Here is a 139,042-nt window from a genome sequence, read left to right on the forward strand (position 1 = left end):
GGAAGAAGTGAATGGAAGAATAAAATTAAAAAGGAAAAATCTGTTTCAAAATTGATGTTATTTTTTTAAATCTACACAACAAACTCCTGGGCTTAAAGAAACATAAAATAGTTCAAATTAAGTTTAATGCGTGATATAAAAAAATACATAATATCAATATCTTGTAAAGAATAAAAATTTGATTTACAATTACAATACAATGAATATATTCTAACATTTGAAAGTGAGTATATAATCAACTTTAATCAACAATGTATAGGGGCTGCTAACAAAACCAACGTGAATGCGTCACGCTTATTAACTCCGTTGAATTGGTGGACGTAATCTGTAAAGTAACAACTAGACAAATCGTGCGCACCATCGCTCTTCAAAACACTGAAACTACGTTAGCCCTCTGTTAACATATGTCTTTTACAAGCAATAATATGTAATGTAGTATATTGAATATTCCGCCCACGGAATCTGTTCGTAGGTTCTAAACTAGTAACCTACAAAAATCGTCAAATAAACCATGTTTTTTTAAGATTGCTTAGTCTTTGTTTTAAGTTTGATTCGCTTAAGGCGCTTTAGCGCTGTCAGTTATTGTCTTGTGCAAACTTTCATCTTTTACTTTTGGAAATACATAGAAGAGCTATATGGGTAAAATATAACATGACAATCTAATAATACACATATACGAAGAAATTATATATTTATTTAATGAACTTGATACATTTTGTGGGAATTTCATTTTATTCAGAAGTAGATTTTTTTGATTTTTCACACAAGAACATAGCCGGATTTAAGCATGACGTAGTTTTGAGGAAACCTGTCCTCGAAAGTGCCCCGCATCTGTAGTTCCTTAGCTTTCTTATACTTTCCTGTAATGGACTCCATGAGGAATATCCTGCTTCTTCTAACGTTTCACCTTAGGGAGAATATAATTTTAAATGCCTTTAAAGTAAAGCAACTACTACTCACAGTTGTAATTTAAATTTAGCCATGAGCCATGATATTTTGATCAAAACATGCTTTTGACCAGGTGAAGAAATGACTGTCCATTTAATTTCTATTTGAATGAGGCTATTACTTAGGTTATTTAAATAGTAAGAGATAGTAAAATACATTACCTGTTATAGTTCTGTATTGAAAAGGAAACATTAAATCAGTAAAGCCGATATGCAAAATGTGAGAGTCAGGAGCATTGTTGTTGAGATGTTCACCGAGCATACTGACAACGAGACTGGCCTCCTCTGCTGAGTTGATGACGCAAAGGCTGCCTTCTTCTAACATACAGACGTGGTAAGCGTCATACCACGCTAACGGTTCTGAGTGAAACTTGTAACATTTTCCGTTTTCATGAAGTACATAACCTGAGCAATCAATGTGAATTGAATTAATACGTGCGTGGTTGGTATTGAATAATTGCGCGTGGTGTGTCTTTCAACAGTTTGTTTTCCTTATCTAACGTACTCTATTTTATACGATGTAAAGAAGGCGGCATATTTTATAAAACAACCTTTATCCTTAAAAAATAGGAAATAAAATTTTGGTCTTTATTTAATTACACAAACTTACCCATATCATATCCTTCGCACTTATCATTGAATCTGCTTTCGTTGCCTAGAATTTTGCAAACAAACGGATATATGTCATAGCAGGGTCTGTCATCGAAGAGCCCCTCTCTTGTCATGACAACACAATCTTCAGTGTCATTTCCGTTATCTGGTCGACCGTCTGCCCAAAGTAATTCTAATACTGTTCCTGTTATAGGTTCTCCTGTAATATTATAGAACAATTTTAACTCTTTGAATTGAGTTAAAGTCTCAATTATATTTTTCTTAAGCATTCATTTAGGAATAATGTATGAAATAGAGCTACGTTTTGAGTCGTGCAGACCTACATAAATAATTTCATTAACTAAACAGAAGAGAGACCTTTGATAGTAACGAAGTCACCTTCTGAAAATTGGTCATGTATTCCAATGAAAATAGCAGTGTAGTGGGCTTTCATATTACTGATGAGAAGTTTAAGGTTTTCCATTTCCTCTAGAGATCCGGGAACGAGGAGAGATGTGCCCTCTGCTTCGCAGATCTGCCGAGCTTGTTGCCAGTTTGTAGCCAAATCATGCAGTCGGTAAAACGTTTTAAATGCATGAGCCCACATATAGTCCATACGAAATTTCTGTGCTAAAATATAAAATTAATCCTAGAATAATAGTCATCCATTAATTTAATGATGTATCTCGGATCAGTGTGTTATTCTCGACTATTTGTTTATTAAATAAATTAAAATGAATATTTCTTACTGTTTACAGCTGTCCATAATGTTACAAACAATACCAACGTTATATTCATAACTTAATTAATAATAATAAACCTTATGTTAGCTATAAAACTGATAATTAATTAATTTTTGATTATTTCCATGCTATAAAATGTTTTAATCAAAACAGTAAAGGAATGTTCAATTTATCCATACTAGCGAAATCTATTGAAACGAATTCAATCTTGAACACTCAAATAATCAAGAAGTTGATTCGATTGTCTGGTTTGGGTTTTTACTTGATGGCTGGATACGATAGCGCGGTATCAGTTATATTCCCGTGATAAAGGCCGTGGCCCGCCTCACTTGGTCCTTCCGAACACGATTATTTGAATCTACTTCAGGCGGATTCCTTTTCTGTGAGTGTCAGGTAATTATCTGTGTGGCATTCCATTTTTCCGATCGAACGGTTAACTCAGTTTAAATATTTTCGTTTAATACGTAGTCAGGCTGCCTAATCCTAGCCTCTTGGAATCAATTCTCGAGTCGGACGATTATCTCGGTCTGCTAACTTAACGAATTTCTTGTTTAAAGATTTTTCTGATAGATATTGTTATACTAAAAATACTTTGATTTTAAATTTTATAAATGTTTAAATTATTTAATAAAATAAAAAATTTAATAATATTTAAATTATTTTATTGGAATAAAGTGTTTAATCAATGTCAATGTCATTTAAAAGTCGTATATTTTCAATATTGATTTATAAGTACACAGATCCAACTCTGCTGAAGTGGATGAACGTTTCGTTGAGTAAAGTTTAACCCAACTCATCAGCCGCAATAGGTGGGGATCTGATAAAAGTTTACGAGAACTTTCTCATGCGATATCGCCACCTTCGTCATGTAAATTGGATCGGACTAAAGTTAATGTTTGATTCACTTCTAAATATAAGTTATCTTGTGATTTACTCTTAAAGCTTACGATATTGTTTTGCTAATTTAAGAAAATTTTTCTAGCTTAGAAGTTTATTAACATTTAGAAATATTCTAATATGAAAACTTTCCTTTTATTGATTGTGCACTTTTTGCTATTTCCAGTAAATACTGCTTTCTTATTGTGTTAACTATTTTTCTTGTAACAATGTACAATGATAGCTCACGAAGTTTCTTTGATCCTATCGAAAAAATACTAAGTTTATATTGAAACAGTTCTAAAAGTTTATAACAGTTGGTACTTTGAACTTTTTCAGTCGGTTTAACCCGTAAACCATCTCAGTTTAAGGAGGCATTAAATCGCAACTCAAACAAGAACCGTTACATTGAAGTTAACTCACATATTGCTTTGTGTCACGAACGCTAAAGCGAAACGCGCAGATGTGACGAGAGTCGCGGCGAGAGAGGGACGACCGATGTTATGCTAGTTACACATGAGGGCAGGACAGTGAGGCAGAGCAGAAAAACAGTGCAGTACTGCTATTTTATATATGCACAACAACGAGATACTACGAGGCAAATAATGGCTAGTCACAAAAAAATAGAACACTACTCTTTCGAAAGGAAAGGTGGGTTGCGACTGTCGACACAGCTGTATCTTTAAAAAAAGTAGAGACCACGATATGGTTTAATAGAGCGTCACGGCTGTCGAATTAAACGGTAAGTGTGCGTTAAAACTATAGCAGTACTGCTCTGCCTCACTGATCTGCCCTCATGTGAAACTAGCATTAGATGGGAGAATGGGTGTGGAGGGTGTAAAACGAGAAAAACTACATCGCTAAAAGTGAATGCGGTCGAAAGCCACGCTTATTTCTCCGTTAAGTGCATGGATTTTTTTCCAAGTGAAATCACGAGTGCCGCCGTCTGTTTCGTTCGTCATACGAAAATGCGCTCGTGGTCGCCGGCAATTTAACTTGACTATCAAAAGGGGAAAATGAATGGTTTTTTATCGATTTAATCAATATACGAAAATATGTTTTTTGAAATAATTTATCAAAATATGTATATCAGTATATCTTGTATATCATAAACAGGAAATTTTTCTATTTTTAGCGCGATACTACATTATATGAAGGATATTACCAACAACTTTTGTAACATAAATCCTTAGATTACTTTCCTTATAAGTAGAAATACAGAGAATAATGTATTATGTATTCCTCAATACTTGTCACAATAACCTTTTTCAGCTCGCACTTTTCCTTGTAACGTTATTCTTAATCCGGTCGTTTAATAACAACAATGGATCGTTCAATAAAAAAATATGAGATAGATTCTTTTTGCTACTGTCACGTACATACGAACTATTTTGTATTGCAGCGCGCAGACAAAGTTTAAACAATTTCTCGTTAATTTCTGCTTAATTACGTAAAATGCACGCTGCGGTCTGTAGGCAGTAATGCCGATAATCATGCTTTTAAACTTGGATCAGATACCTAATTGATCAGTCATTAAAGTGCGCGGCTTCCCGGCCGCAGGGGACAGGGGGACCGATTGCATTCGCGAAAATCAATTCTAGGTATTGCTATTGGTCCCATAGCTCGTCTGTTGTTCGGCACTCATCAAATTAATTTTATGTATAAACTAATTGAGTTTTTTTATTGTGGCTTTTAAAAATAGTCGCAAAATTTCCAAACTCTTTTCTAAACTATCCAATAAGGTAAAGAAGTAAAATGTTTAGTCATTAACAAAATTATTAAAAGTACTTGTTTATATCTTACTAATATTATAAATGCGAATAATTAGATGGATGGATGGATGGATGGATGGATGTTTGTTTGAAGATATCTCTAGAACTTGGCATAGATGTAGAACATAGTCTGGAAGAACATACAAGCTACTAATTAAGTGTTTTTATTCCGCGCGAATAGAGTCGAGGTCGACAGCTGGTTATATTATAAAGTAGCAAACGAGCAAGCGGTCGACTAAATTCGCTGAAATGGCGAAGCGATCACTGCCCATAGACATCCGCAATTGCAGATCCATTGCCTACCTTTAATCATTTATTTAACCAGTTATTAAAGATATGGTAAAATCGAAAATGCCACTAAAATAAACGTGTCAATAAAATATAGATGCGTAAATAAATGTATTTTTGACATTCATAGGAGGGTTAGAGAGAGGAAGCGGTAAGGACGACCGCACCTGTGCTCAGACACAATGGACCCTCACAATACGTGCGGGAGGAAAGTGAACAGTTTTATTTACGAACACAATAAACTACTTTTTATCTTGAATATATTATTTCAATATTCACAGAATACTAGAAGAATAGAAATACATATTTTGGAACCACGTAGATATATTGCTAGTAAAGAATGATGAATACTACGTATTTTTTTTACTACTTATATCATTAACAAGTAATTACACAAAATATTACGTTGTGTCAGTAAACAGATTGATGTTTAAAGTTTCAATAATTTAATGAAAATAATAAACAATGAAATGTCGGAAACGATGTTCAAATATGTTATATATGTTCAATATATTCATCCACTTCATTAAGACATGAATTATGAATGGGCAGGGCATTAGCATCCATCTGGAGTGCGAGAAATCTACGGGACACAATTGTTATGCAGATTGTAACCGGACGTCCCGCGCCGAGAGTATTCCCACCGATATAACATGCTTGCAAACAAATATATCTCGAATATGTATCTACGATATGAAATGCTCACATAAAATTATTATCGTCTTATAATGTATTGAAAAAATATTCTAAAGATAACATTGATTGCAACTTCTGACTTTAAATAACACAGTTTGTAATAAACTAGGAATTAAGAAACTAAACTTATAGCTTTACGATAAAATCGTAATAAAATCGAGATTTCTATTGTAAGTCTAAAGAAATATTATTTGAAATATGTGAGCTTCGACATATGATAATGGTTATCACCATTATCTACATAAAGAAGTCCATTTATAGAATTGATCCATTTGAAGTGCATTAAATTTTCTTCTATTTTTCAAAAGCGGATAAAATCAGTATCTCTATCGCAATCAAGTAAATATATTCCTATGTTAAAAACATTGAACATTAATGTATTTGATTTGATCTAAAAAGGTTTTTGAATTGAATGTATGTAAAATAGACTCGGTACTTTACATGAGTGTGTGCAGTTAGTTCGATGTTCGTACCGTTACAAGATGCACTTGAGATGCGAAGTGTGACGTCAAAACTGCAACACGCCGTGCCGGGGACTCGCAAACGTACCAGCGCACATATTGAGTTATCGTTTCTCTCAAAGCGATGATGCTTGAATATCCTCATATGCCCCTTTGACACAACAACCAGCCTTGTTTCAAATGCAATCCGTTGAGACTTGGGATTATTTAAGTTTACATATGTGTGTTTATTCTTTTAGAACGGTTAATTCTTTAAATATTAAGTTTGACCAAATTAATTGATATAACTTAAAACAATAAGCTGACTAGTTTTTAAAAGTTAAATTTGGAATTCAGGCAATACATCGTTTAACAATGTATGTAGATGTATAACGTTACGAGAATTGGATGTTTTCCGTGGTCGAGGTAATTCCGTTTTATTGATAGTTGTTAATTCGGTGCGTTGCCGAGCGGGACGTTAAACAGTACATAAATAATGAGATTACAATGGGCTTGCCGCGCCGCCGGCTTTTTATGCAACCGTAACCCCACTGATAACACGAAACAACACTTAATTTCTCATTATTCGAGAAAACGTGAAAGCACAAATTATTGGTGTTTAAGGGTATAGACGTCCAGTAAACAATTTGACATATTATTAACAAATTGTAAATATAAATTTGGAAACTTATTGAAGCAAATTCAATTAATACTTTTGTAAAAACGAATTTCACAAAGAAAATTCGCAAGTTTAAATTTCAAATATGAATCTGTCATCAATCAAGATAAAATAACTTTATTTTAATATATACTATATCTTAATACGTTAGCAATTATTATAATTTGAACAATTTAAATTTATGTCAAAAACAAACCATCTTATAGGTTTTCCACGGTCTTAATTTACTCCTAAATTTCCCTTTACTTCGTACTGGGAACTCTTAGCCCGTTTTGTCACAATGAAAATAATAGAGCGTCAGGTAATTTTGCTAATGCACGCGGTTACATCCTATCTAGATCGCTCTTATACTCCGTCCCGTATCTGAAGGTAGCAATTAAGAGGGTCGACAGGTAAGATTGTTAGGGTTACCGCGAATTCATATTCAGTAAGAGCGTTTAATTATCCGTGCTATAATACTGTTACTTGTAATATTATTACTACAAAAATGGATCTCGTAAATGTTTACATGAGAGATTCGAATTATAGATGGTTCTGTCTCGTAATATTTTGAACGATGTTGCCTAGTTGACAAAGAAATGTTATCTAAGTAATGTGATATATATTAAATTTATTGATTTGCACATACTATAAAAGCATAGTAAAGAAAAGAGTAAAGTGGCAGGGCTATGATATACTTACAATTGCTTAGGCTTGAGGCTAAAAATATTTAAATTATTCTTGAATTATCAATCGAGCCTGAAAGTTCAGTAGCAGAGATACTAGATCTTGTTACCACACTCTCGCTGCTTCTGCTTTATTTCACCGTATATACGTATATTCACCGGTTACATATTCTAATGAATTGCCATTCTTAAGTTAATAAAACACAGTATAATGTATATGTCGTTTATTATAGTTTCGCAGGCAATAATATACACTTGTTGGTGGCCAATATGTTATATAATGGGGGAATACAAGTATGTTACGTATGTAATTATTATCAACTAAAATAATACCTTCAAATCAGACGATTTCGTACAATTCACTATAAATATTCCGATAAAATGTATTTCCTAAGTTAATACTTCGCATATAATTTACAAATAATTGTTTATAAATTCAACAATATTAACATTAACAGTTACAATAATATGCTATATTATATGATTACAGTAGCGCTATTTATAACATAAAACTTAATAGCAATTTAATTTTTTTGAAAATATTTGAAATCACTTTACGATTAATGGCATCAATACGCAAATCAAAATTGACAAATTATTTCTACATTATTTACATATTGCAGTACACCGCACATATAAATTAAAGCAGATACAGGTTGTTAAAAATTGTAATTATTTGTTTAGTTCAATTCTTAGACTGAGGTACCTGATTTTCAGATCTGAGTTTTAGAACTCTTCTGAGTAATGCTGTCTATTACAATTCTTTCGATGCATTAACAGACATTTAAAGCTGATTAAAATTAAATTTAAGACCATTCGTTAGTAATTACTTATTTAATTTTGTACATAATTTAGTACATAATATGTTATTTTTATAACATGAACTGTTTCACAAATAAGCACAATTATTATGACACTTTCACTTCTTTGGTTAAACCACGTACCCTGTTAAGACTTGCGGCGTCATATTTACTTACATACAATTTTGGTTAACTTTTTCTACTACTGCCCGTTAACAATTAAAACAAGACTTTTAAAAATAAACTATAACAATGATACGAATAACAGAATTTGTATAACAATTTTTTTTTTAAAAACACTACACAATGCAAAAAATTATTTTCATCCCCAGATTATTTTAAATAATTGTAACAAATTATAATTTGACATAGTAATAGTTAAAAAAGCAATCACTGATGTAATACTGAAGTCTTAACTTTGCACATGGCTTTAAAAGTTACTTTTAACACACTGTATACATGAGGGTAGTTATTAAACAAAATGCAGTAGGTAGGACGCGTCGCGCGGTGCTTGCCGGAGGGCCCCCGCCGCCGAGGAAACCGGCATCTTCCACGCGGTTCCCGCCTTCTCGCAGTGGTCCCTGCAGACTCGATCGTACATCGTTGCTTTCCTCTGACGCAGTATCATTCTCTTCCTCGATTCTCGATTTTCGATGCGGCAGCTCCATTTCTGTTCATGATTATTATATTGACTGGTACATAACTTTTATAAAATAAAAGTGCTTATTATATTATAAAGTTAGAGTGATCTTGGACTTCATAAAAATCATAGATTAAAATTGCATTCTATATTGATAGCAAAGTGAATTAAGACAATGCTTTATCCTGATAAATAGTAATTGTCCCTCTATTCTTAGTCTTAACCAACATCTAATTTTGGGCCACTTTGATGGTTAACTACAGTTAATCATCATAATTATTACCAATCAAATTCGCTTATGGTCTAAAATTATCCTTGTCCTAGTTGTTTTCTTTTCACCCTCAACCAATGAAGTTCTTAATTTGTCGGTCTATCTTTACTGTCTACACAAGATTATCCTGCTATTATACTCACCGTATAGTCTGATGTTCCCTTCAGCATCTCCAATAGAGTTCTTAGAGATGCACTTGTACCCGCCAAGGTCGCTGCGCTGTATGTTTCTGATGACAAGTCGCATCTGCACGCTGTACGAAGAGCTCGGGATCTCTGTCATTTGGTACTTATCGTTCGAAATTATCATTTCACCTGCAACAATTACGTTGTTATCGTATTGAACGTTCAATACCAATTAATTACTATTTACTACACCAATTTGCATTCATTAGCATATCGCTCAGTTAAAGTTATTCTTTATTGATGGTTACAATAATTTTGGAGTTTATATGCGATCAGCAGCAAGGATATATAAAATAAAAACGTAAAATTATAAAAATATATATTTTTTACTTCCTTGCTTCTGGTGCCTCAGATTTTGCTAGGACAAGTGCCAGTGCCAGGACAAGTGTTTTAAAATCATAGAAATACTAATTCTTTTGTAAATCTTACTGTAACATATCTGTTTATTTCATCGGAAAGATTACCGATCGAAACTAACGGAAATATTTTAATATCGGCAAGTTTCTATTTTTTTTAGCGTCGGTGGCTCAGGGGTTTCAGCACTTGACTTGCAATCTGCAGGTCCTGGGTTCGAATCCCGCCATGTACCAATGTGTTTTTCGATTTTCGATTAACATATGTATATTTATCCGACGTTCTTACGGTGAAGGAAAACATCGTGATGCAACCTGCACATATCTGAGAAGAAATTCAATGATATGTGTGAAGTCAACCAACCCGCACTTGGCCAGCGTGGTTGACTATGGCCTAGTCACCCCTTACTTGGGGTAGGCTCCGAGCCCCTCGGTGGGGACATATAGTGAGCTGATGATGATGATGATGATGATGATGAAGTTTCTATTTTGGGACCTTCTTTTTTTTACAAGCGTCGTATGAAGTGATATTCAAAGGAGTGGTGGTCCCAACTAGGCCCATAAACATCCGCAATACCAGAGTAAATACAGATGCGTTGCTGGTGTATAGGTTTGTACAACCCTCGAGAATATTGTTTAAAATACTTGTAGATTTAGATTTTATTTAAGTTCACGTAATGCAACTAGAGCTATCGTAAGTTATAGCCGGTAGTCAGTTTATAACAACATAGCCCTTTATTCGATAGCTTCTGCTCTTTCCGATCATTTATATTCGGCCACTTCCGACCATTGTCCGACCGGTATCGCGCTGAAATATGTTGTTTCGACATGTTAGCTGAACAATACATTTCTACATACTACAAGTATGGTTTAAATTTAAGTATTCCTAGAATTTTTTTTTCTTATAGTAAAATTGTGTTATGTATTCTAAATTACAATGTTATACTTGTATTCATAAAACAGCTAAAATCGTTTCCTAAATGGATTGGCCGACACATCTAAATTAATATGTTAGTTGCAAATATAAATAGGCCAGTAATTACAGTTTTAATCTCTCCGTCTCAGTTTTCATCTCGTTTCAAAATAGAAATAACTCAATATTCACTTATGTCGCTTGCAAGTCATGAGATCGTAGGAGTTACATTTTATTATAAATACGCCACAACTCTCAGGAAAGAATCGTGCTTCACGGATTCTGTTGAATTTTCTCCGCTGGCTACATTATTACCGCGGTCGAGGGTCACGTTGCTTTCCACTCACTCCACATTAAAAATTGCCTGCATTCCTTTAGTGCCGCTTATTTTGTGCCAGAGTTTTATTTTTCTTTTTTTTTCAACAATAGCTTATATTAAAGCGGCCTTTATTTGAACATTTTTCGTTTATTGAACGACCTCTTGGTTAAAAACTGTGGCCTAGATTATGTAATTTTAAAATATGGGTAGCTTTATGAGAAACTTTAATTAGTACGGTTAAATAAAATCAGGCTTATAAGATTTATCATAGAATGCAACTTTTAACATCAATTTATGAGCATGTTAACCCAAAATCTAACACGAGACTTAAAATGAATTAAGACTTAAAGTAATTCGTGGTAAAATATCTCCACTGCAAAATAAAAAGAAAAATCTCCTTTGTTAAGGAAAAATATATTAAAATAGTTTTTTCGGACAATTAAAATTTTCGAAGTTAATAGAATTCGAGTAAAAGCCGTAAATTCAATAACACAAATTGTAGCAATAGAAGTCACAATATTTGTCAAAGGAGTTGACGTTCACAGTTCAGTAATATCTGGAGGCAGAGATGACGGCCGAGTGGGCAAGTGGCCGAGTGGGCGAACGTCGTGTGAATTGACCACAAATCTGCGGCGACCACGCTGCAAGCGACATCTGACGCCGCCCGCCTGCCAACGACACCCCGCTTTTGTTTATTGCATAATAACTTCATTAATCCATTACTGTTTAATTTGTCTCCTTCGTAATATCAAATAAGGACTATTTCTGTAAGATATGTGAAGTCAACAGATCCTAAATTTAACAGTAATTTAAAATTATAAAGGATTTTTGAGCATATTGACTAAATAATTGGTTTTAAGGATAATAAATGATATAATAAGGATATAATAAGTTTTAAATCTTAATATTAATGTTTACTTACTATTTCATTCTAATCACGATGATGCTCCCGGTCGCAAGAGTGTATTCAAGAAATTATTATGCCGTAAGCGTAGAGTTAAAATAACGAGTGTCGGTCTCCGGCCCGTCACCTTATGTAAGAATTAAGATCCAAATTGTTACAAAGTTTACATTAAAGTAAACTTTTCTTTTCATTGTGATAACAATACTTTTAACCTACCTTTAAATAGATATGCATAGAAGTTTGGTTAACTTCCTTAATTGTCCTATGGTGTAAATTCGGGTAACTGTCACAGCATTGTAATTAATGTCTGGCCTCGCAAAAAATATAAATAAGTACTGGGGTAATTTAAATGACAACAAAAAGTTCGCGGATGTTTGCAGGTTGGTCCGAGCATATAGGACACTCCCATTCCATGTCGAGTGTTACCCCACCGCTTGTCCCGTCTCGTCACTCCGTGTATTACCTAATTTAATTTGTAGGGGCCGCAATTTATGGCCTACACAGTGCTACAGCGTTACAGTGCTACAGCGCTACGCCTGTTCGTCACTAATATCGCAAGTCGGCCAGTTACGTTTCATTTCAAGCGGAATAAACGTTACTGACCTTAAAAATATTTTATACACGTTGAAGTGGACTTGCAACTGGAAAACGTGATTTGATTGCATTCAACAGACAATTAGCGTAGTTTGTAGCGTGGTTTATTCAGATGAAAAATTTAGGTTAAAATATTGTTCGTGTTAAATGAGTTTTTATTTGCGTTTCCTGACAAGTATAAAATTTAAAATATAAACAAAATGACAGAACTCAATACACGCAACATAGATTACAAATATGAAAAATCAACGTTAATCGCGGGGCTATGATTATTTAGTTAAATATTTTGTCTATATTTTTCAATGAAATTTTATCTTTTGTCTATTGCATATAAACAATGACATTACCGACTTTTGAAACTTTCACCAACGCTGAAAAGTGAACATAAAATTGAATTCTATTTATTCGAATATTGTGGTATGCGGGAGTAAATATCGCGACTGTAACGTAAAGCAATTTGAAACGGGCGGGCCAGTGGTCTTTGTTGCATATCGGACGGTAATAGAATTTGGTCCGCTTTTTGCGCAGTCGGTCGCCTCCGCCGCGTAATGGCGGGTTCGGTTGCCTTTGTAACTGCAACTAAATCTGCCTGCATCCAGTATCCATCTGGTTATTGTGCTGTTATAAAGTTATGACGTTTACGTTTTACGTTACGTTTTTGTAAAATATTCTTTTGTAGCACTTTACATGAAAACCCATACATTTAATTAAAAAAAAAATCTTTAAATTGCACTGTCTACTGATATTATGTTAAATTTACATTTTATGTACCAAAGATCGTGACTAGTTTACAGTATATAATTAAAAGTCCATTTTAGTAAATTGAAAAAAAAAAATATCATCAACGCAAACACTTTAAAGAATAGGTCGGCCGATCGGTTTAAATTTTAGTTTAAAGAGTGTTGTGTGGAAACTGGTTTTGTTCGTTTTGCTAAGCTACGGTGGGCAGCTGTGGCGTGGGCAGCTGGGGCGGCGTGGGCGGTTGGGCGGCGTGCATGTCCCGCGTCAGACTACGTAAATCCACGACTAACTCGACTTTAGTGGCGGCCGTTGTTGCAGCCCCCTAGTTGTTGTTTCCACGCATTATCGGCTAGTATATTGGCAAATTTGTTTAAATGCCCCTGTTTAAACGCCTGAAAGTAATAGTAAATTTCGGTTTTATATGCCGCGATTTTGTTTTCGTGCTCTTTGAAATTAAATTTAATGGAAAACTTACGATGTTAATATTCGATAAATATTCAATTAAATTTGACTCCTTCCTATATTATGTGAATTGTTTTAGGTTCTGCTATCATATAGAAAGTTGACTTCCATTGTAATTTGTTCATCTATTTTATTTTATCTCTTAAAAAAAGGTTGCATAACATTCAAAGATTTCCCTGGGATTGCACTGCAGAATCACACTTATTAAGTATACGTTGAGTATAAGATTTTATTCGTCTCATTCTCTTTAGAAAATCCAGAGATTACTTTTGTTCTAAATTCGCGAACTTTGGAGGTCCCAAACGATGTGATTATTAACGGTGTAATATTTTAAACTCTTTGTTCATTAAGCATAAAGTTCATCTCCTCGTTCCGTCAGTAACCGATGGGCGGCTTTGTCCGTCTGTCGCCGCAGCGTAAGCAACTTTTATCCTTACGGTGCTGTTTTAATGAGAAGTAATGAAGTTCCCGACCCATCCGACGTTTTGTTAGGCTAAGAGCCTTATTTATATTAGTTGGGACGTGTTTTTACACTTCACTCAATATTTCTCTTTTACGAAATGATGTTTTTCTTTGTTACGTGAAGGAACGTAGTAATGAATATATATAGGTAAAAATATAATTAAAAATAAAGGATCTTTTTGCTTCTCGTAGACGTAATATATGAATTAATAATGCTCAACAGTCTGTAAAGAAAATAAGAATGTTAAGTGGCTAGCGTTTGTGATTTCTCTAGACTTTAAAATGAGCTGAGTCTTCAAACGAATGAAAAAAGCCAAAGAGCTAATTTTGACAAGATTTTATAAAAGTGTAGAGTAATTCAATATTATTCTTATTACAGTAGTTCAAACTTAAATATAACATGAATTTATAATATTATTCACTTTTAATAAATTGTAATATACAACCAAATATTGAACGTATCCTACCTATACCTAAATTTGAAACGTATTAAAGTTTTATTCTTAAATAGAATAAATATGACAACTTTTGATTGTTGAAGACATTACAATATATAGAAGCTCTTTCAATTTAAAAATATTCACTATTGGAGCCGAATTAAAAAAAATACACAATACTGTTAACAAAACTCGGAATGTAGTTAAAATATTTTAAAACTCATTTCTTCATGTCTCCATCAAAAACATTTTCCATGAAATACTGTTGTTTTTTGTCAAAAGTAATTAATAGTGTAATAAAGCAGCCATTTTGTTTCAATATTTGCAATACTACTTTGCTTTTATACCATTGTTGTATAGTTTTTAAAACAGAGACAAAAATGCTTTTATTTTATACTAAAACAGAATTTTGTAAAGATCTGGCCTTTAACGCCATTCTTTTTATTAGTTTTAACTTTGGAAATTATTGGCGGTGAAGTCAGCTTTCCTAGTTAGTATATTCCACACCACTCAATGCTCTACATCTTCGTTTGAGACTTGGCAATGACTTTGAGCACTTCGTCTTTCACTATAATAAAAAAGTACTTTTTTTTCATCTAAGTAAACAAAATCATACCATGACCTTATAAATGAATACAACTATTACAATTATTAGGTACGATAAAACAATGACATTTATAACTTATTAATTCGTTAAACGTTAACACCTTGTAATCAAAACGCTAATAAATAAAGTAACGAAAACGAGCGTGACTCGATTGCCTATCTGCGTTTAAAAAACACGTATAAAAGCGCCGTAACTTGTTAGCGGGCAGCGGCGGCCCGTCAAAGGATCGTAGAAAGTGAGTAACGGTCCGCATAATTACTACTTTAGCGCTTTCAATGTGCTTTATGAATAATGAAATTAGTTGCTTATTCCGTTCTTAAGTTTCGTGCTTCGGACTTAATAAGCTTTATGAGTTACGAGTCTCCCGTAAAATATTCGACTTTCTGCTCCGCTTTTCTGTTTAGGTCGTAATCAAAGATTGTAATTAGACTTTGTTTTATGTTATTCATATTTTAATGGAGCGAAACGTATTTGAGTTGCGTAAACGCGCCTGTAATAATACAAGGCTAATAAACTGCCTTATATTACAAACTTTTTTATTTAATTTTCATATTTCAATGTGAGTTAATTTATGTAGACGTTTTTTTTAACAAATTTTATGTACGATATCTTAATAACATTAGGAAGCCAAGACAAATAAAGTTATAATTTTTAACAAGATGATTCCGTAATTGTCCTATTTAAACATTGTCAAATTTCAATATTATCTAAAAATTGTTTTAAACTTGTAAATAGACTTGCTCACTTTCAATAATTATAGGCTCCAAGTCTGGTGGAGAAAAAAGGGATCCATAGGCGGCGAAGACAATAAACGATTTCAGGAGTCGATTGTCACTATACTGTCACCACCCACTCTGACTCGACCATATCGAAGTCGATAAAGTAATTTAAATATGCATCCAACGAAATAGCAACATTTTTGAAAAATGAAAAAAAGTAAGACTGCTACTAATATACCAAAAAGGATCAAGATTTCTCATTGTGAGTATAAAGTTCTAAAATTGTTCAATATGTAAGGAGGAAAATCTTGAAGTTTAATATAAACTGATAAAGTTATTTCAGATGGAAAACGTGGTTTAATATCGAAAAGTTATAAATACTCACCGTTCTCCCGGGTCCAATAGTTGATGGCCTTAGGCGAGGCTTCAACGTGGCACTGGAGAGTCACGTCGGTGGCCGTCGGCGCGCCCACCAGCTGATTCGGCACTTGCACTAACGGGTGGACTGCCAAACCATATTACATTATCAGATTTATTAATACCTTTAACGTTACTACGGTTTTCAAGTAAAGTTGAAAATACTGTGTTAAGCTCTTAAACTACAGGTGTACAAAACATTTTATTTTATGTAATAAATTAAAGTCAAATTGAACACTGTATCAGTTAGCACGAATATTTGTGAAAATCGCCTTCGTATCGTAGTATGAAAAAATTTTGTCGATGCTGATACGATGGTGATTGACACAAATATTCGTGCAAAGCTTATCCTAGCCTAGCCTAATTTTGTTTTATGAGATTTAAATAGGAAAGAAAATTTTAATAATTATGACAAAACATCTCATTGCTTCGTTGTGTTTAATTTTTTAAATTAGTAGGAAAACATGTACATTTTTGAAAGGAAAAAATACTTTTTTAGTAGTACCAAAAGTCGAAAAATGTTATTCTATTCTGCGTGACATGTAAAATAAAGGTATAATTAAAATGATATATTTCATAACTTTTTTCAATCACCAGTGTACAGTTACCTAATATTAGAGAGCGCAGTAGGTGGCGCTGCAGTTTCAACTGCATGTTTGTTTACACAATTTTCCATTTGCATTTATTTGCCAACGGCGTGGTTATGCGCCTTACCAGATCCGTGAAATGCCTTTAACATTTCGTCTAGTTGAAGCCACCTTTAGCAGGCGCATTTAAATGTTATTTGCTTTAGCAAATGGTACTTGACATTAGAACTTGTTTATCGAGCTGCAATTGAATGGAGTTTTGCACGTGAATACAATTTCAAAATGGTAAATTTATGTTTTTAGCTAGATATTTTAAAGGGGTTGTAACATATTATATATGTTTTTCGCAGATATACGAGTACACTTAGAGTTCCTATTACGCAGATATTTTCTATGACATGACACTTTTAGCAAATCAGATAACTTGATGGAATATGGGTTATTCTAAAATAAACCTAGTCTTCTTGATAGGTTTTCGGTTACTTAGTATATCTTAGTTTTGTTTATTAAATTCATTCTCTGATTAAATATGAAGATAAAGGATATTCAGGTTTATAAGATATTTATTACATTAGCTGGTAGTCTGTTTGTATACAGGGTGTGCCGGATGCGGAGCGCCGTTAAAACTCTCTGCCGCTGCCAGGTGTTTGCTTTGAACATTATCCGGAGACTGGCTGCGTTACTTGCGTTTGTATAACTTATTTTACTTCAACTAGTCTTCACTATTTGACTTTAGCAACTGTTAAATTATTTTCTTCTTTAATTCAAAGAAAATCTTTTAGCAATAAAAAAGGCGGAGTTCGTGTCAATCGTGTCGCATAGAGCCAATATGGTCTTTTGGTCCTGGAAAAAATTCAACTGTAGTAAAATTTTACCTTAAATTCTACACGTAGTGAAGGAGTTAGTGTTTTTTTAAACAAACTTAATAGTTATTTTAATCCAGGAGCTTTACGTTGGTATATTAATATAAATTTTCGACAAGTAAAAATGTACTAACAATAGATAAAGATTACATTAACACATTTATTATTCATCAACTGAAACACTTTTAGAAAATTACTTCTGCAAAACCTAGTTAATACTGGATATTCTCGTGTCATTGTTTCTTAAAATACCTTTGTTCGTTGCAAACCATACTTTAATTCGTAGAAATTTATTTTTAACTTTAAAGAAATTCTTTCTCCAAACGTTGTTTTAAAACGATTAAAGCATTATTAAAAACCTTGTAAAATTCTATTTGCAGTGAAAGCATTAAAGTTAACTTTTGTTTTAGTAATTAAAAATTTCTAAAATACAAATGCGCTTTGGTGTTATTTAGAACTTGAGGTCTGAAGAACATTGAGAGGGATAGGAATTTAAAAACAGATTACAGTATAAGTGTAGGCACTATTACCAACATTCTAAAACCAGTTTACACTGAATTAAGGGAACCGGGTTTTCCCGGTCGGTCTTAGATCGCCGCTTATTTGCGGTTATTCTCTTTGACCGTCGTTAAGTTCCTTTGGACGGCTTTTACGAGTTTGAGTGGCCAATTTAGCGAACAAAATCTGAACGATCGGAATTTTTGTTCTAATTAATAACTCGAGGGCTCAACGAGAGCTTTGGTTATTAAATAAAGCGGAATAACGAACCACCGAGATGTTCATCTAATTAAAATTAAGGATCAAATTGCTTTGTGTTGGATTAATAGTTTGCCAGCATAAAGTTTAGCGTATTTTAATATCGACTATATTGGTTTCAATAGTTGATTAAGAAAATTTCTAAATGTGTAAGTGGATAGGAATTCCTCGCAGCAATCAAAAGTTGGTGCGAGTTTTGCCGGAGAGGATTTCGCGCGGAATTCTTGAAGTGACAGTTTGATTAACCGAGTGGCGCACACGCCACTGACTTCGAATTTCTTAGCGCTTTGTCGACGTCACCTGCATCGGACCACATCGAATCTCCGCATTTATTTATTTCTATTGGATGACCAGTTTGTTTTCAAACTTTTATTATGGACAATACGACAAAGAAACAACTTTTATATCTCATGGAAGATCATATCCATTTACATAATATATTTTTTAAATTAAATTTCTAGTATCTTTATAAGAAAGATAGGTAAAATAAACCTATTAGACAAATTATACGATAGAAAGACTGCACCGCAAGGTAAGTAATTAAAAGAAAGAAGCGGATCCTTTTACAAATTTATTGCGATTCATTCACCTTGTTTCTTTTTTAAATTCACTTCGACATCTCTACGGAGTAAGTTGAATCGAGTAAAAGAAACTCACTGAGATATTACAGTTACAAGTGAAACACTTAACTCTCAGACGTCTAAAAAGTGTTACTATGTTAACTGAAAGAGTCGCCAAGGCCGGCTGATAGGCAGTTATCATTCGCTCTAGGGAGGGAAATTTAAATTAAATATTTGAGAGCGTTAATTTTGTCTCCTCATCGGGGAGCGACGCATTCTTTGTGAAGTAATTAAACGGAGTGGAAGGGTTCCAGGCGGTAGTTTGTTTGTTCGCCTGAAATTGCGTTTTCCTATGAAGTGAATTTATCCCACTTGTCACCGTTCTGTGTCATTCTCTCTTCTGTTTGTTTACGTTGGGGAGGAATTAAGGGGAGGATAAAGACCAAGACCGCTTCGTCTGCAGCCAAACAATTGAAGTTCTATGATCCATGATAAATTAAACAAATAAACATCACAAACATTTCGAATAAATTTTCAAGTGGTGTATCATTCAATTTTTTTTTATCCTTATTCCAAAATACCTTTCTTCTCGTCTTAATTGAGAAAGTTAGCATTTAATGATTCCTTTGAGAAAGCGAGATTTGAACTCAAATATACTAAAATTGCAACAACTACCAAATGAAAGTCAATTTTCACTTAATGCGTTGTATCAAAGAGCATTTTAAAAGTCCGAGCTTAAATACAGGAGTATGTATGCGGATATAGTGGTGTCCAATCAGACGAGTGTTTACATCGGAACTGCCAATAACAGAATGCAAATACGTAGCGGACAACACATCCACAGTCCGGACGGCGGCGGCGCTCGCAAAAACTTTTATACATATTGCGCTAAAACCAAAACAGACGGAGCCAATTCTCCGAACTAGAACAGTTAATTAAAAATTTAATGAAACGAGAACCGATATTGGAAAGATGACAGGGTGGTTTATCTACAAGGATTTTAAATATTCTCACTTTAAAATGTATTTATTAGATTTCGATAAACCAAATTACATTTAAAATACACGATGTAATTAAGATTTAAGACACTGATAAAATTCTAACTTTTTGTAGCATTAATGAATTTCTTCCTATAAAACTATATTAAAATATGTATTGAAGTCCACAGTCCAATAATTACTTGGTTACAATTGCATCGCTATCGACCGTGCGGTATCAGTAATATCAATGAAGTTAAGATGTGTAATTAATGCAAGTCCCATTAGCGAGTGTCTAATTAATATGATATCATATAAATTAAGAAAACTTAGTGTTGTGCACCCCAAGTATGTGGGTGATATCATAGTTACACTAACATTTGTAATTTCGACTTTTTCATTTGATATTCTCGGTGTTAATAACCTAAAATCTGAACCTAACCTAAATCGTTAATTTCTGTACTCTGCATAAAAACCTTGATTCAAGGTAAAATTAAGTTGTAAAGGGAAATAGAAAAAAAATACATAGAAAGAAAAAAAATACAGTAGATTTTGTCTGGCCCAGTAAGTTGTACAGTATATTTAGAGGGTGTAAGCGTAGCATTCCATCCATACTGATTGCTGATAGTCAACAGGGCAGTAAACACGGCGCGCCGACTACAAACGAGCTCCGGCCGCATTCTGATGCAAGGCACGCCGCGAAGATGATACGTGATAACACGAAAATCTCCCAATTGCTTACGTGCGCGATGCCGGCTTGGCTCCGGCTAACCGAGCATTGAATAACTCCCGGTTATAAATTAGACTCGAAGATCGTCTGATAAGTGAGTTCGCTACGTGGCTTTTTTTGCCTTACGCAGGTGAGTAGACTTTATCGATGGGTAAATTGATTCATGCCTCGAATTTGTAATCGCCGTGTTCATCTCGGAGCGTGTTTGCTTAAACCGTTACAACGCACATTTTGTTTGATATTGAAATGCGGCAAAATATATATGGATTCGAAAGGTTAAGATATGACTAAGATGATTCAGATGTTATAAGTTTTCCTGTATTTTGACAATGGTATGAATGATAACATTTTTTGACTTGTATGTCTTTACTCACAGTGTACGTGTAGCATGATCCGCTTGCTGACAGAGGGCGGCACTCCGTTGGCCGCTATGCACAGGTACGCGCCCATCTCTGACCGCGTCACCTTCGTCAGATTCACCACGTCGCCCTCTAGTGACGTAACTGAACAAACAACAAACGAACATATTACTTGAAGCAATAAAACAATGAAGGAGTCCATAGAAGAAAAGTTCATGGTGTAGACTGTAACTAGGTTTAAGATTGGAATCCATCATTATGTTACTGCTGTTATAGAGGTAATTATTAACCTAAATTCCTATTAATAGGAAGTCTAAACATAGATATCATAGAAGTTGTTTTATTCTATTATAACTAAGTCCAAATTGTTACTTCTCAAGGATTCGCATCGACGAAGCCAAAGCTCAAGATTGATGAGATGTTTTCATTATCAATACTAGTGCTTACTTTACATTTTGTCGAGAAGTGTTTGGAAACACTCCGTAACGCCAAAAGTAGACGAAGCTTCGATAAACAAGTAACATTAATGTCGAGTTGTTTTCGTGGCACCTTCCTGAAATGGTACCTAAGTACGTTTACAGCCATTATTCAAACAAGAGGATAAAAAGCTAGAGCAATATTTTCCAAGGAAACCGAAGGGAGTTTGATGGTTTAAAGTGTAGAGCTCTCGGTCGACCGCGGCACGACGCTTCGTTAGCAAACAAGGACAGCACAGCGATTCAGTGGAGCTGCTTTGCCGTTTTATTAGCCATCGTATTTAATTTTGTGGTGATTTTTTAAAATTTTTCAAATTTCGTTTGTAGTCATCATTTATCAGATGTTAAATTATTTAACTTTTATACCAATTCCAGCTTTTAGTATAAAGTATACAAACGTATTTAACAAAAATGTCTTTTATTAATTTGTTGCCGTGAGTTTTGTGCAAATGTGTGTGATATTTGAAATGCTCTAAAACAATGTTTATAATACTAAAATATATAAATAAAATAACTCGCGGTTCTCCATGGATTTTTGAACCATCTTCGTAAATGGCTGTTGAATAAACTTGGCTTGTCGATGTGTCACAAGTCAAGTGACACTCAAGCACCATGTATTCTAGAGGTTTGTTCAGGAAAAAAGGAAAATCAATAAGTGTTGACCAGGACGAACCAATTTCAGTTGATATTTATAAACTTTAAAAATGAAAATTAAATAAATTAAATTATAACCTTTTCTAAAATAGTTAGTCAGTGTTCATTCTACTTTTCTAAATTGAAATTAATAAAAGTATAAAATAGTATTTTCAGGTCATTATTTCAGCAAATGTTTAGATGGATGGATGGGTGGATGTTTGTTACAGGGTGTTTCAAGAACGGCTGCATAGATCTCGATGAAATTTGGAATAGATGTTGAACACAGTTGGGAAGAATACATAGGCTACTAATTAAGTTTTTTTTTAATTCCACGCGGACGGAGTTGCGGGCGACAGAAATTTTAATATAAAACCTTCCTTTATAAGATACCCTTCCGTGAACTAAATAGTCTTGAACATTCAAAGTAATTTATGTAAAGGAAACTCAATAAGATGGGTGTAACGAATTCGAGGGAGCTTTACGCTGTCATTGAAAAACTATATTCATCGCGTTGTCCAACCCTCGAACTTTCCTCATTGGAATATTCTGTGAAGAAACATTGCCTCAAGTAATGGATAGCCCGTATTGTTTCTCTTCAGATTTATGGAGGTAACTTGTAACGGCTTCTTTAATTAGACTTCTTCACTCAAATTGATGATTGTTACTGACGTTCGGTTATTCAAAATTGTTTAGCTTGATTTACATCGGGGAAGCAATATAAAATTTATTTATGAACTCGATCGAGTAACCTTAAAATGTAGTAAAGATTGACAGTGTTGTTGGTTGGTTCGCATTTTATTGAACTTGGTAAATATATGGTGACGAACTAAAATACAAAAGGTAACAAGTAATTGACGAGGACGTATGCCAAGATGTGTAGACGTAAAACAATTAAAAGACTTATACTAGAAATAGCTTACCTTGAAGTTTAAATTGAATAAAAGATTGTGATCTCTTATGAAAACTACATTCAAAAATATTCTTTTACACAAAAGAAAAACATTAGTTGATGTAGAAATGGATCTAACTGTAGATTTGGACTGAATGTCGTAGTTATTCAGGTGTATTGATACAATATTAATGTATCTAATTATGGTTGGAGTATATGCGCCAAGTCTAAGACAGGTAATGAATAACTAGTCTACAATCTTAACGGATTGTATAGAAGTGCTCTGAGCGTTGTGAAAGTCATTACCGGTAGTAGTTTGTTAGCTTAATGAATTGACTGATGACATGAGAAGGTCTGAACACTGGTGGGGTTAAGTAGGATCTGCCGATTAATCAACCTGTCAGTGCTGTTTCCAATAGCTATTTGACACGAATTCTCAACATAACCTCTTGTAATTATAATTGTGGAACAAATCGCTTCTATATTAAAAAACTAATCTTAGTGTCTAATGTAAAATTATTGAACGAACCGAAATAAAAAATTTTAATTGCATCAATTTGATACCGTGATATTTTCTTTAATTTATTCAATGATTCAAATTGCTAAATAGTTGGTACAAAATCTTTTAGTCACCGACTTAAAGTATGAGGATTAATGGAAATCAAGAATGCCATAGAGTTTTCATCGATTGATGGTTTCAGTGCTGGGGTTCCTTCCTTCTTTGTTCCCTTTTATTTGGCCAGCATAGATGAGTAGATAAGTAATTATTCCCGGACTGTCTACAGAGTGTAATCCCGAAGGATTAGAAAGGGCGGTCTGAATGGTAATAGGAGCTTCTCGAGGTGCTGTGCTCTGATTTACTGCTAAGATTCAATAGTGAAAATCGTAAGCTGTGATTTACTTGACGTTAAATTTCAAATTCTTTTTCATTCTTTGAAAGGTTTCTTCGGTCGCCCGCGACTTCGTCAGTGCAGATTTAAAAAAGTAGCCTATAATATGCCCGCGTGTTTCAGCTACCTTCCCGTTAAAATCCCATCACAATCGGTTCAACCGTTCAGGAGATTACCGGAACAAACGCAGCCTTGCGGACAGACATACATAGACAGACAAACAAAAATGGTTCCTCGTTTTCATCAAGGTAAATACATTACGTGGGCGAAATAAGATTTTTTTTCTCGATATCACATACAGACACTTCCTTTTATTAATATGTATCGATTAGTAATTTCTATGTACATGTAATTATGTTTGGTTGGATGGAAAAAAAATATAAGGTATATATAAGTATGTTATCAAGTATATCAATAGTTGTCAATTTTATGTAGTCTATTTTATTTATTTCACATAAGGTCGGCCGTGGCCCAAAAAGGGATTAAAGGTTTCTATTTCTGTTATCCTGTGGAATTAAATGGTATAACTTTCAATATAAACAGAAAATTTCGATGTATTTCCAAAATATATTTTATAAACTTTATTCGCTGAAACCATTACCGTTCATTTATTATTTACAGAAAAGTTAATTGAATATAAAGTATTTAAATTATTGAGCCGGACTTTAAAAGATTTCTGTCAGAATATTTTTATGGTTTAATTATTGAAGTTGGTGTTTTTTGGTGAATTTAAATGTGTATACAATCTCAGAGCTCATTGAAAGTAAATTTAGAATTGTTTGCCAACAACATAAAGAACTCTTAATTATTTATATATGTTTATAATCTATTAATAAATCAATGTCAAAACGTAATCCTTTTTAATGTTTGAGTTTGTAATTGTTTGGTTAAAGAAGATTAAAATTTTGGTCGTTTGTTAGGGTAAGGCAGAATCCAATTATAAATAATTTATTCCCACCTTTTGTTTTTCCTTGGGGACCGCTTCTCGAGATAATGTCACCTCCGTCTTCCCTACGCCACAGGATCTTCGGCGGAGGATAGCCGCGTGCCTTGCACACCAGCTTTGCTGAACCACCTTCTGGCACCATCATGTCTCCAGATGTCTCCTCATATATTATATCTGGTGGTATTACTACCTCCAAAAATGCCGTCTAAAGAGTAAACAAAATTATGTAAAGTGTATAATTAAACTGTGTACATAATACGAATATACCAATGATTGCATCAGCTCTATAATTTTCATAAGGTCAATAACACTGGTCTGCAAAAAAATTTTTTTTTTCTCTCCTTCAAATGTTATGCAGTTATCTTGTCTAATACAACAATACTGAACATAAATATATCATTCAAAGTTTTCTAGCACGTCTATATTCTTTGGGATGGAATTTTTAAGAAAAACAATTTTTTAATATGAAATTTTTATCATTCATTTAATTACTTAAATAATGTTGGATGTACACTATTACACAACCTTTAAAACGCATATGACAATATCATTACTAGTTGTCAATCCCATTTTACTTAGTTGTTTTTTTTCTTTTTCATATTTTATAATGGAGTTTCCTGATAAATCGACCAACAAAAATCTGCAAGTATTGCTTCGGACCATTTCCCGTTGTGTCCTCTCTATGTGCAAAATATCGTGATGAAACCTCACACAGTCTTCATCAGATACTGTTCTGAGATTTGGTGCGAAAAATTTTAAGTGAGAGTGCAAAAAATGAATTTTAAGAAACATGTTACTTTTTTGAGCCTTGTAGGAAATGAGAAGTTCTTGTTTGATTTCCTGATAGTTCTGATTTTTTTCCAAGAAAATTTTGGCACAAATTTTCTACAAAAGCAGTCTGCGCCCTTTTTTCGAATTGATTTAAATTTATTTTAAAACTTGAGTCCTTCATAAACTCGAGTATTTGAGGACCTACAAAAATTCCTTCTTCTAATTTCGCCTCATCCAGGGAAACTTTGTTTTCTAGTACTGAAAGTACTGGGCTTTCACAAAATTTTTCATAAGACCCAGCTTTATATGAAGTGGTGGATTTTTTTTTTCACTAGGAACGAAAGGATATTCCTTTACATTTTTAGATACAGGAGACAAACTCAGAGAGGTTTTGATTTAAAAAAAAAAAAGTTCTTTGTGGTCAGCTTTTTACTATGTTGTGTTTGTCTTTTGCGCGACTGTCCCACTCACATAAAAAACCACAAAATTTGGTATTTACCATTTGGTGATTTTAACTGGACTGCAATGAGGACATCCTCCTTGCAGGCCAGTTAAAATTGCTAAAACTTTTAGCTCAACACAAATGTTCTATGCGTATTGTGAATTTTTGATTTCTTGCAGTAATAACATCATATTCCCATATAATTTTCTTTCATATTCGCTTAAAAAAGCGTCAGATAATATTTTTTTCTCTCTTTCTATCAATGCACACCGTTTATTTGTGTGCAAATACAATCTCAACCAATTAAAGTTGCTTTAACGCGAGAATAACATAGTATAGTAATATTAGTTTAGCAAAAAATCCCATAATTTCTAAAAATCTAAAATCAACATTAAAAAAAAAAATTAGACGTGATAGCATAAAACGAAAAGCAGATATAGATTGAGGATGGTAAACTCTTTAAACGGATCATACTTTTATTCAAAGGAGGATTTCGTTGCAGACCAGTGTAATTATTGCCAATGCGTGTACAAATAAATTAAAATACTAATTAAATAACGAGTACGTTTGAGTATGACATTTCATTTATACCTGCATTTTCATCGGATCTGTGTTTACTTGGCACATGTATTGTCCCCTGTCCTCCCTCTTCACGCCTCTTATGTTGAGAGTCCACGTGTTGTAGTCGTTGTGAGTCACGCTCAGCCTAGCATTGTTTGTGATAACGTGCTCGTGTATCGCCAGGATCGCCTTTGTGTCCGCTTTGATCCACGCAACCTGTCTCGGACCACAACCGAACACATTTCATTTACATAGTGCAACCTAATGAAATGTACGAGTACGATTCTCGCAATGATCCCAAAAGGCGAGAACTAAGCAGTTATAAACAGTATAAGTAATGAAGACTTTTAGATGGAACAAGTCTAATTACAAGCGAATACTTCCCAAGAGGCGGTGAGATCGTCGAGCAACACTATCTTGTTGCGAGCGCCTCGCAAAATGCCCTCGGAATTTTTAATTACATTTTGGTCTGGTCGACGACGCGGCGCTGTGAGCCGGGCTGAGGGCGCACGCTCACAGCGCCCTCGTTCCGCCCGCTTACCAAAAGCGTTGACATTGCAATAGAAGCTAATTTCCTGCATAGCGCCTAACAAAAAAACGAACAAATGTCCACAAAATATGACGTTTTAGGAATTCCAACACGGTTCGTTGGGTATTCGGAGCAGTATGTATGAATAATTTACAATGTTATTGAAAATTTACACTTCAATTAGACTTATTAGTTTTAACTTAAACAGATATTTTTATAATTCCAAATTCTATGTGCATGGTAATTCCTAATGTGCAAGAATTAGTGCAAAGGACAAAGTCAGTGCTTATATATCAAGGTAGAGGTCTACACAACACGTTCTCTTAGTAACAGTGCTTGTGCATAAATACTGTATTCTGATACTTTAAGTGCCTATAGTGAAGTATCGCTACAATATAATATGTGAAGGTTGAAAATGAAAGTAGTACGAACAATGATAAACAAACAATAATACTTTCATTTTATAGCCTTTACAACCCTTTGTATTATAATTTTGCTTTGTGAGCTTTTGTTTATTGTTTACGTTCATTTATAAAATTATAATTTAAAGGGTTGCTATGGTAAATTGCGGTGCAATTTCAGTTGCTAAACATTTTGCTCTATCGCAATAAAGTAATAATATTTTTTCATTTTCATATTTTTAAGAATGTTTTATATAGTATAGATATAAAGTCACAACGCAATTTAAAGTGCAAAAACTTAAACATTAATATAATAAACACAATATGTAAGATATTTACCAATTTTCAACTCATCCATACCAGCGGTGCATATCGAAGTTTTGTTAGCTTCAGTTGATTTGTGTAATTTGATAAGTAACATAAATAAATACAATAAATATTGCACAAAATTGATATTGTATTTTATATTTAAATAATAAATTATTGTATATACTTATTATTAACAAGCTTTGGAACATTTTAGTAAAGTTCAAGTTAACCTAAAGGGAATTGAATATACAGTATATTGAAGTAGGTAATTGCTTACTATGAGCAATATTGAAGAGCAAACACATACCTATCGGCATATGCGATCGAGACAAGGCGTGATGGAATGGAGTGGCCAATATTGCTTAATTATAGAGGCTATTTAGTTAACATCAATAAGTATAATAATTTTTATTAAATTATACAATTTGATACTATTAATTACGTTATATTCCTATTTGTTCATATATAAATGAATTTCAAATACATGTTCGTTAAATTTTCTTATACGGCAAATTATCGAATGTTTCAATCATGGAAGGCGATAGGTATAGATTAACTGTTGGGACGGTTTGAGAGTAATGCCTCTCGAAATGATTGAACGGGGACCAAGAGGCTTTATTTTAATTTCGTAAAGTGACTGTTTTGCTACATATTCTTGCCTAAATTAAATTGGCTCGTCGAAGAGGATTTGCATGTTTATTTTTGCATCAGATTGACGTGTATTTAATAAGCTAAAGTTAAATTCGCAATTAAATTATGCTGGTACGATATAAATAGTGATATCGACATATTTTATATATGTAATATTTATTTTAATTTGTAACATGCTTTGAAGATATGTGTTAACAATTATGTCTTGTGCATATAAGCAAAAAAAAAATAGTTTGTAACGTTAGCAATTGTGTTTGCTAAAATGATATTGGTTTTAACTATTTTAATTATAACAAATTTAACATAAATTCTATGTGCAATTGTGGTTGTGTGCAAGTCTTGCAGTATTCTATAACTACTGTCTATTTAACAAACTTGCAAGTTATTGTGCAATTTTAATTATTGTGTTACACTCTATTCTAGATAGAGATAGTTTCTAGAAGGTGTGAGTAGAAGAGTGCTCAAGAAGTACACAGATTGTGTGCTAAAGAATGTGCAGGGAGTGTGGAAGTTTGTGCAAAGTTCTATTGGCTGAGATCTGACATGTTACGATTACATGGCATTTTTATCGCTAAAATTTTATTTTCAACTTAACTTCTTCTTTCATTATTTTAGAGATAACATCTAAATTTTCCTTCTATCGACACTTACTTCTGTTGATATTTTTTTAAATAAAATTTCAAAATTGAATCTCTTTAAAATTATATTTTGGCTATTATTATTTTTTTTGTGATTTTTTATGGTTTAAGAAATCTTTATATTCCTTAATAAGTTAAGTCCTTAATTTCTTTAAGATTATTTTAAAAACATTCTGTATATACCTACTATAAAAATAAATGGAATTTATTTATAAAACTAGAAATGTCAACTTTGTATTGTTTATATCAGCTGCGGTTTAACCAAAACTAATTTAGTTTAACTTTATAAGTATGTAACATAAATATGTTACTTTAAGACAGTGTTATAAAATAGGCCATGTAACGTGCACATTACCAGATCTCATTCCGGTGCTGACGGTGCGTCACTATTCAGTCGGCTAGCTGTATTGAGTCAGTTTGATACACACCCTGGCAGTGGCGGAGTCGCCACTCACCCTGTAACCGCCCAGGTTATTGACTACGCATGTAAACATTGCGTCTCTCCCCTGCGCGATTGTCACGTTCTCCAGGGGATACAAGAAGTCCGGCTCCAGACCTAGGGCTGAACAAAATATCAAATATTAGTAAGCGTAGAATTCTAAACAAGTGAACGCTATTTACCTTTGATATGCTGGAAGGATGGATGAATTCTCATATGCCACACTATTATTTTTAAATGAACTCTTAAAGTAACAAAACGATTTTAGTTATTGAGTTCTAAACCAAATGAATAGGGTCATCATATTTTCATGAACATATAAAATGGGTTTAAACAAATGAATCTCGAATTTTAATCCAAATGTAAAAGTACTAATGTCATTAATGAGAGTACAGACAAGCAGAGTAATAAACGTTCTCTTATTGTTTACATTTTAGCGCTGCATGAATACCGTAGTTAAAAAAAGCGCAAATACGAATTCAAATAAGCGTTGTGATCTCGGGCAATGCCAATTAACTGAAGAGGAATATAATCAGAATATAATAATACGAAAAACGGCTATATTAATCGATGTTATCAGTGCAATTACGTAAATTGAGTATTTAACATGAGTGCTTTATATTTAAATCGGAATGAGCTCGATCGGGTTGCCATCGTATCGCAGATTTCCAAATTTATTGTTATTTCATTACAGAGTAATGCAAGCGCTCTGGCATTACATCAGTTTAAAGGCAATCACCGCATTAATATTGTGTCACATTAAACGAATTTCTGTAGTCCTGCAAGCAATCTCACAACTGAATCATACATTAGGGATAGTGGTATGTTTATATAACATAAACATTTAAACTTTAGAATTATAAAACTTTGTGCGCCGACCCCAAATGAATTGGATAAGGTCAGGATGATAATAATGATTATAGATATTTAAAGATATTAAAGATCAACTCCTACGTTTTGCTGATTCGGAATTAGATTTTCTTTTTAAATATAATACCTTATCAAAATATTTAACAAAGAATTTAATAGTAAGTTAGTTAGGTACTAAACCGAACAGAATTCATTGCTATTTATTTAAGAGCACGTTACAAAAATATTGAATTCCGTTGTTAAAATACGTATTGTAGTGTTGGAGTGGATAGCTCGGGGCGTCAATATTCTACGTGACCAGTTCCTTGTGTCTGCGGAGGAGACATGTGTCGGAAGTGAGGGCTATCTATTTGCTCATAGAATGGCGATCGCATGTACTATTGAATTATTTAGGTACAAGCGAATCGGAGACATGCGAATGCATTTACAATGGGACGTACAGGACGCGGGTAACAAGATTGATGGCGTTTATAAACATAGTCCTTACAAGACCTTCTTATATGCCGATAAAGATAAGTAGGGCCTCATAATGTTTCGCGTTGTGTCACTTGTAAACTTCAGATTCTTTGTAATTTTATTTAGATAGTTTATAAACGGACGAAAAATAGCACAATATGTTGTAAAATTTAACAAGGAAAATAAGAATACTATTAAAAATAATAGCAAGCGGCTTAGACTTATCAGTGGGCTATTGTTTGGTAGCTTGTTTAAAATACAAAGAGCATTTTCCCCTCCTTCAGATATTCTTATCAAAATTTATTACAGTTTATAAGGTGGTTTATTGGTGGCCGCTTCAGATTGAAATTTAACAAACCAAAAATAAAATTAATATTAAAAACAAAAGGAACATCTAAACATTATATTTCGTTTGATGGTATGACTACTTACTATCAAGAAATCAATGAAATCGAATCCCGACAGATTAACAAAATTGTTGTTATAATATATCGTAATCTTTTGTATATTATTGCAAGTTCTTTAATACTATAGAATAGGCTATTAAAAATGTATCACTTCATTTTTCATACGTTGAAAAATAACATTTTAAGATAACTATTTTGCTGCAAATATTGATAATAAACGTATATTTTTAACACAATCATCTGAATGAACTATAAGTGTTTGCATAACTTAAGTTTGAATTAGTTAAACAAAACATTGAATACGAAGGCACTCGGAAGTTCCGCTGTAAGCGGGCGGCGAGCTTAAATAAATACAAGCTGTTTGGCGGCGCCGGTTCCAATAAGTGTAGAGACAACAGCCTTGGTAACAGATAAGAAAATAAACAATTTTCAATTTCCATCCTTAAAATTTCGATACAAATTCTAAATCTAAGTTACGGGCTACAGTGTACTTATTTATTGCACATTACATGATATTAGAACGGTGGTTACCGAGAGGTCCAGTGTTATAAGCCTATCTCAAGATGGACTGACAATATTTTAAGGTTTCAGGATCTCACTAGATGAGTGCGCAATTGATCTTTATTACGACTGATTTATTCGTCGTCGTCTCAAAGGACCACAGAGCTTTAACCTTGAAAATATTATTTCTATAGATTTATTCTGCTAAAACTTCCTCTGAAAAAAGGTTTCTTGTAGTAATGCCTAAATGGTGAGAAAGTCAACTAGTCAAACTATTTGTCAACTTACAAGATTGCTAAGTTTCCTGGCAGTCTACAGTTCGAGGTTCAAACGGCTAAGCCATTCGTCTTGGACCGCAGCGGTCTTACTTCGTAAGCGGTAACAATATCTTGTGGTAGGCTAATAGAGCATGGTTGTTAGTAGCTTAAATAGTATTAAAATTTCTTTCTTTCATAAAAAATGCTTGAAGAGTTCTTGCTATTTTCTATATTTTTATTTTAATATGACTAAGAAGTAAATGTCAGTTGTGATTTTGTTCGTAAGTAGTTTTACATTTTGTTGTCCCTACACAAAGTTTGAAGAAGACGGGACGGATTTCGAATGTAGTTGTGGCTACGAGAGTCACACTCGTAGATTTGTTTGCGTCTAGTTAAATGTTCGTCTGAACTTTACTCGGACAACTGACTTGGACGTTATTGTCCTCTATTATTGTTAAATTCCGTTCAGTACAGTTAAAGATATTTTTCTTTAACTGCTCCTTTGAGTCTTGTTACAAATTAAAACTTGAATGCATACTTTCTATATCTATAACCAGCTTCTGTTATTCCAAGCGGGTCTTCAATATTTACTCAAAGAATTTTTAATGAGAGCTTGAAATACATTTGTACATGCCTTTAATTGGTATACATGTTATCCATAATGTAACAGTGAAATTTTAATATGTTTCCATTCAATATGTATGCTGTTGGCGTGATTAAATAAATAAATAAATAATACCTAAGTTAAGAAATTAGTTTAATATATCATCTCGATAAATAAGTTAAGAATATATTACATACTTACAATTTTCTGATTACTTTTATGAACATTTTTAGAGAAGTTTGCTTTTAAATTTTCTTTACCAACATACTTTCATAAAGTGATTTCCTTTGAATCGTAACGGCAAGTCAAGTAATAACACAGAAACTATGTAGAATGAAACCAAGAAATTTGGCTCGGATTGCAGAGCTCACTCGAAGTAAGGAAATTCTTCAAACAACGTTGTTTCTAAATTAAAACAATCTCATAATTGCACATTCCCTGAGTTCTTTGATGCAGCGTTTCTCCTACGGTTGGAGGGACCGGGGAAGGGGAGCGGGGTCGCGGGGGCGGACGACGGCTTCAGGAAGTTTTGAGGCAAAGTTAAGCCGATTAAGTGTCATTTCCGCTGTGGAACTAGCACTGTTCATTAAATATTTAGAGCGACTTAATTGTCGAGGTCGTCTTATATTTTTACGGAGACAGGTTTGCTTAAATATTGTCAAATTAGTTACGTTGTAAAATTTGAAACAAAAGTTTATTTTTCTTGCTTTGCTGTGCTTAGCGACAGACTAACTTTCTGTTAAAATGTATTATGCGCGATGTTTATTTTTAATCCACCATCATTGTCTGTTAATTAATAGAAAGAGATATTAAAGAAAGTACGCAAATCGGAATAAGAACTTTTACATAATAAATGCAAAAAGCTTTGCAACTGCTACGGACGACGGAGCTTTCGTTACTGCTACTTTTGATTGAACTTGACACTTCCTTACTTATTGCAAAGTTAGCAGAGAATTACATTACTCGCGATCGAGTTATCTTGAATTGTCCGCTTTCTCGAAGTAGTCCTTAGAATTAAGTTAACAGAATTCTATTTTATGTAGGATCCCACTGATCTTATAAAAAATAGTGTTTGTATTCATTTATGTTTTGTTCAAAGTATCCGACAAATTACACGAGGTTAAATTAGCCGCAAGCCGAGAACAAAATAAACGTTAGCCTCGGTGGGCAAACACAAAAAACAGCGGACCCCATTCGTGCGGGTACAAAGTCCATTACAGTCAATTCGTCTAGACGCGGGCACGTGTTGAAACTATTCTCACGGGTAAATGAATTACCTTTCCTAGATAAACAAAAGAAGTCGGCAAGTTCACAGATAAAACGAATTGCAATTATTACTGGCTGAAAAAAAAACATTAGCACGAGGTTGAAAAGCTTTTTGTATTTCTGTTTATGAACATTTGATGAAACATTACAATGGTATAAATACAGCATACTACATAATATGACAAAATAACCTTATCTATATGTCTGAGCCGAAAATCAATTAAAAAGTCGACGAAGTCGGGGTTATTCCATAGTATAAAGTCTTTGGTTTACAATACAAGCATTAAAGAGATTAAAAATATTCCATCACAACTAAAGTATTTTCAATCAGGCTTTACCATTACTTGAAATTAAAATTCTAAGTATTCATGTCCAATAAGTTTTTAATATCACAGATTTGCCGCTAAAGCAAATGTGTCATGATGCCTTGATATAATTACTGGATATCTGCAACTGTCACTAATCAATATGACGTAATCTGCATCAATTATGGATATCAATTAGACTAATTTGTGGCGCTGAATGCTTACTTATATTATCTTTAAAAAAATATAAAAACTATTGGAGAAAATAATGAATTAGCCGTGTTAGCTTCGGCGAGGGCACTATCGCATCAGCATGCATCATAGTAATTTTTCTCTTCGCCACCGACAGTACCTGTTAATCAACATTTTATGTAGTTAGTTCATCACGTTCTGTTACGAATGTGACCTATAATAAGTTGTAACTACTTTAGTTTTATTATATAAATTTAATAATATAGTTTGTGTAAGTAGCACATGTGTGGGTGTTGCGGTCTGTCTTGCGGCCTCAGTTTTTCAATATCCTCGCGCCGACCTAATGGCCGCCAGATGGCGAGTTGGCCAAAGTGATGCTATCAAAAAGCGATAGGCGGCGGTTTGGCCGGTTATCGGAGCACTTTGCGCTTCCCTCCTGACATAGCTCAACTTATTCAACACGCTGTAAACTAGATTACATTGCTTGTAGTTCAGTAAAATATTCTGAGGATTCTTCATAAGGGAAATAGAAATTGGTGTAAAACATGTATCTAATACCGCGATACTGTGGACCAGGATTAAATTTTCGATTGTAATTTATTGTAATATGAATGAATTAAATGATTTGAACTTTCGTGATGTACTATTATAAACTAATTTGAAAACGGCTACAGTCACATACGTAGGTAAGTTTGGTATCTAGTCGGTGCCGACGATACGTGAATGTAACCGTTTTGTAAATAAGTTACGATAAATAAAGCTATTAAAAATATGGACTTATTTACATATTTTTATTTGGCTCTAGATTCTAGATGGATAAATTTTATTTCCAAGTATGTACAATTTGTAAAATTTATTTAAAAGTGTAATTTTATCATTAGAAAGAAAAGCGTAATCGAAATTCGAAGTCGAGTTGCTTCGTGCTATAAAATGTTGCCGTTCGGTTCCACATTATATGTTGGTTTATTTAAATAATTGTAAGAAAGGAAAAGCAGCATTTTAGGGTGCCGTATGTATTGTTATTCAGTCGACGAAGTCTGAGGCGCGCACGCCCCGCTGCTTATCGTCTGCCCTCAGCCGCGGCAAATTAAATAAATATACATTTAATGAGCGGAAATTCAATATATACTAAGCTAAATAATCACATTATTATTACTAAAAGTACTAGTAACTGGCACTACGTTATTTATATTCATAAAGAAATATAATCGTAAGGTAATAAAACAGTAACTGAACAATCTTGCAAAGAACTCTATTGTACTAATACTGTATTTTTTACAATAAACTTGTTTAAAAGAGTAGCCTATAATATTTCCGCGAGCAGCAGAAACCTTCTTGTCAAATTCCCATCAAAATCGGTCCAGCGGTTCCGGATATTACCCGGAATAAGCGGATAGACGGACAGACGCATAGAAATTTAAAAAATTGGTTTTTGGTTATCATCAGCGCAAATACATCACGTGTACGAAATATGTTTTTTTTTTGATATAGCATACGAATACTCTAATTTACTTTGTATAGATTGTACAAAGAAATATATTTAAATAATCTTTCCATTTGTTACTTGACATGATAAAATGCATAATAACTTGTGCTGTTAATCCTAGCTTTATTGTTTTAGATGAATATTATTGAAATGAGATAAAACAATTGTGAATCAAAAATACAAGGGGATTACGAATGTTAATGTGATGCTGTAAGACTGCGTTTGAAGGGGTGGGCGATATATTGTTATCGTTTTATGTAAAACATCGACTATGAAAATATTACTTAAACTTCGCACATTTATTCTGGCTGCTTTACTCAAAATAAATGTATTTAATTATTTTTTAAAACATAATTTTATGACCTATCATACTTTAATTCATTTATTCATATAAATCCATCATACAAAATTCTATTAAAAGCTTGTTATTGTTATAAATATAACAAATTTAAACAATTGAAATATCATTAAAATAAAATCCGTCAATTTGATTTCATTTCCTAGTAAAAGATATTACAAACACACTGGTACAAACAGATGATATCCATTATGAGTTCAGCTTGTACAGTGATCTGAGTGGCCCCATACGGCTTGTTTCGTATGAACACATCCTTTGAGGCGGTCGCCGGACGGCCTTTGAACTACATCACGACCGCGTTTTGATACTGCTATCGATTCCAACTTCAGTGAATAGATTTTACTTTATTTCAGGTTCAATTTATTATATTTTGTATATTTTTGAGTTTTCCACTTTAATGATATTTGTTATAGTAAATGGAACTCTTTTAAAAGGATACATTTTTGGAAATTTTGTAACAAATCTCTGTATGACGGTTTTATGTGAGTTTCGACTTCGATAGTTCAAAGAAGTATTTATTTAAAAAAAGCAATTAAATTTTTTTTGAGTCGTTTCTTAAAGCTGTTAGCATCATGAATCAATAAAAATCAATTTCTTAATATTAAAATGTTTTGAAGTTTACAGGGTTAAAAATTATAATAAAAGATGTTATTAATCGAACATTCTATTTGTCTTTTGAGTTGTGACCCCATCCCGCTGGCGGAGGCAGAGCGTTCGAGAATTTCAATTTAGGAGAAGAATGTGCCGACATAACGTGTGGCTCGAGATATTTTGATAGGACATGTGCCTCGTGAATAAATCTTTTTACACATATTAAAAAATCGTTAAACGGTTTACTTGATATAAGTCTGCTTTTAAAAATTGTTAGAAGGCCGTTTCTAAATGTCTTTATTTAAGTTTTTTTTTAATAAAATTTTTGCTAACAATAAAACGATTAAGAATAAGAAAAGAATAAGAAATAAAAGATTTTTAATTGTTTTCATTTTGAAGTCGTTTAAAATTAATTTACACCAAATACCACTATTAAATTCCGTTTGTGTTGATCTATTGCAATATATTTGATATTAGCAGTTGCAGGCGACTTCGTCCACGCGGAATTTGGCCTATGTCACCCGGGGATAGCGTAGCTTTCCAACAACGAAATTTTTTTCAAATCTGTCCAGTAGTTTGGGAGCCTATTCAATGCAAACAAACAAATATTTTCTCTTTATAACTTCACTATAGACAATAATAACCACAGATTTTATTATTAACTGTGGTACTGCATCTATTGTAGAACTTTAGTCATGCCACTAGTAGTTGTGCTGTAAACTATTGGCACAAAGGCGCACTTCAACAACATTTATTCCATATCGATTAGTACTTCTAGCGCATTGCCGTTTGAACTTCCTTACCTTCTAGATTTTCTTACAAAATTCGCTGCCTTTTTGTCATTGAAATGTAAATTTTTATTTACGATATTTTTCAAATATATATGTCTTTATCGTAGAAAAGATTCAAATTCTATATTTAGTTATAACTTGGAACTTATGAGTAATAATAAGATTTATAAGATCTAAGTTAATATTAACAGTTGCTAAAGATGTTCTAAAACGTGAATAAATTGTTCTTGTTTAAAACACTTGAAACACAAAGTGCATTTTTGATGAAATTTTATGATAATGAAATAAAAAAAAATTTAAAACCTTTTTTTATATTTAGCATATTAAAATAATCAGCAAGTTTAAGATCGTTTAATAACAAATTTATGAAATTTTTTGTACTAATAAATGTTTACCGCCCGTTTTATAAAAATGACTTTGGAATTTTCAATTGGGTGACAGCGTGCTCCATATAGGCGGAGATGAAAAGTATTTAATCTATATATCTGAAGATATCAGGTCAAATAGTTTAGTAAATAATTATGTAGTCATTTTATGTGCTGTCTACTATTAAATTTCATTTTTCAACATAACATTACATAATGTCACTTAAAGTACTGCCATATGAATTCTTTTGCGACTCAAAGTCATTCAGCCTCTACTAAGATACTACTTAATTATATGATCATTAAGTGACTCCGGCATTTCAGTTCAGTTCATTTTTTTTTAAATTAAAGATCTTAGAAGCGAAGCAAGGAATCGCTACAAGTATGTCGAGATAAGCCTATTTTCATAAGCCATATCAAATTCATTACGACAATAAACTCCCAAATGTATTTACAAGGGATCACGTCATGAATAAATTTCGTCAACGGAAAGTTTGATGCGTAAAATAGCGCCGGCAACTTAGACAAAGCTTAAATAAATATTCGCGAGAGCTTTCGCCACTGACGTAAGTCACATTTGTATTTTTGTACGGTTATATAAAGATACCTCATATAATTAAGGTTATGTACATAAAAAAAAGAATTAGTCACTAAAAATAAAATCTGTTTGATTGGTCAACGTTTTTAAATAGCTTGGATAAACATTAAATGTTATTCTTTCTAATTAATCTATCGTCATTTTATTTTTAAATCAAAATGTGGCAAACGAGCAAACGGCCACCTGAATTCGCCGAAAAAGCAAGGCGACCGTTGCCTATAGACGTTCGCAAATGCAGATGCGTTTCCTACCTTTAATCAACGGAGAAGGGGACGCACAGAAAGAGGATATTTCCCCTTCTTAAATTCCATTTTATTTTATTCTATTGGTAGAGTTGCCATACACGACTGTTACTTGCAGTCAGTCTGAATAACGTCATGGGTCTCTTCAAAGGGCGATTTAGCGGTGATATCATACTAAGAATAGTGTATGGCAAGAGTCAATTTTGTATGGAAATTGCAGATCGCCTAACGCCTACTGCTTAAATTATTCCGCGAATAGTCGCAATGAATTATTTTGACATTTATTTTTTATACCCCTATTAAAACCAAGTAGTTTCTCTGATTCCGTATTCAGATAGGCATCGCAACCGCCCGTAACACTTTATGCCACGTAAATAATCTTGTCACATTTCGCACTTTATTAACGTTGTAAACTTAATAGGGGCTAATAAAAATATTATGCGCCTGAAATGTCCGAAATTCGAGACCGAACATAAAAGTTTGTTTCTAATAAACAAAGATCATTGGAGTGAATGGTGCGGGGTAGATAAAACCCTTATGGACATTAGGGCGACAAGTGACGACGGTCACGTTTTTAATTACCTAAGTCTTGTTCGTCGCGAGCCGTAGGAGGATGTGTACGGACTGAACAGTATGATTTTTAAACTTTGCCGTCAATGAAATCCATGCAATGAAAAACCACCTTTATAAGGATATTTTATTATCTGTTTTCTCAAACAGAATAATAAACATGTTTTCTTGTTAATGTTTCTACAGTGAGAACTAGTATTTGTACACCCGCAACGATGTAACATGTAAGAACTTACTTTTGGACTATGAATATCTTAAAGGTTGTTATAAACTTTTTCTGTAATAAGATAAATTGTATACTGAGATGATATTATCTGTTGTAAGTTTGTAATATACTTCATGATTCACAAGAGGCTCGTTTCACTTCAAAGTTACATATTAGGATTAATATGTATTATCCAAGCTCGTTGGTTTGTCTTGAAGTTGTCTTTATTAATCACAAACAGTCATTATTAATAAAAACAAAAGCACGAATTAAGTAACGCTTTTTTGCCCGTAACTTTGGTTAACCGCTAACCTACAACCAAATATTTAATTACGTGTACTACACGGCAACTCAAAGGTTAATTATATTATTTTATCAAGTAATCTTAAGTTTTGTCTTGAATTATGATCTACATAGAATTCATTCAATTCATAATAAAATTCATCCAATTATTTAAACACGTGCTTCATCGATAACAAAAGAAATAAAATCCCTCTTTCACTGCTACAATAGTGTTAGTGTAATCAAGCTGTCTTGTCTGAGTCTTTGTTGGCTCAAGAAAGATCTTAAAGAGACTTCTTGGCAACTTGAAAGAGAAACACAGCGTTAAACGCAACAGACTGACGCAAAATATGTTGTTATGAGGCGTCGAGGCGCAAAACTATTTCTCAGATTATTTGTGTAACTTCTAGGCTTTGCCCGGGAAGTTCGCGAAGAAGTTATCGAGCTTGAAAATTTTAAAAGCTTTTTCATTTGTTACTACGTAAGGTGCTGTAAGTTTAGTAGTGATTCAAGTTTAAAGCAGTTATTATTACAATTTTTTTATAAGTTCACTTATTCTCATTGACATGTGTTTTTACCAAAAAAGTTATCTTGCTGAAGTTTTTGTTTCCATAACAAAATATAAAAGAGTGACAAAAATATAAAACAGTTACAATTTCAATAAAAAATCAAATCGTAAGTGGTTCTCCCTTACAATGGATCTGGCTTATATCCTTTGTTTTTGGAATAAATCACGAACAGGAAAATACAAAGAGCCTATTCTATTTGCTTCAATAATTGTAATAGTTTGGAGATTGGTTAGTACAGGAAAAAATAACAGGAAGGATTTGTATAACGTGACTGAGCAATGTTAGCGCAACCGCGCGAGTGTATCCCTTCATAAGGCTCGAAATACATAGTATCAAATCTGATAGTACCTTATACAAATTTATTGCAAATTATATTTATATTTAGTTACAAAAATATATTTATCTACTGTTACCTAAGTGCATCGTCGTAGTTTTATTACACGCGTAAATATATTTGATGTTTGCGGTATCAAAAATAATGTTCGTCGAAATGCAAAAAGTGAAAAATTATTTAATATCGTAGATGTGCCAAGAACTTTTTGTAGGCTCAAATAGCAAGTACCCAATGCCAGTGAATTCTTAATTAATCTTTGCTCACTAACTGTCATGTCTTCCCACGCTGTAATTGTCGAACACATTTTTGTATGTTGATTAATAAAAGTGTAAGTCTAAATGCGTTTTTGTTTTTCGATCCAACAAATGGTAGCAGAGCGTGGTTTGCTACAAAACGCAAAGAAAAATGACTTCGTCAACGTCATCATACCGTGTAGATGCCTTGAACAAAAATAACTATGATACGTGGTGTCTGCAAGCCCAAGCCGTATTAATAAAAAATGATTTGTGGGAATACGTAAATGGAGCCAAAATCCTCTCAAGCAGAGCGTCCCCTGAGGAGAAAGTGGAGTTCGCAAAACAGGACTTGATGGCCAGGTCAGAGCTGTTCCTGCTGATATCACCATCCGAACTAAAACAAATAAAAGGGTGTACTACATCAAAACAAGTATGGGACAAGCTAAAATCAATTTATCAAAGTACTGGACCAGCAAGAAAAGCGACATTACTCAAACAACTAGTGTTAAAGAAAATATTGCCAAATGAAGAAGTAAGAGACCACTTAAACAACTTCCTTGATATTGTTGATAAGCTGGCAGACATGGACGTTAAAATCCATCCAGAGCTTCTAAGTATTATGATGCTTTACAGCCTTCCATCTAGTTTTGAGAATTTCAGAATTGCAATTGAGTCGAGAGATTCATTGCCGAACCCAGAAGAATTAAAAATAAAAATATTGGAGGAAAATGAAGCAAGAAAAAATACAAAGACTGTTGAAGGTGCATTCTTTTCCAAAAAGAAAACCAAGTTTTGTGTATACTGCAAAAAGAAGGGGCATAGTGTAGATTATTGCTTCCATAAAAATAAAACTAATAAAGAACGGAAACAAGAGAAAAATTTTTACATCACACCTACCTGTTTTGCAGTAAAACCGAATACATGGTGCTTAGATAGTGGCTGTACTTCTCACATGAGTGCAAATGAAGATTTGTTTAAATCGATAAATCCTGAAAATGGGTCGCTAAAGTTGGCATCAAATAATACTCAAGCAAAGGTTGAAGGAAAGGGTGTTATACAACTAAAGATACATGGAGAAACATATAACCTGCATGACACCTTGTACGTGCCTTCTTTATCAACAAATCTGCTATCTGTGGCAAAAATCACAGAAAAAGGAAATGAAGTAATCTTTACAAAAGAAAAGGCTTATATCAAGGATGAAAATGGGCAAACTACATTAACAGCTACTAAGATAAATGGACTATATTACATAACTGGAGAGGAATACATAAGTTATGCTGCAAATAATAACACAAATATTGAAAATTGGCATAGAAAAATGGGTCATCTTAATGAAAATGATCTGAAGCTAGCAGCAAACAACAACATGATAAAAGGTCTTGAAATAAAAAATGAAACCTTACCGGTTTGTGAAACATGTATAAAAGGAAAAATGACCCGATTACCATTTAAATCAGTAGAAGGCCCACAGTCGCACCAACCATTGGAATTAATTCACAGCGATGTATGTGGACCAATACAGCCTGAAACATTGGCAGGAGCCAAATATTTTGTGACTTTTATTGATGATTATACAAAATATTGTTGCATTTACTTCATTACATACAAAAATGAAGTCTTTGAAAAATTTAAAGAATATAAGAACAAAGTTGAAAAATTTCACAATAAACACATAAAAAACTTACAAACAGACAATGGAACTGAATATTGTAACCATGAGTTTGATGAATATCTAAAGGAAAACGGAATCAACAGGAGACTAACATCACCTTACACACCTCAACAAAACGGACAAGCTGAACGCAAAAACCGATCATTGTTAGATAAAGCGAGATGTTTAATGATTGAGAGTGCAATACCTGAACAATTGTGGGCAGAAGCTTTGTACACAGCAAACTACCTATTGAACAGAAGCCCCACAAAAGCACTGAATACAACTCCTTATCAAAAATGGACCGGTCGTGCACCGTCAGGAAGGCATCTCAAAGTGTTTGGAAGTAAAGCTTTTGTCCTTGACAAAAACAGAAAAGGAAAATTTAAACCTAAAGCTATTGAGGGTGTATTTGTGGGCTACGCCCAAAATGCAAAAGGATACAGGATTTATATCCCAGAAAGAAGTGGTGTTATAATCAGCAGAGATGTGAAAGTAATTGACAAGAAGTATTACAACAAAAATCGAAATACAAACTATGATGGAATCTTCTATGACCTGAATGAGCTGCAAGCTGAAAAAGAAAAAACTGTTATTAAAACAAATAAAAAACATGAAAATGTGAGCAACAGAAATATAAAAATAGTACCTGTTGTAGATGTTACAATTGAAGCAGCCAACAAAGATATTTCTGAAAGAGTAAGAAATGAACCTGAAATAGAAGGAAATGAACCGGAAATAGAAAGAAATGAACCTGAAATAGAAGATGAAGTTGAACAAAACTCAAATCAAAACAGTAGTGAACATGTAGCTACAAGATCTCATAGAAGAAGGCAAGCCCCTGCATGGCATAAAGATTATGAACTTGATCTAGAATCATCAGATGAATATCATGAATTAGATACAGAAGAAGCAACATTCAAATGTGAAGATGAGATGATACATGAGGACTGGAAGGATGCAATCAAAACAGAAATAAGAGCACACATCAAAAATAATACTTGGAAGATTGTAGAGAAGAAAAATTATATGAAAGTTGTAGACTATAAAATGATACTAAAGAAGAAAGTAGGTCCAGAAAATGAAACAAAGAAAGCAAGATTAGTAGCCCGAGGTTACACTCAAACACCTGGTTTAGACTATAAAGAGACTTGGGCCCCCGTAGCAAAGTTAAGCTCCGTCAGATTGCTGTTAGCAACTGCAGTTAAAGAAGACTTGAAGTTACATCAACTTGATGTGACAACCGCATACCTAAATGGAGATTTGGAGGAAAAATTATTTTTAAAAAAACCAGATAGACTTGAAGATTATATAACAGAAATTTTACTCGAGGAAAGTTCAAATGAAGACTTGACAATCTATCTTAAAGCACGGGAAATGTTACAAGACATTACAACAATAAAAGGGGAACAAGTATGTGAACTACAAAAAGCTTTATATGGACTGAAACAGTCAGGTCGCCAATGGTACAAGAAATTGGATTTAGAACTTCAACATCTTGGTTTTGTTCCATCAGTTGCAGACCCTTGTATTTACATATTAGAAGAGGAAGGAGCAAAAATAATTCTTGGTCTATATGTTGATGACATCCTGATGGCCTATTCCTGCAAAAGAAAATTTGAATTAATAAAGGAAAAATTAAAAACAATATTTGATATGAAAGATATTGGAAATGCAAAAGAATTTATTGGAATAGAGATAGAAGAGAATGAAGGAAAAATAAAAATAAAACAGAAGAAATATATTGAAAAATTACTTACAAAGTTCAGAATGGAAGACTGCAAACCGGTGAACACCCCTATAGAAGCTTACTTAAAACTAGAGAAGAAAGATACATGTGATGAGAACTTACCTTATCAAATGCTAATAGGATCTTTAATGTTTCTGGCAGTAGCAACCAGACCAGATATTGCTTATGCAGTAAGCTATTTATCCCAATTCAACAATTGTTTTGGACCAGAACATTACAAAGCAACAAAGAGAGTATTGAGATATTTAAAAGGAACAAAGGAGATGGGTATAACATATGAAAAAGACAAAGAAAAGGAACTATATGGATATGCTGATGCTGACTGGGCTTCCTGTAACATAGACAGAAAATCCTACACAGGATATTGCTTCAAAATGGAAAAAGGTATAGTAAGCTGGGAGTCTAGGAAACAGAGATCCACTGCCATGTCTACAGCAGAGGCAGAATATATGGCGTTATCAGATGCAGTGAAAGAAGCCTTACATCTAAAATTGTTATTGAAAGACATTACTTCTCAGAAACAAAGAAAAATAAAGATTTACAATGACAACCAAGCTGCATTGAAACTTTGCCAGAATGCAATTATCAGCAGCAGAACCAAACATATAGACCTTAGAGTCCACTTCTTAAAAGAACATATTAGTAAAGGAGAAATAGAAGTCCAGTACATGGAAACACAAAAGATGCTGGCCGATATTCTTACTAAAGGTCTGACTGGTAACAGACATCAAGAACTTCGAAGAGCTATGGGAATATATTAACACTAGCATTGTGAGGGGGAGATTTGTAGGCTCAAATAGCAAGTACCCAATGCCAGTGAATTCTTAATTAATCTTTGCTCACTAACTGTCATGTCTTCCCACGCTGTAATTGTCGAACACATTTTTGTATGTTGATTAATAAAAGTGTAAGTCTAAATGCGTTTTTGTTTTTCGATCCAACACTTTTTCATTTGCTTCATACGTAAATTTGGACGGGTGCTTTCATAGGCTTGATGCCTGATTCAGATATGCACCGGGGGCAATCTCTCACTCCGGCACTACCGAGTGAAGAGGGCAATAAATAAAATAGCTCCCCTTTTTCCATTTTTACATAAAATCGCGTCCCGTCCGCAATCTGCATGTTTATGAGTAAATATTCTATAAACAAGTTGAAACGCAATGCGACTTATGGCGTAGAGTGAAGGCAACATTTCACTGAATTGCATGCAAATAAGATAACAGCAATAAATACTGTTCTTTCAGTTTTCCGCCCTCTTTGTTTCTTACAAAGGATCAGTTATAAGTTCGTTGAACCTTGTTTAACTGCTGTGGTATTTTTTTCTATGCAAAAATATATTTTCTTAACCATTCCCTAAAGAAGCTCATTTTCGTTTGTATTATGGGTTAGTTGGCGGTTGCTATTTAGCTAAGTCGCAAGGGATGCCTTCTTCATTAGATGTGTCCAAACAAAACGGCTCATTGACTTTCTGATTAATTGCTAAGTAACGCCCAATGACAACTTGACACAGAAAAATTAGGAAATAAGGACCAAATTACTTAGAAACAAAATGATAATATGGATTTATTTCTATGTAGGTTAAGAAGTTTTTTTTTTGTTATTTAAATTTCAAATTAATATTTCAGTCACGTAAGGATATACTTAGCTGTCATTTTAAATTGTGCGAGCGTGTCGTATTTCACATAAGTAGGGATTTGTAAAAAGGTGGTAATAAGGTATGCAAGCCCTTTTTCCTTTGTCGGCCACTCGTTCGCAACGTGATGAGAATCATTGCGTGCGGAGCTTGAGATTTGTTAAGTCGTATGCGAAGAATTCTACAAATGTAGCTCGCAAAGCGAAATAAAAAAGTGGATGAATTCCATCAGAAAATATAAAAATGTTTGCTATTGTATGTTTTTTAAATGTGTATTTCAATTGATAAGTAGATAAAAGGTTCGTTAAAATTTGTCGTTGTCATTTATAACGGGGACATAAATGTGAATCGTAGCGTAAAGGTAAAGGCGGGCGTGCTGGCAGGGTCGAGCGGGGTTGCGCGGGGCGGAGCGGGGTCGCGCGGTCGCATCATTGTGCGGGCCGGCCGCGGGCGCGTTCACAATGCCGGCGCTGTGACATTTTCGCTAATGGTTTCAGGGCAGGCACAATGAAACGACACGAGATATGGTGGCAACTGAAAATTTGAACGCGATGAGATTAATTTACATACGCCACAAATCATAGGCGATGATGAATATTTACTAAACATAGCCCGTATTTCAATTACATTCATCAGGGTCTTTGTAATTTCTTTGTCACATGTACACTGTTATCAAGCTTTTCTTTGATAGAACATAACAGCTACACAAGAAAGCCATTAACATTTGTCTAAGATTTTCTACCCTAAAGCAGCTATTAATTAATCTCACGATACGACATTATGACACGAGATTATATTTATGTGAAATACATTATTTGTTTTAGGAATAAACTAACCTTAATTAAAAAAAAACTGACCGAGGTTCTAATGGATAAAAAGCGCCATCTATTAGGTGCTTTTAAAAGTTTTAATTTAAACTGAGAAAACTGCATCAAAGAAATGATTTAGCAATGTAAAAAACTTATGGCGATGGAGAACTAAAATCGTTCTTTTTATTACTATTTTTTAAATTATATTAATTCTAATGTCCACCATATGTGGTTTACTCTATGTTACTTCCGGTAATAAGCCGAATCAAATGACAGCTCACTCGTCAAAATCGGTTCATTCGTTTAGGTTCTAGGCCGTTCCAATGGAATTTACATACCGGATATAAAAAAAAAACCGTGAATAAACACACAGTAATAAAGTTAGTAAGAATACATGTTGTATTACCGGTCTCATTGAATTTTAATGATAATACTATAAGGTTTAAAACATTTGCGAATTAATATAACATTTTATGTCAACCAGTATATGTCGTAGAAATTTCGAAATAGACAAACAGGCTGGGGAAATTACTATTGTATCTTCAACACCAAAATAATTAAAACTATCACATCTGTACTAATTTTAACATTATTCTGATCGGAAAGTTATAATTCTACGAGTATTAAATAGTATATATTTAAGCATTATCCACGTATATACTATTTCAATACTACGGATAGCATTCGTATTTCGTTCGTGAAACGTTCTGATTTTTAACCTAGGGAGTGTTTTTCAATGAGTTTTCTGTATAGGTAGCGGCGCTTTGATTTCTGAAAGGGTTTATCCACGGTACTTTATGAAGCTTTTACATTTTACCATCGTCGAATGTATTGCTTTTAAAGTGACTGAAAAAAATCCATTTACCAAATGTCCTTTCGCTTTTTCCATACTTGTACATCTTTGATATATTATTATAGTTTTGTTGCTAAATATGGTTAGTTCTTTCGCTAAATTAAAGAAAAATAAAGCAACTAGTGAATGAATTATTTAAGCTCAACAGTTTCCGGGATGTTTGAAGTAAAATTTTATAAATATGCTTTACAAAGTTACAAAAATAAATTTCAAGTACATATATTTAAAATCATAAAGCCATATTACATTAAAGTTACGACAATATTTTACTATTTAAGCTTTAATACAGCACATTATCATATTCAACCGTATAACATTTAACTAAAACAATTTGAACATTCAAAGCTTGAGTAATGATAATTTCTCTCAGTTTCAAAATGATATTTTGTAGAAATGCTTTTATAACGATATAAACGAGCCTGTGTATTGTCATAGCGTAGCAAATTTCACGCAAACGCTGCGAAAGCTTGCACTTTGTTAAATGAGAGCGGCTGCAAAACTCCCGGACACAAACCGCGCGAATGTCGTAAATGTACTCCACTATGTTATTTGGCAATCCTCGTTGCTGCGTTTTATACCCGGCCCACGCATTGTCCTGTCCAAACACAAGCTTCACTTCAATTATGTGACGTGCAGGATAAATTATTGCAATAAATTTTTGCATCAAATTAAAATGCCCTATTTTAATCATCATTGCAACGGTTAGGACTATTTTGAAGAAAGATCCGTAACAGTATTACCACTGTTATCGGAGGTACGATAGTTCTTGAGTTCGGTAGAGAAGGGTATGATCAAAGTGTAAAAGGAAATAATATAATTCATGTAAATCTTCTGTAAAGGCTTGAAACTGAGTCAGATTATTCTTGTCTACGTTTTCAACGCTATCATTAAGTATTCTATTTTTTTCATACATATTTTGGCTTGGTTAATAGAATGTCATTTTGTTTGTGCTGTAAAAGTAACTCACCAATAAAATTGACGTGAAGCACTGCTAACACTAGGAGGCGAGCGAGAGGCCCCCCGCCCCGTGACTGCGTGCTCGCCATCTCAACGTGCCAGCGCTCGCGGCTGCCGACTACCGCCACTCTTCCACGTACATCTCCACGATGACATATTCAATATTCTTTACACTTTTTATCGACTTTATAGCAAATAATCGCTTTGTGACACCTGAAAATAAATTGTGACATTTAATTCTAAATCTGAATTTAATTCACAATCGATTCAAATTATTTAAATCCAATGAAAGAAACAATAGACAACCAAAGATAATCAACGAAAGATAAGATTTTAATATATATGTTTTGGCTCAAGTTTATATATTATTCTATTAGAAGTTTTTAGTATAATTTCCTAAAAATGCATTGACCCACTTTTGCTGAGAGAGTTTGCATACAATGAAACTTATCTGTTTATTTATATTTATAGACGCGAAAATATATAAATATAATATACGAGAATAATAAAATGAAATCGTAGCTATCTTTGTAAATATTTACTGTGTCTTTGCTTTAGTTAACATACAAAAAGCGTCTCTCAAATGTAGATAAGTGCGTAGGTACTGCATTGTAAAGATAATATAAGAAATATAAACATTGCGGAATCATCGCACGACGTCGAGTAACGCTAAAATATTCCTATTTTTATTCACATTCCGGCTGCGGTGCGCGAGTGAAACAGTCGAACGTTATCTAAAATATGAGTGAATGTAGGGCGGAGCGGCGTAGCGGCGTAGCGGCGGCTACGTGCGGTCTACGCTAAAAGAATTTCATATCAAAGAGTCGCCCGCGGCGATGGGTGATGCTAATATGGACCTTGCGGTCGTCTCATTGATAAATTAAAATTCCGCAAATTCACTGTTTATTCTCTGTTATATAAATTATTTATCCTATGATGTCAACCTAATAAAACTCTCATTTGAACTTTGTAGAGTAGAATGTGCATTTAAACACCATTTATTCATTGTTTTTATATTTAAATTAATGCATTGAAGTTAAAACATCTTAAAAGACTGTACCTCGTAAGTCAAAACAATAATAAAATCTCCTCATTGTAGTTACGTTGATTATGATTTTGTACATTTTATTAATTTTCAGCGACATCATAACAAATCGCTCGCCTATTATTAGCTGATGAATAAATAACAATTTAAAGCCAATAACAGTACGGGATGTAAGTTGTAATTTTTATTATAAATATTATTGAAGATATCATCATATTATGATTAAAGTTACAATTCCACTGTCACAAAACCACACGCAAAACAACATTTGGATTATGCTCGTGTAAAATACGAACGGACACGCACAGAAGCTGACACTAACAAAATTTCATATCGTGTTGCCGGTTTCGCTATACAATGATAATAGAGTAACAACTAACAAGGTTTACGCCACGAGTGCCTCGAGAAAATATTTTTTCGTTACAGCCAGCGCAAGGGAAGCTAACCAACTTATAAAAATCCATTCCATTAGGCAAAAGTGAAACGTAATCCTTGTTTTATTCATAGACCAGAAAGATGTTAATATATTTTATCTTATTTTCGTCTTAAAATTAATTTTATTTAGAAATACCAAACCGTTTTTTATTTTAAAATTTATAATGAATAATACTGGAAACAATTTAAAACAATCATTATTAAGTTTGAAAATGAGATATATATATATATATATATATATATATACATATATATATATATATATATATATATATATATATATATATATATATATATATATATATATATATATATATATATATATATATATATGTAGAATAAAATATGATATCTGATGGTATAAAGGGAAATTTTATAGGATTCAAACGTGGAAGAATTTCAATTGAGTAAAATTTGCATGTTTAGGAGCTGCAGAGCTGCAATTGCAATTGTTTAGAGCGGCCGAATGTTTTCGCCTCGGCGCAGCAAATTATTCTAAACCATTAGCAAGTCGTTGCGCAACGTTGCTGCGCCGCGCGGCCGGTGGTCGTATGCGAAACCCTCGAATACATACAACGCTCATTGTCGGAGCTAAAACGTTATAGCGTTCTACAATTGTTATTATCGCTTTTATTTTTTGCCATTCACAGCACATACCTAGGTAGAATAAAATGTACCAGCTTTTTGATGCAAATTATTTTGTGACAACAATGCAGAAATGACAATGTGCTAACGATATAGCTCTGAACAAAATTAAAAAGTAACCGATGGATGTATACAACAAATGGTAAAATGTAATGCCGTTCTTTATACATTGTGTTGAATACCGTGAATGTTAAATCTTTATTTTACATTGTAGACTATATTCTCTTGTGGTTGTTGGTTATTAATTTTGTTTGATGAATAATATGAATTAAGAACACGATGAAAATTTCGATACTCTTTATAAACTCGAGTACGATAACCCATGCTATTATTATTATAATAATGGCGTTTGTTTCAAATCAAACTGTCTATTTCTTTTGTTTAAATATTTCATTGTCTATTCAATCTATGTATGAATTTATAATAACTTTATTTTTATAACAAAACCGAAATTTCATTCAAAATTAATGACAGCATTTGTTGTAAACGTAATTAAAATAACACAGCCAGAGAAACTATTTCATTTAACTTTTGTACAATTCAAGGAAATAAATATGAATTAACATTCGCGCACGGGAAAAGATTTACTGGAAGTCCGTTTTATCGCTACGTAGCAAATTGTTTAAAAAGTATACAACACAGAGCTGTGTTAACATCGTAACAATGTTAAATTATTGGAATATATGTAATGTTCATTGAATAAAGCGTATGAAAAGTCACAATAAACATGAAAATGATGACAAAGGGTCGCGCAGGGCGGGACTCGCGAGTACCCTGAAGTCGTGATAGTGGCGCGATCGCCACCGGATGTTGTAATTAATGCCAGCGCCACATCATGCATTTCCGGTACCGGCCGCGTGCAGGTCGCTTACATTATCGTATTGTATAAAGCCTCATTGTGCCCGTTCATAAGTTACTTTTAAGTTATGCGGCGGGACGCAGTGAATTATTTCAATTTTCAAGTAGTAAGAATTGTTCCAAAGTAATAAAGTTTTTAGGGTTGATTCGCATGACCGGCTTTTTATTGCCGTTTAGTGGAAATTAAGAAATTGTTTCGTACTCGATTCCTTGTCTAGCAGATAAAGTAAGCGTATTGATAATATATCATTTTATAAAATTCTTGTCGAAATGTACCTCAGATACCTTTTGTAACTCAAAATGTCCTAATGCAGCAAGATGCAAAAGCATCTAATAAAAATGTCATGAACTGATTTAATAATCTTTTATTATTTTTACGCAAGACGTTAAAAAGTTACGCTAATTTACATTTTATAATGGACTAGGAGGTGCCCGTGACTTCGTCCGTGCGGAAGTAAAAAAAATTAGTAATGAATATAGCCGATGTAACACAGGGGATAGTGTAGGTTCGCAACAGTGAAAGAATTTTTCAAATCGATTCAGTAGTTTTCAATGTACAGGAGCCTATTAGTATAGAACGGTGTAGCCGCTGAGAATCTTTTTTAAATACATCATTATTTCCCATCAGAAGTGACATACTTTCTAGTTAAATCCTCCGCGACTAGAAACGTTTCCACCTACGCTCGAGCGTTATTGTGTGGTAAAGAAAGATTCCGTCTTTCACTTCTCCGAGCGTTTTATATTTCAAACGTTTGCAATGTATTTTGTGTTGGGACATCTCAAAGTGGAGTTTGTAAAAGCTCTATAAAAACCAGTTGAGATTAAAATCAGCAAACATTTTCTTAATTACAGTATACATCTTTTTATAACTTACACTTACGTATTGTCGGTTCAATTGAAAGCGAATAACCGCGATGTTAGAGGTTTAACTTATATAGCAAACGTGGATCTAAAGACTAGGCAGTTTAAACTATCCTCCTGAAATTATAAAATTTCTTCTGTCTCAAATAAGGCGAGTTTGGTCATTATAATTGTAATATAAATAGCAAGTTATCTTTTAATGTTTTTAACTTCATTGAAAGTCTCAAGGGGCTTGATCCTTTTATAATAGCATCAGTCCAAACTTTTCAAAAACAATCCTCTAGCCGTTCCTGTTGCAATGTGTATTCGATGATTTTTTAAAGTGTGAATTTATTGAACAAGAATCCAAAAGGTATATTATGAAGATAATACAAAATTTCGATTGAAATTATTGAGGTAATAATTTTTAATTTATATATTAAATAGTGATAAGTTAACGTCATAAACAACATATTTCTTTTCTTTCAACTGAATAGATTAATATTCATAAAATATATAAATTGCCAAATAACTGATAAAATCGACGGCAAAATACGAGACCGCATCTCAATTAGACAAAATGTTGCATTAACACAATGTCCGCAAATTAATCAATGATCAGCTCAAAATATTTCGCTATCGAGTTGCTGCCGCTTCCCACTCATTTGTAAGAGCGGCAATTATAAACCAGAGTAATCAGGGCGCGGCTGACTGTGGCTGTTATCCCTGATTCCATGGTGCAATAAACTGATTAGTGTGTACGCCTGGAATATTGGCATTTATCCCTGTCTACATATTCACCAAAAAACAAAAAAAAAACATCTCTATGGAAAACGAGTACTATAAAAGCTAAAACGTTCAACTATCACCTTGGTTCTGTATGTTTAAGTCCCAGATGTTAATATCATAGTAGATAGATTAATCTTAATCTCATATCATAGCCTTGTTATGAGTTAGGAGACAAGAATCAAAAGTGGAACTGCAAGGACGCGTCACGTTACGGGCATATTGTGTTACATAAGAAAGACGAAGAGAGTAAAAGAGAACGAAGTATGCGATGTACAAACAGTTATAATCCAAAGGTCTAAAAAACCGTCCTTTTTATTTAAAATTTGAGTGAAACCGTGACCTGCAGTTATCTATATTGTATCCTTGCATACCTAACATTCGTCAGAGCAGGCTCTAATTAATGCCAACGTGGACAGCGGCGGGCCTAATGAATGGACGGTGTAGCGTGTCGCACAAAAACATCTGCCCTCAAACACGTTGCGAATTTCGGATATAACCTAACACCGCTCCCATAAGCCGCATACGAAATTCTAGATGTCAAAATGATAGGCACATATTGGCCAGTTATTGATTTTCGACGAACATTGACTGAGTTTGCAATTTTATTTTGGCTGCATGTAGTGTGTTGTCAGGTTTTTATTCAATTTATTTGTGTTTACAAATACGTTTTATTCTTTCTGTTTGTTTGGCACGTGTGGAACAATATTTAAAAAATCGTGACGAGGTAATTCCAACAATAGATATAGAATTAATTAAACGAAATATTACTTGAGCGTCGGTGGCTCATGGGTTAAGCACTTGACTTGCAATCTGCAGGTCCTGGATTCGAATCCCGCCATGTACCAATGTGTTTTTTGATTCTCGATTTACATCGTGATGCAACCTGTTCATATCTGAGAAGAAGTTCGCACAAAGACATATGTGAAGTCAACCAACCCGCACTGGGCCAGCGTGGTTGACTATGGCCTAGTCATCCCTAACTTGGGGTAGGCTCCGAGCCCCTCAGTGGGAACGTATAGTGAGCTGATGATTACTTGATTTGTGGAAGTATGTTTATAGTGTCTGAATACAAAAAATGTTCCGAAGTTCCCATAAGGATAAAAAAAGCACACAAAAAGCCAATGCGAAATTTTAAAATTTACTAATATTTTAAAAACTTCTGACGATTATTGAGAATGTAAAGTTGGAATTACCCAATTCTATCTCAGCACGATTTAAAGAGTTTCATTTTTAACAAATACGAAATTATAAAATACCTTTTAGATTCAAGGTCTATTTTAATTAGCAAATTGCATTAAATATTTAACGTATCTAAAATTTACAGGCAGATATAAATCAAATAATAAATATTCCCACTCATAATTTATACGCAGTAACCCCGTTGTTGGAGGTAATGGATGCCCTGCTAGATATCAGCGAGATCCGACTTTAAATAACTCAGCTTTCAGGAAACATCGCCTCACTCGTGCCTACAAATCCACTTAACTGTATTCCTCACACTATTAAGATAAGAGGGTGGCCGAATAAAAATTACCTTTATCGCCGCGTAAGGTGTAATTGATTCTTATTACATCCTGGTGTCACGGAGCGGGACGTAATGGCCGTTAGGGACGCGTGAAACGTTTTAACGAAGATAAGGAAATTAAGAAAATATCTTTTAATTTTTGGACAACTTTACACGTTAAGGTTGTTGTCTTCACGAGCAGACATAGAATTGAATATTGGAGCTTAGTCACTGAATTATTTTAACGACCTTATGCCGACCGCTTGTCAGTATCGACTGCTCGAAGCAGTCCGTATGTATGTAGGCGCTAAAAGATCGAGGTTATCGAGAGTATTGTATCTTATTTATTTATCAGTCGCAATAACAAATTTTATATTTGAAAATTTAATCTCTAAATAAGATGACTACAGCAAAATTTTACGACGAATTAAACTGAAAATTACTTAATATAGGTAATTTAATTTTTTACTTTTAAGCAAGTCTTAAAACTACTAATCCTAATATACCTTTATACTTGGTTCAACAGAAATTCATACAGAAAATGAATTGAATATTAAATTATGCTGGTCTTCATTTTATATAAAACTGACGAAGCGTCTTGTTAGGCTTTCAAGAAGCTTTTAAGTTAATGAACAGCTTAAAAAAAGTCTATTGACTCCTTTATGGAGAGTGTTTTATATAAATTAATATTTTGAAAACTTAAGTGACATCCGGACAAACACGTACAAGTACTCTTTTATAAAAATAGGTGGAATATTTTTGTTTTCGGCTTCGTTATAACGTTATTTGTTATAACAAAAATAACATTTTACACGATTAGTATCCTTTTTCACTGGAACTAAGTAATACATTTCAATGTTTTTAAAGTTAACTGAATATGAAAAGTTAAATTACTCGTATTGTTATTACAGAAAGTCTAGATTAATAGAAAGCATTTTATTATTCAAAAAAGGATTTTAATTATTTATTAACAACTAGTTTTTGCCAGCGACTTCGTCTGCGTGGAATTAAAAAAAAAAGAACTAGTCAGACATTGGTCTGCACCTATACTAAATTTTATCCATATCCATGAAGTCGTTTTTAAGATACCTTCTATCAAACATCCATTCGTAAGATAAGATGTAAGAATGAGATTAAAAAATGAATAACATTATATTTGTTCATCGATTTGTATAACGCAAAATAATATGTAAATTAAAAGAAACATAACTAGATTAAATTTAACACATACACGTATAACGTTTTTAATATGTTCAACAATTTCTAGTTTTAAATACGCTATTCAAACAATATCAATACTATAGACATTTTTACTGTGTACCATTCAGTACCAAGGTATTTAGAACGATGTTTCGTATGACAGACATTTTGAATAATTGCTTAAAATAGAAGTACTTTAGAAATGAAATGGCTCTACCATTTCATTTCTCAAGTACTTATTTTTGTACATACAAAAATACATAAAATTAAGGTACAAAAATGATTTATCTTTTGAACTAGCAGTTTAAAAGATAAATCAATTATAACGTTCAATAAGTAATATTATTTTCATCGCAAACCGATCACGGTAAAGGCGATCGCTGTAATATGAGATTAACTGATCCTTTAGATTGAAAGGTCTCGCGCGTAAACGGGATAAAATGTTTCTTAAAATTTATCTCTATTACCCTTGAATTATTAAACATTTAATTTAATTTATGGCTTCTACCTTCCATCGGCAATGTTCGGCTTCAACTTAGAATAAGTGATAGACTTTCGCTCTTTATGATATGCGTAAAATAATACTTCGTCGTACAATACTTGTATATTGTCTAATTAAATATTTGTACATTTATTTACGTACGATCGATTGTTATCACATTGCCTTAGGTTAGTTAATCTGGATTTCAATTTAATAGATAATTTTTACTATGCTAGTCAATAAAAAATAAAAAGATAATTGATTTTTTGTATCTATATAAATAAAAATTACTGTTAGCATATTAAGTATGCGTTTTAAAACCACTGGACAAATATAATGGTAAAGTGTTACTTTAATGTTAAAGGTTCAGTAAATCTAAACAAATCTAATTTTATTGTACATAAGATAAAAAAAATATTATTAATGTAGTAACGTAAATGGTAATAACGAATAAATGAAGATACGTTTTGCTCGTTGTAACAGTTTGACTCGTAGGAAAAATACTTTTGTATTTTTTTGTAACTTAAAGTTAAAAATAAGAAGCTTATTTTCTTATTAATTTAAAAGTATAATTGTATTATACATAAATATTATACTACTCGCCAGTATTATGTTGTTCGCATGTTCAATTAAAACAAGTACAACTTCAGTAAAATACCTGATTGCGACGTGAATCCATTATAAAGTTTTTGTGTATCATACGAGTGTTTGATCTTTTACATCTTCTTCACAGAGCACACAATAAGTTTTGCACTTAAAACATTGCCGGGTTTTGATTAGCGGCGTATTTGTTCTAAAGCAACATTTTCCCCATTTCACTTTCAGAGTTTATCAAGCAAAGTTATATTAAAGTTTCCAAAGTCAAACACTCAAAAGTTGCGGGTGTATTCGCGTTCGGAGATAAACGGCAACTAAGCTCGCGTTTGATAAAGTTGTCTAAAGCGATGTGTCGCACCGGGTCGGCGGCAGGTTGGCGGCGGTCGACGCGCGACTGTGAGCGGAGACTGCGAGCGGTGACGGCAGCGGAGACACGCGGCCGCGCGGCTTCGCGGCGACGCGCTGCACGCCGTAGGAGGAGTCTTCGACCAAACCACGCCTACCAAGAAGCTACACATTTCTTTTTCAATATGTGTAATTCAATTTCGCTTATGTCTTCGCTGGGAAAGTTGATGCCCCGTTGTCGTTCAACACAATGTTTTTTTATGTAAAGTGTATTGTAGCTCGCGAACCGAGTTGGCCTATGCCACGCCGCTCCCTGCGATTTTCCGTTTCCTTTTTTATCTCAATTTCACGTGCTGTTGAACGCTTATATCTATTGTGCTTGATGAAAAGATACTGAAATGTTTTCATTTTAAATACAACGACAAAAGCTGACTTATAACAATTTTGTTTAATAATAACAAGGATGTTTCTTACAATAGAATATTACAGTTTCTAAATAATGAGAAAAATATATATGGTCTCTTGTATGATAACTCGATACTTCAAGATAACCGATAATAATTATATTTATTGTTTAATTGTACACATTACTCCATAATATAATATAGCATATATACCTGATTTATATCCGGCTGATAGAGATGTATGAAGAAGTAGTACATACTGTGCCGAAATAGGGATAAGGGCAGGTTGATGATGATAATATGCCATATTATCATCATCAACGTGCCCTTATCCATATTATATTATGCATTAATGCAAAAACCTAAAACCTTCTAACTTCTAAGTAAGCTGCAAGATATAATAAACTGCTTCAGCAAAATTCATAGAAATAGACACTAGTCACAAAACATATCTTTTAATTATGAGTGATTTTATATCTGACTAAAATATGTGAAATGTCATATATATAACGATTATCGTCAAAAATTAAAAAGGAAAGGAAAGCAAGATAATAGGCATTTCCAAAGTTAGAACTGTGTATATATGAGTTTTTAGGTTTCTAAGATCACTGGATCAGCAGATTAAGTTTACAATTTGATAGGGTTAACGAAGGACATACATAGATCACAACATTTCCAGATACAAGATTTAAAGCGCAATGTGCGGGTGGCGTTACAGCGTCGTAAACAATTTCGAATGTTAAGGAATTTACTAAATTATACCAGTAAATTAAGCGCTAGTTTCATTTGCGTTACAAAGTGAATTATGTGTCGGTGTCTTAGTTCTGTCACCGCCAAAGTTACTACGGTTCAAAATTAATACAGTGCCATAAGCCAGCGTAATACCCTTACGCCCTCTAGACACCTATTTTACCGTATCAAATTTTGTTCATACATCCACACAAGTAACGACTCTATCTATCACGATGAAAGGCACAATTTCGGTTGTTGTTTGATTGACGTCTATTACATTAGGAAGTGTTGTAATAATTATTAAGTGTGCACCTATTTGTTTACTGTCGCGAGTAACAAGATCCTAATGATGACTGACATCAATAAATAACATTATGTTAGTTGTTGTTTTGACAGAATGCGATTCATTAAAACAATGGAAGCTTAATAAAGAAGACAATTGACGATATGACTAACCGTCACTTGTTTCTTTACAGACCTCTGTGTTAAGTATTAACTGATAAATCTTAGAACATAGCATAATCATCATCTAAATTAATCTAAACGTTATTAAATCTTCTCTGTATACTTCTAGACCACCACCAACCTTCGCTAGTCGGAGAGGCACCTCAAGAAGAAGAAAATACTTCTAGACGACAATGACAGAATATACTCAACTATATCTTGAAGGTTGTTCACATTTATATGAAAGAAATCCATAGCTAAAAATGAAACTCAAGGATGAATAAAAATAATATCTCTAACAAATTACAAACAAAAAAGAAACGGGAAGCGTTTATCAAGAAGTGAATTATTAAGATTGTTTTGCCGACTTAAGACCGACATTTAAAAAAAATCGAGAACGTTTTATCGTGAAAAAGTTTTTCATACAGCCTTAAGAGCGTAAGTCGGTTGTAATCCGTCGAGTTGGCAGTACTGGATTGGGCTCGGGCTAAAGAAAGCAAAAGGAGGCCGATAGCGCAACTCCCCGGGGGCTAGTTTCAGTCGGAGCGATTTTCGCGGCTCGTTCTTATGATTAAGTCAACTCTTGTGGGACTCGCGAGACGCGGCTGCGACGACAGCGATGCTCGTTTCAACGATTTTAGCAAGGTACGAGAAAATAGATTGCAACGTTGATAAATGTTTATTGATTGATCATCTATTGTTTATCAATCTTTGAGTGGAAGGAATAAGGATTAAGGTTAATTAAATAAAGTTTTTAGGGCAATTTTAACAGAGAGTCAGTGTACTCATCGACACAAATATTGTATTGGATAAAATTCTACGTTAACTGGTCACCCCTAAACTTTTATGAATTAGTTGTAGAAGGGGATGAATTTAAAAGCTCTATTTGGCTCCAAAATAGAATACGTTATAATTTTTAAAGTACTCAGTAACTATTACGACGAGTTAATAAAATTTTTCACACCATGTTATATCTGTGTCGATTTTTTCTAATACATTTATGAGAGGAAATTCCCTATTATCCACATCGCCTGGCAACGCTCTTAGCAATATCATTTTGTGTAGTAGAGCTTACGCCGTAGGAGTCTACTAAATGTTTAAAGAACATAGCTAGAAAGGCTTGTTATCCTTTAAGCTTTTTATCTAAGGTGTTTTCATAGAAAATGTTTTTACATAGAAGCTTTGTACGTAAAAATTATAAGAGGATAATACCTTTCTTCGTAGAGACGTTCAAAAACTTCTATGAAAAATATAATAATGACAAGGTCGTGATCTTAGACAGTGTCTGCTTTCAATGTTACCACCTTTATGTACAATGCTTAAATGTATACTTTGACAGTGGAAGACACAGAAAACCTTATAAAACTTTATTAATTATTAGGATTTTTGTTAAGAAAATGTCTCTACTGTTGTTATAACGACCATATTGGCTGCTGTTTGATAAACGTTTTAATATTGACATAGAAAATAAATTGCTGAAAGAAAATTAAACTTAAAATAATTGTTAAATATAAGTATTAAGAAATTAATTCTGTGTTTGTAAAGTTTTCTCTACAAATATTAAATAAAATATGCAACTAAAATAATTAATGTAAATTAAATTAACTGGAATATTAATATTGCGAGACAATAAATAATACTTGAATTACCTCGCCGCATGAAAACCGCCTAAATGAGTGCCAGTTAACATCTTTTCGCAGAAAATGGTAAAACTAGTTGCATTCGTAATACGATTGTTGTGCAATTTTTTTTGATTAAATGTATTTTTTTTCATGTTAACGTAGTTTAAATTTTCAATGATTAGGGATGCTTAGAAATAATATCCATAAATTAGTGTAAGTACTTGACATGCTTGTAAAATTTATTGAATAAATATTTTTGGAACGAAGTTCCTTATCGCGCGTTGTGAAAGGGGGCTAGACGGAAAAAATTCTTACGAAAAGTTGTCACGACACTTTTTGCTATAGACGAATGAGCGCTACTTCACCATGGCAACGACGTGACAATATATAACGAAAATTCATAGAAATAAAATGTACTTCTTGTGAAGACTTAAGTTTTTTATTCATAGAATAAACATTGGTTCCTTCACTAATTAATAGAAAGGAACTTCGTTCCATCCGGGTGTCCCTTGACACCTCTCAAGTTTTTTTTTTATATATTTATTTTGTACCTTATCATGAAAGTAACATCTCTGAATATATCAATACCAATTATAATAGGTGTTCTTACTCATACGTTACTAATTAAAAGGGATAATAATAAATCAACAATATGACTAACATAAAGAAAATCACGGACGAAGTTAGTTTTTGTTCTAGCTTTGCTAAACATTAATACTTCGCAAGTTCGAAAGTTTCCAATTTTCGAGTAAGTTTAGAATGTTCGAGTTTCGTGTGTGCTTTTTGTTATACTTTACTTAGACGGTAATTAAAAGTTTTTAATCATTATTCTCTGTGAAGATTTTGTCTAAAAATACACTGACTAATTTAAAAATTGTCCTTGATTTTTTTGTACTTACTTTTTACTTCTTGTATGTATGTTCGAGTATGTTGAAGTTAAAGATAATAATTTTAACAATAAATCTATTCTAAGTTTAAAGTATGGCTGCTGATAAATAAATATAACAGGGGTGCTAATCAGGTTTTTATTCACGTGACGATGTAAACCGCGTGGATTTTATAGGATTGATAAACAATTTTTGTAAATTTACTCATTTTTTATTTGAAAATGTGTTCAACAGTTTTACAACAAACTCACCGTATTGTCATTTTGTTAAAACCACGATTCTCATATTTAATAGTAAACTCGATCGCTAGATGCTTAAATTGGAAAGTACTGGGTGTTCAGCTGACAGTTTTGTGGCGGAAAGAAAAAGAAGTTTTCACGCGTTTTCACATGTTAGTTATTGTCGAATGCATTTTTTCGTTACAACGCCACCGGAATAGGCTTGGAATTTAGAATAATGCTTCGGTGGTTTCAAATGGTAATATTACGATCGCGCTGTTTATCCTTGGGATTAGAGTAATATCAGTAGACGTTTAGATACAGAGATAGATAGATAGAGATAGAGAAAAATGACGTATTATGTTATTGAGTCTGTGATAAGCCCTAATTTGCACGTGCGCTTTTTTAACGTCGCGATAAAACTTGGCTTTGGCGGCTGACGAGCGACAAATGCTTAAAAATCATTCTTTTTCCGTTCACCCAACGCGCAAAATGCAATACTGCGCATTACAAACGCTGCCTTATTATTACATGGAAGTGCATTTGTTCTATTTGTACGCTTTTTTAACGCGCGATAAAAAATCGTCAATACGAATGAGGACTTGAGAGTTATAGGCGTTCAAATTAATTTTGGTCGATTCTCTTATTTCTTTAGCCAAGTTGAGACATATTCTTCATGAGAGCCAATGTTTGCTTTCGTTTATATAGTAGTGAATCAGGTGGTATAAAACAATGTGCACGTTTCTAGCTATTAATCAATCAGCGCACGTAAATCGGTTAGCTTCAATCAGGCAATAAATTTAGCCGACAGCCTCTCTTTCCACAGCGTACCCGTTACTTTAGTGCATTTAATTATACTATGGAAAATGAAATTGAAGATAAACTGTACGTGATTAACATAAAATTAATGTACATTGGAATCGAATAGCAATTGGCAATAAAGATTTTTCGTTAATAATAATTTTTGAAATTTATGTATAATAAGCTATCGTTGCTGTGATCAGGAAACCAATGATGAGATGTTTGTTTATTAAATTGATTCAATTAAGCTTATTTTACGTAATCCCAATATTTGGTGATGTATAAGAGAAATTTTGAAATTACATATTTTTGTATTGGTGATCAAACAACATTTTTATTACCACATTTACTTGTTTGTTATAGATATCTTTAAAAGTAACTCTTAAGGAAAGTTCAGAAATGCGTAAATTAACAAAGTTTTTGGGAATCATTTTATTGCGGGTAACATTGAATCTTAGTCAAAACTTGCGAAAGGGCGCGTAAGCTTTCTGTACAAGTGCGTGCCTTTGAAATAGTTAAGAGTACTTTATTAATTTTAAAGTTTCAAATAACTTTTATAATAGAAAGAAGGAAAGTTTATAAAACAAACAAGTATTTAAATACCTTTAAATTTTTTATTACGAGAAAAATATAAATCGTTCCCTGTTGTCGATACTGACCTGGTTTATTAAATAGAAAAAAGCACTAAAAATGGAAAAACTCATCCTGCAAAAAAAACTAATTATTGGTCAATTAATCTCAGTGTACATTCGCGCACATACAAAGATAACGTTTGTTATAATATGTAACATATCTAGTACTCATAAAAATTATATTTAATTACTGCTCGCCCACTTCACTTCACCCCATCTTAGTATTTTGTTTGTAAACAGTATCGTGTCCATGATTTTATGTTTTTGTAAATATTAATGTATTATTAAATATATCGTTGCTGAGTAAAAATAATAATGACTACATATTTAAGATCTTATATGTATTAAAATTTACCTGGGTTTGGTAATTAAAAAAAAATACCGAATATATTAATAAAACTTACTATTACGATGTTATTTTAACCAGGAAAGGTATCTTAAAAGGCCGGTTACTATGTTGAAAGACAATTTTCCGCATACTAGGTAATATTTAATAGTCCTTGTAGGACCATAGGGTCCCTAAAGATGATTAAGGACAGACACTGGCTCACCACTACCACACTGGAGCGCAGGCGCACGTCCGCTTCGTACCGCGTTCGTCACTCAACTACCCAGAGACAGCTGTCCCTTCAGTGTGGTACATGAGACAGTGAATTGTATCTATTCCATAGACACAAACACTACAGTCCTAAAGTATTGTAAGACAAACAGTCTACAGTCTACAGTGGTAGACGCCAGCAACAACATCCGTTGCACAAATTGGCCGGATCGCCCGGTGAAATACCACCACCACACAGAAGACAGGCGTCGAGTGGAAGTAATTCAGCGTTTCGTCTGATGAGTGTGGTGCCGGAGGCCTAATTTTAGTCCTCTTTCCCTTCCCACCCCTTTTCTTATAAGGAAAGGATGGGAAGGGGATGTGGATTTGATGGAGGAGGAGATGCATAGGAAGGTTGAATATTCTCTTTTTGTGCGTCTCCTCCTTCGTCGATTGGGCAGCGGTCGCTTCGCCATTTCGGCGAATTTATGTGGCCGCTTGCTCGTTTACCACCTTGTTATATATAAAAAAAGATAACTTCTCCATCTCAACCATTTCATTTATTTAGTCGTCAGCTCACGATGGGGTCGGGGTTCTCAAACCTACTAGGAGTCAGCAGGTCTTAGTCAACCACGCTGGCAAGTGAGGATTGGTTGACTTCGAATCTTTAATATGTGCAGTTTGTATCACGATGGTTTTCTTCAGAGTTATTTAGTACTTTAAATAATACCATACCGATATTCGATGTAAAGTAATTGAAACGTTATTAACGATTGATCAATCCTCGTATGTACGTCTATTTGTATTAATCAAACAGTAAATTAATCCGGGCACCCTCTGTTTTAACAGCTTCACCACGCAGTTATGTAACCGTATTTAGTTAATCTATGACTCGTATTTATAATCATGGAAGAAATTTATTAAATCATTATAATAGAAATGCGTGTTATATCAATTATTAGTAATTGAACTATTTGTGCAAAATAACCCTCTTGCCATTCAAGCGAAAAAAATGGAAAAATAATGTTATGTAAAACAATAATCCTCAAAAACAAAGTTGTTTGTATTTTGTTGTTGTTTGTATAACTAGCTGTCGCCCGCGACTTCCTCCGCCCGGAATTAAAAATAAACTTTATAAGTAGCCTATATGTTCTTCAGCTTTCTAAGATCCATTCAGCCGTTCCGGAAATACCTTCAAACAAACATCCATCCATCCATCTAAACATTCGCATTTATAATATTAGTAAGAAAGATTAAAGTTATAAAAAATAAAGACTTGTACCACTGTTTTAGTTAATTCCTAATTAGCTTATTAATGTTACATGGATTTGTGTACAACATTATTGAACGATTAGTGTAGGTAACAAAGTAAAACTGTTAATTTATTTTATCGCGCGGAGAGGGCCGCGGGCTAAATTGAAAATCATTGTTGTTTGTTAGTCTGATGGTCAACGCAAATTTGTTTTAAATCTGGTTTAATAAAACTTAACTAATTAATTATGTTCCATGTTAACGTTTACCAACGAATCATTATTTTGTTACTGTTGAATTAGCTGTTTTCTATTGTTATAATATTTATTTACATTTAATTAACAACGTGTAATATTATTGTTCAGAGTCCCCGCCGCTCGTTTGTCCCCTTTTCTTCTATAAAAAAAGCAACAATCTATTCAAACATGTCATTTAAAAGAAGAAAGGATAAAAAAAGAAGAAAAAAAGAATACTAGGTTTTACCCGCGACTCCGTCCGCGCGGAATAAAAAATATAAAACGGGGTAAAAATTATCCTATGTCCGTTTCCTGGTTCTAAGCTACCTGCCCACCAATTTTCAGTCAAATCTATTCAGCAGTTCTAGAGTTATAAATAGTGTAACTAACACGACTTTCTTTTATATATATAGATTTTAACTAAAATTATAAGGATGTTCAAATTATGTAAAGAATTTTTAGGAACAGATAAGATTGTAACTCGCCTACTTCAGACGAGTTGAATAACCAATTTCTGAGCATTCCTGTGTTTTTTTAAACATTTATTCCCGAGTCAGTGTATCAAAGTGCATGATTAAAACATGAGAACACGTAGGTACATTTCTTGTTTACATCAACATCCATTTTGCTTTCATTCATCTTGTAATTCAATTTAGTTAAGCAAAGATTGCGCTTTGCTAGAATATATACATATTACGTAGATATAGTAACTTATAAGCAGTCATATTTTCTATCCAGTAATATCTAGGAAGAGCGGATCATCATCAGCTCACTACGTCCCCGCTAGGGGCTCGAAGCCTACCCTAAGTTAGGGGTGACTAGGCCATAGTCAACTACGCTGGCCCAGTGCGAGTTGGTTGACTTCACACATATTGAATTTCTTCTCAGATATAATATAAGTTATCTTGTATTCTATCTTTAGGTATATTAATCGGGTTTTAAATCGGCCAAAGTTAAAAAAAAATTTTCTTCTTTACAATCAAATCAAATGTCATTTAATGTCATAAAATTCAATCTAATTAAACAATATTAACCAAATATACTCACAATCAATAATATAAATAAATAATAATGCAATTATAATTAATATAAAACTTCATTTTCAAATGAAATTTTTTAAATTGAAAAGTATTCAATTAAATAAAATTGTAAGTTATACTACCACAAGATGTGCTTACCGCGGAACATTGTCGCGAAGTTTTAATTTACATAGCTATCGTTATCAAGTGGTAACAAAGTTTAGAAGTATCTACTACTATAATTGGCTAGTCCATAAACTTCTGTCTGGAACAGAAGCATATTGAAATGAGCAGAAGAAAAGCATATTTGATATCAGCCGATTCTATTCTAATGTTGAAATAGTAATGTAATGTAGCTTTGATTCAATTTTGGTTTGTTTCAGTTAATGTTGAAGTTGAGGATCGATTTAAAATAGTAGAAAAGGTATGCCTATATTAGAAATTTAGAAAAATTTAGTTATTTAGACGTTTTTTATAACATAAGGTCGCAAAAGAGAAAGTGGCTACCTGAATTCGCCGAAATGGCGAAGTAACCGCCGCCCGTAGACATCCACAATTGCAGATGCGTTGCCTACCATAAATCAAATTTAAATTAATTTAATTGTAGTTCAAAATACAGTTCTTCTTCTAATGATAATACATAACTGGAGGAAAAAGTTTTTCGACGCTTGGCAATAAAGGACTTTTTCTACCAACGTGCCTGTGTCTAAAATACAGATACTCTTTTACCACCTATTACTAAACCGCTATACATCCATGTACTAGCAGTCGCCTGCGACTACATCCGCGCGGAATTAAAAGAATGTTTAGCTTATGTGTTCTTCCAGACTATGCTTTACATCTAAACCAAATTTCATCGAGATCTGTCAAGTCTTTTAGATATTATCTAACAAACATCCAAACATCAATATATCCATCCATACGTCTAATTTTTCGTATTTATACTATTAGTAAGATTTACTTTTTTCTTACTCGGATAACTATTATAAAAGCATTGCGAAATAAACACTCACCTTTTCGTAACAGCACAGTAAAGGCTCTGCGGTTCATACATAAAGTTGCACAGATGCATTAACTTTGATTTATTTTCTGCGATTACTTATTTAGTTTCCTCAGTAACCCCGCTTCGGAACACGCAACTACTTTACGATTTAAAATCCAGTTCAGGCTTAAAGTTTATCGCAAAGCCATTACCAGCTCTATTACTATTGCTTCAAAGTAAACTTTCCTTGAACAATAAGAATACTCGAACAATCGTTTAAACAAATTTAAATTTATAATCACAGTGTTGTTTAACATTTGAATGGCTTCATTTTATGTTTATGGTTAAAAATATATTTAATGGTTGAATTTATAACGATAAAAACTAACATTTTCAAAATATGTAAATGAAACGCAATGGCTATAAAGATATTTGAGAGCAAAAGATAGGTTTAGTCTCTCAATTTTGACATGCTTTTCGCGTTGGAGACAAAACTAGTGTAACAATATCCAAACCTATTTTTTTCAAGATCCTAAGTAAAAAAATAATACAATTTAAAAATAAAACCTTACAACTTGAAAATATAAAATAGGTACACGAAAGAGAACCTAAGCGCTACTAAGGTAGTTCTTTGAGTCATTAAAAACGTGTGAGCCGGCGCTGAGCGCGCCTCCAGCGAATTTGTCAGTCTGCGTCGTGAAATTAACACTTGGCGAACATAAGTTAAAGACAGATAGTGATGTAGTCTTTTTTTAAGAATTTTTATCTATAAGATGAACGAAACCAAGAGAATATAGTTAATTACAAAAAGTACAAAAGAAATCATATATCGAGACATAACCGATATTTACCTATTTTAATCGAATTTTTACCAAGATCACATTATAAATTAAAAGGTAACAGCAATTTAAAGCTATTTCTAAAGTACTTATTAATAAAAGAATTTAGGAAGGTATAATTTGGATTTAGCACCTGATGTTTCTATATTCTATATTATTCAACGAAAACATGGTGAAATGATGGTGATTATTTAGATTTACCTATTAGAGATAAAAGTAAAAGTCATCCAAGATCCAAGGCTCTGTATCATAATGCGGGTTATCGAAATAAAGGTGTTATAAATACTAAAATTGAGTTCAACTTTAATTAAAATTTATGTCGATATAAAATTAAATAATAACGCGTACAACACTAAAGCGTTTCGGATGTAGCTATAATTGCAGCGACATCCCGTTGTAGCGACGATGTTATTAAGTTGAACAGGCGTTAAGCCTGCAGCTCACTCCGATACCTTACAATTTCAGACTTCATGAAATTCATGAATAAGGTAAGCTAATAATACAATTTTATTAAAATCCGTTTAAGCGTTACGGTTGAAAATAACGTTTCAATATTTAATGTTCTTTATATGCAGTGTACAGTGTTGGGATATTTATAAAAAAGAAGTTGAGAATGAAAAACAAACTTAATCAGAAGTAAGTTTTGTAGACGTTATTTCCCTCGAAAGCCCATTTTCTTTTCTGGATAACAATGATTCCGTGGAATATCTAATTAAGCTGAAACAAAATAAGATACGATTTAAATTAAAAAGTTTTCTGAAATTGAAGGAAACTATCAAAATTAAATTTCATTATTATTTTGTAATAATAATTTGAAACAAAAATGTAATTTAATGTATGTTTTGATATGCGAAACTACTACAAGAGTATAAGCATAATTAATTAATATTTAAAGTTAGTGACAACGTAAAGATAATTTTATATTTTGATTATTAATTAACATATATTTTTTTAAAAGGTAAGAAATATATGATTTATAAATGAAATAATTGCTACTAAATTTTAACATAATATTCTTGATAGTAGATACAGGGTCTAAAATATTTATTTAATTTATAAATATGGAAGCCGCTCCACGGTTTTCGAAATCGAAGGTCTGTAAAAACTTGGTTCATTTGGTCGAATGCATTTAGAATTTTAATACCTACTTTTCCCGGTGAACTTTATTTGTTAGGATCTCATCGAGTGTCCCGCCTCATCGGCACCGACCGACCGCTACATTTCTTTATTCTATTGTTAAATGACTCAACTTTTTTCCAAAAGGTTCAATTACTGCCTTTTCTGTTAATTTTTCTGTACTTATAAAGTGTTCTTTGTCAAAGGTTTGTAGAACATGAAGATATGAATTAATTTAAATATATTAAAATGCTTATATTATATTTTATATTACATTGCCTCTAATAAGAACAGCTAGTCCACGCTTTTCAAACCTTCAGATTTTTTTTATAATAGAGTGACATACGAGCAAGCGACCATCTGAATTCTACGAGTTTTCGTTTTTCTACGCGTTCCCCCCTCTCCAAGTTCACTTACCTTTTCCCTTCCAACCCTTCTAAGAATAGTGTGGGAAGGAAAGAAGACTAAAATAAGGCCTCCAGCACGTGCACGATCCAGATTACTTTCACTTCACGTCTGTCTTCTGCGTGGAGGGTATGGAGCCGGCCTATTGGTACATTAACATGTTATTTTTGCGGATTCTTCATCTGTTTAAATACTAAAAAGCACTGAAGCAGTACCAGCTTATTATCTTAGCAAGTTATAACGAATTTATCTGTATACTGATAGGCCTGCTATATTCTTAATTGTAAAGTGAACTCTGTTAGCATAAAATAAATCCCTTAATAGTATTTTCATGTTTCTTTGTATCTCATTTTAAAAACGTAACATTGTATCGCAATAAAATAAATCATTCATATTAAAAAATATCACGGAGTCCAAACCGGCGCATTTGTGTCGCGACAGCAAATCCGACTCATGATTGCATTATTAAATTTGCGAGCATTTTATTGCATTATAATACTGAATTTCTGCGCACTTTTTTCTTATTGCCACGCGTTCCGTTTTTCGCACTTCTTTTTATATATTTCGAATTAGAATTATTTTAACACAAATTAATAAGTTTTAAAATTTATAAAGATCGAAAAATTCAAATAAGAAAACTTATGAGACATCTGATCTTGATAGAAAGGCACTCATTTATTTGCCTTCTGTAACTGATTCAAAGGTATAACTACCTACCGATTAACTTTAGCCCTTTGGTGTTCAAGAGAAGGATACGAATCAAGTCTACAAAACAGGGAATCTGTTTTGGACTTCACATATAAAATCAGACATGGAAACCAATACTCTGCAGTCTGTCAATGTTTGTGTTTCGATTATTTAAATATAAGTATATCAATTATAGAGGCATTTTGGTAATCATTGTACATATTTTCAATAAGGTAATTTTATTTATTAGCAGAAGAAATACTGTTTCTGTACTTTATAATATTGAAAATGAATATTTCAGTAACGTGTGCGAGCTTCATTTTCCGAAAACGAAGTTATGAAATTCAAGCTTCAGGGAGGTACTTTTAACTTTTGATTACTGAATAATTCAGAAGTTATATTGTGTTAAGAAAATAATTATACTATCTAACATTGGACTGAACAATAAGCCTTCACGCCTTGTAACCTTATTGGAGTCAACAGAAAATGAGGCAGAGTATATTCACTGATGGTTTCGTGCATTGAGATTTTTTTTTAAATATTTTAAATCTTATAACGTAATAAATAATTATTATATTTTATTTATGTGATTGTGACAAGTATCCGGAACATTTTATAACCCGCAGTTTTGAAATGATATATATGAACGCGCCATCTAACGTCAGTACATAGTAATAGGCCAACAACCAATTTTGAAGATTTCAGTTTCACAGGCACAGTGTCACAAGTTTCGTAGCCAGTGTGTAGATGGCAGTCTAAATAAAGATAGTAAAATAATATTTCTCTTTATAGTAACGATTGCAATATATAGATGGCATAGCATTTAAATAAGAAATCTTAAACTTTTTAATCTGCCCAGTGACTATGTCTACAGTGGTGCGCTTTTCTATTCATATTGCGCTTTCCATTAACCGTGGCTCTAATAACAGACATAACGATATGTTTTTTGGAGAGTTCAAACGGGCAGTGAAAACTAACGTTTAGAGAAAAAGCAATGTGATCACGAACGTGATTAATATTGAACTGTCAATATTATCTAAAAAAAACCGGTAAAAGCAAATCATCTACGGATGTAACCTTAATAATGGCCAATGGTCTCAAATGCCGAGGCCGACCAAAAAGAGAGATTGAGAGAATTGAAATTGAACAATCTAAATCTACCAACTACATTCTTATGAAGTAAAATATGTTTTAATATAATATGTTTAAATATAATTTTGTCAGTAATTTTGTAATAGAAAAATAATTTATCTAGAAATATTTAAAGTAAAATTCAATTTCGAAATTATTCCAAAACTTGTAGACTATGTTGTAATCTGTGAATAGGTTGAAGTTACGGTAAACTTGAATGATAACTTAAGCCAAAATAAGTGAATTGGAGGAGACGATGTCTTTAACTGCATCGGTTGCCGTTGTTGCGCAAGTGATACTTGTCTGTATAGAATGGAAATAGTAAAACCGGAATACCGCGTCTCGTCTTTTACCAATTTCATTTTGAACGTTTACAGTACAAATTTAAGCCTTATCTCTTTGTAATAAAGTTCATAAGGTATGTTTTAAGATGTTTGTATTAAATAGTATACGAACTTCAGTTTGCTTATACATGACAAGTCCTGTAAAGTTCCCGTGTCTTGTTACCACTTCGTGTTTGGCAGATTGGATTTGTTTTCGTATATGTTAATAGCTTTTATTCATGTGTGTAGTGAGACAATGTTCCAACAGACAGACGAAACAAAAAATTACAATTGAAACATCCAATACATACCTAAGCGCCCCCGATTTAAGTATGTAAAGGATAGAGATTAGGGATGCATGCATGCGTTGGACGTCAGCGTAGACGTAGACGTGTAAACTTTTGACATCTTTGTAACTCGTAACGACTTCCTCGGCAGAATTACTAGAAAATTGGTATAAAAATTTTTAGATATAAATAATTAATTACCTAGATAATGTTATTTGAAAGTCCATCATTTTTTTATATTCAATAAGCTAGCGCTTGACCACGATCCCACCTGATGTTAAGTGATGATTTGGTCGAAAGATGGTACGCACTAGCTTAGTAAATGCCTCACTCTACTCTATGCAAACGAAGTTGTGGATCGTGGAAGAACGTGGATGCCACGGACTAGTAGTTTATCATCCTCTGTTATATTCTGAAAAGAAACTCAATGACAAATATGTTATACATTTAAATGTTTTATAATCTTTGGGCCCGGATCAAAAGTTAATAAATATAGATAAATTGTCGAACTTACAGCCAATTTCGTGGATAAATCGGTATAAAAGCTAGTTCATGCTCAATATTTTATTCTCTTCGATGCATATTGCATCCTGACTGATGTCGGAGTACTTATTGTTTGATTTGGGCTTTACGATACAAAAATTTATATCTTATTCGATATAATTTAGTTTCATAACCTTTTTTGCTGTTATCTGCATAAACATCCACAACACATCTACATGTTTAGATTGTCACATGTGTACAAAGTAATAAATATGTGCTGGGGATAAAATGTTTGATTAATTGGTGATAATGCTATCAATTTTTTTTTAATTTCAGTTCAACATAAATAGATTGCCTCTTAAAACGATAGAATTGAATTTGTGCTTTCATAATCACATTATTTGAGATCATATATAATCTGCAGTCTCTCCTTTCTGTGTGGTGAATTGGAATGGTTTTATATTTATGTATTTAATTCTTAGTTGGTGCATAGTAAATGTAGCGCGGTGGCATATGCAGGCGGCGACGGCGGGCGCGTGTAAATTGTGAAAGTTAGAAGTGCGGTTGCAATTTTCGAAGCTCTCAATATAATATATCGTCAGGCGCGAAAGTAGACATGCTTGTGGAACGATGGATGCACTCTCTTTGGCTTTCTGGCACGTTTCTCCGAACACGGCTCGATTGAGTTATAGTTCACTGTTAGTGGGAAATTGATTTGCGCGCACGACACCTATCTAAAGTATTTGTGATGTCAAATATTAATTTTCTATTTTATATCACGCTAAAGTGTCTTAGATTTTTATTTGAAATCGATTGTGTGCAAATTAATTCAATATAAAAACTAATAGGCTATAACAAACCATATGTTGAGAACTTCAGAAACTAATCGTATAAGTTTAGAATCGTTACGAATTAATGGATACAATATAACAAATGGTTGGACCCGAGCCGGTCGTTTTGAAGCACTAAATAAATCAATATATCGGGTAATGGTTTCTACGCCTAATTCCAGTATTGCGCCAGATTATTTGGTTCGAATTAGCTGCAGCTGTCAGATTTAGGCAAACATTCGTGAAGCTCGTTTAGCACGGAACTGGGTAGCTACCGCTCTGTTTCTCACATTAGTTCAATCCCGATGAATTGGTGCAGTTGCCTTGAGAACGCTTTAATTCCGCTAGAGACCACTGTTCTTACAGCAAATTGTATGCAATAAGCAAAACGAAGATATATAAATATATATATTTCAGATTTGAGAAAATTTTACCAATACGCAGAACTACAATAAATTCAATTGTCAATCATATTGGAAGTTTTGAAACAATGCTAAACTTTATCAATTTGTACAACGACCAAAGATCTTCTTGTGGTTTTGAAAGTGAAATTAATTTCTTCAGTATTTCAAATGTTAATTACTTGAATATAATTAAAGACTTTGACTTCGATAAACATATCGCATATTTTTTCTCGTTTAGTCAAACAATAACATAGAAATAGTTCTAATCAACTTTTTATTCGGTTAATAAATTATTCGTTCAGTTAATATTTTCATACAAAAGACTGCATAGAAAGGAGCTTGTAACAAATTGCCTAATTTCTCTCTGTGTGTAGCGAAATTAGTCTGAAGTTGTTCGAATTGGATATTTTACACTAAAACAATTTCGCGTGACGTAAAAAATCTTATTAAATGATTTAATCTATAATAGAACGCGAATAAAAGTTTGTAGAGTATCAGAAATATTTTCATATGTAAAAGTCTGCAAGTTTTAAAAATAAAAAGTTGTATATAATTGGAAAAAGTCGGACGAAACGAAGTAATGTATGAATTTACACACTTTGTATCGTTTTAGTAAATTGACACAAGTTAAATTATTTTCCTTCGAATTATTTAATTCCAATTTTAATTTACACATCAATTTATACTTGAGATGATTTGATGCACAATATTATTTCCAAGGCAACGTGATAACAATGCCCGCGAAGAGTGTAGGTTCATCTAATTTCGACATTGTCTTACGTGGGGACATGTTAAAGCAATTACCCGTTAAAAGCCCGTCTTTTGCCGCGGGCGTCACTCTCAAAGCGATATTTGCGGAACAACACAGGCACATATTGGGTCTTAGGAATTAATTTAATATTTCTTTTGAATATTTAAGAGGTTAAACTGTAAGTGAATAGGCATTTAATAAACTAGCGCGTATTGTCTTTCGAACACATCGCCATTTAACATCAGGTGTGTTCGTGGTCAAGCTCTAGTTTATTAATTAATTTTTTTCTTAAATCATATTTTTTTGTCAAAAATTTTGAATAAAATTTAATAAGAATACTTCTTTAAACAGCGTCGACAAATGTACCGAAACATGTAATTATTATCTGTAAGAAATGGGAGTAAGATTTCTTAAGGAACGCTCGAAAATTATAATCCAGGAGCGTCCTCATTGTAACTAAAATATTTTCTCTTTTCGGAAACTTTAGATGTCTCGAGGTCTCTTGTTAGGTTTACTAATTTGTAAATGTATTAATTTTATATTTACTGTTTCAACGGATTATTTATATTTATGACTTTAAAGGGGAATATTATTTTTGATACTGGTTTAAATATAGTTAAAAGGTTTTCGACACCACTCATTATTCCATTGTGCAGACATGTAAATTTTAATTTGACGTTAATTGTTGCAACAAAAGGACAATATCGATCTGGTCTGATATTGCGAACTTTGTAGCTGACGTGGACTGTCGTTCTCTTATGTGTCGAAGTCGTTACAAAATGTCTACTACTATTTTCATTTTCGATTACTGCGTCTAAGAGATAGCACATTGGCAAGTAATTGAACCGCGGACGTCTTTGATATATCGGCTCTTTTATCGGATTGGATGGACGCAATAACAGACCGTTGATTGCTTCCAAGTGGACTCGGGAGATTGATTATTTTCTCGTTACGGACCTCCTGTTTCACTACATTGTTTTCCTTTACACATTGTCACCTATTATTTATTTGATAGTTCAAATAATATATAGTTATTATAGTTCAAAAGATGAGAAAGGAAACTAAATAGAAAATGTTTTTGTGTTGAATAACGACGTATTACGATGTAGACTTAATGTTTATTCCATCTAATTTACTTCATCTAAATCTATACTGCAAAAACTGGCAAACATTAATTTGAAAATATTGTCGGTCGAGCGAACCGTCCGTTCGCAGCCAGTCAAAGCTCATAAATAAACAGAAAACTGGATGGTCTGTCGAAAAGTTTCATAAAAAAACCTCGCAAACATAAAATTTACAACCAGAGAATTCAGACGCGTTTTAATTAACCGAAATAGCGAACTCACACTGAAATAACAAAATATGTTGAAGCTTATTACGTTACTGTAATTTATGCTCAAAAATTCAAGTAAGTAGTAAATATATGGCAAGCAATATAATTCTGTTTAATTTAAAAAAATGTGTCTGTCTTGTATGTACGTATAGATAAAATGTTCTATATTTTGGACTGTTTCATTAGGATTTTTTATTTAATTTTCCAATGAATTCATGAGAAAGAAATATCAATGTTATTATTATTTTTTTAATTCAATAACATGAAAAAAATCATGAATGTTCGGCTGATTTATTTTCAGTAGAGTATATTAAAAAAATAAATGTGCCGAACATTGAGATCATCAAAATTTCCTCCGCCACAAGACATAACTTGGCACATTATAAAATATTAGGTAATTATGTGTAGCTAAAAGTTGTGTATTTGTTTGTGAAGTGAGCGCGGCACATTTGCATACATACGAACAAAACAAGGCGCGAGGCAGCGCCAACGGAACAAACTTCTCTCCGTATAATGAAGATGAGCGAAGATGTCGGGTAATCCCCCACATTGGAACGGAAACTTGAAACAAACCACAACCTTGCTTGATTCGCGAACTTGACTTGTTGCCACGACTTATTCTTACTTCGCACAGATTTTCAAATAATATTATTATCCTACTTATAACTTTGTATCGGCTTGTTTTTGTTAAGGAAATTATTAACATTTTTGAAATATGTGCGTAAGTCTGTGTAATACTCGTATTAACTAGATGGAGTTAAAAAAAACAAGAGATGATTCATTCCAAATAGCGTTTTTCGTCTAAATTTAATATAAAAATATTGAGTTGCTTCAACTAGACACATTCCTCCGTGTCGTCTATGAACTTGATAAATTATTCTTATATAAAATGACTATAGTTACGATTTTGTGAAATAATTGTATTATTAATAGCTATTTGTTAATTAAATATTACAAAGGATTCGCTCGAAACAGACGATTGCGTTTACAGTAAATGGCATGTAATTAGCAGAGTGGGCTTAAGTGTGTGCTACCACTAATGCTATTGCGGGCTTTGTAATATCAAACGGATTTAATGTTTTAATCCACGCAGGCTGTGTTCAACGATTTTGAAACGTGACAACAGGAGAGGATAATGATAATTTACTCTGTACGCATAGACTATTATATATTGGCTTTTATAGTTAAAGAGTTCATTCTAATTCTAAGCCTTTGAAATTCAATATGAAGTATAACTTTCCAATTGCTGTTTGCCTGGTAGGAAGCACGCAGTGTTAGTTCATAACTGTATCAAATGTACAGAGAAGGCTTTATAAATACGCGGATGTAACTAAGCAGTTAAATTTTATTGTCACTTCTGTCGCTTTTCTGTCATCTCTGGGACTGAGTTCGAGAAAAAAGACGTAGTAGTACCAATAAACATACGATCTCCGAGGTTTTGTGTTTTATTTCAATTATAATTTTTCTTAATTTATTCATTGAATAACAGATTAAATAAAACACATTCATTTTTATAACATCTTTTATTAATATGTACATTTATTTCCCTTAACTATGGATACATGTTAACATTGAAATATTATACATTAGCTTTTCCATTCATAATAACTGGTGTGGAAATATTGCGGAGCTATTGTTTATTAGTACTTCAACATTGTACTTTTATACAAAATGTTTACTTATTAAAATATAGCTAAATATAGCTAGCTATTTTATATCTGTGCACAACAATCAAAATTTATTAGAGAGTACAATTATATGTAATTAATTAAATTTATACATTTCAACTACCAGAAAAGAACACAAGATTTATTAAATAATTACTTGAACCAAATGCACGATAATCATTCGATAACATCACATAATATGTACCTTTTTTGACGTGTACAGTGTGCAAAGAAATTTCCATCTTGATGTTGTATAACCATAGCTGTCAACTACCCAAATACACATACTTATTTTTGTAAAATAAAAATATGGTAATAATGTTTTTGTACATTGTACATACATGTGTACAATTACTTTCATAATTGAAATAGCATAAACAAGTATTTATTAAAAGCCAGTATGTAATAATGCAAATTAACATATTAATATGTCGGTATGCATACATGTTAAAACATCAGTTGAATATTAATTTTGTGCTAGCGGAACTTTCGCATCAATACCAATTTCCCGCTCGCCTCGACACATTCAATTAGGTTTATGAACCGTAGGTTTTTCATTACTGTTATCAAACTATATGTACTAAATGTTTTTTATATTAACGTTGTAACTTAAAACAACATTTTACCATTTACCGTGGGTCAATTACCGTGGGTTTATAAGACCAAAATCTCTGTATAAAACATATTCTCATCCCTGTCACTATCTTTGACACGGTTAGTCAATTATTACTTATTAAAAATATTGATAAAAGAGTAATGAAGGCCACACACATTAGTTCCTAAGCTACATGAACAGCGTGTGTATGACAAAACTGTACAGTTATTGTGTACTATTAAACTCGGTTGTATCTGTTAGTTATGGTTGCAAGGTTAACACTGACGCGCAAAATCTATGATATGTGGCCTACATAAGGGACAAAAGCTAACATTATGTACAATTGTTATATTTTTAATTTACGAAGACAATTTATTATATATTTTTTTAATATTGTAAATATATAACATTCTTTAATATAAACGATAAAATGAATATTATTCGTACATTACAATTTCTACAAGCATTATTATTTTGATTTTCTATATCAAATTTATTTGTAATTTTTTTAACTTTATTACTTACGTTTAATTTACTTATTGCGTTTGAACGCGTCAATTGCAAAGTTTTATTTGCAGTGCCACTGGAATCAGTTATTAACGTTTTATTGACAAAATCGGTCAAAGTTTCCTTTTCGTCTTCATCATCAGATGTGTCTGCGGATCCGAATTGGTTGTCAGGACCTTCTAACGGTGTTGAATATTTATAATCTTCTTTACTCTGCTCTGTGCTTAAACTTTTCATACGACCTCGGCCTGGGATTTCTGAAAAGGTAGAATTAATTACAGTAACAACACACACACATCCTCAGGGTCACATCCTCAGCTCACTCGTAGCCTACCCTAAATTAGAAGTGACTAGGCCCTAGACAACCACGCTGAACCAGTGCAGGGTGGTTGACTTCACATATATCTTTGAATTTCTTAGCTGATATGTGCAGGTTGCATCTCGATGTTTTCCTTCATCGTAAGAACGTCGGATAAATGTACATATATAAATCGAAAAACACATTGGTACATGGCTAGATTCGAGCCCAGGATCTGCAGATTACAAGTCAATTTCTTAAACTCTGAGCCACCATCGCAAAACCTATATAAGCTTGGACATAAAACTTACGAGCATTTCGTTCAAACGATGAACTGTTCAGATTAGTTCAGCGAATTTTTCAGTTTAAGTTGCTAAGGAAGACCTTAAGTTTGACACTAACGAACTCTACGTGTAGCAATCAAACGCCAATAATAAAGAAATACTCGATGATTGCTTGCCAATACTAAAATGACAAAAGGCATCAAGTTTGGTGTACAAAACTGTATATTCACAATGTAAATTATTACTGTTTCCTTGAATTTATCTTACACAATACACATAGTTTAATAGAACACATATGTAAAATAGGTACATAGTAAACGTGTCTGCTTCGAGCGCACCGCACGTCTCGTACGCCAGTGATACACCTAATTTGAGAGCGTTGTGGAGCGACGAGAACAAATGCTCTGGATCTCGAAATTAATGTAAAGAATTTGAAGGATATAGGGAATTCCCGGATGTAGCGGGAACACTTTAAAGACATTTACGAATGATACTAAGATTTTGTTTTACTTCAGTCACATTTAGCTATTCATTTAAATCTGTCATTTTGAATTGGATGTTAATGCTTATACTAATATTTCTTTTTGTTACGAAATCCATCGATTAAATTTGGCGATAAGCAGTTTGGGACTAGACTTTGTTAGTATTATATATTTTGATAAAGTTTGGTAAAAATGATTCCTGGAGTTGTTACTGTCTAAGCAGTTTTATTTCCACGTATGAGTCTATTGTTAACCACATGTTGTCGTGAGGTAATTCAGTCTGGAACATCTTAAGACACGTTTTATAATGCATGGCTGACCATTCAGGTCATTTCGGGAATTATTCCATTAGTAGTAGGGCTTTTGCAAGCTAAGTGTACTGCACCGTTAGTAATGCCTAATTCAAGCCTCGTCCAATTTGATGCTATTATCCATCAAAATTATGGCATAGTAATTAATTCGAAGTATTCATGAGGAAATACGAGATGTGTGTATCAATATAGATTTACTTTTGTGATCATAAGATTAGTTAACACCGTGTAAGCCTTTTTACCCGACTGACAATTGGAGTTATATTTTTTCGAGTATGGAAGTTTGTTGTTATACTAGTATATGAGGGTTTCTATGTATGTAAGTTCCTTTGTGACGGCCTAAAGCCTTAACGACTGCACCAATTTGGATGAGGCACTTAATTCGTCTTCCACCCCGAATTATTATTAGGTATATTACATTGGCACTATCAAATGTAAATAGTGGACATAGGAAATAAAATTCTAAATGAGTGAAAAAAATTTCGAATCTCACTTATCGTGACTTATTTTACATAGAATTTGATAACATTGCGTTTCAAATAAAAGAGAAAATGTTTAATTTAAAAAGCAGATAGATGGTGTTATTTTATCCATTTGAGCCTCGGGTGCTCGGGCAGTCGGGCTTTTTTTTATCATTATGGTTAGCTAATCATCTTTTTGTTTATGCCACTAAAAGCATCTTACCTATAAGAAACCTCGAAATATTAAACATCACTTCGTGAATAAGTTTGTTTGGTACGCAATACCTATGCATAATAGTTGCAATTTACCTAGGCAAATTAAAAACGCAGCGTAAACAGCATTCACGACGGTTACTAGACTGGCAGCCAATTGATTACATTAATATACTAACCATACATCCTGATGTTACTATCCACTTCGCCGAGTGAATTTTTCGCAATGCATCTGTAGCCTCCAAAATCTATCTTCTCCAGTCGACGTATGGTCAGCGTCATTCGGCTCTCGAAGGGACTCAACATTGTGTTGAGGACTTCATACTTCTCTGACGATATTACCATTTCATCTGTTAACATAAAAATTATAAATTAATAGTAACATTTAGGTACCTCATTTACTAGTTAGTACCACTAATATTTATTAGTAGCAAATACTAGTTATTGAAGTGAAGAATTGAAAATACTAGTTAAGAAGAATTGCCATTAATTCGATAATATTTAGTAAATCCAACAATATCTATTGTAGAAAGTTAATCACTGTTTAACTCAATAACAAAAAGTCGTTGTTATAGCAGAGTATTGAAATAAAGAGAGTACTTCGTTAAGTATTAATTGCTGAAGAGTATAAAGTTTGCTGGACAGAGCTTTACTATTATGTCGAGGCTTTAAATTTCTTTGAAAGTAACGAACCGTGATAAATAACAGTGAAACATCAACTTCCATTGTTAATGTACAATTAAAACTCTTAATTTGTAAAAGAAAATTAACAATCTTATTGTATTGTTGATTTAATTAAACTTGCAGCTTTATCATAAAGAAACTTCTTGTAAGTTATTTCTTTGAAAGAAAAAGCATTTAATAAAATATAACATAATATTTTAGAAAATTCTCTGTTTTCCAGATGAATTTAATAAGTCAAAGCAAACAAAATGTGCAAAGCAATAGCTATATTATTTCAGAGATAAATGAAATAAATTCAATGTATAGTTTAAAAAGTAATAAAATGTTCATGCGTATTCCACCTAGAAATAACCGGGAATTAAATTAAAAACAATTATAAAGCTAATATAGTTTTAAAATTGCTAGAATTTCCGTGCTGTCCCACAATCTAAACAATCCTTCCATCCCGTTATGTCGTTCGGCCGCGGCGGGAGCACTAAGCCCCGGCGTCTGTTGTCCGCAAATGATAAAGTGACTAGCTTTCTTACGAAAATACTGTTGCGTTATACTACACCTCGCGCTCGTTTTAGAACGACCATTTTCTCTTTTATTTGCTTTATAAAATGCACTTTGAAATTGTTTTATTACGTACATTTGCAAGCGATTATAAAGGATACTACAAATTTACTTTTGGAGATTTAGATTGTACTTTAATGAGGTTGGCGTACATAATTAAACATTGGCGAAGTTTATTGGCTAGTGAGTAAGCAATAAACAAAGGATCAGTAAAGTACTCATTTTTTAATCTTAAGAAATAAAAATAAAAAACAAATGTCAATTCTTGTCCCATTTGAGTCAAGAAATCAGATTGTTGTCCCAGTTCTGTCAGCATAAAATCTGTTGATTTTCTGAATTAAAAAAAAAAATGAAAAAGTAGAAAAATAATAAATTAAGATTGTATACACTTATTTTGATTTTCCAACATAATCTTAATTACCTTGTTCTGTATAAAAAGTGGAAATTCGATTATGTTTACAAAATAAACAGAGTTACGACTAAAAGGAAAGCCTTTTTAAAAATGCAATCCAATTATCTTGTAAGAAACTTCAAAGTGAAAAGATAAGGCTAAACATTCTTAATCTTAATTTCGATCGAAACTTCTGTTTGCTTGTTCCGTTCTAGTTCTCCGATATCGTGCGACAAAGATGGCCTTCGAAGGAATTTACAAAATAAACCCCCGTTTCGCCTCGCCCTTGATTCACAACAAGAAATTTCAACTCAATTAATGTCTAAAATAACACTGTAATACTCTTAATAACGCTCGAGTGGTACTTGCTTAATTAACACTTACATGTCAGCCCTAACATAGATTGATGACAAACGAAAATGACGATCCGGCGTTGTTCCCCTTTCGCGTTGGTTTTCATTGCTTTCACAGCAAAAACGCAAGTCATTCACCAAGTTCTCGAACAAACAAAGGCTTGATCGACGGCCGCCATACATGAATCATAATACTCGAGAAAACAAATTGATCCCTTAATGCGTTTTATTAGTTAAGACCCGTTATATCGCATAACGTGTACGCGATAATATATTTGGGCCATGAAAGTGACTACTTCTGAAATTATGTTGCATGGAAGAAAAGTCTTTTGCTAAAATACCCTTTTAATTGACTCTAATGATAATCTACAGTTTAGTAGACCATGGACTCGTATGGAATCATAGAGCCTCGGTGGCTCAGAGGTTAAGCTCTTGACTTGCAATCTGCAAGTCTTGGGTTCGAATCCCGCCGTGTACCAACATGTTTTTCGACTTTCGATTTACATACGTACATTTATCTGGTGTTCTTACGGTGAAGAAAAACATCATGATGCAACCTGCATGTGCAGGTTGCTGTATGGCAGATATGTATCTGAGAAGAAATTCAAAGATATGTATGAAGTCAACCAACCCGCACTGAGCCCGCGTGGTTGACTACGGCCTAATCACCCCTAACTTGGGGTAGGCTCCGAGCCCCTTAATTCTTCTGTCTTCTTAATATTTATGAAAATTACTTAACTGAATTAAGAGTTAATTATCAACATTACGTTAATTCTTAATCGATTTGAATTGAAATATTGTTTTTACTCACTTAAAACCTCTTTTCTAATTCCATGAAAATTTTATTAGGTATATAGGTACTAACAATTAATAGTTGTCTAAGATACAAAGCGCTTTTGTTCGAATAAAGTTATAAATGTCAAGCATGAAAACGTTGGTGACAAAAAAATAACCACAATTTACCCGACCTTCTTACAAAATGTTCGCCTTTAAAATAATGCTTCACGCTTTACCGAACGGATTCCTCCGTGTACTGACTGAGCTCTTTTCACCTTTACATCAAAAGATACCCTTTCCAACACTTTTCCGTATTCATTTTTTCAAACTTGATAAACTTAATTCAGAGCTCACAGTCATTAAGCAGTCCCATAGTGTAGATTTATCCTACTAAATCTAGAGGTACCAATATTATTCAACATTGCGGACTACCAACACAACGCAAAATATTTCGCGTAACTTAAAAATACTAGAAGCTCTAAAACCGTTTCCCATTGAAAATTAACTCGTAAATTTCAGGCGACAACTGCTGAGAAGAGAAGTTTGCGAAACCGCCGACGGCTACAGAGGGGAAGAAATACGAAGTAAAAGCTCGAATCGCTCTATCCAGCTCATTACAGCTCGTTTTCTTACTGGCGCTGAATGTAACAGTTGCTTAATCAGAAACATCTGATTTATTACTACTGACAACTCATCTGTAACTAATAGGTTACGTCTTTAGCTTTTATATTCGTACTATACTTTTTTCTCATTTAAACTGAAATAATAGCGAATGACCAGTAACAGAGAATAGCGAATTTCGGAAACGGATATATTTTAAACTATTAAAACGATTTTAGTAATACTCATTTAACTGTTATTAGATTTCATAGTAATATTAGGAACAAAGGAGCTATTCCAGAATAAAATAGAGGGAAAATAAAACATATAACAACATTTGAATTATTCTAGCATTGTGCGCTCCGCAACAAATGCAATATAATCCGAGACGTTGTCATCCTCCGTGAATACGTAATATTTTGATTTGGTGCCGCAGTTCCACACTAACAGATTTCCGAAACGATATCAGACTAAAATACATGTTCTAACATCTATTAAATAGCTTGTCTCATACATAACAATCTTAACAACGGGTGCAATATACTGGTCGTTTTATTATGATTCCCTTGTGGTGAAATTTTCCACTTTCCGCTATTATTGGATATCGGATGGTTTTATGCACACGGGAATTATGAACCAAAGATTCCGTGACTTGTGCGCTTATTGCATTGCGAGAAAAGTATTAGGACAAAAATATGTCTCTAACTTTATCATTAAACATGGGGTCACATAAAAATGAAACTTTCTTACATTAGCCTTGGGATATATACCACATTTTGTGAATTTATTATGGAAATATAGAATTTTATTTGAAATATCTTGGGAACTCATTGAAAGACGCCTCCGCATCTTATATGTGACAATATGAATAAAATAAGTATTCATCAGCAAAATCAACGAACATCTTGCGCACTTTTATCATGTTATTCTTTTCGAAAATGAAATGTAATCAGAAATTTTTTATTTACACAACAAAATGAATTAACAAACTTATCTAATAACTTAATTATATTACATATACAGCCCTAGTAATACTCGTTTAGTTATTTTTTGTTTACTCAAATTATAATTAAAATAAAACTTACATTTACGATTTTATTCATGCCAGTTTAACAATTATCGTTCATTACGTTGTATCTGAGATTATAAAAATTACATAATTCCTTTTCGTAATTTAAACTACATTAGTAATTAAATCAATAAATTTAATAGCAATAAAATAATTTCACGTAAATCAGTAGTGATCGAGATTCTAGTAAATGGTCTATTCTGTAGTTTAAGCGGAAACTTATCGAATCAAAAGCTCTACTGGAGTTGCTGGAATCTAGCAGAGAAACTTGCTTCCCTACTTCTAGACTACGTCATTCAACATTCACAGTCAGTTGATGTGTTCAGAGATTAGATACACAAACTATGACTAAGTCGAGACTATTTTTGCTAAGAATCATTCAAGTATATTAATCATTGTATTATGTATGATAAAATAAAAAAAATATTGTGTACTTTAGTATCAGAATAGAAGTAGTTGTCTTAAAATAAAATTATAACTATAGGTACAGGAAAATATTGAAATAAAATCGAATGAAAACTGCAACATAGAAAAGAGAATCCTAAACTTCTTTTTCCATTTGAACTATTCTTTATAATAGAAACGGCAAAAGGCGTACATTCACAAGATATAAATAACAAAAGCATTGTCAACGGCCGCGGAGCAGTCGTAACGCGCCGTGACCATCCGAGCGGCACTAACGGCCATTGTCTTATTTCACCACAATAGCTCAATTTTCTTAAGACTTAAACCAGACGCACTCATAAATTAAAACTTAATATCTCATTACTCGCAAGCACTGAGTACCGGCACGCCCGATTCGACTCATGCCAAAAAAACTCAAACAATATTAAGCAGACTTTGCAATTTTTATAAACGAAAGCCGAAATACTATTCGAAAGTTATATAATATTTTTGTATTGTTTCCTAACACCAATAAAACATCAAAATTATTTAGACTATGTTATAAAAACGTTAATGATTATTAAGTTTAATTGAAATAATTTCGGAACATTAATTATTCGCAACTGTTATAACTTATTCATGTAAATGCTATCAGAACTAATTATTTTATGCGCTGCTATTTCCTATTATTTTTACTGATGCGATTAACTAATACGCTTGCAATGATCGTCGTGCGAATTAACCAGGCTGAGATCCCAGTGGAACGATTTCCTTGCTTAATGTTACTTATCACTGAAAGAGGACTTCTTAACTTCAGTTTAATGGAGAGGGGTCAAATGTATATTTAAGCTTGATGAAATTATACAAGCAAGAAATAAAATGGCAACAGACAAATAAAGTTACCAATATCCAGTAAAATGCATGTATAACGCATATTGATACTAATATAACCTCCTTGGTAGCACGGCAGAGGTTGTACGCTGCCAAGGAGGTCGTACTGGCCGGTAACGTGAAGCCTAATAGAAGAATAAATAAAAATAGTTGAAAAATTAAAGTTGTGGAAAATGTTGTAAAAAAGAGAGAAATAGTACTATTGTATACATTTTATTGTTTGTGATATTAACAATTTATTTAGTATAGATGAGTAAATTAAACCCATTTTAAAGTTGATGTAAAGAAGTTGAAATAAATGATCATAGTGGAAAGGTGTATGATTTTCAAAGTTATTATCCTCTGAGGAAAGTATTCCAGAGGTTGTTATACATAAATAATGCGTAGCAGATAATTTAGATACAACTCAGTTGACTTTCGATTCACGAACGCAGAATGTAATCGCAATCAGGATATTGACAGCGCTAGTGTTCGAATTATATTGTACTTTACTTTCGAAATGGACTTAACATCGAATATATAAACGTCCAATTTTGTGGTAACCACAGTAATACATAAACAGCAAAATAATATGTAGTTGATTACGGTATACTCTAAAATAAATTTAAAATTTCATAATTGTTCAGTAAATGAGTGAAATAAGTACTAAAAGATGAGTACGCAGATAGAATCATAGCCAGTTTTAAAAACTTATCTAAAAAAAGAGCATATGGGTAGATAATCAATTGCAAGATTTGTTCCGAATCGAGACAATAATAATAATATGTAATTAACTTACTTGAGTCTCTCACCCAGTAGACGATGGACTTTGGCGATGATTCCACGTAGCATTCTAATGTCACGTCGGTACCGAGTGGCGCCCCCACCAGCTGATTGGGGACTTGAATAACTGGATGAACTATAGAAAGAAATTAAGCATTCATAAATTATGCTTTTATGCATTTTAAGAACAAAAAGATTTGAAGATTGGAAAAGACCAGAACGACAAACAGTCTGAGTTATTATTTTATTAAAATTTGTAATATATATTTTTAGTCAATTAAATTATCACACAAACTAATACTGATATTAAAAGAAAGGGATTTTCCTTCGTCTTGGCAACGAAAACCTAAAAGCTAAAAGAGTAGTGAAGGCTGACATTGAATAATACCATTAATAACAAGAAACATCCGAACTTTCCGAGATAAAGAACAATTACAAAGAATTGGCGCTAAATAATTTTCTTTTAAATTACATTTTAGTTATTCTAAAACATCTGGCGAATAATAAAAATAGGATTGAAGTTTCGATAATTCGGTACTTTAATAGAATAAACAGTACCTTGTCATTTCAATGGAGAACTTAATCTGGGATTCCTCAAATTCGAAAATAGATATAAAAAGAATAATAAAATTGTCGTGTTTTGCTTACAATGTACTTTGATAACAATCCTTTTGCTGACAGAAGGTGGTATACCGTTACTTGCAATGCACAGGTATGCCCCCATTTCAGATCGAGAGATTTTGTTGAATGTTAGCACTGCATCCTCGTAAATTGACACTAGCACAAACAAAGAAATTATTTAATTTGTACAAAATTGTAATTTTTTTTTTAAATTAAATACTTTGATATTCAAGTGAATAACATTAAATAAAGATACAAATTATAGTCAACTGCAGTCTCTAGGAGTTTATTTATGCTTGTTCAATCGTGTGAAGGTTAGTATATACTTCATGATGCTTATATGTTTGTATATCAAAATTAAAATCCAAATTCTTTCAGTACATAAATATCTGGAAACCACAAAAACGCTCCTTGTTTTTACCAACCTTTAGTTTTAGTTCCATTTGTATATCTAATTATAATATCTGATCCGTCTTCCCGGCGCCACATGACGCGCGGCTCTGGCTGGCCGCGAGCTCGACACGACACCCGCACCGTCTCGCCCTCGTGTACCATCACATCGCCTGATGTTTCCTCCGAAATGAAATCAGGAGGTATAACAACATCCAGGTAACCCATCTGTAAACAAAAAGAGCTGTTGTATTTGTTTTATACATGACTGATGAAGGCGAAAGTTTTGGAAAATTGCAAAATGGATAACTACGGCGACGACGAATCTTTTGCCTTCTCAATTAAAGTTAAATTTTGCCTCATGACTAATTAATTCCTTGTTACCAGTCTAGCGTATAACATTTTTTTCTGTATGACATTATGTCAAGTGGCGTCATGCCGCGTCGACGGCGCCGTCGAAGCCTGCAGCTGCACTGTCGCCGCTGGGGATTTATGCCGTTATCACACCCGAGTATAAATTACAGCGCAGCGCAATAATTTAGGACTACCATATACGAATCATTACCCGCTGCGTCGCCCGCCTGCGTCCCCATTGCCTGTAGTTTAATTCCCTTTATCTTTTTATTGTTTATTATTATTGTTCTTTTATTTTATCTTTTATATTTGTTGTCAACACTGTAATGAAAATGTATGTGAAAAGGTAGTTTAATCTCGATGGTCGTGGTAATAAAGTATAATAACAATATCTTGACTACAAGTGCAATTCTAATTCACATTATTAAAGAAGCAAATAAGTCTTGAATGGATTCTGAGTATCGGTGGAAAACATATGGAAATTACCGGCTTATTCTATGGGTTTGGATGATGGGAGAAGTGACCGTGGTCTTTTCACCTATCGAAATGTCGCACAACGGTTTCTATTTCCACGGTGCTATTTATATACTCGCGGCAATATTTATTGGATTACCATTGGTTTATTCAGAGATTTGTATAGCACAGTACACTAATTGTGATGCCATTTCTATGTGGAATTTTTTTCCGATTCTACGAAGCGTCGGATATGGAACTGTGGTTTTAATTTTGTATAAATCTGTGTACTTGATCGTACTCAGTTCTTGGTATTTAAATTATACATTCCACGCAGCGCTCGATCCGCCGCCGTGGTTCACTTGCAACGAATTCAATAATTCAAGATGTATGGTAAAGCGCGTTAACACCTCAATTTTTCAACATTGTATTGAAACGCAAATATTATTCGATGACGACTGTGGCATGAAAACGGCAAGTTCTTGCTTCTTCGAACGAGAAATTGGTAAAAAAATTACTAAGAATGAGAACTGTACATTTCAATGGAAATCGCTTATTATTAGCAGCACAGTCAGTTTTATTTTGTTTTGCTTGTTTTTGAGAAAAGAAAAATCTATTAGAATTGCAATCAAAATATTAGTCGTGTATGTGAGTTTTTCTGTATTTGTGTTATTTTGTGTCGCTCTGTCTGCCAGCGGTGCGTGGTATTCATCAAAGATACATATTAATTGGAATGATTATGATTTTAAATCTTGCACATTAACTTTAACCCGCGGCGTCTTATCATTTGGAACTGGTTTTGGTATGTTCGCCTTTTTATCTCAAAATATCCCATTTCGCAGTCCCGCGACTATGACAGCTATTGCAGTAACTTTATTTGCAATATTTTATTCTGTTATGTTTGCGCTAATTATCTACAGCGGTATCAAAAGTATGTCTTATTTTCACGGTGAGGAAGAAAATGTTTTAGAATTGGGGAATAATCCATTTTTTTCAATATTTGCTTCAGTTACCGAAATTACTAGTTATTACGATGAAAGTTCAATTTGGAGTTTTCTTTGGTTTTCTGCCATATTTTTATGTATTTTTGTCAATTTATTTATTACGCTTTTTTATTTGCATGACTTGCTTTTAAGTAAATTTAAAACTGCAAAGACGTATAAAAATTTATGTTGTGCTGCTTTAATTTTGTTTTTATGTTTATTATCTTGTCCGATTTTTTGTGCTGATTTGGTAATATCATTCACGGATGCTATTGAGATTATACAACTTATAAATTGCCTTTTTTTCTCAATTTCTGTTTACTGGATTTACGGATACAATAATCACAATGTTGATATTATTTTTATGATTGGGGTTAAAGCTAGTTACTATTGGAAAATATCCTGGATTATAAATCCCATATTACTGTTACTATTGTTATATATCAGAGCTATGAAAGTTTTAGTCCACGAATATGAGAATTCGTTTGTAATCGAACGTTTAGGAATTCCATGTGATGTTCTATTACTGATTCTTCTCCTAAGTTTTTATGCCCTTACAGTTATTGTTGGCGTATTTTATGAATTAAGATATTATCATAACTTCAACTCTGTACGTAATATTTTTTATCCTACTTCAAAATGGGGTCCCGAAGATAAAGTATTGCTTAGAAGTAGAAAAATGTTTGTACCTGAAATTATGACACGAGAATTTCTCTATCGGCAAGTAAGAATACATGGTTATTTTAAAAACAAAGGCACTAAAACAAAAACAGTAACAAATGATCGAGATAGGATCGTGTCTACAGAAAAGGCAGAATGGAGCGCATTGACTTCTAACTAATAAAGTATGTTATTTTATTGTGTTATTTTTGAATACCAACCTGACTTTTCATCGGGTCTGTATTAATTTGACACATGTATCGACCTCGGTCTTCTTCCTGAACGTTCTTTATGTGTAAATTCCAAATCGTTTGACCGTTATGTGATACGCTGACTCTATGATTGTTTGTTATTACATGCACATGTATTGCTTGTATGGCTTTAGTATCCGCTTTTACCCAACCAACCTGTAAATTGTACATGTTTTATAAAATAAAATATGATACTTCGTACAGTGATTGTTTTAATTACTATCAAAATATCTTACTCTATAACCTCCAAGATTTTGAACTAGACATCTGAAGATTGCATCACGGCCAATCGGTACTGTTAGATTTGATATGGGCTCCGCGAATTCCGGCTGGAAGGCTTGACCTGTATGTATTGAAACGTTTAAATCAATGACGTTTCCATGTATGTATATTGGATTGCAAATATTTATGACTTGCCTACGAGCTTAGAATCAAGACGTATCCAGAATACAGCAAGCAAGTATAGCCACCAAGGCTGCTGCATATTTCCAGTCACGAAAGATTCTCTGCGTTGTCGTCAAATATTGTTACATGAGATATCCATCTGAGGCTGCAATAAAATTCAAAATAAAATATACATGCACCATTTAGTAATAAAGAAAGTTCAAATATTTTTTAATAATTATTTATGTTTATTATTACATTTACGGACTTAAGTACATTTTGAACTATATCTTAATACTCGAGGGCAGAGCTTTCTATTCGAACTAAAATGGTTAAAGTCATTAAGATGTTCAACAATTGCACATTGAATTTGCAAACACCATAATTGCACAACTAATGACTGAACAAACAAAAAGTCATTTGAATGAATGTGACATTACGATTCCATCAGTCAATAATGATTCAGTACTGCGGCGTATAAAGGTCTATCTAAAGGGTTATATTGGACTCGCGTCCGTTATTCAGGGTGCCGAAAAGTCGATCGAGAATGTTGCAAAAATGAGCACGGATGCGATCTCGTACCGGTAACTACTTTTCCGCGATAATACTTGAGAAAAATGCGAAGCGCACTTCAGCCACCTCAATAGGAGGACTATCAACATACTGGAAGTCAACCGTACGAAGACCGCAATCTTGTATGGAAAAAGGTTCATTGAATTTGTTATCTCACGAAGATGTTTTATGTAAAATTCACACAAAATTGTGAGATAGTGTAAGTATATTGCTTTTAGTATCATATAGTATAGTTTACTTTATATTACTTCTGATTACGAATAAATTAAAAATGAACAAAAAGTCATGTGATTGCTACATTGAAAGCTTACGTTATGAACTACAATACTTAAGCGTCAACTTTAAAAGTAAGAAATACTTTTAACAGCAAAATTCAGTTTTATTAATGTAAATGTTATTTCAGAAAATCAATTTTTTTTAATTATATGAAATTTTACAGCGCAATGACTAATTATGGTAAATATTTCGAAATGAGATTTAATAATTTCTATACGCTTTTTATTAATTTAACTTTAATTATACAATTTGATTTAAGGTTAAGTAGAATATGTCAAATTAAATAAAAAATAGAGTAAAAAAATTATCTTATGATTTGGGTATAATTTTCGAAGTATATTTGGATGGGATAGAATGTGGTTCTAAGGATGACTAAAGTATTAGTCGACCGATGTTTGGTCCTAAATAACCAGAATAGCAATTTGTATACGTGTTGTAATCAATCCGTGGTTTGTAGATTCGGACTGGCTATGTGGGTGCTAGACAGCGAAAAGACATTTTGCACAGTGACAATCTGACCATTTTGTTTAAAAATAATTATTTACATAAATACATTGAGTCCTAATGAATAATTCATTATATTAAAATAACTGGGACATTGTTTACCTTTTTTTATTTTTCACCGAGCAAAAACTTTTTTGTTTTTTAACTTTTTGGCTTTAAGCTTAAAATTTTTGGCTGATGCATGTGTTCAGTGGAATCTCAATATGTTACTAAACACCACTGTAACCGTGCTCCGTTATCAGCGGGCAATAACCGTAGCGTCCGTAGCTCTTCGTACAACAATTAACAGAGGAAGTGTTAAACTGATGCATACTTTCTCGGAAGCAAATATTTGAACGGATATTCTGTCTGAGAGCCAACATTGTTGTTGAACGTGTAAATATTGAATGAATTACTTCTTAGAGATTTAATAATACAACAAAAAATTTAATTTTATTTCCATCAAGTTAGTAATAACGAATTCATTGCACAGTTTTTGGCTAAAAGCTTAATGATGACTGTAAGAATCTTACTTTTAGCTATATTATTATATTATTCGACATTTTTATTTTTACCTTGGAAAAGTATGTATAACATCTGTAAAATATTTATTAACTTGCAGGGAAGCTTAGTAAACATTTTTCACTACGTTAAATTCTACGAAAAAAGCTTAATATGCTTTATCAAAACAGCTGACATAACATAATAAAAGATCAACATTTTATTAATTCTTTAAAAAAAAAAATTGTTAGTCTTTACTACAGGGAATATCTGCTACATTGAAACACGGAAACATAGTAATTATTATGCAAATCTTATTAGAATAGCTTAATTAAACTTGTGCTTTATTCAAAACAAAAGTACAAAATGCTTAACATAACAATAATTTGAATAGTTTTATAACAATAAGAAATTTTTAAAAATTCTATTGGATTATTCAAAAATAAACTAAAGTACTTTTTACATTGCAAACATGCATAGGGATATAAACTACTTACTCTAGTATTACTAAACACAAAATACACTAAGAAACAAAAATATAGTATAAAACAACTTACCCTTTAAACATTGGTGTAAATGTTTACCAACAAAGTACTTCGGGATGTTTGTAGGTAAAAAAAACGTTGATACTGTTTTTGTGTCTTCAATTACATGATAGTTTTGACGGACAAAGTATATAAAGTTCGTAATAAGTAAGTTAAGTTCGTAGTAAGTACGTATTAAGTTTAGTGCGAGTAGGGAGCGAGCGCGGCGTGCGGACGGCGGTGACGAGGGCGCGCCACACACTGCGGCCGATTGCTCATTCACTCCTCCACTCTATCGTTATTCTTACGCAGATGTCCGTATGATAGAGCCAGATACGATGCCAAAATTCCCACTTAGATATCCCTCTAGCATAAACGTTGTACTACTTTTGAACATGACACTTATTCACACATGCTAAGCAGTGTAGCACATTTTTTAATTTATTACCAGTATTTCACAATTCAAGGAATATATGAAATTCTACTATTTAAAATATCAAGTTATTCAAGAAGTAATCTTAATTTCAGTGGAGTATAAAACATTTAATTGTTTGAATTTGAATGTTCACAATTTAAAGTAAGACAATGAAATGAATTTAATTGTTCCACAACTGCGTGAAAGATTCTTATAGTAAGTAGAACTAACTTGAAATGGAGATGGAATAATTAGCCGCCTTCCGCTAATTTCCAAAGTTATTAATTCTCAAGATTTTCAAAGGACTGTCATCTGCTCGATAAGACTGAGAGAGTATATCTTTTATTTCGTATTAGTTCTGTACAAATTTTAAATGTTACAAAGCTATGTTAACTTTACATTTTTTACTTCAGTAATAACAGTAAATCATTGTCATTTTTGTTGAGACAAAGAAATAAAACGAATAAACTGATGATATCAAAAGAATAAAAAATAACATTGTTCTGTGATCATGCTAGTACTATGAGATGAATACGAGCTTTAATTAATATTTATAACTGTAAACACTTGTGTCACATGTTAATTATAAAATTGTTATACACAAACGACTGATAACGAATACTAAGTACCTTAATAAATGTGAGTATTATATCAAATACGTATTTATTTCCATGTATTACGTACGTATTTATTCAAACAAAAATATATTTATTTATTTTACTTTTTGTACTATGTTAAACATTTTTAATAATATTTTGAAGCAATTAATTTTTGCCCAATTAAACCATGTGTAGAGAATTATGTCTCGTAATATTAAACACTAATTGTCAATAAAAAGAATCTTAAGTACGAAAAATATAGAACTACATCATATAAACCTTCCCCACTGAGAATATCAATATCATATATTAAATGATTTCTGCAATAGGTATAAGGAAAAGATACAAAATAAATAATTACAACTTTATTTAAATAAGTAACGTTCACAAAAGACTAACAATTAAGATTTTGCTTACTTCTTTTTGGGAGGCGGCGGTGGAGTACTGTAATCTTCATCAAAATTTTTGTAATAATTCCACGGAGATTCCAACTGGTAGCTTCGCATTTCCTGAGCAAACTCAACAGGCTCATACACCAGTTTCTTCAAGCCATCATCGTACCGCACCTCTGTGTACCCAACTAGGGGGAAATCCTTCCTCAGAGGATGACCTTTAAACCCGTAGTCTGTCAAAATTCTCCTCAAATCAGGATGGTGAGTAAAAATGATACCAAACATGTCGTATATTTCTCGTTCGTACCAGTTCACGCCGTTCCAAAGATCATAAGCCGAATGCAAGGGGGTCACCTCGTCGGTATAAGTTTTAACTCTGGCTCTTTCCCCGAATCTCAAACTAAGAATGTCATAAACAACTTCGAACCTGTACGTGCGACTCGGAACATCGATAGCCGTCGCCGACGAGCATTGATTGAAGCAGGCGTTTTGGTGGTAACACATAAAACTTAGAACGGGGAACAAGCCTTCGGGGGCGACGAGTATCTCCAATTCGTCGGTGTGTTGCATTTGAATCTTTTGCACGAATTTTGGTAAACATGCCCCAACGTATAAACCGAACTCGTAAAGAGTTTGACGTCTATCATTATCGTGTCTCCTTAGCGTGCAACTCTCATATTCGATCGGTTCCAATGTGAGCTGGTTAACTTTTTCAACTGAATCTTGGTTAAAATTAAAACTTCTATGGAATCTACGCGTTAAATTAATATCATATATACGTAAAAATTTACATATTTTAGGGAATAAAGTGTTCATGTTATAAATATTTATACTATTCAGAACAAAGTTAGACTTTAAATTGAAATGATTTATTTGATAATCACTTTAAAATACGTTGACAACGCAATGACATGTTATTCATTCATTTAATACTAAAAGCGTGTACATGCCAGTTTTAATTCTAGGAAAATAATAATACTGTTTCAAATGGATAATTATACAATTGTTTGTATAACTTTAATTTGTATGTGTCCCTATCTTATATGCATATATGCCTCTTATATATACTATCTATTTTGCGAGAAATGTTACCAAATAACAAAAGACCGAATACACAACATTTTAATTTATCATCATAAAAGTTTAAAACGAGACGAAAGCAAACTCTTTTGTTGTTTTTAAAGTAATGTAATTATAGACTGCCCAGAAAAATACAACATCTCACCATAATACTGAAAATATACGGAACTATTTTCTTATAAAGGCAAAAGCAATTTCATAAAAATATAGCCATAGCATTGATATTATTGACTATTGTAGAGTTATCATAGTATTTTATTGTAATCACGATGTAATTTTTCAGTTTTCAGCCTGATAATTAAATGTGTTCAGCAAAAAAACTGAAAAATATGCCCTGGAAAAAACGTACAGACAATTAACATTGGATATGTACAAAATAATGGATTATATTTTTAAATGACATTAGTTCGTTTGATGTATCAACGTAGATAGTGTGTTGCAATGTCAATGAAGATAGTGGCGCCATCATGACAATCGTATTAAATTGATGGTCAGGCTTTAATTTACTACTTATTTCAAAACAACCACAACTTGGTTACGATAAGTTCTAAAAAAATATAAGAGAAAAAGAGGACGCAAGCAGGTTGTACCAAGTACAAGGCATTTCTCTCGACGTTCAGATGGAGTTTTTGGGAGGAAGTTTCGATGTATGTCCCACAAAGACTCGCGCCTCGTTCTGTGTAGATGTTTAGAAGTACTGTTTGAGACAATACACATAAACCTTACGTCCATGACACATGAATGCTTTTAGGAAAAGTGTATTTAAAAAAATCATTCATTTCAAAGGTTTAAAGCTTTGTCGATGATACAATATATTTATGGTAGGAAAAGATTAATTGGAAATAAATACTTAAAGAAAACGTCAAAAATAAACATAATTGCTGGTTAAAGAAGCACTTATTATTTTGTATTTTTGTGTCGATATTTCTGAAAAAATAATTTACAAAAGGGAGTGTAACACGAAAGTCGAACGCACAGTCTCAAGGTTCGACGTTAATTAATCATCAATTACGTCGTTATTTTCTAAATAACGTTATTCATGATTAATGTGACGATGCTACAGATGACCTTCTTGTTTAATAGTGAAACATGAATAGTAAAATTGTGTTTTTCTGTAATTGGTTAAATCACAGTTGAATTTAAGTTATTACTTACATTTAAATGTAACTTACAAATAAGTTAAATAACTTAGTTTCACACATCAAGACTGGACCTGTCATTGCTTTCTCCAATAACATTAACGTTATCCTAGCACAATAAAAGCTTAGATAAAATACTGCCCGGCTTAGTTTCAGCTAGAATGAAATTGTAGCGGATAAGTTTACATGAGAATGTTGGCATTTATCTTTAACAGTCTCATATATAAAACAGAAAACGAGGCTGCACTTGATTCAGTGTTTCCCGCCGTCTAACTCCAGATTGTGCGGTCGCACCGCAACTTCCGGATCCGGTGGCGTTGCGCCTGCGCGGCGCGTGCCCACCGGAAGTGACGTCGCGATTTAACTTAACTACATATGTTTCACCAATAATTAAAACAACAAATTGCATATAATCTCTACTTTTAATTTATCGTAAAACTTTTTACACTTCATTTGTAAATTTTGGTATTTAATTAATACTGCTGCCGATAATTATAAAACTGATAACTTTTGCCTTTTCTCTGTTTTAAATAAAAAAATATTTAGTCAGTAACTTATAATCGACCCATTTTTAAATTAAATTTCTTCAGGACACATTTTAGTAATTTAGACATCACAATTTGAATATTTTCATCACAGTGTATTAAAGATGGAAACATGTATATGTTAAGAAGTTATGAGTACCACATCATGGTCACCAAAATCGTGGTCCGATTGTGAATCATAAACTCCAGTTGGCTACATTTAATTTAAATCATGTGCTTTGTATTCCGTTTACATCATTATTGTATTTTAGAAAATATCAAAGTTGTATCTTCAACTTCTAAACCACACATTTTAATGTTATTCCAGCTCTGTTTTAGAATGTTGAATAAAATTTTGCATTCGAGGTCAAGTTTGGAGGAAGCACGGCAGGATTCACCTAAAGAGTTCTTGGGTCTCGTTAAAAATTTACCCGGAAGTAAAATAAACGTTGGAGCGAATTTATGCACATATCTCAACTTAGGTAGTTCCTTTCCGGCCACAATACCCAGTAAGCAACCTTCATTATAATTATTCCACTGGACATACCTATATAATATGAAATAAATGCTTTATTTTTCATCTTGTGCTTGAAACTAGAAACTTCTAGTATGGAGTAGTTAAATATTTGTTTGTCATAATCTCTAATTATCACTGCCGAAACACTTAGATTTAAACAAATTGTTTCTTTGTCTCTGTTTTTCCAAAGATAATTAGACTGGCTAATTAGTTTTTTTTAAGTTTTTTTTTTTTTAAGTAAATAGTTTAATGAATCGTAAGTACTAATAAAAATAATATATCTAAAAATTACTTTAATATCGAAATGTTATTTTGCGCAGTAGTACTCTAGTAACCCACTAATCATTACGATTAAAATCATTACAAGTTATTTCATAGTAACAAAACAGTTTCATTATGTAAATAAGCACTCGAACTGTCTATGTGAAGCTCTTTAAAGAGGTAATTTGTTAATGGACTGGCCGCAAATCTGGCGTTATCTGATGCCGCAACGACCCGCCTTTTCGAAACAAGTAAACTCTATGGTTTTTTTCTAAATAATGTTCACGACGAACCTTGTTTAGTATTTCTTCGTCGATAAGACCTCTTAAAAAGATATAAGTAGCTTTTAAAGAAATTGTCTTTACTTCTGAAATAGTCTAATAGGTCGTAGTTATTTTAAAGAGTAGAACTACGGTTAGGTTTAAACATAGAGATATAGGTAGGTAGATGTGTTAAAGTCTGGAATTAGGACATGGGTTACAACATAGTTATCAACAAGAATGGTAAAGGTAAGGGATACTGGTTTTAAATTTGTATAGAATTTAATCTAATCTATTTTTATCAAGAAAAGTGACGATTAATAAAATCAAAATAAAAACAACAAAGAAATGAAAGGTTAATAACTTATTTTAGATAAATTACTAAAAAAATCCTTTTTTCAAGATTACATGTAGCATTGATTAATTGTGTACACGGATATTGTAACATTTTGTAAGTTATAAAATATTTATTTCGTTCGTGAGAATGTTTAGATATTTTTTTGTAAAATTTTGTAATATTTAAAGATGTATGAACAATCACATGTTCTCATGATCTGTCATCGTTGTGTTGTATCGGCCGATGGAGGCAAGTAAGTCTACACATTTTGTTTACATTTACACAAGTATACGATCGTCCGTGTGTTTATATCGAAACACTTGTTCAGCACCAAAAAAGGGACGTTACAAAAACAAACATAATTTTTTTCAACTGTTAGCTTTCAACCGCTAGGGTAATAAATAATAGTAACTTCCCGGATTGTTTTGATCCATTTATTAATAAAAACGAAATCGTTTGTGATTCGTAGCGGGTCTGTTGTTTTGCTGTCTATGATTACATTAATTTTATGTGTAATAATAATCATAATGTTGAGACGTAGACGTACGACTTATATCCTTACCATCTTTTGTGAGACAATAATATCATGATACTCGCGTACAATGCGCTATACCGGTACATTGATTACATCGTCACCATATCTACGAATGGAATTTAAAAGGTGCCATGATTCTACACTACGCTGTACGCTCCCAAATCTTGTATACTGTTTAAAGGTGCAAACTTTTTTATACTCTATAGAATGAACACCACTCTAGTTTCATTCCGGCCAATTGTCATGTTTTTGTAGACGACATATTTTATATCTTACTTTAATATTATAAATGCGAATGTTTAGATGGATGTATGGATGGATGTTTGTTTGAATGTATCTCCGGAACGGATCAGCGGATTTTGATGAAATTTGGCGCAGACGAAGAACATTGTCCGGAAGAACACATATACTACTTATTAAGTTTTTTTTATAAACGCACGGACAGAGTCGCGGACGACAGATTGTAATTAAATATATTTGACACATGACGTATTCAACACTCTAAAATACACAACAGCGGACTCTTACTGGAATATTTTAAGTATTTTTTATACCAGTGGATACGTCGTCGTCGGAGAACACTCATTACATTCATAAAGTTTCTACTAGATGGCGCTACATGCACAAAGAATCGGAGAATATTTTACGAATTAAAAAATAAATCTTACATTAAAGTATCTGCTGTAAACCTATAATTTTTTTTAGAAATTTAAAAATACAAATGTTAGTAGCAAGAGCAAACCTTTACTTACCAATAATAAAGTCGAAATTTGTTTGGACGTGCTTTTTATAGCAATACCAAATTAATTGAAAAACTGAATTTTGCATTCGACCTCAAAATTATCAAGAGAAAATAAAAGAAAATTATTTAATATATATCGTTCAAAAGTTTGTGCATTACTAAGTTTTACCTTGATTTAATTTGTTCTTTGAAATTTAAACGAAAGGAAAGAATGCTGGCTGATCTTTACTTTAATCTTAGAGTTTTTATATTAATGTGGGACTTTGTCTAAGTGGCCACTTTTTACCACGAATGGATGAAAAAGCTTCCGACGATTCTTTCGTGATTGCTGGAGTGAAATAAGTATTCCTTTTAACAAACCCTTGTTAGCTTTATGTTCTCTAAGGCCAATTGAATTGAGGTGAAAATAGATCCAATGTAATACTGAAAAAAAATGTGAAAATAAAAGTTTTATAAATGTATAAAGTTGCTTATTTTATAACGCATCTGCATTTGCGGATATCTATGGGCAACGGTCGCCTCGCTATTTCGGCGAATTCAGGTGGCCGTTTGCTCATTTGCCACCTTTAGATATAAAAAAAAAAAATCATCTGTTCTACTTTTATAAAACGTTATATACCTAAAGTACAATTATTTGCTTTTATAAATTAATTTACGAAAGACAGACAGTATGCCTTTTATAAAATGTTTAGACGATCTGACTAATAATGCAGGACTACCTGGATGAATGCGAAACATACTTACCTAATGGCAACAGAGAATTCGTCGAACAGTGAATTTTATGACTACCTATAATGATTTGTTTATACTTTAGTTTTAAGTTTATAATTTTCATAGTTAAACATTTGTTCATCAAAAAGTCTACGTGACATTCCGAAACGAAGCATTTGCACTTAATTTCGTCTCCTCGTAATAAGGGGAGGAGTGCATATTTCATAGCCGGCGGGCTCTCGCAGGCGTTAAGTGGGGTATTTTATTGGCTTATTATACAATATTCTAAGCTAAAAATCGTGGAAAGAGTACGTTTTTAATTGGGCAGCGAGTTCGCGTGGTGCTGACGGCGGGATTATTCATGGCTGCTTCAGAGCCAACGTTCCGTCGCTTCTGTTCTGCCTTTATTTTTGCCTCTTCCAAGATGTTATTTCTCATTAACGCTTCATGTTTGATATATTTTCTAACAAACTTTAAGATTTAAAGCTGCATCTACACATACGTTTATGTCTTAATTTGGCTAATGATTTATTAAAACTTTGCGACGACGTATTGTACGTAATCTTGTCTTCTTATCAAGTCAGAATCTTATGATATTGGTTTTTTTTTGTTCGATAGGAATTTTGGTTAAAGAATACAATATCAGTGTTTTAGTCGTATTACAAGATATGTTTATTTGCGGAACACGGCGATAAAGATTTTAATGAAAATCACATCAAATGGGTCGCTATTAAACCTGTAAAAGAAAATGTAATCTCCGAAGATGAAATATATGTTAAATTTGATATTCATTTTATTTCATGTAATATTTCAAACAACACGATCCGAGCGTGGCAGGCTAATTTAACGTTCCGAACCAGCGAACCGAGTCAGGCTGAATTTAAGCATTTCTTCTAGATGCTACAAGAGGGCGCACCGAATCTATTTCACGCACATTACTCTTTTGACTTATGAATTATTACCGATGTAAAACTCAGCACACATCAGTCGAATTGTTCAAGTTTCTGACTTTTAAGTTAGTTTATTTAACGTGTAATCATTTTAAATAATTTATTCCTCCAAGTTTTAATACAATTACCGTGCTTTTAACGTAAAATATTTTCTACTCTAAAGATAAAAAAAAAACTTGAAATTGGAGTATAATTTGTGCCTTAATGAAATTTTAAATTAAAACAACTCTACGATTCAATTTAATTTAAAGAATTAATTAAACAAATGTTCCCATAATCAAAGTCAAAAATAAACAGTTGTATATTCTAATATATGAACACGAAATTTCAAAGCAATAACAATCCTTGCATTATTTAAAAAGTTATTACATCAGGTCATAATTTCTCGTCCGAAAACTTGCATTTTTGCCTTATGACTATATGCATTCGAGCCATCGTGTAGAACTAAAATTGAGACAAATTATTTTACCCATCCTTTTTGTACTACCAAACGTCTAGACACCAGTAGAACCATCTTTTCTTCGTCATCACTCGCATTCAAACGAAGCGCCTTGCTTTGTCGTTTTTATTGCATGCAGTGAGAGATTGCCGTAACTTATTCGCGTCAACCTTTAAGTCCAATTATAATATGAATGGCTTCTAGACAACAATGAATAGATTTCTACTGAGGTAGCTTGCTTTATTACAAATTTCTGTACCTACTTTTTAAATTTTTCGACATCTTTTTTATATCTACGATAAATAATACGATAATATTAACGTTACTTTTGAGTTATCTAAGGAATCCATTGAATAAAAGAAGCTTTACATTAAATTAATAAAAATTTATTCATGAAAATTAAATTATTTAAAATACGAAAATTTGCATCTTTTTATGATATAATTTGATCTTTGAAAAGTGTGTTGTAATGCGGCCCTTTGATACCCTTCATCTTTTCTTATTTGAGGCCCGTTAAATAGATTTTAATCTTCTTTTAATTAACTTTCTATTTATCAAAACTATGTTCAACAGAAACTGATAATCAATTAGTGCCTTCAAAATAAATAAATTATAAAAATCATAAAGAATTATCGTTAGTGGTTTAATTAAGATTTACAAATTTATTTAAAATTTTGTTTCTAACACGTTATTTAACTTCTATAAGCTATATTTTTAAAGTCAAAAGTTATAATTATTATCTTTTAGCGTAAAATTAATCTTACTCATATTATAAATGCGAATGTTTAGATGATTTCTTGATTCTTTGATTCTTTGATGATGATTATGATGATGATGATGATGATGATGATCATCATCATCATCATAATAATAATAACCTTTCAAAATAATAACCCTTTGACCGACCAATCACTGATATGATGACGTCAACGTATGTTTATACCAACGTCAACACGTCAACATATCAAAGACTATGTTTTACCCTTAAATATGTGTCACCGACACTGCTTTCGGTATAAGTACTTTGTTACTTATTTGTCAAGATTTGATTTCTGGTACGTACAATATCAACGTTCGATAAGAGAGTTGACATACTCGTATGTCATAGCTAAAATGTAATTGAAACATTGTCTAAGTTTTATAGTAAGGCCGGATGTTATCCGAAACAATTTGTAACAAGGTTTTATACTTAGAAAAACTGCGGTATATGTTAAGTCTAAAATATTTTCCTAGACGTAAGATTTAGGAAAAGTCATTATGCTGTCCATGTCTACATTTTGGGTACTTCAGATTTATCTTCATATTCGTCATGTCAAAACTCTACTTCTTTTATAAATAAGGCTGTTTTGTTAATGTGATCCGTATAAATTATGGTTACTAAATAGTAAAATTACTAATATTAATATATATTGTAATTTAATAGATAGAGTAGGTTTGTCTTCACTTTATTGGAACAAATATTTATAAGTCAAACTTGTCGGTGTATTTAGATATTTTAAAAACACTATAATGTATATTTATGTATTATATAAAGTAAAATAATACTGCTAAATCAGATTTCCACGTAATATAAAAAGAAAGATGCCACACGAACAGTGCGATGCTCGAGCGTTGTCAGAGTAATTTCGTCACGTAGTTATACACTACGAATTAGTGACTGCCACAAGTGGGTGAATCTAGAACAAATATTCAACTTTATTATTCAAATAAAGACTGGCACCAGTTTCCCGCAAGGGCAGAACAGTAGAAAATGCACAACTGTTAGTCATTTAACTGTCCCAAAATTCCCCGCCTTCATGTGACATTAGTGAAATTGCGAAATTGACTTTCGTTTTTTTATGTGATTATATTGATCGTTCGTAAAAATTATAGTGCGGCTGCTATACCGCGCGTGTGGAATCTCTCTAATCGTTAGCAATCCAGTGCTCTTGATTGCTCGTAGCCGAAGCTATTTGCGTGATAAATGGACTTTTACATCTTACTTTGAACACCATCATGGGTCAGTGATCGCTGTTCCTATTAAATATTTCTGAGCAATTAAGCTGCGTTCATGTTACGTAATAAGTTTGTGTAGACAAAATGTATTTGAAACACAGTTTTTGTTTCAAATTACACGTGTTTTTTAGTAAATATGTTCGCTAATGAGCGATTGATCAATTTGAAACCTGAATATTAAGCTTATTCATATAATTGATTTTCAACACGAAAGTCGGATATTATTATTGTTCGTAAAGGTATAATAAAACGGACGGTTTGATGACGTCATCAAAGATTGCTGAAGTATCCGTACTGCGCCACACAAAGGCGACAGCCGTACCAGTAAATTTATTCATTCGCTACCTTAACTATTGCTCTATGATGTGTGATGTAGTTCCCGGGGACGAGACAGTGCGGCGCCGGTCGGAGAAATGACCAGCCAATGATGAAAGCAATACGAGACTCAATAGATGGCACCCATACACACAGTACGATTTTTTGCTAACATTTAATATAAATATCATATTATACTACAGCATTAGGAGATTCTTGGGTTTTCTTATTGTTTTTAATAATTAACAAAATTAAATTTTACATAAATTCGGTTCAGTAATTTATAATACAGAAAATGTGTTACTTAAGCTAATCTAATATAAGCCAGCCACTTATAACAACGTAAAAAAGCTATGTTTTTTAACTAGATCCTATTGTGGTAGATAAAGATCATCATTCGCGAAACAAAGGTTTCCAGATTTGCAGTTGGTCTTCCAAAATTGACGCGAGAAACTGTTTTTGGAAAATTATGTCCAAAAGTGACATTCACATGCTTATTATCTTGAAAAACTATACTCATAAAATTACACTGTACAGGTTGTAACTGCCGCCATTGATTACATAGAAGTATTTTCAATTGCGATATCACGTGTAGTGTGAACTGTTTCCATTCTGTGCCCACTGAACCTGAAATAACAGGTCAGAGTCTAGGAAGCAGGTACACTTGACTACACAAGCATATCGACTGTTTCCATCTAAAATAAGATTTGACATTGACTAATTTATCTCGGATGTGCGCTAAGGCTTTTGATTTATTTTTAAATGGAGCTTACTACGTTATTCATTTGTTTCAGGAGGAAAGTTAAGTAATGATATGAAATACAAATACAAATGAGAGGTATGAAGTGAATCGGACTTAAAATACTTTTTATATTTTTGTATCTAACCAACAATAGAAACGGCTAGACAACGATAATTTTTATTGTTACTCAAGGTTATAAATAATGATATTTTGTAACTGCCTGATAATCTGAAAAATGTGTATTAATAAAAAATAAAGTAACATGACGTAAATAAAAATATTGCATGTTTTAATATTCAGACCAGTCGTATAGTTTGTTTTTAAGAAACTCTTCATCATCTCCTTGGCCTTTTCCCACTCACGAGGGTCACACAAGGTTTTACAAACCTTAAAGTTTTGGCTTAATTTTTTACGGCTGCCTGTCGCCAACCCTACTTGGGAGGAATAAGAAACTCTTATAACAATAATTATTAAGAAAATAATTTGTATGAAAGAATCCATGATTAAATTGTACATGAACAGATACAGAGGTCTAGAATTAGTTGGGAGAATTAATTTGTAAGGGACAATGTAATCAATAGCGTTACAAAATGAATTTTTGTAACATAATAAAAATAGCAAAGCGTTGAATAGATAGCCCCACCGCTTTATATAGGGTTTCACTATCTAATAATGACTCTCCATTATAACTAGTATCTCATATCGGCTCGAGTGTTCATATTCGATGTTCCAATAAAGTTTTGTCAGGGGATCTTTGCCGGCACATAATAAAGTATTACAAAAGCCAAAGACCGTCATTGTTGCTGGTACTTCAATCCCGACCCTCTCCGTGCTGCGTTATAATGAGTCGAGTTACTCGCTGCTTAGAAATATTAACTAATCTTATTTTTCATGTTTATGATTATAAATAATATCTTTGAATGAAATTAAAAATAAATTGAAATTAAAGTGTTACAAATTGAATCAATAAAATATATAAAACATAATTAAAATTCAACTGATGTTTAGGTCGAAACAATTCAGTTCTATAGACACACCAAGATTTTATGCGAAATAAATCACTAAAATTTTACAATACAGTATAGAAACGTAAGAGACTATCTTAGTAGTATAATTTTTGTATTAAGAAATTGTTTATCGTCTCAAAATTAGTAATATTTTAAAGTTGATAATTTTATTGCTTTCAGTAAGTTATAATATGCATTAACATATAACCACTTCGAACTTTATTGCTAATTAATAAAGAGTGATCTTACTTTTTGTTTATAAATATGTGTTAAAGTCAACAAAACAAATAACAATATTCGTCGAAACACTTAAGACTTTAACTTAACTTTTTAACCGTGGTAGATATGTGCGTGCCGGAGGCCTAATTTTAATCCCCCTACTCTTCCCACCCAGGAAAGGTTGGGAAAGGAAAGTGTAACTGACTGCGGGGGACGCATATGAAGGGGAAATGTCCTCTTTCTGTGCGTCCTTCCCTCAGTCGATTAAAGGTAGGCAACGCATCTGCAATTGCAGAGATGTATGGGCTGCGGTCGTTTCGCTCTTTCGGTGAATTCAGGTTGCCTTTTGCTCGTTTTGAACGAATTTCAAGTTTAGATGCCTTTTGTATTTCCGTTTTTAAATTTTAATGCATTTCTGCTTTACTTGTAAATTTAAAATAGGTAAGTATGTACGTACAATAAATAATAATGTTATACCATAAGATTCATTAATAACAAGCCTGAAAAATTAATGGCCTAACTTATTCAACACTATAAATATATTTTAATTTATCTACTTTTAGAAAATGGGAATCTTAATAGTTTATGATTATTTATTTATTTGTTTAGAATTACATATTACATACATTCGTATAAAAGTATTCAAACCATAAAAACCATTTGGTATGATTTGACTATGGGTTCTATATCACATTAATTATCTTTTCTAACTTACATATTATTCGTATTTATAAAATTTAATGATTAAATTCAATTTTGAAATTTATTATATAGCCGCATTTTCTACAAGTAAATTACTATTTTAGTTACTTGAACGCTAGAAAATTCGCATCAAACGCTCCTCGAAGGGGAGAGATAAGGTTTTATGAGTTCACCACGTCGTAACTGTTCGACGAACAGCGAATATGCATTGCATAGGTTTGTACAGAAAACCAATTACGTATCTAGTTTTGTTTAGTAATATTATGATATTAATACCATATCCACATAATTTATAAGATAAAATGACGGCGTTACGCAATTAAGACATTTTACAGTCTTCTTAGATCTCACTCTAAATAAATGCTCACCTAATTGAAATACTTTACTTTTTATCTTGTTATTTTTTGAAATGATAAATAAATAAAGTTGCCATCATCTTAATGTTATATATATATATCAATTTTATATATATGTAACAAGTTACATAGGGAACATATTTTACAAGTAACAAATGATATTTCGTTGTTGTATGAATACTGAATATAAAATTGACGTAAGTAGTCTGAAGTTGATTTGCGGCGCGTCTACGAAATTCTATTATCTCCAGCCAGGTGTACATAGAAAAAGTAAAATTGAACCAGTAAGCCAATTTACGAGGTTTTTTTTTTAACAGAAAAAAATGAATTATTTTTTTTCTTCAAAGATAATAGTAACATATTGTGTTTGTACAGTTGTGCAGGCAGTGGAAGCCACCGTTAAAATCACTGGTTCCTTTACCAAACCACTGCTGCGTACTTTTAATATTTCTTCTTACGATATGGACTGATCATTTATTACATGATATTTATTTTTCACAACAATCAATTTTTCTCAAATAAATAATAATTCTCTGCATTAATATTAATATATATTTTAACACTAGCTGTCGCCCGCGACTCCGTCCGCGCGGAATTAAATAAACTTAATAAGTAGCCTACGTGTTCTTACAGATTATGTCCTACATTTGTGCTAAATTTCATCCATCCATCCATCTAAACATTCGCATTTATAATATTAGTAAGAAGTAAGATGAAAGAACCAATTCTCTATTTTCAATTACTATGTAATACCAAGATTTTTCATGTATGTGATGTGACATTCATTACGATTTATTTTACGTAAGAAGAAATCTATTTCACACAAAATCTATATATATAAAAGAAAGTTGTGTTAGTTACACCATTTATAACTCAAGAACGGCTGAATCGATTTGACTGAAAATTGGTGGGCAGGTAGCTTAGAACCGGGAAAAGGACATAGGATAATTTTTACCCCGTTTTCTATTTTTTTTTCCGCGCGGACGGAGTCGCGGGTAAAAGCTAGTATATTATATTTTTCATGAATGGGAGGATTAATATTCAAACTGCTTCGACAATAATTTCTTACGTTGATATTCTTCGACCGTGACGTTAATAACACCTCATTCAAAGTTGCTCATTTTTAATATCTTTATTGAATTCAAAGAGTACCTGGAATATCTCATTTTATATTTACGATATTTTTAGTCACCTATTTTTGTATTGAAATAAGTATATATTTAAAATAAGTCAATAATTTTCGAATTTCCAATTTTCAATATTCTTTATTTCGATCATCTTCACATTATCAAGTTACGTAGTTTAATTACCTTTGTTTCTTAGACCAAAAGCTCTGTATAAAACATATCGTAATCCCTGTCATTATCTTGGACAAAACAGAGATAACAATATATTTTAAATAGAGATTTTGGTCTCAGAAACCAACGGTTAGTTAGCTTTAAAATTATTAATTATGAATCTTGATAATATTACGTAATTATTTCAACAATTAATGATTGTTTAAATGACTTTAAATGAAACGTTGATTTTGATGTTTTAGATGCGAATGATTTTGTGGAGAATTTAAATAAACAAGCTTGTTAAAAAGGTGAACAGGGCGGTATTGTGAAGTGGGCCGAGATGCGAGCGAGTAACTCGGCACAGTAATGGAATTCTCGTGCTAGCGCCGCTGACGGTTTGCGGCGTTTGTAATACATACTTTAAATTTTCACCAGCAACGTCTGCATTTGTCTGTAAAACTTTTACATTGAGTTTAAAAATATATATAAAAATACTGATGATTACTTCCCTCTAACGAACGAACTAGTCATGGTCTAAACGTCTGATAGTTTCGGGAAGATTAATAATTGTTACTGGGGACAAATCTGTTCGAATTAATAATAAGTTAGTTATATTCATGACTTAATCTTAGATTAGTCTGAGACTAAGTCTAAACAATGAACTATTTAAAAAATTAAAACGTTTTACAACATTACAGTTTTTATTATCGTATGGAGCTTTCCCTAAAGCTTATCGTGACTTTACATAAATTTAGAAATGAAGTAAATTGACTGAGAATATTCGATGTACGAAAATGCATACTAAAACTATAACTCTGGTGTTAGCACCCCTTTATTTTTGATAAAGAGTATACATTAATCATTCCTAGTCTCCGATGCATAATGTTTACAAATGAGTAGGGGTTACTGTTTCCATTGGTAAATAGCCGAAACTAAATATAGAAGTTATACACTTTCTTTTACACAAAACCACATAAATTCCAGAGATGTCCTCACCATCGCATTATACTATATTAGACGACGAAAATTCTAACGTAATTTTTTTCCAAGAACTATTGGTGTTACTCATAACACATGTCTGATTTAGCTGGTAGATAATACAATAAAATTTTAAATTAACTGAACGTACAACAACCGTGTAATCGTGTAGAAAACACGACTCCATCTACCGTTACACGGAGAAATCAAGATCGGGAAACCTTTGCGACGATATTGCCTCGTTAAATCCTTTGTGAATATCTGAACCTATACCACTTGATTTTGCATTAAAGCTTCAAGCAAATGAGTATTTGAAATTGACCTTAACAACAGAATTGTTAATTCAGTTCTAACGGTCGTATTGTGATACTGTCGAGATTTTCTGGCGTGATAATGCTGTTAACTTGAAATGGTATTTACTGAGAAAATTTTACTTGTGTAATGCATATAAAACAGAAAATTACAATTGTTGGCTTTATGTAACGGCTATTTTATAAGTTTTAAAAATAAAATTTCAGTTACGATCGAAATAGTGCCTCATCTACAAAATTAATTAAAACAGCAATAAGTTATATACCATATTAGTACGTAAGTCACACTGGTTTTACCTTACTGGCTCCCCTTACTGTTGATTGGATTCGTTTAGTTGTCCGTTTAAAAGCTTCGAGTTGCATCGAACTATTGCAATGAAACGGTACGGTTAACCGTCGACTATGGCGCCCTCACAATGCGCACCTCGTTTTGTTGCATCCTCTTATTTGTTCCACGGTTTAAGCACTCATTTATTGAGCACACTGCTAAATTGCATTTCGTTTTTTCGGGAAAGTAATTACTTATTGTTTTCACCACACAATTAAGAGATTCCACCGCAAGCTTTTACTTATTGCAAAGTATTTACCAAAAACATAAAAAATATATAAAGAAAATAATCAAGTATAAATAATGCTTTATAATTATACCTCGTGACTTATATTTCTAAGCAAAACAATGCCTCACAAGTTGTTTGTTGGTTACATAAGTACATTTTTTTCAAGTAATCAAAATTTATAGTATCAAAGTAATAGTTATAACCGTGGACTTGAAATGTGTCAATATAAATTCTATACACAGGGAATTTAATTTGTTTTACATTCGTCGTATCGTATCGTTTAGTGTTAAGTTACAGCTTACTATCTAAGGAATAATCTATGAATACAAATATCGTCTTTGCGTTCTTTTTTTGTAATAACTGTAAAGTATTTGTTGGATATGCGCTTGCACTGTATCGTGTATATATCAGTTCGTTAAGGTGGGTATAGACTAGAGCATTTACTTGTAACAAAACAGCGAGCCGCTCTATATATTGTTGTGTATCACCCTTTCACGAACTAGACGTGCTTTGGAAACTATACTTTTACCTGTATAATATCATTCGTTAAAACGTTACATTACATAGAAATGCTTGAGAAAATGCTCTAGTGTATATACACCTTTACCTACCGCGTGGTTTTAATAATGTCTCAATAACAAACTGTAATTCACAGTGTTTTCGCTAGAAACGATCATTTTTAAAATGATGAAGAAATATAAGTGTCTTGACTCCTTTAGATTGTTTGATTACCAACTGTTATGTTTGAATCTAAAAAAAAATAGCCATATTTCTTAGAACAGTCGAAAATTTTAAGAAGGAAATTATTATTGATGCTAACCATTATTGAATCATTAAGAAATTAACCAAGAGTTAAGAAATAAGAGAGTAAAAGTGGAATTGATAGCAATGATTCTAGTGTCAATTAAAATGGAAGGAGCTTGTCAAAGACGGACAGACCAATGTGGGCAAAGCGATCCGCGGACAACTCGCTTGCACGCAGTAATGGATTTCTCTTGCAATTCGTATTGATGCCTTGAAACATCAATACTTTGGAATTGCAGCTTTTTATTGGAACTGAATAGTTAAGAACAGTTTGTGTTAAATTTTTCAAAGACTGCGTGTGACGTTGGAATCATACTACGATATATTGCCAAATTGAAAATAACTATTAATTTATTTAAATTAAGATATTAAATTAAGACACACAACAAAAAAACTACTGAGAAAATAACAATTTTTGTAACTGTGATGACCCTTTATAAAAAACATATTTATAAAAGAAGAATTTTTGACATGATGTTTAGTGCCTATCGCAGACCAACAATTAATCAAGCTGAGTTTTAGACACTACTAAATATACTCTTTAAGTAGGAATGCAAAGAGACAAATCTCGTCCAGGCGTAGAGAACATAATAAAAATTACAAGTATAAATATAGGTTGGCACCGCTGAATCATTTACATATATAACATGTTGCTTTCTCATAATCTCATCTCCATAAAAACTAAGGTATTTTAATATCTAAATATATCAACGTACATACGTAGTATTAAGAGAATTGAAACTATTTGGTGTGGCACGTGTTTTTCCATTACAATAGCAACTTGAAATCAAGAAGAATTGCTAACATTTGTATATAATTAAACAAAACCGAGGGACAGTTTTACGGCCAAAGAAATGGAAAGTTTGCAGTGAAAGAGCGTGAACGGGGTCCGTGCAAATTTAAACAGACAGACGGAATGCCTGGGCACAGCTCGAGCAAGAGAATTCCATTTACCTGTTCTAAACGTCTGCTTCTTAACTAAATATAAAATATACAAATTTAATTTTTGGCTTAAAAACAAAATAATTTAATTTAAAAACAAACCTTAATTAAGTCGAATAAGCCGCGACGCTGCATCACGTCGTTAACTTAAACCAAACAAGAACTGCCATAAATTTTTTTGATGTTGAACAATTATAATAGACATATTATAAATTGTGTACCACTTACTTTAACAATTAAAAATATCAAAATGATAAACTCCAATAGAATTCGGAGCGAACAAAAAATTCAATTAAACTCATTGAGCATCATTAGCGTGTTAAGAAACATGACTATTAAATCTAGTCGTATACGTTTATTGTAAAAGGCAGAGTAAATAATTTCGTTTTACAATATTCGCTAGATAATTCCATATGTAAAGGTAAATGTTCAACAGAACGGTTGTCTTACATGTATTAAAGATTTTCATTATAACATGTTTATGTTTGAAAGCGATATTAGTAAAGTTCGCCTTCGGCATTTACCTTTGTGGTAAAAGAAACTTATTTGAATTTACTGTCTGTTAAAGCTAGATATTATATTTGCTTTTTTCCCTAAAACCGTAAAAACATCAATATTTTCGCAGTTTAAAGAGACATAAGCCGACAAGATCGGCCTACCGATCAATAGGACCAATGGTATTTTTTTTTGTGATTGGATCTATTGATTCTTCGGATTTAATCAGCCCAATGAAAACAAAACTTCTTATTGGGCCGATTGATCCGTAGGCTGATTGCCAAAGTTTTTTTCAAAAATGAAACACCCACAAAACTAGATGTAATAAAAATAATATTTTACTTATATGTTGGTATTCTTTTATTGGCGGTGCGCCGTCCAGTATATAACACGTTTGTATTTCAGTTTTCATTTCCCCGTCAACACTCGCGGGATACCTTTTAAACCAGAAAATGGATGAAATGGATGGAACACTGAAGTTATAAAAAGAAATACGACATTCCTCGTCTGTGTTTATTGCTGTACATTAGTTATACTGCTTCCGTAGTGTCGTTTCGGCATGAAATGGGAACTAATGAGATTTTGATGTTTTTTTGACTGGGCTTTTATTTTTCTTGAGAACATAACGATGTTGCTTGCAACCGAGACTACACAGCTGGTATCATTTTTATTTAATTTAATATAACATACTGTGTTATTTATCGATTGTAATTAAACGTTTACTTAAATATAGATATGAAATTCTGTGCACAAACAGGCAAAAAAATTGGTTAGGAATGGTACATATACACTGCGCATAAAAATATGAGATTATTAGGGTAGTTGTGTAAGTAATACTTAGCCAATTCAATATTTTTGATGAAAACTGATATTGGTTTTGTTAAAATAAATATGACAACATTCCCCTTTTTAAAAGTAAATATAACAACATTCAATGAATTAATTAAAAGCACATTTCACGAGCACTCATTAATATGTAATAAAACATGACAACACTAATTGTTAACTTACCCGTTAAAATTAAATAATTACTATTAAGCTGTACTTCACTGTTTTCATAAAGTACTATATTTAATTTGGGTATAATAAAAATGCGAATGCTGGGTAAAGTCCATATCAGAGCATAATGTTTTGGGGTACTGAGCTCAGAGTAATAAATTAAAAACTAACTCTTCTATGTAATACAGCAATTTATATTCAGCCGCGCACACTCGGCCTGCAGGCACTGTATTCGTACATTCACTAACTTTAAAATATCATCCTTGTCCTTACTAAATATTTCACTCCCCAGTATATAAGCATCGCATCGCTGCTTTGTTGCTATCGCTCAAACATGATGTTAAATTGACTATAACCTTCTATAGTAATAACTACCCGGAACTTAAATTGACACATCGAGTAGAACACACTCTTGTTCCCGACGTGCTAAATTAAATGTTATTATTAATCTTGCTCGATGATATATGCTGCCTGCTTATAATAGATTTGATATCGTCATATTGACTGGTAGATTTTGCGATGAAACATTAGACGAAAAAAAACAGCATATTATCATAGTAAATATTTTTCCTCGTTTATTTAACCTTTTGATATTGATACGTTATCGAACAGATACAGCAAAATTAACAAAAAATCGATATCCCTCTAGTATATTGACAAGTGCTGACATATATTTCGTTATATCTGACAGCTGTATAACGGAAAATTTCATTTTGCATCACACGTTTACAGCTCTGTCTTATTAAGACGCCATGGCGACGTCATCTGCGGCGCAGACTTGGATACTTGGTGTTCTTACAAATTAAATCGTTTTTAAAACAATGTCTTGCACAATATTGCAGTTATTAAATGAGCCAAAGGATATTTTCAAACTGCTGAGTGAAAAGACAATCAGTACTTCGTAAAAAAATAGCGGCGTAATGTTAAGCAACTGTTTGCAGAACACAAATATATCTGTGTTTAATTTCGTCGACGCTAAATAAATTCATTCCCGCTGTGCAACGCGGGGAGCGCGTAAATCTAGAGGGTCCTTTTCGTATATATTTTCCAGGGGAAACTAATGGATTATACTCCGCGCCCAGAATTTTGTATATTTTGCTCTTTGTCGTCGAGGAATATTGTATAGTGAGTTATTGTATGAAATAATAAACACTTTTTTCACCAAGTCGCTTTGAGTTAGTGTGCTTCTACGCAACATTTTCAGTAAATGTATGCATTTACACCACTCCGAGAAATAGGGGCTTTTATTTATTGCGAACTTGAGAACTTTTTTTATAAAATATTTCTGATTCTACTATGAAGAAGTGTTAAATAAAGATTTTTTATATTGACTGCTTGAAATACAGTGATTTAAAAAAAAAATTGTGAGCGACCTTTTCTTTGGTCGCTCACAAGTACAATTTGTTTCAGTAAATCATACAAAAAAAAACATTTTCGAAATAAATTAGGCTTGTATTCTACGTAAGAATTTAATTATACAACTTACATTTAAATTATGAAAGAAAGGATAAAGAAATTTTTGTGTGAAAGGAACACATTCATCTTTATGCAAGTCAGTGACCGTCTGCTCACGACGCCCGCCGCATGCTCTTCTAGGATGTCAGTTATTGTTTTAAATATGAGATATTTTGGATGTACCCTTGTATAGTTTACAAAGTAAACATTTATTTAAAAATATTTTTTTGAAAGATATTCAGCGTGGAATTTTGTTATTCTCAATTGGAAAAATATTATTTAACAGAGATTGTTAAGTAATATAGAAATAAATAGAAATAACGCTATTAACTATTAAATACGTTGCGGTAATTATCAAGTACATCGGTCAACATCATTTATGTGCATGAGTTATACATACTTTATTTTTATTGCTTTTATACCTAGAATTATAATAACAAATTGTCAAATTTGGTTTTACGTGTAAAAATGGAAAAATTCAAATCTATGGAAGTATATACAAAATTGATAATGAAAAATTGATTTTGAAAGTTTATATCAATTTAGAAAATAATAAAGAATAGACATTTCTTTATTTTTCATTTATTAATAACAAAATAATCTTTATATAGACTAGATAACATATTAAGTTTTTTAACGTCTAATTTTCACCAAGAAGTCGTTGCTTATATCTAGCTTCAGTCTTAATATTATAAATGCTTGCTAATTGAAATTAAGTAAACAATTGTTCCATGTATCACAGCCACGGAAATTACAAATAACGACCTATCTAACAAATCATATTTTTAAAACTATATTAAGCCAATGCAATACTGCCACCATTTCAATTATTTAAAACATTTCGTTGGCTCTTTTGTTTAATTCTTCCCTCATGACATTTCCACAACATCTCCATTCTTCTTCCTCCGTCTTCTTTCTTCAAACCATATTAGTATCATATCTGGTACCCACATTATTAAGAAAACTACTAGTAAAGCATTCTGTGCGGATATACATACGATGAAGCTGCCCGTGTAATCTCTGATCCATCCTAGGAAGTACCCAGCTGGTGGGACTATCATACCCATGCTTAGCATACCCAAACCAACTGCAGCTGGCACTTGATCCATCCGACAGTTTTCGGAGATAGCAATGTTTCGGGCAACAATAACCATACTTCTACCGAAACCGTATAAACTTGATAAAAGGAGTAGAACACCCAAGTCAGTTTGGTAGGCCAGTACTGAAAAAATTACAGATAAAATTATTGATATAATTTTTTCTCGATAGTTACAAAACTGTATTAAAGTTCAGAAATTTATCTCAATATCTCAGCGTATACATTGACTTAATAAGAATTCATAAGAAAAGAATTTTAACATAATACCTAAATAAATAAAATTAAAGTGAATGATTCAAATTTGCGGAATATGTACCGTGTGATTCAATTATCCAAACACTCTTAAAAACATATTATTATCTTTCTTATTCTTTTTTAAGAAATAAAAACAACAATACGTATTACAGGTGCTTCCGCAGGGGAAGACTTGTTATAATTTTTTATGCACTCCCACTGAATTAAATATCAATAACTTAATGGTTACGGGTACAGACTACCGGTTTAGCGGTCCTGAATTCAAATCCCGGCATTCGACTATTGTGGTAAATTATTTTTTAACACAAGCTTTTCAAACTTTCATGGAATGGTAACAAGAAATATTAGTAAATGAAACAAAAATACTGTTATTGTTTAAAAACCTAATTACAAACTTGTTTTTTGACACACTATACTCGTAGTTTAGGAGATTAGATATTGTTGTTATGTAAAATAATTACAGATGATAATTATGATAACAGTAATCAAATTTTCCTCGATTTATAATCGTGTCTATTCTGTTATGCCGGATCTAATAATCTTAGTATTTGTAACAAATTACGCAAACGTCAATTTACAAAGAATCAATTAAAATTATGAGTAAGATTGTATTAATTTTCGTAACAAACTGATAGTTACTATTTTCGCATTAATATAATAAACAATATTATCATAACTATGTCAGTTATGTGACCGACTGATTGAATAATATGGAAAGAAATAATTTTATTAAATATATTCGAAAATTTAGTTCCGAAAATGTTAATAAAATCTGATTGTTAGCATGGAATATTAACATAAGATCGAAAAATTTGCGATGTATTAATTAATACATAGAAAATGGGTATACAATTTCTAAATCACTTACCTTGTCTCACAACGATAAGCCAAACACTTGTCATAATAATCATCATTCTTGCCTTTATTCTGTATTTGTCTTGGAATACAGGCAATGTTAATCTTCCAATGATATCGGCGATGGCAACAGCTGACATACAATTTGCCGTTTGCTGTTTATCCAATGACGCCACTTTCTGTAAAGGATTAAATAAAAATTAAAACATGCTCAGATAAATACCAAGTTAAATTACTTTGTGTACTACAAAGGACATTGAATCTAACTATACGTACATCCATATGATTATTTTATACAATAAATGTATTCCTCTATTAGTAAAAAAAATAAATAAAATCCTACTGACTATATCACTACGAATAATAACGCACTCGTCAAAATCGAATCAGTCATTTAGGCTGCAGGCTGTCACAAAAGAACTTACATACCTACAATACCCAAATACATAAAATAAAACTTATATAAGCGCGAGAAATATTACCCTCTTGTCAGTCGGATAAAAATAGGAGTATATGTTACTAATTTGAATCGTAAGTTTCGCATATAATAAATTTTATGGCGGCTAAATGTTGGAAATGACCTTTATTCGGTACACTATTGTGATCGTGAAAAAGAAGTTATTGTATATTAAAATATTTATCACAGTAAAGTGCAATACCTACCTGTAAAAAGAATGGGAATATAAGGCTAAAGTTTTGTATCGATGTAACTGTTAAAGCAGTTCCAATAATAATGTTAATGAATCGAGGACTCAGTAACAAAGACATGTCGAACAGTTCATATATCTTACGGAATATACTTTTATGTTGTTGCGTTTGATTTGGTGCTGAATTGCCTGTAAGTAAAGTAATTTCTCTTACATAATTTAAGGCTAAGGGAAAAAGATCATGCAATTATTGTCGCTTTTTCGTAAAGAATAAATTTATCATAAAATATATCGTACCATTCATTACCAATCCTTTTTCATTTTTTTCATTGCTTGAAGTCCGACTACCGTTTTGATAAATTGTTTCGCCATTTACTTTATGATCTTTATCAATGACAATATTTTTGTGTTTTTCTTCCAGTAGATGTATTTTTTCATCGATAATAACCTCCTCTTCGACTTTTTTCATATGCCACGCTACTGGCTGAATTAATAATGTGCCACCGATCTGTAACCAGAATAAAATAAAATAAATTTCACTTTGATCATCTTCTAGTTAGGATTACTCATGATAATAAAATATTACCCCATGTAAACTTAAGGATCCTAATAACATGCAAGCTCCTCGGAATCCATAATTTTCTAAAAGATATCTAACAATATGCGGCATAATAGTCTGTCCTATGCCCGTACCGACGTTGGCTAAACCCACAGCTCTGCTTTTTCTCAATTTAAAATAGCTGTTGATTGCTACAAATGATGAATTTTGTATGAAGCCTAGTCCTAGACCTAGAAAAAAACAAAGTTGAATAACAATGTGCCCACAAAGGTAGAGGAAGACCGAAGAAAGTATGGATGGATTGGATAAAAGAGGATATGCGTCAGAGTGTTTGCAAGAATATACATGCTGTGCCAACTCTTCACAGGGAAAAGGCCAGGAAAATGAAATGACAAAGAAAAAAATGAAAAATAATTAAGATGTAGTTAGATATTTAGTTTTTTCTTACCTAATAAAATACCGTAAGTAATTACTAAATGCCATATATTTGTTGAAAAGCCGCTTAGTAAAATACCCAGAGTACAGCTGCATGCTCCCAGCACAGCTACAAATCTAGTCGACGTTAATTTTACTATTGCTCCCGCAATGGGACCGCCGAAATTTGTAGTAAATAACATAGCGCTTAGCACCACAGCAGCGCCTTTAGTATTGTGGCCCATTGCTTCTAATGCGTCTCCGTACAATAAACTGAATAGAGACAACATGGACTGATTGAAAATCTGAAAACCGTTTTACAAAGTAAATTATATTGCCTAAAACTTTTCTTAGTAATCACTCTTAGTAGATTTACTACATGAAATCTAAGCTAGGGTTTTGCCTCAATAACCAATTACTGATTTTGAATGAATCAGTTAATGTCCTTTTCTCCTGTTACATGTTTGATTTCATAAATAGAAAATAAATTCTTTCTTTATGTCAAAGTCCAAAAAACATACATTAGAAAGTGCTGCACCAGCGACAACCATCCATCCCCAACCTCCATCTGGTGGAACCAGTTTTAGTCTTTTCTCCACTCTGGGAACGGCCATCATTGAATTCCTATTTGACATTGCTATTAACTAAGATTTCTTCTCCTAATTAGAACTAGTAATATCATTTCATTCCTGAGGTTATTTATCTGTGAACAAATTAAAAAATAAATACTTAAGTCTTAAATGAAATAAATTACAAACAATATAAATTGGTGAGAATCGAATTACATAACTTCCTTGAATCAGTAACCTGTCCGGACAACTAAGTAGGGTTACGGTCGCTGTAATGGTGCCTAGTAATCACATGGACCGGTTTTAAATTGCAAGCCTTCTTGAGGCAGCATAAAACTTTCTGTTTTTTGGCGACACCTAAATCAGGACGAGCGAAAAGAGTTCTTTACACACAATATTATGCTTAAAAAATAGAAGATTTTATTTTATTTCAGCATTTTATAATTTTATTAACGGCGACGAATCCTTCGTAGACGATAAATGACTGTACATCGATGAACCTAGGAGCTAGGAATATTAATTGAATAACACCTTACTCTTCCAATTTTTAAAATCGGAGACGCTGTGTAGTCTCTACCAGTTATAATGTGATGTTCGCTTCAAATACCCACGAAACTAATTAGCTCTTTCAACGGGTGAACAATTTGCCATTAAAAGGAATAGTTCTAGTAATTCTTCATATTATCAGTAAAGACCTCGAAGAATTATATTGACGACATAACTTTAATTTTTTGCGGGTCACTTGCATCATTCTTTATCATACAACGGTTAAAGTCCGAATGTATAAAAAATACTCTACATTCCGGTACTGTGAGTCGCCAAACTTATCGATGAATAATGTAAACAAACACAAGTGACGATGGAAATGTTTTTCTAGATATGCTTGACATAAATTTGAAAGCAAGTACTTATTGGTGATAAGGTTGTTATTCTCGATTACGGTTTCTTAGTGGCCATCATATGTTTATATTACGTTTTACAATTTCATACAAATATTTCCTTGTTTTCAAATACAAGTTGTATTATGAAATTATCTCATGAAAAATTTGTTGATTGTAGTAATAAACTTTTAAGTAAAAAAACATTTGAGCATCTTCTAAAAAATTAATATGAATTTTGTAGATGCAATTGAAAAACGTTGCTGTGTTTTCTCTACGTACTCATTTCAAGAATATAAACGTAGATCACAGAGTATGACAAAAAATGGAAAACGACGAAACAGTGATTATCCTAAAGAAAACAAAAAAAAGATTGATCTATTCACCTGTATTGGATGTATCATTCAACCTTGTTTTTTATGAGCTTATGGTACATTCCTTTTGAATCAAACGAAATCAGTATACATTATTTGTTGTTCCCATCGCTAGTATTATCCAAGCCAGAAAGTATTATCACATTGTCTTACGCTCGAATTTTGGTAATATAAAGAATAGAAATGTTCAAGGTAACATGATTTAATTCATTGACACTGTGACGCGCACTCGGAAGAGATTAGTTTTTTATTACGAGTAATATTATTTCATCTATTTTATAATCATTATCGCCGTATTGTGATGTTTTTCTATGGTTGTTAAAGTCGCAACCGGTTTCGAGTATCTTTCGTAGATCTCTCTACTCTTCAAGACGAAAATCCCATAACTTCTTACATTTCTTGACTATTTTTATAACTTTGATAGACACGCAATAACAGATTAACACCATCATCATCAACCTGACCTTATCCCTACGGAGGGTCGGCACTGTATTACTCTTCTATACATCTCTATCAGCCTTCATATCTGTATACACCGACTTCTTACGCATATCTTCTTTCACACAATTATTAGATTATCACCTTCCGGACCTAATCCCTAATTTAAATTGCATAAAATTTTTATCGGTGATTTTCCCTTCGCAACCATGAATAAGATCTATTGCCATGTTTACCGTATTTGTTCATTAATTTACTATGATATCAGAATATAAATCGTGAACTGCTTGTTATCGCTTAAATACCTTCCGCTGTACTTAATGATCTCGATGTTTGAGGCGAGTTTGTAAGCATATTTAGCGTATTGACTGAAAATAGCAAAAAGGTGATCGGATGGAATATTATGAACGACTACGAGAAAGAGTACTGACGACTCTTGCTGTTTCTGCTGAAGCACCAACCATTCCAATGGGTTGATTGGACAATTTGTGAATTTAAATTTCAGTTTAAATTCACAAATTGTCCTTTAATACTTTATCATTTGTTATCCAGTTTTTAAAGCTTATTAATCATTTCAATATTACTGATTATCTTTTAAAAGAACTTGATACTTTGAGATTAAGTTTTTCGTTAGTAACTAGCATTATACTATTCTTATCGTTTATAATTTTATCTACGGCATATGTTATCAATGTTTGAATTAAGTTAATTCACATTGAAATAATCTTAATCTACTTATTAGGCAACTTTACTCTTCATGATAGAATTTTTCTTTAATATATTAAATTAAATAGCGTTTGAAAAACAAATGTATTAATTACTTGCAAAAATTAAACACGCTTAAAACAACGCTTTCTGCGTTGAATAATAGTTAATAATTGTTTAATAGTTCGTTGTAATGATACATACTCGTAGTACAGCATTTGACCCAAATATGACCGATTAAAATACTTTAGGAAACTATGTTTACAGTACGTACAAATATTAATAAACTTTTCCGCCTAAATTTAATAATGAAATAGTATCCTACAAAAGTTTAATAAAATGAAATATAAATTAATTTATAAAATAATTATTATTACAACGTACATAGGAATTCCTAATCGTTGAATGTATATCGTAAAAATCTTACCTATAAGAATACATGAATACGCATTGTAAAATGGTAGTCTTGGATACAATGGGTGGCAGAATCACAACAAAGATAACGCGTCCGGTTTCGGTCACGTATGGTATTGAATCATCTACTTGTTTTATTTCGCACACTGCAGACGACCGCTCCTCACCGCAACACACCAGTCAATGAGGGTACGACCGAAATCATTGAGTAACTTCGATAACATTACATTATTTTTTCCTATAACCGTTGATTACAGGACTAACGTGACCTATAACCTGCAGTTATACACAGTACTGTTTTTTTGTATTGTAGAACGCTTAATAAAATACTTATTTTATATTTTATAACATTCATCTTTAAAACTCACTGAGAAAGGGGTGGCTGATGCAATTCACTTGAAAGTATGACGCATAGAGTTCTATAACTCTATGCATCATACTCTCGTGCGTGCAGTATTCCGAATCTATATTCGGATACTGCACGCTGGCTTTATGAGCTCTGATATTCGACGTTCAGATGAATATCTCACGTCAGAATGCGTTCGCGTTGTCAGGCGAACATTGTTGTCTCACCGTTGTTAGCATTGACCACATATTGACGTTGTAACTGTAACTTCCTCCTCCGTGTAGTGAGTTATTTGTGTCAATGACGTCACATCGATAATTTTGCCAATTATTCTACAGTAACATATCATAATAGAAACTTTTGATAAGCAATCAACTTCTAATTCTCGTATAAAATTTAAATCACGATTATGTTGAATGTTTAATTGGTATATTTTAAGCATGTCATCGAAGTACTAGAATCGTAATTAATACATATTTTCAGCAACAAATCTTATTTTATTTCGAGAAATTGAAAAAGTAATTATACTTAGGATATAAATAACTAAAGTTAAAATTGTCGTTATCATAATTACATGTCAAAATGTAAACATGCGTTGAAATCCATATCGCAAAAGTAAAGTGATTAATCAACGGAATAAAGGTGTATTTAATTTGTCTAACATGCGCCAACAACACGTGCTTGTTGTAAAATTGTGTGACATTTATCTGTTAGATTATTACTAAACCTCCGTATCCATTTCTGATAGACGACAACACTATCAACGCATCTGCAATTCCTCTGATGCTTCGGATGTCCATGGGAGTCTGATCAATTATTGTGAGGTGATCCGCTGCTCGTTTTCCCCCTTATGCTTATTAAAAATTCAAGTTTAGAAATTATTTTAAGTGTTGTAAATGTTTAATATTTAGATTGTTGCGATGAACGTATAAGGGTACATTCAGATCGGGACGGTGAGCAGAGCTAATTTTTTGTCGCAAATTAACGTGTAAAAACGTGAAATGTAAAATTAAACTTTGTTCAATCGTGTATTTTTCATTTTTTTTTTGAAATAAAAATTTACTTTGCTCTCCGTCCTAGTATGTGTGAGCGCATCTTAAGTTTCGGTGCTATATTTCACTAATTTACGGTTCCATATTATTCTAAAGAAAAAAAAATCATGCTTATTAGAATTAGAAAATGCCCGTAAAAACCTTATTTATTCTATTTATCAGATAATTCTATAAATATTATTACTGATGTATATTTTGCCAATTAATTGCTCATGTGATTGTGATCTAAACACGCGTCTTAAATTAATTGATAAATTCAATATTGCGCTGTAAAGAGAGTCAATTTAAATTTGACGGCTAATAGAGATATGAAAAGCCGTTCACGTCATTCCAATCCTCCGTAGGAAAAATTCATAAAGACGATGACTGCTGCGCCTCAATGTCATTTCAAACATTATTTGACATCACCACATTAAGTACTTGGATCGTGATTGTACTGAATTGTTAATTAAAAAAGAGTTATAATCATACATTCATTTGTTTATTCTCATCGGGTTTTATTAACTCAAGTTAAATAATATCCTGAACATGTTATTAAGAGGGTTCTTAAATTAGCGGCAACATTTTCGTATAGCGTTGCGCATCCGGCTTCTTATTGAAATCGCTTGAAAGACATGGTAAATAATCATTCCGCGTTTGCATTTGAGAAATAAAAGCGAGCTGATCCTCTTGCGGTACTTTCATATAAGGCAATATTTTAAAAATATGAAGGAAATGTTCCAAAGGAAAATCGTTTCAGCTAAATAAATACCATTAGAGCAAAAGATTATTTTCAGTCAAGCTTCTTTTATGGTTCTATTTTGAAATATGCCATTGAAAATTTACTCTTATGTTCTATTTAAAGTACACTTCAAGTGTCTATAGGAGACTTATTCATATTGTTTTTAATTATAAAATAAACTTTATATTGTTATTGGTCTACTGTTCAATTTGCAAGGAAAAGAACTAATATTGCAATATTTTTATCAGAATTGAAATCATAATATGTAAGCTATTTACAATATTTTATAAAATTTATTGCATCTAGCGAGGACAGTGTCCTTATCTTTTTGATTTACACCAATATTTATATCATTTTAAACACGATCACGTTTTAAGTAAATGGTTATTGACTGAAAACTTTTTTTTGTATTTAAACCGCAAATGGAAATTAACAGCTTGTTGATTCATAATTTCACTTCACTATAAATCTTTATCCATTCCAATGTTTGGTAACTACTGTTCGTATTTGTTATTTCTTGTTTAACATATAAATTAAATAAATTGAATCTTTCTTCGTAGATTTGTTAATAGATAATGTTTCAAAAGATGTGTCTAACGTTTTCCTTATGCATTATATGTGAATTTGCGAGTCCTATATAATGTACAAAAGAAATTTGTGTAAATAAATGATGAATATAATGCATACGTTACTCTGATTGATAAAAACTTAAAGGGTCAGTCTGAACAATACGAAATTACCTTGAATTTCTTTATCTATGGATAAGGCATATCTCTATTACAAAACTTTGACAAAAATACTTTTGAGTTTCATTACCATCATTTACATTTACAATTGTAGATGCATTGCCTACCTTTAATCAACGGAGGAGGGGACGCACTGAAACAGGACATTTCCCCTTCCTATGCGTCCTTTCCTCCGATAAACGGACTTCTCCTTCCCTTCATTTGTTTCTTAGAAAACGATGGGAAAGGAACGTGGACTAACATTAGGCCTCTCAAACGCACACTGATCAGAAGAATCGCGGAATAGCTTCCACTTCACACCTGTCATCTGTGTGGTCGTGGTAATTCCCCTGTCGACTCGGCCTATTCCTGCACCCAACAAATATTGTTGTTGCGGGATCTATCACTGTTAACACTTATAAATATTTTTACGCCCTTTAAAAAATATTCTACAAACGTAATGAAACGCATTTGTTTATTTAACGGCTTGATAAACAAGTATTTGTTGCCATATTAAGGAATCTAAAGAATATTTATATAGAATGCGAACATATCGATAGCAAATACGAAGATATAGTGAGGCAATTTCGAGGAGTCGTTGCCCGATGAAAGGCATGGCAACGCAGCGGGTAGCGAGTTACTAAGAAAGGGATGTGCCCCGTGACAAGATCCAAATTAACGAGGGCCCTGGCTCTCTCGAAATTTACATGGGGTATGAATACTACGCTCTAGGATTGTAACCGTTCTAGACCGGATTTACTGGCACGAATAGTTTCAGCATGCTCACACTTATGTTCCGTATAAGGTACTGTAATTAAAGAAGACACGAACAAACTGCCGGTCTGTTACTTATAAAGACCACTGATGTTAATTCAACGAGCTAGGTAAGCACTCAAACAATCGTTAAACTTGTAGATGAAATTAATTGCTGGTATTGTACAATTAATTAAGCTTGGCTGTAGCCGTTTGTTGTCTCATAGTTTTTTTTATTTTTTTTATTTTAAGTAATATGATTATGTTTTAGAAAATTATTATGTTGCCATACCGGTGTGTAAGTAATTAAAAGTAAAACTTAATATGTGAGTCAACCCTCAAACATGAGATAAAAGTCACCAATATTGCCATCATCATAAAATAATAATTTTACTTCGTTAAAATAAACTCTCAATTCTTAATTAATCCTCTCGTTTCTGAAAATTATTAGATAATAATCAGTAAAATACATTTAAAACTTAGTCCGCGTGGAAATTTTGCAAATATACTTCATACGATCGGATATGGCGACGAAAATCGGAGAACTTAAATTAAAGTCTGTAAAGTTATATCTGTTGTTTATCAGTAAATTTTCTGTTCCAGATGTGCTCGCAGGTTATAGTTAAGGGAAGGCGCGTATTGCTGTAACGTATGGCCCCGCAGAGCGCTTAGCACGGAATTCGATTCGACTAATGCTGCCTAATCCCAACCGGCAGCGCACAAATGGCAATGCGCGCATTCCAAAAGGCCATATGAGATTCGCTCCCGGAGATTGATGGTAATCCTCGACACATTTGCACTGAGGACAAAATAATGCACTCACAGTTGTTGTACTAACGTTTTAGAGGACTCTGATTAGATCTTGCGCCTATCAGAAAGAAGCAAATGGTCAAGTGTTATAGTTCGAGGTTGACTAGCCTTTTTGTTCCTACTCGGGCCACAGCTGTTCCTAGCTCCCTAATTACATAATTTTAATTCAATCGTATTTTATATCTAACTATAAACACTCAGCGATATTTTCTAATCTATGTTATTGACTGTTCTGATGCCAAATAAAAAAAAACTTGGATCATGTTTTTAATTTATATTGAAATACGTAAACTGAACTGATTATTTAGTCATATCAATAATAGTCAGTATGTTGCAATAGATATTTATTTGTGTCAATAGATATCTTATACTTTACAAAAGTTGTACGAAGAAAAACTCATTCGTTTTTATAATATTTGTTATGGCATTTCCATTGAAGATTGTTTCCTTTAGTAGAATGTTCTGTTGTGTTGTGCTTCGAGTACGCGAGAAAATGTAATAATATTTACATTCGATTATATAGTTCCTCTTCAAAGATATTCGTTATTAATAAATACATATTTCTTTTTTTATTAGTTGACAGTATTAAAGCACGTTTAATTGATGTTTTTGTCGACTTACAATTAGATACTAGTAGTTTTAGCGATCGTTATAAGAGCACATGTTTTGTTTCGCAGGTTATGGGTTCAATTAAGGCCCTTCGAACACGACTTAAATCTTCGTAACCAATATGGTATCCTTACGTCACGAGTATCGCTTTGCGCGCGCTCTGTTGGTTTCTAAATATTCGTGCTAAGCCCACTGAACACATAACGTTGAATTGTCGACATAAGTAATTATGTAAAATTGCTCTTTTTTATACTGCGATAGCAGGCTCGTAACATGGAGGTATGAAAGGGAAAATTTATTTGTTGCTTGTTACTATTATAAGTCCTTAAGATTTGCGCATAAATCAAAATTTTCGAATTAAATTTTAAGTATCACTTGTTAATAATTCACCGCGTAATGAATAATATAATATCAATGTTCTTTTCTTAACAACTTTTCCGACTGTTCCGGTGTGTAGGGCGGCAGGAGGGGCGGGGTAGCGGTGGGGCGGAAGGGGGTGCGGAAGGTGCGCTTCGGAAGCAGGATGGTGTAAGATAAAGAGAACATTTCCTATAGCACGTCTTGGGAGATTTAGCAACATTCCGAGACGGCCTCGTTCTTTTAATGCGCCAACGGCTAAGTAATTCACATTTTCCTTACTTATTTTTGGGGAAGTATCTTTATGAAAATAAATCTTTGTATATATTTTAGTGTTACGTTATTATTATTATGACAACTATATTTACAATATACTGATTTTTTAACATGTTGCCAGATACAATTTTGGTGATAAATATTTAAGGAATAAACATACTTCTTTTATAACCACATTAATGTTTATAATATCATTCACACACACGTTATTAAATAAACAATTTCTTACTGTATTTTTTGCAGTAATAAAGATCATTTTTAGTAAGAAATTAGATATATATTTTAATTGCTTAGGAACGGTGTTTCATATTTATTGTCTTAGTAATTTATGTAGAATGTTAAATAGTCTAGACATCATAATCAACGCTATCTCTTAAATTTACAAAGTTATTGTTGCTTTTATAATCTTTAGTAAGAAAATGTTGTAAACTTTCAAAAATGTATATAGTTCATTGACCTCTTGCCATAAAGTGATTTCTTGAACTTCATATCACAGAAATAGTTATAAAATATTTTCAGTGCAATTCAACTCGATAGATTATGGAACTAATGTATACATTTTAACATAATGTTTTTAATGTATATACATATACATATACAAAGTTTTATTTCAGCATTTATTCTTTATGGATATGCCTATTTAAAAAGTGTCAATTGCTATTTTTGTGTCAAGCAACTTTTTAATGCTGTTATTCAAAGATTTGAAAAATGTTAAAGACACCTAGATATCCTGATAAATATCGCGTCAATTTAATTTATACCAAAAGTATATGTCATTCATGTATAATCTACTTTAACGGACTAATGCTATATTAATAGTAATAAGGTATCAAATTACCACGTCCAAATCCGGTGGAAATCCCTTAAGACTACAAAGCATATGAGCTTTATTAACAACCACTAGCGTACAAAGCTATATATCATACAGCTACCTTAACTATAACATTAAATTATTATATTAATCTAAGGGAGACATGCAGAGAAATTGTCCGGATTACAATATCAAAAGGGCTCGTATTACATTTGTTATGTTTATTTCAGGAAGACATCGCTCACAGAATGGCTGTTAGTCCACTGTAGTTATGTTACAAAAGTCTTTTCTACATTATTATAGTGTAATGTAATATTTTTACTAAAGACTAGTAGTTGCCCGCAACCTCATTTGCGTGGAATTAAATAAAATAGTAAAAAATGTAGCCTATGTCATCTGAGAGTAACTTTCTACTAGTGAAAGAATTTTTAAAACAAAGAAAGAATCAAATCTTTATAATATTAGTATAAAAAAGTAAATGTAAATCTCTCTTTGTATGTTAAAAATTTCATTTTTCGAAGTTAAGTAGAAAACTTATTTACCCATATCTATTTGTAAGTATAAAGCTTTTTTTTCTTCAACAGTATATGCCGATAACAATGAAAATCCGGTTCTGTTTCTTAAGTCCAATATATTACCATATACACAAAGAACCTGAGCAATTTATAATTAATTATTTAAAGAAAATTCAAGGCAGTCGCAGAAACTGTGACAGAGCGACGAAATCCTCAACTTCAGTTAATCAAGTGGATACAGTCAGAATTTAATTTAAAGAGACGAGTTTCATATTCGAACAATTAAACAAAACTATACCTAACAAGTCTTTCGCTTTTGATTGCGGGGAACAATAAAATTTCTATATTTAAATTGTTTCACTGTCATTTCTGAAGTATCAAACTAAAAGATTCGCGGCTCTTTTGAGAGCAAGCTTCCATTGAGGTAGACAGGTGCGTTGTTCGCAAACTTTTTCAAAGGCGAACTTTGCAGACGACTGCGAGTGCAATATCTGTGCGTGTCACTTTAATACATGTTTTAAACAAATTCGAGTATTGTACGACTTCGTATCTCTTTTATTTCGTGATGTTAAACAATATAATACGTAGGTATAGGAAAAATTTAATTACTCAGCCAAAAATGTACATATAGTTGCAGTATTAACTGTATAGATGACATCTGTAGGCCTAGCACGAATATTTGGGAAAATCTTCATGGATAAAATGTATTAAAAATTGTGCAAACCCTATTGGGCGTAAAGAACACCAAAAATATCATTATAATTTTGAAATAAATAACGATGACGATACGAATGCGATTGTCATAAATATGCGTGCTAGGCCCACTGTACATACAAGTAATGATAGCTGGTTCATGTAAATATTCTGCTTTACCCTGGCCGAGTTCTGTTTATGTACAAGAATTTACAAGTATGGCACGACCACTTTTAACAAGAGTATCGCGTACTTAATGGCTAAAGTTACATTCAAAACGTATCAAGTTAGTCGGGAAGTCTCTTTGGACTAACATTAAAAATGCATTAAGCGTACTCATCTATTTCATTTATCTTCATTTCCACAATTTAATTTTATGATAGGTGAAGTGTACAGTACCTTAAAGATTAGAAACAACTCCACACATACTCTAATATACATTGATGAATCTCTTTTAAATTGAATATATCTTACTTTGCTTTGACAACCTATGTAATGATACCAATTTTAAAGGCTTTTAAGATGAATAATCGGTGACTATGAACTATACCATAGTATAAAAGTTTGTATATTTTTACTTATTGATGAAAGTTCGGAAAATAAGTTTTCCTTACGGTTGTTACTTACCGAACTTATAATTACTTATTCTTTTTATGGCACTATGACTGAAAAAGTATCAGAGAAAACAAAAGTTACGTATAACTTTAAGTTTGTCGAAGAAAATAATGTACAAAGAATAAAAGAAAATTCATTTTCATCTTTTAGTTTTCAAAGGCTCTTGTAATAAGTTTATTGAAGCTTAATGTAGTACGAAATAATGTAATAAGTATTAGTTACTAGTCATTTATAAAGTCAGAACGAATTAGTGTTTATCGTTTCATACAAATAAAACATCGTCACAAATGACAGACTAATCTTTTAACAATTGAAGAATTAGAAATGCTTAACTACAATCGATTATTGCGGCACTATAAAGTATCGCTTTAAATTTTCCGTCTTCGTAGATACCGGAAAACTATCTTTCTTGATATGAAAATATGTTATTATTATTTAACACACAAAATGTTATCTAACTTAGTTCTAGTAAGTAACACAATGATAAAAATAGTTGGGAACGAATGTGTCTTTTCAACTCAATTTCTACTTTCATAATGTAAATGATTAATTATCCTACTTACTGCTTTGAACTCACGCAAATTAAAATTGTTTTTAAAGTTACAAAAAAAATGAAAAGAGAACCACAGAGTGATACTGCTACATTCTAACAAAGAAAGAACACCTCTTAGTTTTAAATCGTCATCAGAAAGTTTCCTTTTAAAATTTTGAGTGTAAACAGTAGGGGACATGAATATACTTTCCCATTGCTAAGAAGGTAGTCCTCGTTCAGTTGTCTCGGCAAGAGTTCCTCTGGGAGTGTAGTCGGGAAGGAGGAGTTATTACCGACTCTTTTGTTCATCGTGCCGTAAAAGAGCAAGTTTCTACTTTTACTGTACGTACGGCGGCCAACAGACAGAGGTTGTAAAAACGAAATAAAAATTGTCATTTACGTTCGTCTTCACAACCATTCCGTTAAGGAAGAGATAATGAAAACAGAAAACCTGACGTGCATTAAACTATCACGTTTTTGAAGTATTTTATCACATATGTGATATAATTCTTTTTATATTCAAGAATAAGTAAAAATATCCGTATTAAAGATATGACTGTCGGGTTAGATACGTTATCTGTGGTATTCCTGGTTTCATTCCATTGTAACGAATACATAGGATATAATTTATCGCAATGTATTATTTAGATTATTTAATTCACTTTTCTTATACATTGAACACTATACTTATATATAATAGCTGAACCCGCTGCAAAATAAATATATCAACAAAAATATAACAATCCAGAAAACGTCAGGGTCACGTCATTAAAAGTGAAATTTGTCATTTTTAGACATAGATAATCTCCTGCATTTCCACAACATTTTATTAAGCGTTCTCAATCAATCAAGTTCTTTCAGAATGTATCGGGCACAAGCAATACAAAACTATTTTTGACTTTGACCACTCAGAAGACAGGCGTGAATTGGAAGCAATTACGCGCTTCGTCTGATACTCTACCTACCTCTTGCCCTTCCCACTCCTTTTCTTATAAGGTGGATTTAATGAAGGAGGAGATGCATAGAAAGAGGATATTTCCCCTTCCTATGCGTCTTCGCGCGTCCTATGTTTCCTCTTTCACCGAATTCACTTCCCCTTCCCATCCTTTCCCAGAAAAGGGTTTGGAGGGAAAGAGGACTAAAATTAGGCCTCATACCAAACTTATTATACGAAACGCGGAATTGCTTCCACTTCACGCCTGTCTTCTGTGTGGTCGTGGTATTTCTCCGGGCGAGCCGACCAATTCGTGCAACAGATGTTGTTTTTGCTAGCGCCTACCACTGTTACAAACATCTTATCATCACATATATCTTATAATATACAAAAAAAAATGGTTTCGATTTCATATAGATCTAAGAATCTGAGGTATATTTGTCAAAAAAAGTACTTCAAAACGAGAATGTCATGTAATATACTTTTATTTTAACATCAATCGGCTAAGTGTTGAAAATTGTAAAAGTTTCAGGTACAGTGGTAATATCGCGGCAGTGTGTTAGGACACGTGACGTTATTGCGTTATATGAAAGTATAAGAATTCCCGGAGTGGAGTGCACTCAGAATAGTTCAGTTTAACTTGTGAACGATCCAAAAATACGAATCGGGACCATCACTACCACCTATTGTCGGAACTTGTACCCGTCTCGACACAATACTTGAAATCTATACGGTGTTTCATAACTGCCTGCATTGCACTATTTTATAATTTTTGTTATTTGAGTGTACGTATCTACAAGGCAATACGTTGAGTAATACGATGTATTTAAACATAAAGATAACTGAATATAAGACATGTTTTATTTTATATAATTTAGATCTGGTTTTAATTATTGTTAAACGTCGTGGTATTTATTTGAAAAAAAAAACTACAGTTATCAGTTATTGTTTTCTCGTTTGTACTCTCTAAATTATAACTTTCTTTTACGTTCTGCATTTATATATTATCGTTTTCTTTAATTACAGCTATCGCAAATAAACGACTGTGTATTGAAAGTGTATTGGAGAAAGCTTACAAAGGAATATAATCCCTGATAAGTTTTATGTGAACAATTTTGTGTTGTGGGCAAGTACGAACTGTTTATGCATCGTAAAGTCTTATCTATCCTCCGAAACCGCTCCGCCCCTTAACTAGCAAGTGTATGTAGCAAGTAGCTAGCTTGCTTGAAATGTGATTTACACTTACAATACTCCAGTCTAAGTTTTGAGGTTATGCTCATGATAATAATTATTATCAGAAACGTATTTGATATAGTTAATTTAGCCGAAGACTTAGGTTTATTAGCTGGTGAAATTTAATGTAGAAAGAGATTAACAATGCTGATATGAAAAGTTATTTACCTGTAAGAATTATTTTAAATAATTATGCGTGAATCAATTGAATAGCCCATTAATTCGTAAGCATTTTATAGAGCTTCGCTAATTATCACTCGATTGATATTTATAAATATGACTTAATTGTTTTTTCCGTATCTTAGAACTACAAGTTTTAAAAACTTTTATCAAATATATAAATACTCTGGTACTGAATTTAATAAGGAATGTCTGCTTTCCAAAACAATCACACCTACTTCAGCCATAAAAGTAAGCTTTCATAGTTTAGTTAAATATTTTTACTCAAATTGCCAAATTATAGTCAGATTAGAGACAGATTAAAATGTTTTGAAAACGATGCAATATTTTCGTAATAAAAATAATCAGTAAGCGTTAACGATCCATTCGTAAGGCGTAGCCTGTTAATGAGCGGGTATTAATTTAGGTAGATAATATAGTGGTCTCAGATGGCCTGTAGTGACCATTCATTATGCCGCAAAGCTGAGGATAACTCTGCAACGTCCCCGCGCATTGTACTGTAATATACTGCTAATTACTTGTCATTACACTCCTTCAAATAAATCACATATAAGACCCACCTTCATGATTTATTACATTAAAATATTAAAATGGAAACAAACCAATTATGTTTTATGGATGAATAAGATAATAAAATCTTAAAATAATAAAAAAACGACCTTGGTCGCGTATTAAGAGTTTGATACAGTACATTTGAGTTAAATTAACATGATTATCAATTTAATAAGAGCTAAAGTTACTTCCAATAAATCGAAATGTAACAATAAAATTACGCATACTTCTTAAATTAACAACATAGACAAATAAAGCACTCAAAGCGGTAATTTTATATTGTTGATAAAAAAGACCTATAGAAGAACTCCTTTCTGAGGAAGTCTCCAGACCCACATCAGTATTCCGCACAGCATTCGACGGGAGGAAACAAATTCCCAAAATTGAATTTTAGGAAACGAGTTGAATACGACACGGAGTACACAAACTCGAAAAAGAAACGAGATTTTTATCATTTTAACAATAGGTATGACTTTGTTCTCGCCTCGCGCCGAGCGCTCAACTAACTTATTCTATTATTCATTTGCATACATACCCGAGTTGGTACGTAAATCAGAAATATGCTCGATACGAATTTTCACCCAGACCTTTATTAAAAGAGTACACACATACTGATTTAATATTGAAGTTTTAGATTTTTCAAGATGGTAATGTATTTTATATTTGTCAAAAACATTCTTAATTTTTTTTTTCTTTATCTATTCGCCATTCCTTCCGAAAAAAATATAAGTTGTAATAAAACAATCTATCTATATGATTCAATAACAATTTCTTGAAACAGCAAATGCCAAAAAAATAAAGTGAAAATTCCAATTACTAAGTTCAACAATAAGTATTCCACACGCACAAAGAAATTTTCAAGGAATGGCAGTTTTTTCTTTTTACTTTTGCTACACACTTTTGAGAAGCACTCATCCTATTTAGTGTCAAAGGTAGTCTTAAGAAACGTGAGCAAAATCTCTGTTTAGAAGTATTAGTAATATTATCACGTATTTACTATTAAATTTGAGTTTGAGTTTGGTAGCTTTGAATTAGGAAACATGCTTTTCAACAACGACAACTTACGGTTCATCACTCTGACGAGGTAAATTCAAATTCCACTATCGTCCAGCCTACTCCAATTATTGTCAAGATATTAACCAAGTTTACTTTGATCGAATTCACGGGAATACTACAATTTTGTTCCATGCATTTATTATTACAAATATGACTCTTATTTTATTTATATTTGCTTAAATAGCAATGGCCTATGTACTCAAAAAGATTTTAAAAGCTAAAAGGTCGCAACGCGTAATGTTATTTCAATTTAATTAGGCAATCTTTAAAATAAACAAAAATTCGATGATAATATCAAGGATACCTTCTTCCATAAAGAAGCTGTTGCCATATATACTTGATGACTATACAGTTTTAAGATTGAAATTGACCAAAAACTAAGCAAGAAAATAGTCCGTTGCAAACACTAGTAACATATATCATTTGGTTACTAGATTTAATTAAATAAAAGTTTTAAATTTAATAATTACAGAGAAAATAAGCGCCTGAAGCAATTTCAATAGCATTTCTATGAAATAAAGGTGTCCGAAATATATAATAGAGTTCATAAAAACTTGTTTAAAGTTGAATATTATCTTCTATTAGAAATTTTAATTATCATACTTCAACTTGAAAGTTAATTAAATCTACATTTGTTGTTAACATTAATTTATAATAAAAGTTTTTTTGATGCATTTCTTATCTAGTGATTAAATTTACATCATACTATTGACATTTTGTAACATTTAATGAATTCTTAAAATGAATAAAAAAACTCCTTGATGAATTAGTACGTGCCGTATACGTTACATCAATTTTAATATCCAACGTTGTCCTAAATATTCAAAAAAAATATTTGTACAAAATGTCACCGATAACTACGCTTGATATTTAAAAAATAAAATGTCAAAGTCCATGGATATAACTAATAATCATACATACAAAATTAAATATATAATCACTGTATGAGATTAGATAACTTAGCTGAGATAGTGATACCTCTACCTAATTATTAATAACAAACATTTTCTTTATCAAAATGATAATATAGATCAACGTGTCAGTAAAACATTACGGGCGTTACCACAAAAATCTTAAACAGTGTTGCAAATACATTTTAGCTTAAACATACGTCAACCGTCATATCGTGACTCTAGCGTCCGGATCGGTGCGGATTTTTGACAAATCATGGTTAGAAACAATAATATGCGTAGACTTGCAAAATGCGATCTTTACCAATAAATAACACAGCTCTACTAATAAAAAGTTTTTTTGTTGCCCTGGATTTTTTTTAACAAAATCATTTATAGTTTCATGAATTGCGTGCATAAATGTACCCAAAATCATTTTTATATCTAGGGCAACAAAACTACTGTAGAGCAGTGTAGTAAAGTACTTATACCGAAAGCATTTACGGAGAAACGAAGACGTCAATTATATCAATCAGCGCCAGTCAAAAGTTTAAAACACGTGTTTAACTATACAGTGTATTCCAGTATTTTTTGGAGTAATAGTACAGACTTTTTCTTAAGAAGAAAATACACTTTCAGATATTAAACTAATATTCCTAAGATATACGGAGATCAATAAAGTTTCCTAAGACATTTCATATCTTCTGCTGAATATAAAAATTTGCTTGCGTTGCAGTATTCGGTCCGCAGATATCGGCTGCATATTTAGCTCCGGTTTTAAGATTCTTAATGCACCTGAATTTAGTACTTTATTTTTAAGCTGCAGTATAATATCAATGTTATTTGTAATAAGTTCTAATAAAAATAAGTTCTCATTGTGCTGAGTTTCTTAATTTTTTAAATAAATTTAATGTAATCTGTCAATTTAAATTCTTGATATACGAGCATCAATATCCTATGCAATTTATTGCAGTCAAATGATGTTCTCAAGATTTTCTATTTAAAATTAAATAAGTAATAAAAACTAAAGATTATAACATACTTTAGCTTTTTCGTCTATTCGCAGTTTTATGTAAGTTATAAAAACAGGAACAAGTTATAATCCAAAGCAACAACAGCTCTTGTTTTAAAAAATTAAATAGAGGTAATGTCTTGAAGTGTTATGTAAATATGCAGTCATTTTTAAACTAAAAATTGTCGCAATATTCTAATAATCTATTTAAGTGGCTGTTGAATTATGTGGGCAGGTAAACACGTGAGCCCGGCCAGGTATAGGACTCTCATATAATTACCATGTGGACGCAAGTGCCATTGGCTTAGTGTTTGTTCACACAAATTGATATTGAGCCTGCAATGCACTATGAAGCTACGAATTAGTTCGCGTTCGTCTGTTTAGTTTATTTATTTAAAACTTCGCTTAACACGCAACTTTAGAATTATAATGCGAACGCTAATATTTAGAAAGCATTAGCATCAGTAAAACAATAGCTGACTATAATTTATTGTTTATTATTTTTCTTACAGCCTAAGTTTTTAGGCTTAGGCAGCTTAATAAAAACTATGAACTAAATTAATGTCTAACAATTTACAATAATGTTTTGTGCAGGAATCTGTTGCCGATGCAAACGGACATCTTTGTACATATACGTTTTTATAATTTTATACTTAGAATATTTTCATTTTTTTTTTCTCAAATCAATCTGTTGTAAATATATCTTCTTCCCTTGATGTGTACTAGCTGTTTTATTTTACCATTTTATTTATTTAATTTTAATTCTTTTCCACATTAAATAATTTAAATTATTGATTGTGCTTTTTCCTTTTTCTACACATCAGTTTGGAGTTCACTTATTTAACTACCATAAGTATTCATTCATAAAAATAATTAACTGCAGCACTCAGAGTCGTTTCGTCGCTAAGGAAGACCCTACGTAGATTTAGAAGAAGAAATGGGGCCAGTATTTATTTTAACCTGTAATTTACTTTATTATAAAAATATACAGAGTGATACTATTCTCACTTCATAAACACTTTACATGTACGTGTATCCAAAGGTTACAAGCTCTTTTAAGGCCCATCGTTATTAAAAAAATGTAAAGTCTGCGAGAAGTAATTTAATTTCCTCCCCTACCGGCCTAATTACTCTGTTATTTATGTATTCAATATTAATGCTTCAAAGGCGTTGAAAGACAGACCGTTCACACTATACTCGAT

The 139,042-nt window shown here is 32.5% G+C and overlaps 5 protein-coding genes across 5 annotated transcripts; all 5 read right to left on the reverse strand.

Moving 5' to 3' along the window:
* Positions 1-725: 725 nt before the first annotated feature.
* On the reverse strand, positions 726-2,315 carry LOC106709040 (C-type mannose receptor 2-like). The gene is made up of 5 exons (XM_014500685.2): positions 2,288-2,315; positions 1,917-2,168; positions 1,558-1,758; positions 1,110-1,352; positions 726-907 (listed from the first exon to the last, which is right to left on the reverse strand). The coding sequence occupies exons 2-5, from the start codon at positions 2,152-2,154 to the stop codon at positions 732-734; spliced, it is 858 nt and encodes a 285-aa protein (XP_014356171.2). The 5' UTR covers positions 2,155-2,168; positions 2,288-2,315; the 3' UTR covers positions 726-731.
* Positions 2,316-8,940: 6,625 nt separating this feature from the next.
* Positions 8,941-49,278, reverse strand: LOC106708956 (lachesin). The gene is made up of 8 exons (XM_045681356.1): positions 49,083-49,278; positions 29,948-30,054; positions 26,995-27,180; positions 25,203-25,395; positions 21,369-21,497; positions 16,490-16,609; positions 9,552-9,722; positions 8,941-9,167 (listed from the first exon to the last, which is right to left on the reverse strand). The coding sequence occupies exons 1-8, from the start codon at positions 49,159-49,161 to the stop codon at positions 8,941-8,943; spliced, it is 1,212 nt and encodes a 403-aa protein (XP_045537312.1). The 5' UTR covers positions 49,162-49,278.
* A 28,719-nt stretch (positions 49,279-77,997) lies between these two features.
* On the reverse strand, positions 77,998-94,181 carry LOC106709096 (lachesin). The gene is made up of 9 exons (XM_014500796.2): positions 93,937-94,181; positions 91,580-91,712; positions 91,399-91,505; positions 91,133-91,318; positions 88,497-88,689; positions 88,099-88,227; positions 87,467-87,586; positions 81,164-81,334; positions 77,998-79,192 (listed from the first exon to the last, which is right to left on the reverse strand). Exons 2-9 carry the CDS (start codon positions 91,644-91,646, stop codon positions 78,816-78,818), a joined length of 1,350 nt encoding a protein of 449 aa, XP_014356282.2. The 5' UTR covers positions 91,647-91,712; positions 93,937-94,181; the 3' UTR covers positions 77,998-78,815.
* A 1,149-nt stretch (positions 94,182-95,330) lies between these two features.
* On the reverse strand, positions 95,331-96,855 carry LOC106708955 (NADH dehydrogenase [ubiquinone] iron-sulfur protein 3, mitochondrial). Its single transcript, XM_014500574.2, has 2 exons — positions 96,791-96,855; positions 95,331-96,060 (listed from the first exon to the last, which is right to left on the reverse strand). Exons 1-2 carry the CDS (start codon positions 96,853-96,855, stop codon positions 95,331-95,333), a joined length of 795 nt encoding a protein of 264 aa, XP_014356060.2.
* A 19,726-nt stretch (positions 96,856-116,581) lies between these two features.
* LOC106708979 (monocarboxylate transporter 12-B) lies at positions 116,582-123,413 on the reverse strand. The gene is made up of 8 exons (XM_014500603.2): positions 123,182-123,413; positions 120,312-120,493; positions 119,825-120,095; positions 119,404-119,606; positions 119,115-119,325; positions 118,834-119,006; positions 118,184-118,349; positions 116,582-117,183 (listed from the first exon to the last, which is right to left on the reverse strand). Exons 2-8 carry the CDS (start codon positions 120,423-120,425, stop codon positions 116,831-116,833), a joined length of 1,491 nt encoding a protein of 496 aa, XP_014356089.2. The 5' UTR covers positions 120,426-120,493; positions 123,182-123,413; the 3' UTR covers positions 116,582-116,830.
* Positions 123,414-139,042: the final 15,629 nt, after the last annotated feature.

Source organism: Papilio machaon, chromosome 2 (genome assembly GCF_912999745.1).
Source record: "Papilio machaon chromosome 2, ilPapMach1.1, whole genome shotgun sequence".
Classification (NCBI taxonomy): Eukaryota; Metazoa; Arthropoda; class Insecta; order Lepidoptera; family Papilionidae; genus Papilio; species Papilio machaon.

Bases quoted from the DNA above. Each gene is read 5' to 3' on its own strand.
- LOC106708979 (XM_014500603.2), bottom strand. From the start codon at position 120,425: ATGTCAAATAGGAATTCAATGATGGCCGTTCCCAGAGTGGAGAAAAGA. The intron at 119,607-119,824 runs GTAAGAAAAAAC...GTTTTTTTCTAG, and splicing joins TACTTACGGTATTTTATTAG to GTCTAGGACTAGGCTTCATA. The intron at 119,007-119,114 runs GTACGATATATT...CTTTACTTACAG, and splicing joins AAAAGGATTGGTAATGAATG to GCAATTCAGCACCAAATCAA.
- LOC106709096 (XM_014500796.2), bottom strand. From the start codon at position 91,646: ATGCAGCAGCCTTGGTGGCTATACTTGCTTGCTGTATTCTGGATACGT. The intron at 91,506-91,579 runs GCAAGTCATAAA...CAATACATACAG, and splicing joins TCTTGATTCTAAGCTCGTAG to GTCAAGCCTTCCAGCCGGAA. The intron at 91,319-91,398 runs GTAAGATATTTT...TACAATTTACAG, and splicing joins AAAATCTTGGAGGTTATAGA to GTTGGTTGGGTAAAAGCGGA.
- LOC106709040 (XM_014500685.2), bottom strand. From the start codon at position 2,154: ATGGACTATATGTGGGCTCATGCATTTAAAACGTTTTACCGACTGCAT. The intron at 1,759-1,916 runs GTCTCTCTTCTG...ATAATATTACAG, and splicing joins TGACTTCGTTACTATCAAAG to GAGAACCTATAACAGGAACA. The intron at 1,353-1,557 runs GTAAGTTTGTGT...TTGATTGCTCAG, and splicing joins GTGCGAAGGATATGATATGG to GTTATGTACTTCATGAAAAC.
- LOC106708956 (XM_045681356.1), bottom strand. From the start codon at position 49,161: ATGGCGAGCACGCAGTCACGGGGCGGGGGGCCTCTCGCTCGCCTCCTA. The intron at 30,055-49,082 runs GTGAGTTACTTT...TATTTTGTTCAG, and splicing joins GCTTCACGTCAATTTTATTG to CCCTAGGTCTGGAGCCGGAC. The intron at 16,610-21,368 runs GTGAGTAAAGAC...ATGGTTTGGCAG, and splicing joins GATCATGCTACACGTACACT to TCCACCCGTTAGTGCAAGTG.
- LOC106708955 (XM_014500574.2), bottom strand. From the start codon at position 96,855: ATGGCGCCACTATCTTCATTGACATTGCAACACACTATCTACGTTGAT. The intron at 96,061-96,790 runs GTCATTTAAAAA...TTTAACGCGTAG, and splicing joins GATACATCAAACGAACTAAT to ATTCCATAGAAGTTTTAATT.